Source organism: Engystomops pustulosus, chromosome 1 (genome assembly GCF_040894005.1).
Source record: "Engystomops pustulosus chromosome 1, aEngPut4.maternal, whole genome shotgun sequence".
Classification (NCBI taxonomy): Eukaryota; Metazoa; Chordata; class Amphibia; order Anura; family Leptodactylidae; genus Engystomops; species Engystomops pustulosus.
In genome coordinates, this window is record NC_092411.1 from 131,727,842 (window position 1) to 131,872,020 (window position 144,179).

The 144,179-nt window shown below is 41.4% G+C and overlaps 1 protein-coding gene across 2 annotated transcripts; it reads right to left on the bottom strand.

The window, feature by feature from the left end:
- Positions 1 to 33,195: 33,195 nt before the first annotated feature.
- On the bottom strand, positions 33,196 to 102,549 carry SLC44A1 (solute carrier family 44 member 1). 2 transcript variants are annotated; one of them, XM_072153736.1, is made up of 16 exons: positions 102,061 to 102,549; positions 86,885 to 86,974; positions 76,307 to 76,449; positions 73,815 to 73,951; positions 66,061 to 66,145; positions 59,427 to 59,596; positions 53,567 to 53,656; positions 53,042 to 53,181; positions 48,635 to 48,821; positions 45,931 to 46,096; positions 45,299 to 45,455; positions 42,015 to 42,098; positions 41,216 to 41,353; positions 38,846 to 39,082; positions 37,228 to 37,302; positions 33,196 to 34,664 (listed from the first exon to the last, which is right to left on the bottom strand). In XM_072153736.1, exons 1-16 carry the CDS (start codon positions 102,082 to 102,084, stop codon positions 34,641 to 34,643), a joined length of 1,947 nt encoding a protein of 648 aa, XP_072009837.1. In that variant the 5' UTR covers positions 102,085 to 102,549; the 3' UTR covers positions 33,196 to 34,640. The 2 variants fall into 2 exon arrangements, with proteins under 2 accessions (XP_072009837.1, XP_072009845.1); XM_072153744.1 differs by lacking the exons at positions 76,307 to 76,449; positions 86,885 to 86,974; positions 102,061 to 102,549 and adding an exon at positions 75,672 to 75,812.
- Between the last annotated feature and the right edge of the window lie 41,630 nt (positions 102,550 to 144,179).

The window sequence follows — 144,179 nt, forward strand, 5'->3', positions numbered from 1 at the left end:
GTGGGTCAATGGGTGTGGTCTGTCTTTCCACCAAAAGTTGAGAGGCTTATTCATATACTTCAGTTTTCTGGTCAGTATTTTCTATTAGCATTTGGAAGCCAAAATCATAAATGAATCCTTAACAGCAGATGTATAAATCTTTCCATTATAGTTTCTGTCTGTAGGACAAACAATTAGGCCGATAACTATTTAGAATAAAAAGCACACAAAACTGGTATATAGAAAACTATCAGTGCACAAAATGTTCAGAATTAAAAAAAAAACCAAACTAATACATATTCATTCCAAATTTACTTTAATAATTTAATAATTCTAAAAACACATAAAAAATAAAAGGGTAGATGCTGGGTCCGAGTGTTTCCTCTCGGAGGTGGTAGGAGGATCAGGGGGAGACAAAAGCGCAAAGAGACTCAAGTGCTTCTTTAATATAGGAGTGATGAGATAAAAGATAATGACTCTCACCTGATGTTCGGAGGAGTCTGAGCGTAACGATGAGCGATTATGCTCTTGGAGGTATTTCGATGTTTTCAGGAATCTGGAGAGCTGACAGCCACGAGGTTTAGGTGATGGTCCGTTCTCCCAGGAAGATGGACCGACAGGCAAATGCAGGTAATACACGTGGAATTGATAACCTCGTTGATCGCGGTGCTGCTATGTCCAGAAGTCACTCGCACAGTGTAGGTGAATTCTTTTTTTTTTTTTTTAAAAGTATTTATTGAATCACTACGACGTGATTCCACGTGTATTACCTGCATAAAAAATAAAAGGAAAAAGATGCACAGTGAAAACCAAACTGAGGCTACATTCAGACGATGTATGCCCGCCGTACCGTAGTACGGCGGGCATACATCGGCGCTGCGGAGAGGAGCAGGGGATAAGGGCAGCTCACTCCCACCCCCTCCATAGGAAGATACAGCGCACGGCGCCGTATCACGTAGAAAGATAGGACATGTTCTATCTTTCTATGGGCTAAGGAGTGGTACGGTGCCGCACGTGTGCTACACCATACCGCTCCTGTACAGGGTCATGAGCCCATAGAGTGTATGGGGGACGTATATCGGCCATATATACGTCGGCGGTGTATATGTCCCCCATACGTGTGTGTGAATGCAGCCTGAGACAGGAAAATCCAAATAAACTCCCACAAAGGACTAATGTGGGAGGTGTTAGTACAAATGTCATGAGGATACCCAGGAGACAGAAAAATGGACAATCTTTCCATTATGGTTTCTGTTTGTAGGAAAACATATTTCTCATTTTGGTTCTGTACATTATCCCATTGGACCACATTTATGAAAAGCAGTGCAAACTGTGCAGAGTGTGCCAGATTCAGCAAAACTGGTGCATGGTCTTCATTAACCCCTTAGTAACCTGGCTTGAAAAGCCTAGAATGATTGGGGCATTTTTAGAGAATATTCATACATGGTGGTTACCAGCCATAACTTCTTTATTTTGCTTGCTACCTTAAAATTGTTTTGCTGATTGTTTTTCGGGACACGTAGGGCTAATTAAAATGTAATAAAAGTTTAAAGATTTTTTTTTAATTTTTTGTTTTATTGGGGGTTCAAAGTGGAAAAAAAGGCCTTTTGTGTGACTCAACAGTCATTTTGATATATTATATGTATAGTCTCAGGCAAATGGGGCGACTATGACATTGTTTTTTTTGTAGTGGATTTTTTTATTTTATTGGGAACTACACTTGCTAGCGCCGTCAGCAGGCGATCCGTTAGAGGTTAAAGTGTTTGGGCCATTTTTCTGTCTGATTTTACACTGAAAAGAATGTGCAAACTGCTTACACATGTATTTATAAAGTGTCTATGCCAGTGTCAAGGCTGCACTATATCACAAAATTCTGCACCTAAAGGGGTGTTCTGGTGCGGAGCCGGACCACATTATTATAGCGACTGGAACGAATTGTGTTGCATGCTTTATGTTAAAGGTGCATCAAAAAAAAGGTTGGTGCACACTTCCCGAGCTATGCAGGAAGCTCCAGATTAATGAAGAACATATCAGTATTAATCATCTGGCCACTGTCAACCACGCATGTCCAAACCATCACATTACCTGTGCCGTATTTTACAGATGATGTGGTATGCTCTGGATCATGAGCTGTACCACATTCCCTTAATCATTCTTTCCATCACTCTGGTAGAAGTTGATTTTGCTTTCATTTGTCCAAAGAATTTTCTTCTAGAACTGTATTTTTAGATGTTTTTAGCAAAGTACAATGTAGCCTTTTTAATTCTTGAGACTTATGAATAGCTTGCACCGAAAAATACTAGAAAAATATGTCCCTCCAGTGAAAACACTGTAGCTGAAATGTATATACAACAAATATAAATACAGTATATACTAGAGTATAAGGCGACTCGAGTATAAGCCCAGGACCATAATTTTACCACCAAAAACTGGGAAAACCTATTGACTCGAATATGGCCCGTGGGTGGGAAATGCATTGGTCATAGCCTCCCAGTATATAGCCAGTCAGCCCCCTTTAGTATTCAGCCAGTCAGTCCCCTTTAGTAGCCAGCCAGCCCCCTTTAGTAGCCATCGCCCTTTAGTAGCCAGTACCATTTAGTAGCTAGCCAGCCAGCCCCCAGTTTGCCCAGCACTTAAAAAAAAATAAACTTTCATACTCGGCGCGGCTCCCTGATGCTCCCGTCCCGGCGACTCCTCCTCTGCCTTCTCTCTTCTCTCTGCTGTTAACAACCGGCAGAGACGCGACCATGCAGCAATTTTATTGACTCTTGTATAACCCGTGGTGAGGTTTTTCAACCCCTTTTTTTGGGCTGAAAAATTCGGCTTATACACGAGTGTATACGATATATACCTGCAATGAATGAAGCAATACATAAATATATCCCAGCAATAAATATACCAAACACATATACCAATGACTATGCCCCACATATAAATATTTCTTTAAAGGGGGCTTTGCTGTGGACAGTCCTTTAAATGGGGGTCTGCTGTGCATATTTCTTTAAAGGGCGGCTCTGCTGTGAACACAAAGGGGGGCTCTACTGTGGACATTGCTTTAATGGGGGCTCTACTATGGACATTTCATACAAGTGGCATCTGCTGTGGACATTTCTTTAAAGAATGGCTCTGCTGTGGACATTTCATGCAAGGAGGCTCTGCTGTGGACATCATTTCATTAAAGGGCAGCTCTACTGTGGGCATAAAGAGGGGCTCTACTGTGGACATTTCTTTAATAGGGTCTCTGATATGGACATTTCATGCAAGGTGGGCTCTGCTGTGGAGATTTCATTAAAGGGCGGCTCTGCCATAGACATAAATGGGGGCTCTACTGTGGACATTTATTTCATGGGGGGTTCTGCTGTGGACATTTTTTTAAAGGGGGGTTCTGCTGTGGACAGTTCTTTAAAGAAGACCTCTGCTGTGGACATTACATTAAAGAGGGGCTTTGCTGTGGAGATTACTATAAGGGGGACTCTGCTGTGGACATTTCATTAATAAAGTGCGACTGCTGCTGAACATTTTATTAGACATTATGGATATTATTATGTAAACCTTGGCTTATACATGAGTATATAAGCATTTCCTTATATTGAAAAGGCCAAAGACAAGTGGACATTATAGGTGTGTGGGGCTATAGAAAAAGGGGTATTATAGTGTCCTCTTTTCTGTAGCCCCTTCTTATATAGACATTCGACAGAAAAATCAGCTCTATCAGGAGGTGTACAGAATGGGAGCAGCTGCAGAAAAGAGGGCATTTTAGACCGAGGGCTGCTGGAAATGGCACATTATATGAGTTGTGGTTAGATATGGGATATTTGTGGGGGCGACCAATTTTTTTCCAAGGGACCATGGTAAGGTGGTTACATGACCCAATTCCTTTAAAAAAAAAACGAGTATGGGCTACGGTAGTGTCGTCAGATGGAGGAGATTAGGCCACGAATATGGAGGGGGGTTCAACTGCAGGGCACACAAGCAATCCAGATCTGTCATTAGCTTTCCTAAATAGATGGGTTATATGCAAGATTAAGGTTACAGAGTACTACTTAAAGGGGTATTCCAGGAATCAGCATAATTCATATACAATTGGGCACTCAAAATATAAGCTAATGTGTAATTAGTTGTTATTTAAAATTTTGCTCCCCTTAGCAGAAAATGCTGGTGACATAGACTGTAATGAAGAATTAAAATGCTACTGGCCCTTTAATCAGTCCATTAATTTCCTCCACGTGGTCCGTTGCAGGACAGAAGATGGCTGCTGGTCACATGTCCACATCACATGTCCTGTACCTGCTTGGGCAGGTCATGTGATCACCACTACGTTTGGCTGTAGTGGGTTGGTTGCAGTGCATTCAGTATGGCCAGTGTTGTGGTGATGGCAGTTACACATCATTACTATGGTAACAGAGCAAGAGAGTTTGTTATATCATCACTGGGAGCAGAGCATAAGAGAGAGGAGGAGTTACTGAGAACTAAAGGATCATGGAACTTGTAGTTTCCAGTGGCGGCCATCTTAGTGATAACTCCACCTACTTTAGAGAGGCCATAAATTTTGTAAATCATAAAATCAAATTATTTAAGCTCCTTTTGTGACTAATGACATTGAGTATTGTTGTATTTATTTATTTATATCATCATGGGTTTATGTGTCAGACGTTCATATTCCCGGAATACCCCTTTAAGTTCTAACATCCGGGCACATGTTGGTTTGGACACTTGGGGGATTCTAGTCGTATATACAGCCCGGGGCCAATGGGACACTTAATCAGCCACTGTCCATGCTCCCCCATATTATGGAAGCTGCCAGGTTAGTCACCATATAGACCCTGTATGTACACTGTGCAGTGTTCAATTGATTTACTTGTAGGAATCACACTGGATTTGCTGCTAAATTACTGAATGAAAGAACACACGGCATAATGGGAAGTGTGGGCAATCTCATATTGACTCAGCTTCAGGGCAAATACAGGTTATAGAGGTTAGTCTTCCCCCACTTCACTGCTTCTGAAGATTTGTGACTAGTATATTCAGAACAGAACACAATATGGGTATCATTCTGTTTGTTTTTAAAAAGGGGAATCACACCTGACAATTTGGTAAAATTCATTGTAATATATAATAAAAAGTTGAAAGGTAAAGAAGTTTTATGTGTTCTATTATAGTTGGTATAGTAAGTTGTTTTCAATGCTTAAATTGTACTCTAAGCGCAACTGAGGTGGCTATACAGTTGGCTACACACTTGTCATTGTGGCAAATGTTTCATAATCTATAAACCATTTATAAAGGGTCACATTAAAACAACCCTTTGCATTTTCAAGAATCACATAGCTACATGCTTTAAGCAATTCTATAATATCATGTGTTAAAGTATCATGTAGCATGTCATGTGGCTTTTCTCCAAGAACATCACAGATGAACGTTCTATGTATAGCGTACATTTATAGCTCTGTGAAGTCTTTAAGAGTCTCAGGAAAGACAAAGGTAATACACTTTATTAGATAATAAAATTAAATACAAAAAGCTTTTTTGTTGTACCTGTGAGGATCAATTCTATTTAAGAAAATCAACCATGAAAATCCATCATGATAAACCAGGGACACTTACTCATAGATCCAGGAACTGTGACTGTGGTAATCTTCTTGTATTTGTTATCCATGGAGTCCTTCCTTCCAAAATCAACTTTTAAAATTATGCTAATGAGTCACAAATTTTAACTCCTTAAATACGCAGCCATTTTGTAGCTTAAAGCTCAGCCCCATTTTTGTATTCTGACTTGCGTTGCTTTATATGGTTACAACTTTTGAACACTGTTACTTATCAAAACGTTTCTGAGATGTCAAATTTGGCTGACAAGTTTTGTGTTTAACTACAAAAAAAAGAAAAAAAAATGATGAATTTTTTTTGAAAAATGATCCATTTTCGAAATTCGAAATTATTGCGTTTCCAGACAGATAGATTTACCACCTAAATAAATTGCTAAATAACATTTCCCATATGTCTACTTTACATTTTCATAATTTTTGAAATGTCTGGATAATTTATTTTGATGTTACATGGCTAACAAATCGAATATATCGGATTTCTATATTTTCAGAATTGACTATTTTGGGGATGAAAACTGTTTTTAATTTAATATTTAGCATTAAAAAAACCCTATATAATCTACCCATTTTCAAATCTACACCCCTCAAACTATCAGAAACAACTTTTTAAGAATATTGTTAACCCATTGAGATCTTCATAGTAATTAAATCAAAATGGAGGTGACATTTTACAATTACAATTTGTTATGCAATTTCTCCCGAGTATAGAGATCCACCCCATGTGGCCATTACTTGTTTTATGGGCGCACAGCGAGGCACAGAAGGAATGGAGCGCCCTGCAGCTGCCAGGATTTTAGGGTTCTCATTGGCCCCTTTTGTAGGTTATAACTAGAGATGAGCGAGCACTAAAATGCTCGGGTACTCGTTATTCGAGACGAACTTTTCCCGATGCTCGAGTGCTCGTTTCGAGTAACGAGCCCCATTGAAGTCAATGGGAGACTCGAGCATTTTTCAAGGGGACCAAGGCTCTGCACAGGGAAGCTTGGCCAAACACCTGGGAACCTCAGAAAAGGATGGAAACACCACGGAAATGGACAGGAAACAGCAGGGGCAGCATGCATGGATGCCTCTGAGGCTGCTTAATCGCACCATTATGACAAAATTATGGGCAACAGCATGGCCATGACAGAGTGACCGAATGAGGCTAGATAGCATCTAAAACATCCAATAATTGACCCTGACACTATAGGGGACGGCATGCAGAGGCAGCGGCAGCAGCGGCAGGCTAGAGAGTGGCATGGCAACATACCCTAAATGGACTCAGGCTTCAAACCAATGGGTGGCAGAGAGGAACCAAAGGAGGTGAGCAAGAAGCGCTCAAATAATATCGGTACATGATAAAAGTTTGCCAGTATATTTTGTGGATTACACAGCAGGGTGGCGACAAAGTTAACATGGAAGCCATGAAAACAATCCAAAATTCTGCCTGACACAGCTCGTTTGATAAGGGGACCATGTATGGAGGCAGTGAACTAGTAGTAGATTAAAGGTGCTGCAGTTAAAACTATGTTAGTTGGATCTTGGCATGGAGCTGGCGCTCCGCTGCCAGGCGAGCTTTTGCCAATCCAAGCCCCTGTCTCTAGGCTACTCCCCAAACAGCACTTCTAAGAACCTTTTGTATAAGATCAAGTGTAGTAGCGTTCTTATAAGTTTGGGATATGGCGGGTGAGGGGAATGTAAACATCTGCGCAAGAAGCGCTGAAATAATATCCGTAAATGAAAAAAGTTTTCCAGTATATTTTGTGGCTTACACAGCACGGTGGCGACAAAGTTAACAAGTTTGATGCGGAATGCCCTGTAATAGCTCTTGGGCGGTGTGCCTTTTATCACCTAGGCTCAGCAGTTTGAGCACCGCCTGCTGTCGCTTAGCGACGGCACTGCTGCTGTGCCTAGAGCTACCGACTGATGGCGCCATGCCCACGGATGGTAATTCGGAGGAGGAGGAGGAGGTGGAGGAGGGGTGGGAGGAGGAGGAGGCATAGTAGGCCTGAAACACCTGGACCGAGGTAGGCCCCGCAATCCTCTGCGTCGGCAGTATATGACCAGCCCCAGGGTCAGACTCGGTCCCAGCCTGCACCAAGTTAAGTGTAGTAGCGTTCTTATAAGTTTGGAATTTGGCGGGTGAGGGGAATGTAAACAGATGCGCAAGAAGCGCTGAAATAATATCCGTAAATGGTAAAAGTTTGCCAGTATATTTTGAGGATTACACAGCAGGGTGGCGACAAAGTTAACAAGTTTGTTGTGGAAGCCATGAAAGCAACCCAAAATTCTGCCTGACACAGCACGTTTGATAAGGCGGCCATGTATGGAGGCAGTGAACTAGTAGTAGATTAAAGGTGCTGCAGTTAAAACTATGTTAGTTGGTTCTTGGCATGGAGCTGGCGCTCCGCTGCCAGGCGAGCTTTCGCCAATCCAAGCCCCTGTCTCTAGGCTACTCCCCAAACAGCACTTCCAAGAACCTTTTGTATAAGATCAAGTGTAGTAGCGTTCTTATAAGTTTAGGATATGGCGGGTGAGGGGAACGTAAACAGATGCGCAAGAAGCGCTGAAATAATATCCGTAAATGGTAAAAGTTTGCCAGTATATTTTGAGGATTACACAGCAGGGTGGCGACAAAGTTAACAAGTTTGTTGTGGAAGCCATGAAAACAACCCAAAATTCTGCCTGACACAGCACGTTTGATAAGGCGGCCATGTATGGAGGCAGTGAACTAGTAGTAGATTAAAGGTGCTGCAGTTAAAACTATGTTAGTTGGTTCTTGGCATGGAGCTGGCGCTCCGCTGCCAGGCGAGCTTTCGCCAATCCAAGCCCCTGTCTCTAGGCTACTCCCCAAACAGCACTTCTAAGAACCTTTTGTATAAGATCAAGTGTAGTAGCGTTCTTATAAGTTTAGGATATGGCGGGTGAGGGGAATGTAAACAGATGCGCAAGAAGCGCTGAAATAATATTCGTAAATGGTAAAAGTTTGCCAGTGTATTTTGTGGATAACACAGCAGGGTGGCGACAAAGTTAACAACTTTGATGTGGAATCCATGAAAACAACCCAAATTTCGGCCTGACACACCTCGTTTGATAAAGGGACGATGTATGGAGGCAGCTATATGGACGACTTTTGGAGGTAGCAATGGAGACAACGTGTGGAGGCTGCTATGGAGACAATTCAATTTGGATAGTGCCTGTATGTGGCAGTCCAAAAAAGTTTTCAAACCAGAGGAGCAGGTAGGTGGCCCTCCAGAAAAATGGAATAGATTGAGTGCCTGTATGTGGCAGTCCAAAAAAGTTTTCAAACCAGAGGAGCAGGTAGGTGGCCCTCCAGAAAAATTGAATAGATTGAGTGCCTGTATGTGGCAGTCCAAAAAAGTTTTCAAACCAGAGGAGCAGGTAGGTGGCCCTCCATAAAAATGGAATAGATTGAGTGCCTGTATGTGGCAGTCCAAAAAAGTTTTCAAACCAGAGGAGCAGGTAGGTGGCCCTCCATAAAAATGGAATAGATTGAGTGCCTGTATGTGGCAGTCCAAAAAAGTTTTCAAACAAGAGGAGCAGGTAGGTGGCCCTCCATAAAAATGGAATAGATTGAGTGCCTGTATGTGGCAGTCCAAAAAAGTTTTCAAACCAGAGGAGCAGGTAGGTGGCCCTCCATAAAAATGGAATAGATTGAGTGCCTGTATGTGGCAGTCCAAAAAAGTTTTCAAACCAGAGGAGCAGGTAGGTGGCCCTCCAGAAAAATTGAATAGATTGAGTGCCTGTATGTGGCACTCCCAAAAATTGTTTAAAACAGAGGACCGGGTCGGTGGCCCTCCATAAAAATTAAATGCATAAAGTACTATAGCTAGAGCCAGTGGGCCCTGTCAAAAAATAGCCAGTTTCCTCTGCTTTACTGTACAAAGAGGAGGAGAAGGAGGAAAATGAGGAGGAGGAGGAGTGGATAAATTATTCAGGTTGAGCTTCCTTCACCTGGTGGAGATTGGAAATTAGGAGAAATCCAGGCTTTATTCATCTTGATAAGCATCAGCCTGTCAGCGCTGTCAGTCGACAGGCGTGTACGCTTATCGGTGATGATGCCACCAGCTGCACTGAAAACCCGCTCGGACAAGACGCTAGCGGCAGGGCAGGCAAGAACCTCCAAGGCGTACAGCGCCAGTTCGTGCCACATGTCCAGCTTTGAAACCCAGTAGTTGTAGGGAGCTGTGTGATCATTTAGGACGATGGTATGGTCAGCTACGGACTCCCTCACCATCTTTCTGTAAAGATCAGCCCTACTCTGCCGAGACTGGGGACAGGTGACAGTGTCTTGCTGGGGTGACATAAAGCTGGCAAAAGCCTTGTAAAGCGTACCCTTGCCAGTGCTGGACAAGCTGCCTGCTCGCCTACTCTCCCTCGCTACTTGTCCCGCAGAACTACGCACTCTGCCGCTAGCGCTGTCAGAAGGGAAATACTGTTTCAGCTTGTGCACCAGGGCCTGCTGGTATTCATGCATTCTCACACTCCTTTCCTCTCCAGGGATGAGAGTGGAAAGATTTTGCTTGTACCGTGGGTCCAGGAGAGTGAACACCCAGTAATCGGTGCTGGAATAAATTCTTTGAACGCGAGGGTCACGGGATAGGCAGCCTAGCAGGAAATCTGCCATATGCGCCAGAGTACCAACGCGTAAGAATTCACTCCCCTCACTGGCCTGACTGTCCATTTCCTCCTCCTCCAACTCCTCCAACTCCTCTTCTTCTGCCCATACACGCTCAACAGTGAAGGACTCAACAATGGTCCCCTCTTGTGTCTCGCCAACATTCTCCTCCTCTTCCTCCTCATCCTCCTCCACCTCCTCCGATATGCGCTGAGAAACAGACCTAAGGGTGCTTTGGCTATCAACAAGGGAATCTTCTTCCCCCGTCTCTTGTGAGGAGCGCAAAGCTTCTGACTTCATGCTGACGAGAGAGTTTTTCAACAGGCCAAGCAGCGGGATGGTGAGGCTGATGATGGCGGCATCGCCACTGACCATCTGTGTTGACTCCTCAAAGTTACTCAGCACCTGACAGATATCAGACATCCACGTCCACTCCTCATTGTAGACTTGAGGAAGCTGACTGACCTGACTACCAGTTCTGGTGGAAGTTGACATCTGGCAGTCTACAATCGCTCGGCGCTGCTGGTAAACTCTGGATAACATGGTCAGTGTTGAATTCCACCTCGTGGGCACGTCGCACAACAGTCGGTGAGCGGGCAGTTGGAGGCGGCGCTGCGCTGCCCTGAGAGTGGCAGCATCTGTGCTGGACTTCCTGAAATGCGCACAGATGCGGCGCACCTTCGTGAGCAAATCAGACAGATTGGGGTATGTCTTGAGGAAACGCTGAGCTATCAGATTTAACACATGGGCCAGGCATGGCACATGTGTCAGTCTGCCGAGTTGCAGAGCCGCCACCAGGTTACGGCCGTTGTCACACACAACCATGCCTGGCTTCAGGTTCAGCGGTGCCAGCCACAGATCAGTCTGCGCCGTGATGCCCTGTAATAGTGTGCCTTTTATCACCTAGGCTCAGCAGTTTCAGCACCGCCTGCTGTCGCTTAGCGACGGCACTGCTGCTGTGCCTAGAGCTACCGACTGATGGCGCCATGCCCACGGATGGTCGTTCGGAGGAGGAGGTGGAGGAGGGGTGGGAGGGGGAGGAGGCGTAGTAGGCCTGAAACACCTGGACCGAGGTAGGCCCCGCAATCCTCGGCGTCGGCAGTATATGACCAGCCGCAGGGTCAGACTCGGTCCCAGCCTCCACCAAGTTAACCCAATGTGCCGTCAGCGATATATAGTGGCCCTGCCCGGCAGCACTCGTCCACGTGTCCGTGGTCAGGTGGACCTTGTCAGAAACGGCGTTGGTCAGGGCACGGATTATGTTGTCTGACACGTGCTGGTGCAGGGCTGGGACGGCACATCGGGAAAAGTAGTGGCGGCTGGGGACCGAATACCGAGGGGCGGCCGCCGCCATGAGGCTGCGAAAGGCCTCGGTCTCTACTAGCCTATAGGGCAGCATCTCCAGGCTTAGCAATCTGGAGATGTGCACATTAAGGGCTTGGGCGTGCGGGTGGGTTGCAGTATATTTGCGTTTCCGCTCCAGCGTCTGGGGTATGGAGAGCTGAACGCTGGTGGATGCTGTGGAGGATCGTGGAGGCGACGATGGGGTTTTTGTGGCAGGGTCCTGGGCAGGGGGCTGACTATCAGCTGACACAGGGGAAGGAGCAGTGGTGTGCACGGCCGGAGGTGAACGCGCTTGTTGCCACTGAGTGGGGTGTTTAGCATTCATATGCCTGCGCATACTGGTGGTAGTTAAGCTAGTAGTGGTGGAACCCCTGCTGATCCTGGTTTGGCAAATGTGGCACACCACAGTCCGTCGGTCATCCGGTGTTTCCTTAAAGAACCTCCAGACTTCTGAAAATCTAGTCCTCGCCGCAGGAGCCCTCGCCACGGGAGCTTCACTAGTTGACACATTTGGCGCTGATGCACCAGCTCTGGCCCTGCCTCTCCGTCTGGCCCCACCACTGCCTCTTCCAACCTGTTCTGGTCGAGGACTCTCCTCCGTCTCAGAAGCACTGTGTTCACCCGGCCTCTCAACCCAGCTTGGGTCTGTCACCTCATCATCCTCCGATCCCTCAGTCTGCTCCCCCCTCGGACTTCCTGCCCTGACAACAACTTCCCCACTGTCTGACAACCGTGTCTCCTCATCGTCGGACACCTCTTTACACACTTCTTCCACTACGTCAACAAGGTCATCATCACCCACAGACTGCGACTGGTGGAAAACCTGGGCATCGGAAAATTGCTCATCAGCAACCGGACAAGTGGTTTGTGACTGTGGGAAGGGTCCAGAAAACAGTTCCTCAGAGTATGCCGGTTCAAATGGCAAATTTTGCTGGGAGGGGGCAGACTGGGGGGGAGGAGGCTGAGGTGCAGGAGCTGGAGGAGTGCCGATTTCGGTGACATGGGTGGACTGCGTGGAAGACTGACTGGTGGACAAATTGCTCGAAGCATTGTCGGCAATCCACGACATCACCTGTTCGCACTGTTCTGGCCTCAACAGTGCTCTACCACGAGTCCCAGTAACTTCAGACATGAACCTAGGGAGTGTAGCTCTGCGGCGTTCCCCTGCTCCCTCATTAGCAGGTGGTGTCTCACCCCGCCCAGGACCACGGCCTCTGACCCCTGCAGTAGTTGGACGCCCACGTCCCCGCCCTCGTCCTCTACCCCTAGCCCTCGGGTTAAACATTTTGAAAATGAGAGTTATAACTTTAATTTTTTTTTTACCTTTTTTTTGTGTTTTTTTTTTTGTGTGTGTTTTTTCGTTTTTAAAACCAAACGATGCTATCCTATTGCTATGGCTATTTTCTAGCCAAGTATGAAAGCACACTGCTATGCCAGATGAGATGACGCTGAGTTATTAAAAAAATAAACGTAAAATAAAAAAGGAAATGGCAGACTGTGCCTAATTGAAATCCAACCCCGGGCCCTAATAAATTTTCCCACTTCGGTCTTTGCGATGGATATGTGCGTCACTAAGCGCAAAACACAGTGGTCGCAAGTCTCACTCCAAATTGCTCACAATTTGCTAGTAGATGCACTGCAACAACTACAGCCACCAGCAGATCAACCAGAAATCAAATATATATAGTTTCATAGTTTCATAGTTTCTACGGTTGAAAAAAGACACTTGTCCATCAAGTTCAACCAAGGAAGGGAAGGGATTGGATGAGGAAGGGATTTAGGGGAAACAATTCTAAATAACATAACCATCAATGTTATTTAGGTGTAAAAAGGCATCAAGACCCTTCTTGAAGCTATCCGCTTTCCCTGCTGTGACCAGCGCCTGAGGCAGGCTATTCCACAGATTGACCGTTCTCATAGTAAAAAAGCCCTGTCGCCTCCGGTGATTAAACCTTGATTTCTCCAAACGGAGACAGTGCCCCCTCGTCTTTTGATTTGATCTAATCTGAAACAACTTACCACCATATTTTTTGTATGGACCATTCATATATTTAAATAAATTAATCATGTCCCCTCGTAGTCGTCTCTTTTCCAGACTAAATAAATCTAGTTGTTTTAATCTTTCCTCATAACTGAGACCCTCCATACCCCTTATCATTTTTGTGGCTCTACGTTGAACCCTCTCCAGCTCCAGGGCATCCTTTTTATGGACCGGTGCCCAGAACTGGACAGCATATTCCAGGTGTGGCCGAACCAGTGCCTTGTATAGTGGTAATATTACATCCCTATCACGAGAGTCCATACCACTTTTGATACATGACAAGATCCTACTGGCTTTAGAGGCAGCTGATTGACATTGCATGCTGTTATTCAATTTATGATCTACTAGTACCCCCAGGTCCTTCTCAACAAGGGACTCTTCCAGATTTACTCCCCCAAGGACATATTTTGCCTTTGGATTATTAGCCCCCAGGTGCATAACCTTACATTTATCCACATTAAACCTCATTTGCCAAGTGGATGACCAAACATTCAGTTTGTCCAAGTCACCCTGCAGCCTATGAACATCCTCCATAGACTGTATTACACTACACAGCTTGGTGTCATCTGCAAAAATAGACACAGTGCTATTAATACCTACCTCTATATCATTAATAAATATATTAAATAGTAATGGGCCAAGCACAGAACCCTGAGGTACACCACTCATAACTGGTGACCATTCCGAGTAGGAATCATTGACCACAACTCTCTGGATACGATCCTTCAGCCAGTTTTCAATCCAATTGCAAATGATTTCTGCCAAACCAATAGTCCTAATTTTACCCATCAGGCGTCTATGAGGGACAGTGTCAAATGCCTTTGCAAAGTCCAAGAACACAATATCCACAGCTGCTCCTCCATCCAGGCATCTGCTCACCTCTTCATAGAAGCAGATAAGGTTAGTTTGACAACTTCTATTCTTAGTAAACCCATGCTGGCTGTCACTTATTATACTATTTGATGTCACATACTCCAGTATGTAGTCTTTTACTAACCCTTCCAATACTTTCCCCACAATGGAAGTTAAGCTTACAGGCCTGTAATTGCCAGGCGAAGTTCTAGAGCCCTTTTTATATATTGGCACCATATTTGCCTTGCGCCAGTCACTTGGCACCACACCAGACATTACGGAATCCCTGAAGATTTTAGCCAGCGGTACAGCAATAACAGAACTGAGTTCTTTAAGAACTCTGGGGTGTAACCCATCTGGTCCAGGAGCTTTGTACACATTGATTTTATTGAGCTTAGATTGGATAATGTCTACATTTAGCCAGCCTAGTATATCACAGGATCCATGACCCGCACTGGCACCACCCAAGTCAGAAGTTCTCTCTTCTATTGTATAAACGGAGCTAAAAAACCTATTAAGTATCTCCGCCTTCTCCTGGTCTCCAGTCACCGATGCCCCATTTTCAGAATAAAGGGGTCCAACCTGTTGTGACCCATTTTTTTTTGCATTGATATACCTAAAAAATTTCTTGGGATTTGTTTTGCTATCTTTAGCTACCTGTCTTTCATTTTGTATTTTGGCTGATTTGATTTCTTTTTTACAGATTTTGGTAAGTTTTTTGTAAGTATTGAAAGCCTCAGGTGACCCGTCAGATTTATATTTTTTAAATGCCCTCTTTTTCTCATTAATTGCCCTTTTAACTGTAGCTGTAAGCCACGCGGGGTGTAATCTAGCCCGTCTATACTTGTTGCCTATTGGAATAAATTTAGAAGTATAAAAACCCAGGATAGATTTGAATTTCTCCCATTTAAAATTAGTATCACCATGTGACAGTATCTGATCCCAGTCTATATCCTGTATTGCAGCCCTGAATTTTTGGAAATTAGCCCTCTTAAAATTCAAAGTTTTCGATTTTCCCACCTGTTTCTGCTTTTTAAAGTTTAAGAGGAAAATAATTATATTATGATCGCTGTTCCCAAGGGGTTCCCTGATACTGACATTTTGGACAATCTCCTCATTGTTAGAAATCACAAGGTCCAACAATGCGTCACCTCTTGTGGGATCTTCTACAAGCTGCAACATAAAATTATCCTGCAGAAAGTTGATAAAATGTCTCCCCTTCATAGATGAAGACGAGCCCTGACCCCAATTTATATTTGGAAAGTTAAAGTCTCCCATTATCACTACGGTCCCCTCCTGTGCAGCCCGCTCCATCTGTTTATATAGGTGACCCTCTATTTCCTCAGAGATGTTAGGGGGTCTATAAATTACACCAAAAATAATTTTCTCAAAGCTCTCTTGGCTTTGAATTTCAACCCACAAAGTTTCAGCCTCCTCACACTCTGAGACCACTGACTCATTCACAATCGCTTTTAAGTCTCTTCTGACATACAGACATACACCACCTCCCCTCCTATTTGCCCTGTCTTTCCGAAAGAGTGTAAAACCTTGAATATTAACAACCCAATCATGCGATGCATCAAGCCATGTCTCTACTACACCAACAACATCTAACTGTTCCTCTAATATCAGAGCCTCAAGCTCGCCCATTTTGCCTGAGATACTTCTGGCATTTGTGAACATACAATTTAATTTTCCACAGTTATTTATCTGATTTAAAGTAATTTTACTGGCACATATATCCTCACCACTGTTCTGCAACTTGTGGATCTCCTTATCCACTGCCTTAGGCCCCCATACACCGCCCACCTCACCACCCACCATCATAACCTGCCCCCTCTCTCACCTGTCTACGCCTTCAGTGTCTTCCTTTTCCTCCTCCCCCGAGCCTAGTTTAAATACTCCGCCACCCCTGCTAGGATCTTCTCCCCCAGCACAGCAGCCCCCCTTCCACTTAGGTGCAAGTTATCTGCAGAAAACAGCTTGTACCCCAGTGAAAAGTCAGCCCAATGCTCTAGGAACCCAAATCCCTCTGCTCTACACCAGGATCTGAGCCATGCATTTAACTCCCTGAGCTCCCGCTGTCTGCTCTGTGTAGCGCATGGCACAGGTAGGATTCCGGAGAATACTACCTTGGAGGTCCTTTCCTTAAGCTTTGAACCTAGTTCTTTAAAATTATTCTTCAGGCTCCTCCACCTACCATCTATTCTGTCATTGGTACCAACATGGACCACGACAGCTGGGTCATCCCCAGCCCCTCCCAGTAATTTATCCACCCTTTCCACCACATGCCGAACCCTGGCACCAGGGAGACAGCAAACCATTCGGTTGAGGCGGTCTTGGCGACAAATTATTCTATCCGTCTTCCTGATTATAGAGTCCCCTACAACCACTAGCTGCCTTGGCTTACCTGCACTCCCATCCACCCTACTACTAGCTGGTCTGCTCCCCCGGCTGTGAGGGAGAGCAGGATCCGCTAGGGCTGCCATTTCTGACACTGACGTCCTTACATCATTGCACAATTTTGCAATTTTGCTTGGATGTTCAGAGTCAGAGTTGGCCTTCCTTTTCTTTGACCCCTTCCTACCCCCTCTAGTTACAGTAACCCAGCTACCCACCTGGCCCTGCTGGCTTCCCTCTCCACCCTCCACTTCTACCCCGCTTATTGCTTGCTCAGTGAGCAGCATACTCCTCTCAAGATTGTCAATTGCTCGCAGCCGTGCAATATCTTCCTCCAGATCTCTAACACGAGCTTCCAGTAGAAAAATATGGGCACATCTGTCACAGCGGTATTCACCCTCGAACTCTTGCTCCAGCAGTGTATACATGCGGCAGAGTGTGCACTGGAGCATACCACCAATCTTGCTAGCCATATCCTAGTAACAAAACAGTGATAAGTATATAAATCAAGAGATATAAAATGTAGGTTACTTACAGTTCTGTGGACTTCTCTTTTTCAAACTCCGCTTTTTTCAACTCACTTAAGTTCACTAGCCACTTAGAATCACAAGCCAAAACTGAGCGAGCTCAAAAGTGAGTTGCTAGACCTTAATTTATCAGGTGTGAACACTAATCCCTCCTCCCAATTAGCAGACCAGGCAAAGAAAGGAAAAAAAAAAATCTATTTAAATTGTGACACTAAGAAAAGTGCTATTACCTATATACTCAGTCCACAATCACCCAAACAACAGATTCACTCTTAACACACACACACAAAACTCCGCTTTTTTCAACTCACTTAAGTTCACTAGCCACTTAGAATCACGCTACTGTAGGCGTAAGTAAGCCGTTTGGATTCTCCTATGGCTATTTTCTAGCCAAGTATTAAAGCACACTACTATGCCAGATGAGATGACGCTGAGTTATGAAAAAAATAAACGTAAAATAAAAAAGGAAATGGCAGACTGTGCCTAATTGAAATCCAACCCCGGGCCCTAATAAATTTTCCCACTTCGGTCTTTGCGATGGATATGTGCGTCACTAAGCGCAAAACACAGTGGTCGCAAGTCTCACTCCAAATTGCTCACAATTTGCTAGTAGATGCACTGCAACAACTACAGCCACCAGCAGATCAACCAGAAATCAAATATATATAACGCTACTGTAGGCGTAAGTAAGCCGTTTGGATTCTCCTATGGCTATTTTCTAGCCAAGTATTAAAGCACACTACTATGCAAGATGAGATGACACTGAGTTATTAAAAAAATAAACGTAAAATAAAAAGAAACTGGCAGACTGTGCCTAATTGAAATCAAACCCCTAATAAATTTTCCCACTTTGGTGTTTGAGGTGGATATGTGTGTCACTAAGAGCTAAACACAACGGTAGCAAGTCCCCCTGCTAATTCCTCACAATATGGTACTAGCTGCACTACTAGTGCCAGCAAGCCCAGCCACAAGCAAATAAAAAAAAAAAGGATAACGTTATTGTAGCCCTAAGAAGGGCTGTTGTAGAATCACTCCTGCCTAACAGTAAGCTAATAGAACACCCTAACACTTTCCCTGACCAGCAGCAGCTCTCTCCCTAGCGGCATCCAGACAGAGAATGATCCGAGCAGCGCGGGCAGCGGCTAGTCTATCCCAGGGTCACCTGATCTGGCCAGCCAACCACTGCTATCGACGTGTAAGGGTACCATGTCATGCTGGGTGGAGTGCAGAGTCTCCTGGCTTGTGATTGGCTCTGTTTCTGGCCGCCAAAAAGCAAAACGGCGGGAGCTGCCATTTTCTCGAGCGGGCGAAATACTCGTCCGAGCAACGAGCAGTTACGAGTACGCTAATGCTCGATCGAGCATCAAGCTCGGACGAGTATGTTCGCTCATCTCTAGTTATAACATTTTAGCTTTTTTTTTGAAGGATGAGATGGTTTTTCCAGTGTTACTAGTTTGGGGTTTGTATCCCCTATTGTGAAATTTATGAACTTTTTTTTGAGGGCAGGAGTAAAAAAGCATCAATTCTGTACTGGATTTTTTACATTTTTTTTTTTGTGTTCACCGTATAGCCTAATAATCATGTTATCTTTATTCTATGGGTTAATACAATTACGGGGATACCATACTTAAATAATTTTTCTTATGTTTTACTAAATTTGCCAAATAAAACCCTAATGTGAGGAAAAATATATAATTTTTGCATCCCCGTCTTCCAAGTGGCATAACAATTAACTTTTTTGGCTACAGAGCTGGTTGATGGCTTGTTTTTTGCAGGACATGTTGTACTTTGCAACAGTATCATTCTGAAGTACATATTTTTTTTATCACTTCTTATTGCATTTTGTGTGGGAATAAATTACTGCGTTCATCCTGAAGGTTCAATAATTATTTACTTTTAATCTATGGGTTGTTACGTCGTGATGCTATATATGTGGGGTTTGTGTTATGATTTAGACTTTTTTGCACATTATTTGTCTCTTTATTTGTTATGGGGCTTATGGACATTTTTATAATGGACGATCGGCCCCTGAAGACAGAGCGGGGGAGGGGTCATGGGAGAAAGATCCGCAGAAGGGCGGCATCAGCTCTGTATCTGATATATCGGACGCAGAACGCTAACAGGTTACAGTCCCTGCCTGGATCTAAGAGTATGTTTTTATGGTTTATCATGCTTGATCTTGTTGGAAGATTTCCTTTCATTACAAATTAATTTAAGCCACTTAATGAATTCTATAAAAAATAAAAGAATGGAGGGGAATTCTTGGCTATGGAAAAAGTAGAACCCATGCCAACTCTAGCCTGAGGTCCATGCCATGTTTCATTAGCATTTAGAATCATTTCAGCCTGCTGAGAGGAGCCAAGAAGAGGAGAGTTTCCAATCAGGGTCGGATTATAGGGGGGCCCCCACCAAATGTGGGTGAATCGCCAACAGTGTGTTTGGGTCTGCGCTCCCTGGGCCAAATCCCGCCAATGTGCCCGAACTTCACGTCTATGGCAGAGCGAGGGAAGGATACTAGTAGATACCAGATGTAGATGATGGCGCCCTGCCGCTGGGGCTGCCATCTTTGTTTACATCCGTGATCCACTAGTATCCTGACACCGTGAAGGAAGGGAAGATGAGGTCCGTGCGCATCGGGGAACGATGGAGGATGAGTACAATTTTATTATTTTACCTAGGACTGTATATATTTATTATGAGTGGTGTACATAGCTATAATAGGAGTCTGCATATAGTTATTTATCATAGGTAGGCTGTATAAAGTTATTATGTGGAGGCGGCTGTATATAGTTATTATTGGGGGTGTATATAGTTATTATAGGCGAACTGTATGTAGTTAGTTATTATAGAGAGGTGGCTATATATAGTTATAAGGGACTGTAAATAGTTATTATAGGGGACTTTATATAGTTATTATAGGGGGACTGTATATAGTTATGGGGACTGTATATAGTTATTATAGGGGGCTATATATATTTATTATAAGGGGGTGTATATAGTTATTATAGGGGGCTGTGTATAGTTATTATAGGGGGCCTGTATATAGGTATTATAGGGAGGCTGTATATAGTTATAGGGGACTCTATATAGTTATTATATGGGGACTGTATATGGGTATTATAGGGGGGCAGTATATAGTTAATGCTGGGGGGCTATACATAGTGATTACCGGGGGGGGGGGCTGTATATAGTGATTACTGTGGGAGCTGTATATAGTGATTACTGGGAGCTGTATACATTGATTGCTGGGGGAACTGTATATATTGAGTGGTTGGGGAGCTGTATATAGCAATTACCGGAGGGGCTGGATATAGTGATTCCTGGGGGGCTGTATACAGTGATTGCTGGGGAGCTGTATATATTTATTACTGGGGGCTGTATATAGTGATTGTTGTGGGGGTGTATACATTGATTGCTGGGGGTTGTATATAGCGATTGCTGGAGAAGCTGTATGTAGTTATTGCTGAGGGAACTGGATACAGTGATTACTGGGGGCTGTATATAGTGATTTTTGGGGGAGCTGTATATAGTGGTTGCTGGGGGAACTGTTTATAGTGATTACTGGGGAGACTATATATAGTTATCGCTGGGGAGCAGTATATAGCAATTGCTGTTCCCTGTCTGGACTAAATTCAATGGGGGCCCCCACCAACCTTTATCCCGCCCTGTTTCCAATCTATCTATAGACCTTACTGGTGTAGTTATGGCTGCTGCTTCACTGCAGAAACCAGGCCGTGTCTCTTGAGGGGCCTGTAGAGTTAGGGACCCTGCATGTCTTCTTTTCAGCCTCATACATGCTGACCTTATTAGGGAATAGATCATCTCCATCATTCCAGACCAGGGAGTGATAAGGTACTGGACACCCTGCCCCTGCGGAAATAGCCTAAATGTCCTTAGCATACACTGTATTACACTGTAACCACTTGGGGGTTACAGAATGACCTCCAGTTTTCTGGGGTGTGGTTATGTTCCAGGGGAAAATGCCCATAATTTTCATGGAGCACTGAAACAACCTCCTGATCAATCCAGCAGCCATGGTACCCCCCCCCCCCCACCAGCAACAGTGCACCCTAACAGCCACAGTCCCCCCAGTAGCCACAGTGCCTCCTAGAAGCCAGGGCCCCCACACTACGCCCCAGTAGCCACAATGCCCCCCCCCCCCGCAACCAGAGTGCACCCAGAAGCAAGAACTCACGCTGCCCACAGTAGCCCTTTCCCCTCCCTTGTTCCAATATGTGGAAAATGTATTCACCTTTTCTCATTCCCACAAAGCAGCGGCAGCAGCTTTCATCTTGCTTCCTACGCTTCTATTGGCTCATGCATGCGGTGTAGATTTCACAGCCCTGTGTATGAGACGACTGCCCAAAACAGAAAAGATAGAGCAGGTCCTGCTCCTGTTCGTTTTTGGATTCTGAGAGGACCTTTTCAATAGTCATTGGTGCATAAGTGGAGCTCACTTGCAGATGACACAAGGGATACAAATGAAGGTACACCAAAACCTAACTTGCATCCTGTATAACTGAACATGTTATGTGCAGGTAGCGTAAGGTTGTATTGATTGCAATATGCAAGTCAGTAACGTACATTGGGGCAAATTTACTTACCTGGTCCTGTTGCAATCCCCGATTCCGACAAGGATGAATTCCGGCGCGATTCATGAAGATCGTGCGCCCGAGTTCCTGCATCCGTCGCTTCCGCGGTGCTTCTTCCCGATGCTTCTGAGTGCGTGTCTTACGACACAATTCTAATTGTTAAATCTTGCACGTTTTCCGACAGCCCACCCCCCGATTTCTGTCGCGTGCAAGCCGGCGCCGATGCATCATAAATCCGATCGCGTGTGACAAAATGGAACCCTCACGAAAATGTTAGTAAATGAGCCCCATTGTCCCAGATAAAGGCAGATGCAGTGGAAAAGTATGTTTTTCTTTCTCACGAGTGAAGATATTTACTAGAATATTAATCATTGCAGACTTATATTTCCTAACCAGTTTCTGTTGGTTTTTCACCGCTGAGTTCTCAAAAGTTCTTGTATTTGGGGGTGACATTCATTTTATAAATTCTTTATTTATAATAGCAACAGGGTGTGAAAAAAAAAACAGAAGGGAAATAATTCTAGAATACACTAACATATCTCCTACAGTTGAATGTGATGCACAAAGGGGGTTCAACCCAGAAAAAGTATTTAGAGGGCAACTCTGCTAGACAGAGACCCACATTTTGACAGACAGACAGGGCTACAACAGTCAAGTACCTTCACCGAAAGATAGTAGCTCTTCAGGCAGGCCCAGTCCAAACTAACTGACACCCTCCTGTTAAAAATATTTTCCCATACATAGCCATAAATCAACTTTATCTTATATTCCTGGCATCAAGGTGTGTCCATCTTGGCTGGCCCCTCCAATCTACCCCTCCCCATGTCGCATGCCTCTTCTAAGTATTCAGCACTGCAGGTCATGTGACCAGGGTAATCAGATCTAAGGTCCTTTTACATCGGCAGGGTCTTCCATATGTTTGCATCTGTTGATACATGAAATCACATCATGAGGCATGGGGTGGTGCAGAAATCCATAGAGGCATGCTTTGATTTGATGTGATCAGATACATCTGCATGTGGGCTTGGATTTTACAGCTTTCACTGTGCGCCCCAAATCACATGTCTATTTTATTGTTCGGTTCGGTACGATCACAAGGATACCAAATTTGTACAAATTTGTACAGGTTTTATAATGTTTTCATACATTTAAAAAAATTAAAACCTTCTGTACAAAAAAAAATTCTTCATTTTGCCATGTTCTGGCACTAATAACTTTTTTATACTTCAGTGTACGGAGCTGTGGGTGGTGTCCTTTTTTGCGACTTTTGATGACGTTTTTAATGCTGTAATTTTTAGGACTGTATGGGCTTTTGATCACTTTTTGTAGAATTTTTAATATTTTTCAAAAAAGTGGCATTTTCGACTTTGGGTGCCAATTTCTGTTACGGGGTTAAACGCTGGGAAAAATCGCTAATATATTTTGATAGATCGCACATTTTGGGACGCGATGATACCTAATGTGTTTATGATTTTTATTTATATTTATATCAGTTCTAGGGAAAGGGGGGTGATTTAAACTTTTACTTTTTTTTACTATTTTTTCATATTTTTTTTTTTTTTGCCATTATTTTAGATCCTCCAGGGTAATTTAAAGGTGTTAAAGGACATCTACCACCAGGATGATGGATTGTAAACCAAGCACACTGGCATACTGGTGAGCGCCTTCTGGCAGGATCTTCTTTTCTTTAAGCTTTTCATGCCCTTGTTTTTAAGTAAAAAGGGCTTTATAATTATGCAAATGAGCTTGAGGGGCTCCAGGCTCCATTAACACCTATGGAGCTCAGAGCCCCTTGGGCACATTTGCATAATTATAAAAGCTTTTTTGTGTAAAATCCAGAACATAAGCAGCTAAAAGAAGAGCAAATCCTGACAGAGGGGGAACACACCACTATGTTGGTGCTTGGTTTACTATCCTCCATCCTGGTGGTAGATGTCCTTTAATGTGCCAGTTTTCTGGTGTACAAGTCCTGGAATAATTATTATTATTACTGGCGAACCACAAGTAATTGCGATTATTTACAGGAATTTTGGATATCTGTAAAATCTTATGCTGCTGCAGCCATCTCTCTGCATATATCAGGAAGCTGGAGCATCATGATGTATCCTGAGGGGCAGGGAGTTAATCAAACGCCAGCAAATGATAAATTTCCCCCAGTGACTGCTGCCGATTCAAAACCTAGGGTAGTATTTATTATGTTGACACTGTAAATGGCAAATGGTGAAGGGTTAGGAGATTTCCCCAGCCTTAAAAGGAATAATAATAAGAAAGTTTATCAAGCCAAGTATAAGATCCTAGTAGTGCCATAGGGCCATACTATGGAAATGTGTAGAGAGATAATCTTCCAGGTGGAGGTTGAGGCAATGCTCACTCTCCTTCCCAAGGTGGAAAAGGTGTTCCTGTTGTGTTGGCGACTTCCTCTTCCTCTGTGTGCTGCCAGTGAGCTCTGTGTCGATTTGGAACTCCACCAGTAGGGCCTCCAACAATATGAGCTTGTACTCACTCGTTTTTGTCTCACGATTTAGTAGTGGAATTAAGCATGCTACTGGGGATTAGCCAGAGGCACAGTGTTATAGATGCCTAGCAAATTCTCCATTCACTGCAATACTGTAGTATGGTAGCAATGTAAACGACATCATATACCACAAAAAATGACACCTTATAAAAGGTCTGTATGAAAAAGTATGAAAAAGTTATTAGCATTAGATTAGGGCAAAATGAAGAAATTTATTTTAATTAAATTTTTTTTTTTAAACTGTTGTAAAAGCTATGAAATCTGCATAAATTATTCTACAATTTCATTGCATTTGGAATTTTTTCCAGCTTCTCAATGCACAGCATGTAATAAAAAAAGCTGTCACTAGGAAGATCAATTTGTTACACAGCAAACAAACCCTCCTACAGCTCTGTAAACATAAAAATAAAAATGTTATTAACAAACATACATCATTTCACAGATATTATTCCCCCCTTTCTCTATCAGTCCTGGTGTATACAATTTCAGTTGCCCTGGGATCCGACCGTAAATTTTCTGACTATGGTTGGGCATGGCAGATTCTTCTCATGAATAGCTGAAGTGTGTCAGTCATTGTGTGTTAGATCCAACTCTTGTCTCATCTCTCTTTTTCTATGTCTCAGATACTAGTAGAATGTTCAGAAGCTAAATGAAAGTGTAGATAAACCATATCCCTGATAATCTAAGCACATTGTCAGCACACAGCATCATGGAGTGTCCCCGCCCACGCTCTGGAATCTTACACTGACCATCATGGAGTTATAGGAGCTAAAACAGCAATAAAACTGAGTAAAATTGTAAAGTATGGGGGTTAAAATGAACTTTATTGTGTAAACAATACTAGCTGTATGATGCTAAAATTGTAAATAGTACTAAAACTGTCCCTTCAAGATATTGCTGTATGAGGTTGGTTTGGTAATTGGGTTGTATATGTCTTTGTATAAGTTGATATGTTAAATAACTTTATATACAAAAAGGTTGCTTTAAATAGTAAATAAATACAAAGTGCATTTTAAATATTGTAATTGTTGATTAGAGTAGGTATAATTTTTTTCTCACGCTCGCAATGGGACGGACTCCTTGCTCCCAAAGTAGAGAGTCGGTTGTTAAAAATTTGAATTCCACCGAATAATGTAACCTTACCCCTTCAAAATTCCAAACCTTTTGAAACATTCTCTCCTTTGACCACAAGAGAGCGCTAGAGATTGCAAATGATATACAGCAGCTATTGTGTACAGTTGTGCTCAAAATGTACATACCCATGCTGAATTTTAGCTTCCATGGCCTTTCTTTTCAGGGTCATTTTGATTTAAAAAAGAGAAAATACAGTAGTTTGATAATAAATGGCTTCAACCAACTACTAACCATGAATGAAAAAAATCATTTTGCTTTATCATTCAAATGCCCTTGAGCACAACCGTATAGAGTGTTTTGTATGGAAGAGTTTCCATAATTGGAATTCATAATCCACTACAATCTAGTTAAATAGAATAATATAGATTTCTGTTAAAATAGCATATGCAATTTAATGTAGTGTATAATTTTCCAGATCCGAAAAAAGGTTACCTCATGTCACTTTAAGGAAGATCACAACTTCAATGTTCCATTAAAGGAAATCTATTTGTTTTATGCATTGTGAAGCAAACATACCTGTAGCTACATTGATGCAGTGATGGTGATCCGAGTGGTTTTGCTAAAAAAAAAACAATTGTAAAATTCAGGACCTTGGAAAAGCTGGGTGCACACTGCCTGTCGTACATAAACACATTACACGGAGCTTCCTGAACTGTCCACACAGGCCAAATCAACCTGCGCTGGATGACTCCTACACATCAGCTAGGGGATGGTGCAGCAATTGGGACAACTCAGTGATTACTTCTTTAAAGCAGTGCATAACTAGAGTAAGAGGAGAAGCCCTGCCGCAGCCACAAGAGCAATAGAGCCTCATTATCATAATTTTATAATAGTTTTTTCAGCAAAACTACACGGTTCAGGGATAAAATAAGATATGTTTCTGTATCAGTGTAGCTACAGCATTCTCAAGGTATGCTTGGTTCATAACGCATAAAAGCAAATGCTAGTTTTCCTTTCGAAAACTAACCAATGGAAAAAACTGCCAAACTGGCAGGGTTTTTCTTTTTTTTTTTTTACCTTTGAAAACAGATTCTTGTGAAAGTAACATTTGTATTGCATAGGTTAAAAGCCATAGATTACATGGAATTTAAAACCTGCAGTACAAATAATTTAGTATTGCATTTTTTGTCAGTGGATATGATTGGTTATTTGAAACACTGCTGCAGAACATTGCAGCAGGTTCTCTCTGATTTGTGATAAAATTTCCTTTACTTCAAGGAAAATCAACCACTAAAAAAAAAAAATCTACAAATACTCACCTCTGCTCTCCGCACTGTCCATCACTAAGCTTGACACACCGGGTTTACCTAGAAAACAAACTTGTACTTATTAGCACAGAGCGCTGGGTCAAGATGTCTTAAACTCCAGGCTGCTAATTATGCACACCCTGCACCTTCCTCTCCCAGAATTCACACCTCTCACGTGATCTCACCTTGCTCTCCCATGCTTCCAGCATGGGGGAGGAAGGCACGGGGGCATGCATAATTGGCAGCCTGGAGCGCCGGACACCTAGGTGATGGCAGCATCAAGATGAAGGGGGGGGGGGGGGGGTGTGAGTATTTGTAGGTTTGTCGAATCCGTGCCCGTTTGTTTACACCAGGTTAATGAAGACCGTACACTAGTTTTCATGAATCTGGCGCACTCTGCACACTCCACAGGCAAACTGCATCTAGTAAAGACTGCATTAGTTTTGATACATGTGTTCGTGTAGTCGAATATAAGCCGAGTTTTTCAGCACAAAAAATGGCTTATACAAGAGTATAAGCACTCGGGAGCATCAGGGGGCGCCAGAAGGTGAGTATGCAAGTTTAATTTTTTAAGTGCTGGGCAAACTGGGGGCTGGCTGTATACTAAAGGGGACTGGCTCTATACTACAGGGGGCTGGCAGGCAATATAATAAAGGGGGTTGGCTATATACTACAGGGGACTGGCTGGCTATATATATATACTGGAAGGCTGTGGCCAATGCATTTTCCACCCTCGGCTTATACTCGAGTCAAAAGGTTTCCCAGTTTTTGGTGGTAAAATTAGGGGTCTCGGCTTATACTTGAGTATATACGGTATGTAAGAAATATGTAATTGCAGGTCACACACAACTCAAACTTTACAGGACACCAAACTTACAGACAACACCTAGTTACACTCTGACATCTCTGCTCACGGTGACCTCTTGGGAAGCTCTCTGGATGGTGGAAATTTAATGTTCTTTAGTCCCAGCGGCAGTGATCAACTACAAGGTGTCTGTAATGTAGCTTTATTGTTAATCCTTGTTTCCATATCAACCCAACAGTTTTAAAATCTAAATATCACAGGGTACAAAAAATAATTTGTTCCCTGTCTGGAGTTATACTTGTGTACCTGTACCAACTTACATAACACTTACAAATTCAACAATCATATAGAACCTATCTTGGACGTAACCCCGGTACTGCCTGTATTTGTTAACCACTCTGGTGGATTTTATATTTGATAGAGAAGATGAAGTATGGATTGTGTGCAGTCCCTGGTGCTGCTACCTAAAAATGCCTACTATTCTTCTGTGATCTCCCAGTCAAAAGCGTTCACTACAGCAGAATCAGTACATACTGTATAAAACACATCAATACAGGTTTATCCGCTACGATCATTCGTCTGCAGTTGTGTTTTACAGTATATGTAGCCCAATCCTTCTAGGATTCAAATTTTAAACTGAGAAGGACCTTCACCCATGAAATACTATTACATCTCTACCTGCTCTCAATACACATGTATCTAAGAGCTATTTCAGGACCTTTGAACAAACCCTCCAACAGTCCAGTAACCATAGATTGAAATCAGGCAGAAGGGACACATCCTCCATTCGCCAAGAAGCTTGGCTCTAGTACCATATGTAAGAATAAATCCAACACTTGTAGGGCTATAATATTCACACATCTCAGAGCCCATGGCAGTTTTAATCCGCCCCTGGATGAGTGGGCAGATTCTCCACTACTTTAGTATTGTCCTGCTGTAACAGAACTTTCTGGCCAAGTCCAATGTGAATATTCCACAGGCACCATGAGGGCTGCGGGGGAGTCAGTGAAGGAGGCATTGTATGGTAGACATCATAGTGACTAGTTTACAGGACATACCTAAAAAAGAATGATGAAGCAAACAGAGAACGCTTTCTAAAATGCATATGTTTAAATGGCCTTCACTGTCCCATATCCCTTATTGGAAAGTCTTCCTGTTTCAGATGGGCTGAGCTTTTAAGCAGAGCAGGTTATTTATTAATAAAAAGGGAAGCCCATTTAATTCGTACAGGGTGCACTTGCTGGCTGTCTTCAGAAAACCTAAAACATTGTCAGATAGTTGCACTGTCCTTATAAGGGATCTGATCAGATCAGCATTACAGCTTTCTGCTCCTGTACAACTCCTCCCTACTACTCACACAGGAATAGAGCTCAGGGCGTCGTGAGCTGACATCAGTGGAGCAGAGAAGAGTTGTTCACAAGCATAAAAGGTGGGGTCTGAGAGCTGAGGAGTGCACTTTAAAAAAATGCATCCAAACCAAAGAAAACCCTGGGACTCTCTACAGGATACTGGCAAGAAGCCAGGTAAGTTAAAACACATAATTATATTGTAATGAAAATGCTGAGAGAAGGACACCTTTGCACTGCAGATGTAATGGGCTTCTGTAGCCTGTCTTTAGTGAAAATGAGGTCCCTGGTGACATGTTCCCTTTAAATCCTCCTCTTATTGTCCACCCCCCTAGCCTTTCTCCCTCATATTGTGTTCCCTCTTATTGTACCCCTACAGTAACAAAATAATAATAAATACACAATCACTTTTGCGCACAGCAGAAGCTCCTCCTCTGTCCTGCTTGTAGCTCTGAAGCCAACAGGCAGATGACATCACATCGTGCCTGCCAGTTGCTACACAGAGCTGAAGCAGAAGCACAGAGATAATGCAGAGAGCTGCTGACTATCCGCATTATCACTGTAATCAGCTCTGTTGGTGTCCAGAGGCTTCTGACAGAGTTGATGTCCCGGCACATACCTCCCATTTGGTGGGGCAGAGCCTAAAAACAGAGACTGGCCAACTCAATGGGGACAGTTGGGATGTATGTCTACATAGAACTTACAAAGTTATCTGGTGATGTTTACCAGTGCAAAGTGAATCAAGATTTTATGTTAATTGATAAAACAACTTTTACAAAGTAAACTTACAAAGCAAACTTGAAGGTCATCCTTTCTTGGGGCAGATTTCTCATTCAGGTGGTGTTGTGCAGCTGCAACAGGTTTTCTCCTCTTTAGGGTGTAAGTTTATCTTGTGAAACTAGAGTAGTTTGGGGTGAAGTTGTGACTTTTAAAAATGCTTTGGACAGCTAGATTCACATGAAAAATCTGGAGTAACAAGTGAAATAAAAGATTTTCAGCAATGCTCAGAACGTATTTACGCACTCTATAATATATGGCTTTTTCCAGTCATTTGATGTTGTGTTACCTAGCAACTGATCCGCAAATATGGAGAGCATGGGGTTGACACCTGTGTGGCATGTGTATTGTTCACGGTTCCACAGACTTCTATGGGACACGGACAGGAATAGGATTTGCTTAAATAAATGTTGGAATGCGACCTGTCAAAAATAACTGCAATGTTATTCAATGCATTGAATAACATTGAAACGCGAGACTGTTGTATAAAATGCAGATATAATGCTGCTGAGGCACAGATCAGACACCTATTGTGATTACTCAACATCCATAAAATCACTTTTCATAAATCTCCTACAATATCTTTATTAGATAGCAAAATACTAACTACTTCCCAGAAACCTTTTTTTACCCATTATATCTTTAAATACACAATTAAGATCACAAGTATGCACTACTGGTTCAACGGTTCATAAATGTAATTAAATCAGAACTAAAACCTAACCAACTAATCTCAGATACTACCCTTTGACAGAAACTGCAGCTCAGCCATTCACCATTTTTATTTTTTTGGCAAGATAACCCCTTTAACAAACAACTTTGCATAAACTGTGTGGATAATGCAAGCTGGGCTCTACTCATAAAACCAGCTCCGCCGGAAGTGGGGCACAGATGCGGCAGCCGGCTCTGGACAGTGGTGAATTATAAAAAGATAGAGGCACAGTGCCACCTTGAAGAGGTCTTCCCCAGCTCCCAGACCGGCATACCAACTTATGCTCTCCCGGGCCGCTGCTCCACCAAGGCTCCCAAAGGGACGAGCACTTCAGGGAACCTCACCGATGCTCCCACATGGATAGGAAACCATACTGAGGTGGAGAAGCCGGTGCAAACTTTTAAAGGATGGGTTTCCTGTCCCTGGGTGCGGACCCCTCTCTCCCGTCTTTCAATTTTCTAAAGTTTATAGTAAACTTATTTCAAATTTCTTTTCCAAAAAGACACAATTTATTCTAGTGGCACAAAACCAATATTGAACATGACGCTGCTAACATTCTTTGTTATCTAAGGAAACAGCTGGTGAAATTAAAAATATTAAAGTGTTATCACTATATATTTGTGTCCAATGAGTAAAACTGTACTGTGCAGAATCCTGTTCTGAATGTTACTTGTCTGTGCTGCTCAATCACTCCTCAGCTCTCAGCCCCCACCTTTGTTCTCCTGTACAACTCCGCCCTCCCCCATGATATCAGCTTTGTCCCTGTGTGAGTGAAAAAGCAGGTGGGAGGAGTTGTACAGGAGCGCAAAGGTGGGGGCTGAGGAGTGAATGAGCAGCACAGACAAGGCATGTTTTTTTTCTAAATGTATCCAAACCAAAACAAACCTGGGACTCCGAACAGGATTCTGTCAGGGTGCAAGGCAAGTTAGAACACACAATTATATTGGAATGCAAATGCTTAGAGAAGGCAGAACGATACCTTTACAATCCAGATGCAACAGGTCTTAAAGGGAACCTGTCACCCGGGATCTCATTTTCTTTTAAGTTAAATTTTTATGTAATTCGAAACATGCATCATTTTGTAAGTGTAACTAAATTATTTTTGGCACCCTGTGGCAATTACAAAATTTGGCTGTTCAGGGTTGGTCTTTGTGCTGAGGATTTGTGCCCAAGGTGTGAAATGGTTGGAGCTCAACTGATGCACGTGCTGTGGGAGTGTCAGAAATTGGGACAGTTCTGATAAGACGTTTTGAGCCTAATCTCCAAGTATTCGGAGTAGTCCTGTCAGACACTCCTACGGTATGCATATTGGGTCCGTTAGATAATGACAACATGGAAGATATGGTAATCTTGGGAGCTAGTAGGATGCTATAGCGAGATTGGAAACTTATACCTCCGCCCCAGGTGCAGAGGTATATATTTAGAAAATAAACAATATTATTCATTTGCAATAAACACTTTTTCCCAAGTGAAAAGCAAACGCAACATTCTAACGCATATGGGTCCCATGGCTAGACACAGTTGGGCTGCCCTCACATTTATGCTGTAATCTATTCTCAGCATTTTTACGATTATACATATCCTAACATAGGCAACTTGTATACCGTCATAATGTGATTAACAAAAGCTGTACACTTTCTTGACTTCTGATCCTTTGGCCAAGCAGTAATATGTTATATGTCCGGACTGTTGGTTTGAAGGGGGTATTTGTGTTAATGGGGGTTGGTTGGGGATGAAGGGGTGGGAAGGGCGGGGGGATACATGTCTGTAAAGTTTGGAAAATGTGCATCTAGTGGTTTCCCTGTGTAGCTCTGCACTGAGCATATACATAAATTAGAGCTTTAGCTGTACTCACAGAAGTTACAAGGGATAGTAAATACAAATAGTTAAAGTGAGCAAACTGGTTTGTGAGTATTGACTGGAGCTATTGTCTTGGGAAAGCCTCCTGAGAAAAGAAATTAAGTGTCCGCAGTCACAAGATCTGCTGTGGAGGTCAGTTGCCTCCGCAGTCGGCTCAAGCATCAGGAGACAAGTTATGTCACCAGGACCAGCTGAGGTCACTGAGGACCAGGGGCGTTGCTAGGGTCGCGAAAGATCCGGGGCACGGGCCCCAATGCATATGTACCAAATTTTCAGTAGTGTACCTTGTACATAACCCCCTTCACGTGTGGTTGTGCCAATAACAACTGTACCTAACAGCTACAGAAAACACAGGAGAAATCCCTACCTATTACACAAGGTGATGTGTAGTTGTTTCTCAATCTTCTCCATTAGGCCTGGCATCACCACGTCTCCTCTTCAGCCACGGGTCACCCCTGTGGAGTTTACCACGCATAAATCTTATGAACTTATGTTCAAACACTTCCTCTCCTTCACTGTAAAGCCCCTGTCACACATGCAAGTTACGCCTGGGCCAGGACTGTTGAAGAAGAGGTGGGAGTGTTCCTTACTCCTCCCCTCTCCATATGAAGTCGTGAAGACAGACTGTTCTTTCCAGAAAGATCTTTTTTCCAGCGATGGCACAGTGGCGCAAAAGTGTGCTCACCATATCGGGCACTCCTATGGCAGCCGTATGCCACCAAAAATGCCCCCTGTAATGTCCTCATAGCCCCAAAAAACTCCTCCGCAGCCCCCTGTAATGTCCTCATAGCCCCAAAAAACTCCTCCGCAGCCCCCTGTAATGTCTACAGCAGTAAAATAAATACAGACAGTTAAAGCATTTTTATTTATTTTTTGTTTTCCTACAAAAGTCATTAAAAACAAGACATCTTAAAGAAAGGACATATGCAAATGTATAGTTTTCCAAATAAATTTGACTGTCAAAAGTAAAGTATCCTAAACAAAAAAAATCACACGCCTCTCCTCCTGGCCACATGATTAACTGTCCCACTTTCAGTAGAGTGTAAGGATACCTTTTCTTTGAGAGAACTACAGAAATTCAGCAAAAATAAGACATACAGACTTCTCCAACATTATAAATATAGAAACAATTAAAGGCCATTTCTTTTAAAGCTTTTATCGATTACTCAAAAGAAACGGGCCATTGACCAATAACCTAACATGCCATTGTAGAGATTGGCAATATAGTCTTTAATTCAATGTTTACAGTAGAGAGAACTGCCACCAAGAAGTATTGCTAAATGAGCCCTGTTCAGTGTGAGAATGTATCCCCTTGATGACACCATATTATGAAGTGGCCGTCAATCCTTCTGGAGAGAGAACATTTTACAAATGCCACAAAACAGTGTATGCCAGTTGTTTTACACCTTTTGTGATGGCAAAAATGTTTCTGCATAGACTCCTACCAGCAAACCAGTTGTCTGGTAAATTGACAACCGCAATGAAATAACCTGAGCTCTGCTGTGAATAGCAGTACTAGAATGAAATCCATACAAACATTAACATTTACAGTAGTTGTAAGAGCAGGAAGTAAACAGCAAAACAGCAGGCAACTCACTTTCAGAACATAAGACCTTGGAAAAGATCTTTGCCTTTTTGTACATAGAACAAGCAGAGTATAATTCTTGCTGCAAAGCGCCTAACCTCTCAGATTGCAGAGTCTACACTTTTATAGACATCCGGCATAGGTCAACCTGTACCATAGTTATCAAGACTAAGGTTACATTTAGTGCAAATTGCAGGAGTGTACAGAAAAGTCAGTGTGAGGGAGGGAAATCGTGATAGCGACAACATGAAAAATATATATCTGCATTTATTCCCTCATCGTTTCAAAGAACTGTCACAATGTCCAAAAACAATTATTAAAAAAAAAGAAGAAGAAGAAAAAGGAAAAAAGAACCCTATGGATTTTTGTATTACACTGACAAAGTATTAAAAGGACAGAAGCACAGATGACAGTGTAAAGATTGCCTCTTGTGTATTAAAGCATCAAACCCAACTCAAAATAAAAGAGGGAAAATACCTACTTCCACTTGGAAATATTGTATATCCATTCAAGTTTAGTAGCTTGACCTTTCTCACACGCTGCACAACTACAAAATAACCTGTATGGGGACAATTCTGCTGGCAGCAACTCATAGGGTACAAAAAAATCTAGAAATGTAAACAGGAATATTATTAACCCTGCTTCTATTTTGGCTGCTTGTGTTTATTTTGGAATGTCAGTGGGGTCCGATATTGCTGGGCTAGATTCAAGCAGAACTTGTTCCCGAAGCCTAGAAAACAAAGTCATATAAAGGATGTTCTTAGATGAAATTCACCAAAGAGAGCACAACACAGTAATGGGCAGAGGAAAGCAGAACATGTGTAGCATTAGGAAAATATGAAAAGGTTACATATTATACATGCAAAGTGGACTGCTCTGAAATTTATATACAGACAGATTTCTCACCTTTTTAGGTATGGACAACATACGTACTATACAGTATAGGCTGAAAAGTCTCTTCCAGGTGTGATGTTTTATGTCCCATCTCACAAAATGCATTTTCATATACACAAAACTGTAGCTACCCACCCGGCCTCCTGCTGTCCTTTATTTATAGCAGTATTCAGATGGATTATACGTCACTAAAAGGTTTTATAATGTACCACGAAAAGGGGCCCTACATGATGGAAGACAGCAAGGAGAACATTTTCTCCATGTCATAGTTATAATGCTTGTGAAAAAGTTCTACTATGACCCACATTAACCATGTTTTTACACCAAAACCAGGCAAACTGTGACAGAAAATGTGCAAACAGGATCCCCATGGATTGATAGAGGTCCCCATCGATCTACAAGTTGCCACATATACAAAGTTATGGCAAGAAAAAAAAAAGAAAAGAAAGAGTGAAAATCTGGCGCCTTAGTTCCTTCCCCAAGAATGGCAACAGAAATGCAACGTGCGCAAATTTCATTGATTAGTAATGACATTTGGATTATTGTATGTATATTGTTTGGGCACGGATGTATAAAGTATTAGAGATGGGCAGACAGTGAGAAAATGTCTTTATGAGACCACTATATAGGCGCTGTCAGGTTCTATAGTTTGCCTCATTCACTTTATGCATTTGTGGCTCTGTCTTAACAACTAGCTGGAACAGCAGGGAAACTCCAGATAACAGATATTCTTAGATAACATAAAACTACATGAGTAGGCTGAAATGCTGATTTTTTTTTTTTTTTTTTTATTACTTCGGTGCCTAAAATTAGACCAGCTCTGCATCTGATGGACAGATGGAGAAATCATTGAAGAGATGTGAGGTTAACCATATTTAGAAAGAGATTTTTGTATGAATATCTACAGGTACTAAAACAATGAATAAAAGCAAAAAGAAAATTAAATAACTATCGTATTGTGTGATAGAATCTTAATATGGTCATCTAAGCAGCAAAACAATAAATGCCAGTGATTATAGTAAGTTATAAAGAAATTAGAATCACTTCCTGTAAGATTTCGGATACTGGATTTTGTAGCCTTCAGAAAAAAGATGAGGCTGTTGTGTTGATAGCTCAGAAGAAAAGCTATGTTCTCTCGCTTCCACTATCCCTTAATGCATATCCAGCTCTCCCCAATATTAAAATAACTTCCTTCATTACCCAAGAGACTACAATACACCTTCATGCTTTTCTTTAAAAGTTTCTGGACAGTTATTCTGTCACTGCAATACATTTATGATGGGATTAATTCTGTGAAGGAGGCACACTTGCAGAATAAAGCAGAATTATGGTTTATGGGAATACTGCATATTATGTCAAGAGGTGCTTCATGTAACAGACTCGTATACAATTTACCTTCAATACATTCTGCAGATGCAGAGAAATTATATACAGACAGCGACTTTTTATTTGCCATTAGTACAATGTATGGAAGCGACCTCTAACATATGCATAATGCTTAACTCCAGGTTTTATGGAATTGGAAAAAAAAGTCAATGATGTATCTGTGAAATCAATGAGAACCAATAAGAACCAATAAAAGTGAAAAAAAAAAAACTTTGGTGCAACAGAACTTCACAGTAATTTTATCCAAAATGCGGTGAACAGAGATTGAAGACGTATTATGGTCTTTGTGCTTTTTGAATAATATATATAAATAAGTTATGAACACAAAAAAGCAGTTAGCATGAATGGGAACGGACAAGCTGAAAGGAAATTATAATTTTCTAACAATAATGCAAAAGTAGCATGTTACTGTGTTAACTTAACAACACACTCCAGTAAATCCTTTTTCCATCACCTAATTGTGTGTTTTACTCCAGGCTTCTTTTATGCATATTGTACTTATAGCCCTGACAATTTAGTTCCTCAGACACTATCCAGCTATTCCCATCTTTTGCTGCTAATGGCCAAATTGGACAATTCATTTTAAGGTGCAAACATAATTGAATAGTATAAGATCAAAGATCATTGCAGTAACCGCAATATCTTTTTGCACCTTTCTAATTTCTGGCCATAGACTCAAATTGTGAAATCCATTATAGACATAGTCGCATCCATTAAGATAATGGAAATGGTTCCTCCACAAGAGGTTACAGATAAAGAACTTTAGGGTCCTCCCACAAGGAAGAAGTATAGATAATTTTCTTTCAGCTTGCCTTAACAGGTAATGGTCTGAGCTGTGACATAAATTCTGCCAGCCAGATGATTGGTAAGCAGACAAGCAGAAAAAAAAGAACATCTTGTGTGATGCAGACAACAAAGAGGTCACCAGAGGAAGCCCAGTCAGTGAAGAGAGATAGGGGAAGGAAGTAAAAGTGAAATTCTTGGAGCACGGTCATCTCTTGGCCTAGACCTACCATCGGTTTTAGCTCCCTCCCCTCTGCTCCACTACCCGTCTCTTTCATTGCTCTTCTACTGTTTTCCACAAATTCCTGTAAAAAGTATATATATATCACATTATCACGTTACCAAAGATTCACATGAAAAGAATGATGAGCATAAGAAATGAACAACTGCTGCATTACAAAATAATAGAATGGTTTTACATACTATTGTTCTTTTTTCCCGAAACATTTATCACCTGTCCACAGCCCAGGGGACCCCTGTGTGAATGGAGCCGTAGTGGGCATGTATCATCAGTGTTACTTTGGATTTTTACAACAATATTTTTAATGAAATGTCAATACCACGTTTCTTAAATATTTAATCAGATAATAAATCTATCCCTAAGCCTGTCACTAGGGTCTAGGCCAGGGGTGTCAAACTCATTTTCACAGAGGCCACATTAGACTTGTGCTTGCCTAAAAGGGACGAATGTCATTTTATTATTGTATATATGTATGTATTTGTAGTCACATTCATATTGCATAAACATTACAATAAATCCATTTGAGGGTTTCCACAAAGATGAACGTATATTTTAAACAACAAGGCACCCCGACATAGCCGGTAGGTGCCCCCACAGTAGCCAATAGTCACAGTGCACCCAGAGTAGCCAAGAATCAGAGCCACAGAAAAGGGGCATTATAATAGGCCCTTTTCACTAACTCCACAGATTTAACGACTTCCTAACTATAGAATTCCCTGGTCCCCATTCCCCTGATGTATGTATTGATGTGTAAAAAAAAAACAAAAACATACTCAGTCTTCTCTACTCCCCTGTGTGGTAGTTGTACGCTGCTGAGAAGCCAACAGGCACAACGTGATGACATCATTATGTCTGCCAGCTTCAGAGCTACATATAGCTGCTGTTCAGGGGAGCAAATAAGAAGACTCTTGCAGCTTCAGGGAAGCAGGAAAAGGTAAGTATTGGCGAACCCTAGGCCTTATGCTGCTCTCCAAACTAGCAGACAATCGGATATCCACAAAAGCACTATATGTGATGCAAAATTTCTTTCTTTATCAAAGCATTTGTAGACACAATGACACATACCAAAAAAAAGTCTTTCAAAAGTCCATTAAACTGTACAGCAATCCAAGCATTGGGAAAGGGGGAGTCCCCCCGAAATGTAGCAGCCGTGAGCATATGCTGATCTCATCCATGTGGCTAGGTCTCTGCTAAATGTTTGGTGTGGATTGCTGTACAGTCTAATGGACTTTTGAAGGACTACTAATGGACTTTACAATGATGCATACCAAAAACTGGTACTGTGCATGAATGTATATACAAATGCTTTGATAAAGAAAGATATTTTGCATCACATATAGTGTTTTTGTGGAAATCTGTTTGTCTACATGTGTGGTGGATGTGTGGGAAGGACCTCCTTATCCTATTCTGAATCCGCTTCAGTGAAATTGGGTCTGCCCTATTCATTTGCACTGCTCTCCAGACTAACACAGCACAGGGGCAGGGAGACAGATAACATCGCATTTGCTTAGTAACAAATGCAGAGAATGCACAACTGTATAGTGGCAGCCATAGCCTTAATTTATTTTACTTAAATACAATTTAGATGCACAGAATAAGAAACTTACCATTAGAACTTTGTCCATGAAGAACTCTTTCCCTGGACTTCCATCATTATATTTTGTGTCAATGGCAAAACACAAGAACAAGACATCTACTACCATTTCAAAGATGGAGAGGAAGCAGTGTGCAACCAGAAAGGCAAATAGGCAAACAATTATGAGTGGCAATACCCATACTGTGTAGTCTCTCTGGTAGTTGAGCAGCATAATGCCTGCCAGGCCAGTGGCACTCACAATCAAAATCTGCAGACAAAAAAAGAAAAAAATTAAACAAAGGATAAATAGTAATGTCCTTCCTCATATCCTGGTTTTACATTCACTCATACCTTCTACAGAGGTGTTCATTTTTACTTTTACTTGAACTGAAACAAATGAATACAATACTGTGACAGTGAAGAAAGGCTGCAATTCATAACACAAACCCAGAGATGTATTTCCCAGGAGAAAATACATCTCATAACAGGGTACTGCCACATGTGGTGTTTAGGTTTTCATTTTTTCCCCAGAACAAGATTATCTGAAGGCACATATTTCAGTGAATGTTGAGGGAAAGGACATTTCTGTATCTCTAAATAAAGGACTACCGTAGTTCATTTGATTACAGCAGTTTTGGTAATTAAAATGTGGCGCTTATGCAACCCCAGGTATCACATGAAGAAAAGCAAGTAATAAAAACCACTGGTGCCACAGTTCTGTTGTTGCCAAATTCTAAGGCAAAAGAAGGTGAAAAGAGAAAAGTTTCTTTATTTAGCTTATGAAATGAGAGCACAGGATGGGGATTTTTTGACCTTTAGAATACATAAATGAGCTCTTAGTCACTACCAAAGGGCACAAAAATGAAATCCACAGCTACAAATGATAGATTTGCCTCAATTAGTGTATTTTACAGCCGCTGTGTCCATAATGTGGCTAGTTATCAGCATTGGGAATATGGAAATACGTACACACTTGGCCAATATAGCATTGATTTACTACTGAGGCTATGGCATTTATCAACCTGCTCCTTAAAAAGGGAACAGTGGAGCATTTGACAAATGTCAGTGTCAGTGCATGGCAGACTGGTTTACTGATCATTTGTGACTCATGAACCGTGGAAAGAAAAACAACAGAAAATGCCTTTCCTAGGTTTCAGTCTTGGAAGACGACAACATCATTTATCATAGACAGCGCTTTTGTCAAAAGGGCTTTTCAGTGGGTGGCACCTAAGTCTACAGATCAGACATGATCAGGTATGGACAAATTAGCTAAAAACAGAATATATATATATACACACACATACATACATACATACATACATACATAACAAACTTGCATATGGCTCTTAGTAATTGAATAAGACTAACCTTTCACAAAAAAATGCAGAAATATTGTACAGAGCATTTACATGAGAAATTATAGTTTCTGGTAATCATGTAGTCTGTTTTCTAGCAACTCTCATCTTTGCTGCCTTTGTTAATTGTGCAAGGACTTGACCATAATTTGATAAAACATGGCTGCTTTCTTCCAAAAACAGCTCCACATCTGATCATGGTTTCTGCTGGTCTTGCAGAGTTGAATGGAGCCAAGTTATAACACCGTGCACTACCCATGGTTAGGTGAGGTGCAGTTTTTGAAAGAAAAAAAAAAAAAAAAGGAGTCATGCTTTTCAACCTTTGAAGAGGAGCTTCTATGTATTCTTAAAAAAGCTCTATGAGGTGTCAAACTAAATTCAGCAGAGGGTTCAGAGTGAAAAACAGATTAGGATTGCAGGAGATAAATTTAGGGGACAAAGAAAGACCTGCACTGATGAGATATTTTTACATGCTTTCTTGTAGTCACTTGGGAACTGACACAGTTGGATACAAGTTTGTAAATAACATGTGAAAGTTTGGCACAAAAAAATAGGTGGTCCAACACCCCCTTTTATGGGCAATAATTCTGGAATATAGGTCATTCTCTTGAAGGAGCCATGAATGGAGAAGATCACAGCTTGTCTAGAACCAGGAATATTTCAAGAAAAGAAAAACTAAAACCCTACAGAACAGTTAAAATGTACAGCCAGTTATCATTATAGTATATTTACCCTCTTTTTCAAAAAGCCATTTTTGGCATTTTTCCCTCGCGGCATACCATTCTATGTGTAGATTTCAATGGCACCAGCTGTGACCAGGAATTTTTAGCTATTGAAATGACTCACTTATATTTACACCTTTGTAACCTTGTACTATACCTAATTGACAAAATATTTGATAATTGTATTGAAGCATCTGGTAGCCATCCAGTATTTTTTAATATATCATATGTAGATAGAGTAGATAACACCAATATTTCAAGCATAGATACACAAATATATCATAATGTAAAATTATGCAATTACTAGACATACTATACAATTACCTTCCCAAGGAAGAGCACAAAATCTCCCACCGTGTTGATGGTAGCAACTCTCAGTGCATTCTCCACAAGAATAACAAGGGCATCTTTTGCAGAAGTGCAGAAATTTGTGCTGTTGATGGCAGTGGCTGTATATGCATTCTAAAGAAAACAAGAATTTCACCAAAATGCAAAATAGAGAGAGATTTCACTGCTTCAGTAGTTAAAAAAGGAAATGGACAGCAGTTTACAGTAATAAGTACACACAATGTGGTCTCATCCAGCTTTTGCTGAGCCACTTTTAAGCCAAAGTTGGTCATTGATTGTTTAGAAGTCTACTGACAAACTACAATTCCCTCATCAATTACAGGCAGTTCCCGGGTTACATACAAGATAGGTTCCTTAGGTTTGTTCTTAAGTAGAATTTGTATGTAAGTCACAACTGTATATTTTATAATTGTAGATCCAGTAGATTTTTTTTTGCCACAGTCACAATTGTAGTTTCAAATTTTTTTGCTGTAATGGGACAAAGGATTGTGAATAAAACTTCATTACAGACACCTTACAGGTGATCATTGAAGTCTGGGACTATATAGTAAAGCATTCAGAGAGCTTCACCAGAGGTTACTGTGGGCCGAGAGGGGTCCGTCTTTAACTAAGGGTCATCTGTAAGTCGGGTGTCCTTAAGTAGGGGACCGCCTGCACTTGTAAACCATGCATTCATGGGAAAATAAACTGGAAGATTTTGGGCAATTATCACCATTCGCTATTACATAACTAGTGGCACCATCGTTAATACAAAGGGATACATATGGCTACTTACCTGATTTAAATATGTGAGGCACTTTTCTAGACACCAGAGACAGCAGATACAGGATTTTAACATACAGCGGGCACATGCGTTTTCCTAGATAATTAACAAGATGATGATTACCCTTTTTCGGCCTTTTCAAGAGAATCAAACAACAAAAATCCCCAGACATTATACTTCTGACAAATTAATTTTTCAGCTCTTGTAAAAGTGCTAGCTAGCTTTGTCAGTTTGACTGGTGACATGCGGTCCATAATTACACTTACATTTTTTTTATTAAAAGAAGCTTGGTTTAGGAAAATATATTGAGAGAGAAGCAACAGCACTAAAAATGACACTTTTCTTCATTATTACACCATTTAAAACCAACAGGCTTCAAGGCAGATAAAATAGTAATTGAACCCATATTAAATGGAACCTGTAATCAGAAAATGATCTAATAATCCACTACCAGTATGATGTCAAGCAACAGCTTCTAGATGATGTTTCTTTCATGGCTGAGTGTAAAGCCATCACCCAGAAAATTAACTTTGAAGTGAGATGTAAAATGGTTCTAAAGTCACGGAGGCTGGGAATGTAGCAAAGTAGTCAAGCTCTGCCCTCTGCACAATGTCTGCTTCTCTGTGACTGATGCCCCCGTGTACAGGGATATACCCGTATATACTCGAGTACAAGCCGACCCGAGTATAAGCCGAGACCCCTAATTTCAAAACAAACAAAAAAAAAAAACTGGGAAAACCTATTGACTCGAGTATAAGCCGAGGGTGGGAAATGCATTGGTCACAGCCACCCAGTATATAGCCAGCAAGACCCCTGTAATATATAGCCTGCCAGACCCTGTAGTGAATAGCCTGCCATCCCCCTGTAGTATACAGCCTGCCCAGCCCCTGTAGCATATAGCCTTCCCAGTCTGTCTCCGATGCTGCCTCGGGTCCTTCGGTCCTCTTCGGATTCTTCCGCTCCTCCTCGGGTTTTTGCGCTCGGCCATCATGCAGAATTACGTCAGCTGCTTGCCGACGTCATTGTCTGTGAGCTTCCGGCATCGCAAGGGGACCCGAAGAGGAGCGGAAACACCCAAAGAGGATCCGTAGGACCCGTGGCGGCATCAGAGCATCGAAACAAGCATAGGACCTGCTGGTGACATCAGAAAGGTGACTATTTTTTTTTCTTGACACGGGTATAAGCCGAGTTAGGGTTTTTGAGAACAAATTTTGTGCTGAAAAACTAGGCTTGTACTCAAGTATATATGCTAAGTTACTGGGGCTCTTAATGATCTCAATCAAGGAGGGCATTATCAGTAACGGAAAGCTTGACTTCATTGATGAGCCCGCTTTCCCCACGAATTTATAAAACCTACTTCAAAGTTGATTTTCTGGATGATGCCACCACACTGGGTCATGAAAGAAACATGATCTGGAAGGTTTGTGGTGGTTTATTAGGTCAATTTCTGCTGATAGGTTCACTATAAGGTAATGATAAGGGTTCTAGAAGAGATTAAAAATATTGAACTATAGACCTATCTTTATTTCCAGTGCCCAGACTGCTCGGCTATTCTAGACAACCATTGCTGTTAAAACTACACAGAGTACAAAGTGGGAAGTAAGTGACTTTATCCACTCTGTAGCCACCATGCAGCATACTGCAGCTGTTCCAATCCATTCAAGTTTCCAGACCATGTGCTACTAGTGCTGGCGGAGCAGAGACCTGATAAACGGTGGGTTCAACCCCTCCCAACCTGATATTCATGTTTAACATTAGTGTTGAACATTTCTTTCAAAATGTTAGATATATTTAAAATTTTCCATGTTACAATCTAAAGAAAATTCAGATTTTCAATGGTCACAGCTTATCTACTCTTACTTCCATGTACAATGATCTTGGCAAAGGTCACAGAACATTTCTACATCACTATCCCCAAGAAGTCAATGCTGTCAGCATGCTCCTGAGGTCCATATAGCTGTCATAAAGCATATCTCTAAATGCCCCCATTATTGGGTATAGGAAGTTAAAAAAAAAAAAAAACTCTATCATCAAGCGCAGCTATATTTTGAGATGTGACAAATTTTTTCCCAAAAAAAATCAATAGCTTTTGGGATGTAAAACAACTTTGCCCATTATCTTTTTTACCTATATCCAGCAGTTTCTTTGCTATACCCCTCAGATTAGTGCTACAGTAGCTGCTTCCTCTCTCTGATTTGATAAGCCCTGGAGTCCATAGTATAAACAAACTCTATGGACTCTTTGGAAGGGATTGGCTGCTGTTCCCGGCTCACAGGGGAGGAGGTTATGTGACAGAGCTCTCTCTGTGTATGTAGCAGAGCTGGATGTGTTCAAGACTGCGGAAGAAGAGTGAAGAAATCAGGCGATACCTTTTTGAGGCTAACTGACTATATTTGATGGTGAGCTTTCGAGAATACTAGTTCTCTTCGTCAGACATGATGTTAACATCATGTCTGACGAAGAGAACTAGTATTCTCGAAAGCTCACCATCAAATATACTGAGTTAGCCTCAAAAAGCTATCGCCTGATTTCTTCACTCTTCTTCTGCTCTCCATGGCTAACACGGTACAAATCTACACTACTTCAAGACTGTGGATACAGATGTCTCCTGCACAGAATAGTGAGGTGCAAGTTATCCCCAGATCCCATTCAGTCCCTTCGTCCCAGTCTGCGATTCTACAGTCTTTTTCTCTGTCTCTGCACCTCATTCTGCTCCCTTTCCCCACCTTGTCATCGGCTCTGTGCAGATAGACTTCATGTACTAATGATTTATACCACTTATTACATGTTCCCTGCTCCTCCATGTAATGGAAGCTGCCAGGCTGGTCACCATATACATCCTGTATGTGCACTGTGCAGTGTTCAGTGGATTTACTTGTGGGAAACTAAATGGATTTAATGCTAAATTACTTTGTAAGAACACAAGGCATCATAGGATCTGTGGGCAAAGTAACTGGCCTTGGCTTGAGAGCATAGACAGAAAGACATTAGTCTCCGCCCACTTCACCTCTGGTAAGAAAGATTCAGACACTTTCAGAACAGAAAATGCTATAACTTTGTTTTTAAAGAGGGAATTACATATGATAATTTGGTAAAATCATTATTGCTTTACAGATACGGTTAATAGAATAGGATGCCTGAGATTTTTAATAGACTGAGCAATGGATGATGTGTCTAGTAAATAAAACACTGCACTTTTTATAGTGTTGTGACCTTAAAGAGGCTATTTTTTTACTTCTATGCAGACAGAAACGACTATGGTGAAAAACTCCACTATAATTTGTAATGATATTTACTTTTCCCTTGAGTTGGCTGTGAATGTACATGAGGATCATCCGTGGAATTTTGACCAGAGTAATAATGAAGGCTCCTTTCGCCACTGTCCCTAGATGGTAACGTAGGAGCCGATTTACTGACGCCAAAATAGGAGTGAAAGGGAGGTCCCTCTTATTTCTGCACAGAGAAGAAACATTGATAAAATACCATACAATACATTAAAATACACAGCCATATACATAAATGTTTTAAAGGGACTGTGTCAATGGGGTGGTCTTGGGTGTTAGACTCTCGTAATTAGCTGAATGGGCGATCACAAGTACCTCTTATGTGCTGCTCTTATTCTTGGTTTCAGCCACATTGTATGCTGATCAGGAATTCACATAGAAGTCAATAGACCTCAGAATAGTGCTCCATCCTGTGCTACATTAACTTCTAAGGGACTTCCAGTCAGATAACAGGATGGATGAAGCCTGGAAGTGTAAATCAGATAAGGGGTAATTGTAATCCCTCGTTTTTGCCAATGGGGGGGAAAGGGGCATAGCAGCCAAGACGGCACATGATCTGATATTTACCCCTATCCTGTGGATAGAAGAGCAATATCATTACGGACACAACCCTTTTAAATATATAGACAATAAAACTATAATACCTTGTGAAATAATAAGTGACTACAGCTCCAGCAATTGTCATCTGCTGGCAGGCCAAAATGAATTCACTGATCCATATCAGCCCAACTACATGATACCACCACATGTACTGCAAGGGACCATTGATCTTGAACTCAACAAATCCTTGTTCATTTATAAATGGATCACCTAAAAGAGAAGTTACATAAAATTGTGAAAAGACAATAAAATATTTAGCTAGACAGAATAAAGACCCCCCTAAACGACAACGCTAGAAGTGTAACACTGCTACAACTAGCTCCTAGTGCTGTTTTTACAGACGGCAGGTCCTTTTTAAATATACTCAGTATAACAAAATAACACATCCTCTAATTCAATGTTATTAACAAAAATACAGCATTTCACAGATATAATTCCAATCTGTCTCTATCAGTCCTGGTGTACACAATTTCGGTTGTCCCTGGACCCAACCCAGAATCATTTAACTTTAGGGTCAGGTAGACATACTGTTCTCCAGTCTGACGCTGCACTGAGCTCCTCCCTGCACTCCAGTGTGACCTTAAAAACCTTTTAACAGCAAAAAGACCCATTATTGACAAGACCAATCACACAATGTCCCTTTGTGATTTACATAATTATGCCATCTTAAATCTACATCTTAAATCTATACAATGACACAATAACGTCACTTAATCTCAAGACTGCCTGCTCAAAACACATTACGTGCTGCTCTTCTGCATAACCCTTCAGGTTTTCCATACAGAAGCATTGTCTGGATTCTGATGCCTGCTCCATGGCTGCAGAATTGCGGAGGTAAATTCCGTAGCCATTCCACCAGATGTGTAGTCAACCTAAATCTTGGAGAACAGACCAAACTTAATTCTTCAATCTAGTAATCATGTAATCTAGTAACACCTGGTCCTTCAGATTATAAATACAAAATGTATTATGATTAGAAATTTGCAAGGACCTGTGATTAAGTATGGGTTAGGAGTTCCCTTCTTATGATAGAGGCTAAGGGGAAGTTACCTTTGCCCTATAAGATAATGTAATTAGCACCCTGGGCCGTAAGGCAACGGATCCCACCCCCTCCGTGATTTCCTTTATTCTCTTATCCCCCTTTATCAAAAGAAGTGGTAACTGGTTTCCTCTGTCCCTTAGAAATGTTAATTGGTTTACTGGGTCGCGTGAATTGATAGACTTGGTGTCTCCAAAACCCTCATGGTTTTCATGTGTCTTAAAATGGTTACTTAAGAACATGAAATTATACTTCAAAGAAAACTTTGAAATATTTGCTTCATGACTATTTCTGGTCAACGGATCTGGATCAGAATACCCTTATAGTCCTATGGTGTCGAGCCCAAAGGATTTTAAAGGAAGGGAGCCAACAGTTCAGAATGGTGTTTGATAATGTTATATTTATTAATTCACGCTTGGAAATGTGGTGGACACCCGCTGGGAAATGTGGTGGACATGTAGGGAAAAAATATAACATATTTTGGGAATATGTCCCGGACTTTCACCTTGATTTAGGTGTAGCCACAACCCTCTCACATGACCAAGGGGGCAGATCAGGTTTTTAGTTAAAAGTAACATGCCACCATTGAATTCTTGTTGTCTATGGAGAATGCATTAAGCTTGTAGGACTTCCAAGCTTTTCATCAGTTTTCTCCACCGCGGTTCTCTATGCCAATCCGATTAGTAAGAGGTCTGTCTTTTATTTTATCCCTTTTTATTTTACCGTTTGCTGTTATGTAGGTCTGTTATTTCATCATATTTGTAACTATTAAGCATTGTGCCTATTTTGCATATTAAATAGTCCTTTAACAGTAGTTATAGGCAGTGAGTGTCTGTAAGCAAGCAGTAGCTATAGACCGTGTGGGTCCAGGAATTCTGTACGGCACCTAGAAAAGCGTTTATCTGGGTGTATGTGTGCGGTCCTGGTGTGGACGTCTCGTGAGCCATAATTACGAGTGGTGGCAGCGACAAGTTGTATGAAAAAAACCGGGTGACTGTATCGGGGTACAGAGTGGCTCCAGAGTTCCATAGGCACGTAAGTGGTAGGGGGGTACATAGTGTGTTTGTGCGGCCCCTGCGTGTGTAGTGTAGCGCAGGAATTATCATCAGGACGCCATTTTGTGAGTGGGTGGAGTTTAAGGGCTAAGTTGCATGGTTCCCTGGCGTAAATGCACCCAGTGTTCGGACTCCGGTGAGTGGGGTTTGTGACAGGACCCATTATACTTTTGAGATGGTAGAAGTGTTGAAATATATTTTATCTATGAGGACAGTTTTACTGAATTCAGAGGAATGCAACGTTGAGGTCCATCAATGTCAGATGGCCATAAACAACATCACACTTCCTGTGCATGAAGCCTTATTTTAAACCTTATTTTTCAAAATGTCCGTTGTGTAGTAATAAATCAGCAAAGTTTATGCCAGAAAAACATACCAGATTTTTTCACATTGTTTGCCAACACACTTTTTCCGTATCAGTTTCGAAAGGGATTTGGCAAAGTAGTGCCTGTGTATAAAGATATTTGCCACAAACAGGGCACATTTATCTCAAAACAACAGCAACAGAAACAATACCTGCGGGCCACATTCAAATGAGGTGATTGCACATCAGTTTCTCCTTCTTTAATGTATATGATTAGACGTAAAAGTGCTTAAATTGTGTTTGAAAACAAGTGAACGAGGCCTAATCAGAACTGGCATTTCAAGTCTTACCTGCTGTTCCCAGAAAAAGCAAGACCATGACCCAGTAGACCCAGAAGAGGAGAAGAGCGAAGAAAGTCCAGAAGGGCTGGAAGACCAACAGTGGTAGATGGATGAAAACCTTCCCAGCCACATTGAACAAGGCAATGGTTAGGCCAACACGCTTCCTCATAATCAGCATGATGAGCAACAAGATCACCTGGAACAGATCAAGCACAGGCATGAGAAAGACAGATAATTATTAATGGGAGGCCTTAAATATAGATTTTCTCAGCTTAAAATAATATAACCAAAAACTGAACATTATGCAAGCTGCTGCAGTTCTATGATAGATCATATTGATTGCTTATTGGTTACGGCCATTTGGATTTGTACCGTAGTTTGGCCATGAACAATAATAAAACCATTTTAAACTATCTATTAAAAGCCATGGCTATTGTAGCTGAAAACTATGCAGAGCCTTGATATCAATGTAGAAGGTGCAGTGTTTGCTTTAAAGGCACAATAAACACGAGCACCAGGAGAAATTTATGTGCCCATTAAACTCCATATCAGTCTGGGCACAGCTGGAAATCATTAAACTATAATGTCTCCATCAAGGATGGCAGAGATGGCGCCCCCACCTCTATAGATCCTTCTGGCAGCACCAAAATTATCTAGAATCTTCAAGGACAAGGAAAGGTTTGTGGGAGGACAGAGAACTTAAATCAGCATCATAAAGCAGCAATGCTGTGAAAAAAGAACTGCAAATACCAATGAAGAAGATACATGGCAGTAACCTTAACCCCTTAACAACCAGGCCCTTCTTCATTTTTGCATTTTCATTTTTCACTCCCCACCTTCAAAAATCTATAACTTTTTATTTTTCCATGTAAAGAGCTTGTTTTCTACATAACAAATTTCAAATTCATAGTGACGGTATTCATTATTCCATGCGGTGTACTGGGAAGCAATAAACAAAAATTCTGAATACAGTGAAAATGATTTAAAAAAAAAACTCGTATGCACCATTTTGTTGTGGGCTTGGATTTTACGGCTTTAACTGTGCGCCCCAAATTACATATCTACTTTATATTTTGGGTCGGTGCGATCTTGGGAGACCAAATTTGTATAGGTTTTATAATGTTTACATAAATTTACAAAAATTAAAACCTCCTGTACAAATAAAATTCTTTATTTTGCCATTTCTGGCACTAATAACTTTTTTTTTTCAATGCTATCATTGTTAGGACTGTACGACCTTTTGATCACTTTTTTTTTTACTTTTTCTTACTTTTTTTGTTACTATTTTTCAGACCCCCTAGAGTACTTTAACCCTAGGTTGTTGAATTGATCCTACAATATACTGCCATACTAGAGTATGGCAGTATATTAGGATTTTGGACATCATCAATTACAATTTCTTTGTGTGACCCAAGGCTGTCATGGCAAGTGATTGCTGCTCCCCGATGACATTACTGAGAGCCATGATCCGAGCCAACGTGGCAGAGCCAACGTGCCACCGCCCCTTTAATGCCGCCAGTGACGATCAAAGGGTTAACATCTGCGATCGGTGATAGCAAACACCCGGTGAGTATGAATAGGGCTCAGCCTGTGAGCCTTCTTCATACTCCCCCTTTTGCTACAGGACGTTCAGGAACGTCCAAATGCTTTAAGTGGTGAAAACATGAACATGGCATTGCTGACAATATTGACAATATCGAAAAGAGTCATCATGTTTGGGTCTCTATGTACATTTTTGTAAAGTTCAATATTATTTATAAAACCACAATCAGTGCTGGCAAAGATTGCAGGTTTCACTGTCTTAATGCCGACAGTGGTATTTATCCATTTTGAAGAGAACTGTTGTCCCCGATGACAGAGAGTTTGCTGGCGGCATTATTTAAACAGTTAACCGATCACGGGTTTAACTGGTGGGGGCTTGGGTCCAGTACCCGAACATGAATTTTTTATGGTTCCGTTCATTACTATTGGAGAGATCTTTATAGCCCAATGCGTTTCAGTACACACAAAAAATATAATTTATTTTTTACAGCTACCAAGATCCAATATTATTGATAATAATATTCATCAGGAACCAATATGCTCAAGGAACAAGGAGATTCTTTTCTGGCATCGTGAATATAAAGTCAAAATTCTTTTTTGTAATCCATTACAATACGTATTTCACACAGGTTACAGGTTACCTGAAGTGTTTTGGCGTTTGTCATCCAAAACAAGTAAGCTAACGTGTAATCTGGCAACTGTAAGGTCACTGTTACCCCCCTTATGTTTTATTCTATTGCAAAACTCTTCTGAAGTTAAAATTTTACTTCTACCAGACAGATGCTGAAATGAACAGCAAATGCCTACAGAAATGCCAACATGGAAATGACTGTACTCATTACACACTTGCCACTGAGATCAATGGGCTTTCTGTTAAATGCACCAACTTCTTGTAGGCCTGTAGGCTTTAATATGACTAAGGGATTTTTTTTTTTTTCTCCTGAAGTGCCGGAACTTCTTCAAATTATTTTCCTAGGCTTTTACATGCTGTATCCATGTGAAGACTTTCACCTGCAGATCATTCCTTACATTTTCTCTAGAAGAAAAGCCTGCCATTTTACAGTGAACCTGCAATATTGTCATACTTCAAACCTGCCAACCTGTATTTTACCTACTCTCATATTAGCAAGTTCCTTGCAGTGGTTATAACTCTGCTGCCTCTACAGACACAGGCATCATTGTAATTCATTCCATGTTTGGATAAGATATGCAGGTTCTTTAGCTCTTTGTCTTGCTCTCTCCCTGTCTAAGCCTGAAGCTGACATCAGCAGGGAGCAAATAAAAGGCTGCAGTAATTCAAGTCTCTTCACTCTCTGCCTATATTGAAATGAAGTCTGCAACCTATAAAAAAAGTGCAGGTGATGAGCTATAGTTTACAAACTTTTGAAGCACATTTCTTATTTTGATAAAGTCATAATAGGAAACTTTGTCAGATACTCCATTAAAGAGTAACCGTCATTTCAAAAACTTTTGATATGTTGTAGGGCAGGTAATTTCAAGCCCTTTTGCAGTTGGTTTAGTTAACGGAATCTTGCTCCTTCCTCTAGTATTCTGCAGACTTCCCCTTGGTTGTCAGTGACTCCTTAGATTGCTGTTGCTAGGCACATTCCATCTTCACTGAGGAGCTGACTATGGAAGTAGAATAAGACACACCCCTCTTCTCTCCACTCCCTGCTCTCAGCTATTTACCTCATGTCTCACTGCTCCAGCAGAAGCCCAAACACCTACACTCTTATCTCTCCCATAGATTTCCTTACACTTGTATATAAAACAAATAATCCACACAGACACAAACTGCAGATCGTCCCCCACTCCCTAACACTCCACAGCAGGAAATGGCAGGAGAGGAGAGACTCTCCAAGTCTTTAAGCTGTCCCCTCATGTGATAGATAGATATGAGCTAGATAGATGATAGATAATAGATAAATATGAGACAGATAGATGATAGATAGGATACAAAGATATGAAACAGATAGATAGATTATACATAGATAGATGGATAGATATTCGATATATCATCATGATATAAGATATGAGAGATAGATAGATATGAGATAGATATGGGATAAATAGATGGATATTAGATGCTGTCATTGGTCAGCAGCGTGTACTTGTGAGAAGGTCACAGGAGGCAGGTCCCGCCCCTCTTTGCTTATTGTAGTTCTTTTGAGAGCTGAAAACCATGGTTGCTATGGGCCAAAGAAGGTACTAAATGAGGACCGAGAGGCAAAATACTTGGAGGAATGATTCCCAGGGACACCTGGAGCAGAATTATGTTTTTTAGTTTGTTTTTTTTTTGCTTAGAATGGCGGTTACACTTTAAGTAAAAGTTTCTGTTCCCTTTTCCACTCTTCTTTCTCCTGCAGCGAGCAGTGTATATTTAGCCCCTTAAACAATCAAAAACTAAAGATTAACTTGTTACATACTGAGAAGATTTCCCTTGGAAATTCAGCGCTGTAAACAGATTTTGATTGTAAAAACTCATTAAGAACATTATCAAGTTCCTTTATCTCTCAGCTGATACAGAACAGAAAGCTAATGTACACAAACTTCTTAAATAAAGAAGAAGGCACTGGGACATGTTTCTTAAATCAAGTATATTACAAAGACTACTATTTTCAGCTGCACTGTTCATTTATGCAATTTTATTAAAAGTTAAGTTACACAGCAAAGTCCATATCAGAGTAAAGTTTTAATAAATCAAGAACATTTTATGTGATACACCAAGTAAAAAGTAGCTGGTAAAGACACTTCTTCCCTCACATTCTCCAGTGATCTGTAAACTGCCATTGTGCTGCTAATAATAAAGTGGGGAAGTGAGAAAGAAATGACCCAGTTTCATATACAGTCAATAACACAAAGCGAAAGTCTTACTGTGAAGATAGTTGCAGCAATGGCATATATGAGCAAGGCTTGTTGGTTGTCTTTGGAAACCTGAAGCTGATCTGGCGGAAGATTTTCATTGAATGATTTCCGATGTTCAGCGTACATCCACCAGAGAACACCTGTGCCTCCTGCAGAAAAGAGTGAAGCAGATTACATTTTCATTAAAAAGAAACTAATTATTATGTTTTAATGATGAATTACTATAAGGAGCCAACACAGAAAACACTTTTTCTTTGAATATTAGTAATGCTAAAAACCTGTGCGAAAACGTGGCGCAGATTTTTGCAAGACACAACACATCTGCATCTAGTGCAGGAGGACCTGAGTGCATAGTTTTGTAGGAAGACTCTATATAACTTGGCATTTATATCTCTTTGTTTCTTCTGAGTTTAGTAGACATATGGATGATCCTACTCTGTGAAAGGCGGACTTTCTACTGGAATCCTAAACGCAGAATGAGTTCTAAGTCTTTTAAGTGTCATTTTACAAAATAAATGAAGCAATAAAACTTACCCAATGATCCCAATATGACCAAGATGGTTAAAATCCACACAAGTATCCTAGAGATGAACCTGATGACAACCATCAATATCATTGAAAGCACTGCAAAGAAAGAGAATTTGCACTAAAAACTAGATAAACTTTTGACATTTGAACGAATCTATAAAAAAATAACCATACAAGCAAGAATCTGTTTTGACATTTCAACTTGTTATATGTATTTTAGAGACGTGTAGTATATTCTATAAGGTCTTTATTCAAGTTACAAGATATTCTTCATTACAGAATTATTCTTGAGCTAATCTAAAGTAAGAGTGGTCAGGATGGGAAATTCTTAGAACTGTTCTATCATTGCAGATGTTGTCTCTCAGATGTCAGACAATCAGCAATACTATTTTGCTGTAAATTGCAGAAACAAGGCTGGCTAGCATGATCTAGTGATGTGTTGCTCGGCAAGTGAATGCTTATCAGTATTACAGATGACAATGTGTCAGCAGAGTGTTATAGGTGGCCTTTTGCGTGAGGCATTACTAGCTTCTGCCAACTACAGTATTGATTTTACCTCACATCTTTCCTGTGAATAATATCAAAAGCTCAATGCTGAGAGTATACAAACATGAAAATAAATGCTGATGTGTGGCAGGATGTATTCAACCTACCAGGGTCCATAAATTAAGAAATGAAGAAATGCCACTAAATGCAACAATTCAGCCTTAGTGGAACAGTCACTGGAGACATTACATAAATCAATTGAACAGTTGTTCCTTAACGTATTAAAGAACTAAATAGAATAGGTTTGTGAAGAAGTTAAAGAAGTAGTCATACTTATTAAAACAAAAATTGGCTTACAATGGGTCAAAATTTACAAGATCTGTTGCTGAATCGTATAGATGCCTAACAATTCAACAGAGTGTGACCAAATCCCCCCCCCCCCCCCCAGAGAATTCTGTGATCTGCTTATTCTCCAAATAAAATAAATTTGGTTGTGAGACTATTCCGTCTCAGATTGAGATTATAGTCTTAAGAACTCTCAAGACAAAGGGGCATGGATAAATTGCTCTATTACTGATCTATAAAGAACAAAAACTATACTACTATAGTATTACTTTAATTCTATGTTGATTTTTGTTAAATCTCTGCTCCATATTGTGCATGGTCTATAATATATACAATCACATCACAAATACCAGGAAATCCTATGGGATTGTAAAACAACAATTCATAGCGCTGTCAAACAAATATGTGATCAGTATAGGTTTAAGCAGAAAAGGAAAAAGAGCAGCATTGTGAAAGAGTCAAGTCCTAGTATGGGTGTGCACTTCTATCAGGCCTCCACGGTCTGTATAATCACTCAAAAAAATTCCAATGGAAGCAACACCATAGGCATATATTCCAAAGTGAAGCATTTTATTCACCCATGCTACAGGATAAAACATTTCAGCTCCTCCAGCCTAGAGGGCTGCTTCCCTAGGGTGTTTTTGGGAGTAATTATTTTTAAAAAGAAACCTACACCTACTTTTACCTCCCTAAACCAGAAGCTCCCTCATGAGGGTAAGATAGAACCTTTTTAGCATGTGAAGTCACACCCATTTACCTATAAAATATCTTATTCAAAGCTGTATGAAAATAAGCAGAACACTGTCACCTTTTGCCTGGGATAAGTCAGAGTGAGACATTACTTTAGATGCTTATATAGTACCATTTTTTCTGCTTTCGGATTAGAGGAGGAGTACAGAATGGGAAATATGTGCATGTAAAGTCATAGCTGTCAATGCAAGTTTCCGATAAAGATCCAATTCCATACTATATCTTTAACTCCCTATATCTTAGGTTGTATAGCTCACAAAACCACAAGCCTGATATGAAATTTGAAAGATGATGTTCTATTCTTTTATCGGATACCATATCCATGGTTCCATGTACTATAAAGACCAATATAAAGGCATTTGAACTGACGCCAGACTAACCTCAGCTCGGCCGCTTTCACACGGGCCGGTTATACGCCCCCGAAGATGGCTAGGGCTACCAAGGAACCGTACCGTACACAGGAAGAGATAGAGCATGCTCTATCTTTCACAGTTTTTGCAGCCATGCAGTGCCGTTTCCTATGGATAGGGGAGGGGTGAGCAGAGCTCATACCTTCTCTCTGGCGAGTGAGCACACATTCGTGTAAATGTAGCCTAAAGATGAGCCAGGCTGATAGCTGATACCATCATTTTAGTAGCCTTTAGAAGACTTTACCTCTTTTAACAGAATACCCAAATCATGCTTCAATCTGCTGTTAAAGCCCAAAATATAGTAGTCTAATTTTATGATCTTCAACCAGCTTCGAAGCCTGACTCATTTCTGGCAAAATATGAAGTTTTCTGCTCATTTTCACATCAATTTGGAGGAAATTTTGGAGGTAAATGGGTAAGATTTTATGCTTAAGTGGGAATTCCTAGAAAAGATATTTCATATCCTATCTGATGGTGGTGCTAGTTTAGTTGAGTAAAATGTGGTGATAGGGTCCCTTTAAGCAATGTAGAGGCATATCCAAGCGTCGATAAAGTCTTTAAAAAAATTTAAAAAACAAACCAAAAAAAACGTGCTGTATCCTAATCTTTGCTGAGTTCAACAATCCTCAGAATAATGATTAACCCCTTAACACACCATAACGTTGTGCAAGGTCATGTTGAGCTTCTACTTTGCACACCATGATGTTCCCCAACATCATGGAGATCACATGGGCTCAGAAGCTGAGCCCATGTGATCTGTGCATGCAACAGCCAGACCATGCAACAGCGACTATTGCAATCTCGGCTGTGTAGCCCTTAAGGTGCCGCGGTCAAACATGACCGTAGCCCCTAAAGGGCCAACCCACCTCACCATCCGGAAATTGTCTACATGGCAAACCTGGGGTCCAATGAAGTACTCCAGGGACCAAAGTGACTGCCTACAGGGACGTACTAGTGCATGCCTATGCATGTACATAGTGAGAACAAAAAATGTCCAAGACAATATAAGTCCCCTACATGCCCCAAATAGAATAAAACTCTCAAACCACATAAAAAAAGGGAAAATTATGATTTTTGTACATCCAACCAAAAAATACCAGAAAAAGTGATCAAGTCACATTTACCCCATTGCGATATAACAATAAAAAATAAACACTAAATCGACAAACACAAGGATTTTTCTCTATCCAAATCACAGTAAAAAAAACCAAAAACATAAATGGGAGATCACCGCAATCGTGTTGACCCATTGTAGTAACCCGTTATCTAGGCTACTAGGTGTATAAAACACACAAGAAAAAGAAAAAGAAAAATCAATTGATGGAATACATTTTTTGGGTACCTTCCCTCCAAAAAAAAAAAAAGCAAATAAAAGGTTAAACAACATTGTATTGTGCCCCCAAACTTAGCGTTAATGTATTCCTTGAAGGGTCTAGTTTTCGCTCTTTGGAGGGGTTTCCTGACGTACTATCTTAGGGGTTCAGCCAATGCCACATAGTACCTGAAATTTGTTCCAGAAAAATCCACCCTCCAAAAGCCAGTTGCCATACCTTCCCTTGTGAGCCCCTAGTGCACCCCTACAGTAATTTGTGACCACAATACATAATTCTAAACAAACTGGGTAACAAACTATGGGGTGCTTTCTCTTCTTTAACCCCCTTCAGGGGATTCACTGTTCTGGTACCTTAGGTGCCTTTACACATTTGAAAAGTTCCTTACACCAACGTAAACAAAACCTGCCCTCCAAAAGCTCAATGATGCTACTTTGGTTCTGTGTTCTGCTGTGGGCCCCTAAAGTAGTTTACATTGACATGTGGGGTATTGCTCTACTCGTAATAAACTGCACAACAAAATCTGAGATGTGTTTTCTCATTTATTCCTGCATGGACATTTTAGGGCTAAATAATGATTTCAAATTTAGAAATTCCATATAGAACCTTGATGTTCTTTAAATTCTTGTGAGATTCTTAACGGATTAACAAGCTTACCAACAGCTGATTTCAATAGTTTGGGGAGAGCAGTTTTAAAAATGGGGTTATTTGTGCAGACTTTCTAATAAATAGAGCTTTGGAGACCCCTAATTGAATTGTCCTCTAAAATAATTAAATCTGAAATTTACTTCAAAATTTGGAAAATGGTCGTTTAGACTGTAAGCCTCCTTGCGTCCTAATAAAATTATTAAAAAAAAATAATAGCAAAATAAAGAAGACATATGGTTAAGGTTACTTGTTAATTATTACTTGTTAATCGTACACTAATTGTATGATAAGTATGACATTTAGAAATCAGAAATGCACAAATTTTCAAAAATTGCCACCAAATTACCAACTTATAAATAAGTGCAAAATATTTCAACCAAAATATAGCATTTACATGTCATGATATAACTAAAAATAAACTCTGTAGGTTAAAGCGCTCTAAAGTTATAACTGCACATCGTGACAGATTTGAAAAATCATGCTGTCTCCAAAAGGGGAGAATGAGCTGTGTCCTTAAAGGGGTTGGCCACTATTTAATATAAATTACCTATGTTCCTTTACTGCTATAAAAATAATAATAATAATAATCCCTGAATGCTCACTAATTGATTTACCATCCCTGATGCTCGCTTTATTGCGGTATTGCAGACATGTATCCAAAGATCCTACACAGGTAAATAGGAGGGACCTGCAGCAGGAGATTATGACTCATCCTGCTCCCCCCTCCCTGTGTTTGTCAGTGAGACAGACGGAGAGAAAATAAACACACTGGAGGCTGCCATGACAGATAAACTGATAGAGTGAGAAAAAGGAAGTTGTGTGGAGATGCAAAGTGCAGCATGTGAATAACAGGGAAAGGCTGAGTCTCTCACAGGAGGCAAAGACACAGGTACATATACATGCAGAGACCTGTCTAATGGAAGAGGGTTATTGAAAAGTGGCCAACCCCTTTAAAGGGTACCTGTCACCAGGGACCTCATTTTAACTAAAGACAGGTTTCAGAAGCCAATTATAGCTGCACTGCAAATATGCCTTTCTGCTTTTTCTAAGCATTTGCATTACAATATAATTGTGTGTTATAACTTGTCTTGCACACTGACAAAATCCTCTGTGTAGTCACAGGGGCTGGGTTTTGGTTTGGATGCATTTCAAAAAACAACAAGTGACTAGTCTGTGCTACAGACTGCTCAGCTCTCACCATTGTGCTCCTGTACAGCTCCTCCCTCCTGCTCCTTCACAGAGCTCACAACCTGGTGAGCAGAAATCAAGGGAGGGGGGGGAGAAGCTGTACAGGAACACAAAGGTGGGGGCCGAGAGCTGAGGAGTGAGAAGCACGGACAAGTCACGTGTTGTTTTTTTAAATGCATCCAAAACAAAGCCCATTCCCTGAGACTACATAGAGGATTCTGTCAGTGTGCAAGGTAAATTAAAACACACAATTATATTGTAATGCTTAGAGAAAGCAGAAAGGCATATTTGCAATGCAGCTATAATGGGCTTCTGTGACCTGTCTTTAGTTAAAATTAGGTCCCTGGTGACAGGTTTACTTTAAGGGAGTAAATTATCAATAATCCAAGAATATCTGAAAATGTTAGATGCTCTCCCATATGATACCATTCACAAATTTGCACTAATAAATGGCTTTAACATACATATAAGCAGTGGAGATATAAATAAAGTGCAGTTGATAATCATCTTATATACCAATAGCATTTTAATTCTGAAACATAAAAGAGGCATTTACTAGCAAAAACCCTTCATGATCATGCACTCATACACACACATGTGCCACAACATTTTTCATATTTCCTTTAAACCTTTATTACCACAGCCAAGGAAATTAATCTTTGATAAATGTCGCTATACATCAGGTCTAATAATTAGAAAAACCATTACCTAGAGACAAAAAGCAAAGTCCAATTATAATTTCTTTGCTGGTCATTACTCCACTAATCAGCCTGTGTAGGACACTATTGTCACTGACAAAAGTGATCAGGGCTTCTGCAAACTTGGCATAGCAGGAAATGTTCACAGGAGCACAGCGATGGAAGAATGGAATAGGTGCACTGGTGACACAAGGAGAAAAAAAAACAAAATAGAAAAAAAAATTACTCCTACCGAAATATAAAATGAAAAAAAATGTCACATCAACACAGAAATGGAAAGGTGGATGGAAGTTTCTGGGCGTTGTTTTCTCTCTTTAATTCATAATGAAAGAGCTTGGGGAGAAACGTGGTGTGCAATGACAGTGGAAATGAATGGATGTAAAAAGAAAAGACAGTCTGTAGGAAAGAAGAGGCACAATATAAAGGAATCATGTGGACCAATTAAAACGTGGTATGACTATATAAATAAAAGTATCAATGAGAGATGACACTTGCTTGCCAGTATCTTACATGCATAAAATAGTTTCTCTCTTCTTAATCTAAAACGTATGTGGTTTAGTAGAGTAAAAGAAAATAATGGCGCTTTTGTGTTATTTATAGTATTTACCTTACGGCTTGCTCTGGGGTTACCATGGTTAACTGCAACAGATTAGCCGCACACTAAAAAGATTACCATGCAGCGAGGCTTCATTAATTTCCTTATATAAATGCTGTATATACAAGAAGTGAATAGATACTGTGTTCAGTATTAAAAATATACAGGCAGTCCCCGGGTTACATACAAGATAGGTTCTGTAGGTTTGTTCTTAAGTTGAATTTGTATGTAAGTCGGAACTGTATATTTATAATTGTAAACGCAGCCAGAATTTTTGTTGGTCTCTGTCATAAGAATCAGGATTAACAATAAAGCTTCATTACAGACATCTGTGATAACTGTTACAGTTGATCATTGCAGTCTAAGGCTAAAGTACAGTAAATTACTAACATCCAGGGGTCCGTTTGTAACTAGGGGTCGTCTGTAAGTCGGGTGTTCTTAAGTGTTGGACCGCCTGTAAAATAAAAAAGGGAAAGCATTCCAAAATAGGTTTCCTAGAGCCATGTGAATGAATCCAATGTCTGATGCTATCATGGAAACCTCAGAGCAAGCAGTAGCATAGGCAGAATGTACATAGGAGACCCAGAAGGGATACACAGCATCCATTTACAATGCATCATTCATTTTTACAAAAGTATTTATAGAAAGAAGCTAAATATTAACTTCACTTTATTTTCAATGTTAGAGACTTACCTTACATTGTACAAAATAAAAAAGAAAAACATGTCTTCCACAATGAATAATTCCGTGCATCAAGCACTACATAACCATCTGACTAACACACATTAAGGATCAACATGGATCTTTGGATTTGGGTGTTTGACAAATCACACCATCAGGAACATTTATTATGCTAACCCTTTCCATTACTTATCACATGTATACAATTATCAAAGTAATGTTTTCCGGCTATCACATAAAAAAATACAAAAATTATTAAAAAATCTGATCTTTAATTGTAATGAATATTAAAAATCTGATTAAACAAAAAAAAAAAAAAACTTCACAAAAATGTCACAGAACAATAATCATCAGTGGCCACCTCAAATAGAGTAGCTCTCCAGAGGTCTCTACTAAGAACCCTCTAGATTTCAGTAATTTAGGGTGTGAAAAGTAAATCGTGAACAAGGGGGGAATCCTCCCTTTACTTATTCCCTACCAGCTGATGAAATGGTTTCAATCATAAGGGTCAATAAAAGTTCCTCAATAAATTCTAAGAAACCTAAAAAGGTTCAATTAATAAAAAAAAAAACCCAACCAAAGAAAAAAAAAAAAAAAAAAAAAAAAAAAAAGAGGGGGGACCAACCCCTACACAGCTATGGTGATAGAAAAGTTAAAAAGCTGTGGGTGGGAAAAAAAGGATGCTTGGACAGTATATAAGCTTGGACATTAAGGGTGCGGTCACATGTTGCAGTTAAAACTGCATTGCAATTAGTTTTGGGGTGGTTTTAGGTGGTATTACTTATTTTAACAAGTGAAAGACATCAATTCAGCAGGTGTATGACACTTGTGGAGCAGGTTTCTCCTTCCAAATCAAATTCACCCGTTCAGTTCATGTCTTTCACCTGTGAAATTGACAAAACTGCAACTAAAACCACCTCAAAAATGATTGTGACGCAGTTTTAACTGCAACGTGTGACTGCACCATTAGCCCTGAGTGGGGGACCGTGAGTGGCCGGTTCACTGACCTCATAGTGGTCTAAGGCACCCGGGGCATGGTGCGGTGAGCACACGGTGCCTGTGACCAGTTGAATATGTGAAAATATTGGAAAGGCAACTGAGCGTTCAGTCTTCTGGTTTTATACCATTTACCTGCCTTGCCAAATAATGGATAACATCTTTAAAGGATGCATTTCCCATCTTCTGCATTTATGACATGTCCACAGGTTATTATGGGAGTGCGGACAACTTAGCTCTTCAGCTACTCTTCAGCTATTTTAGTGTTTCCATAGACATAAGTGGAGGGTGGCCCATGGATACAGAGTTTGCAGACCACCATCAAGATAGCTGCACCTTATTGTACAGACTATGAAAATTTAAAACCTAATCTACATTTACTCAGCTATACCAAGGGGCATTTGAATCCAGTTCAATGGAAAAGGCTATAGTCTGTTGAAGACAAATCTTTAAGCCGTATACTCTGCAAAGAAACACTGTAGAGCAATTATGATGAATACCCATCATTATAATAACAAAGGGGATCGCTGAGTGGTATGTGGGTAAGGTATGCCAAAATATCATTTTTATCAGAAATATAGTAAAATAAGGCCCCTTTAGATAAGAGGAGATGGAGTGATACATTAAACATTAAAGGGTCAGACCATGCAGATAAAGGTAAAAACAGACTATCACCAGGGAAAATGGGTTCATGCATGAACTCGTAATATCATAGCATTCTGGCATGTATACCCCAAGGCTGAGTCCGCAGAGGGCAACCCAGTACAGCCTAGCATAAGAGCCGATCTTGCTTCTATTATAAGATTAAAATATGGTTTGTGCCAAGAGGGTATGGCCCTGCCTAGCTAGGAGTATCTATCCTGCGCTAGTAGCTTGAAAAAGCTACAGACTAAACTTCATACACATAGTGTGTCTTTTTTCTCTACACACTTTGCCCCAACTGCATGGGCTCATCAGGAGAGTTTTGATAATGTCTACAATCACTGAAGAGTCATTGGTACATACAAAAAAAAAGCCAGTGTCTTAAGGGGCCATATTAAATATATTTTTAATAAAAGTTATATTTATACATACATTACCCACATACTATTCAGTATAATCTGTAAAGAAGAAACACTCATAGGAAATTTATATATTTGACTGTTCATACTTTTGATACTGGCATGAAAAAATGTTCCATCATCTTGTTTAATGGAATAGATCACTGGCCAAGAGCTTTGTGCAGTTTCTCATTTTGTTTTGTGCTTGAAGACAGCTGAGGTTACATTTATCTGCTGACCTATTCTACTATGTCAGCCACCGTTGCACCTTTCCACATTATAAGGTTTGCCAGTAACTGAGACTAAAAGAAAACCAATTTGATTCTTTTCATAGGAGAAAAGGTATATTTTTGGGTTACACTGCCCCCCATACAGAGACTTCAAAAGATAAAGTTTTTATGTGTTTGGCTACAGTGATAATTTTTCACATTGTTTATTGCTACACAATTTAATATGAAGTGCCAAATTTGGCACCGACCCTTGTGACACAGCATCAAAATAATACATATATTTCATACTTTTATGTGATGACATTCTAAAAGATGACAGGCACAAGTATATTGTAAAGTGATATATACATTAACATACATTAGGTAATCCTAATCCATCTAGTTTCAACAGAATTAAAAAAAAAAATTATAGTCACAGCAGGTCTGTGTGGAGTAACTAAATTCATAGTAATATTAAGAAATTCTTCTATAATTTGAAAACTTGAATATAAAATAGGAATTGGAGTGACAGTTGCATGGAAAGACCCTAAATTACTATCAGTCTAGAAATCAGAGGTAAAATTGCAGGATACAGGCAGTCCCAGAGTTCCATAAAAAAAAAGACTTCATTACAGACGCATTACAACTGATCATTCCAGTCTGGGACTAAAGTAAAGCATCCAGAGAGCTTCACCAGAAGTCACAGTCGGCAGAGAGGTCTGTCCGTAACTAGGGGTCGTCTGTAAGTCAGAGACCGCTTGTATACTGCCTTTTTTTAATACATGAATGGTGAAACATTCAAAAAAGTTTCTTCTGCTTGAATGGTGTTCCAGTTTTAAACTAATTCAGCTGACAATTGGTCCACAATTTTCTGAAATCTCAATGCAAGGAAACTCCATGAAGCATACAAGGAGTATTGTATTGCTGAAGCTGGATAAAACTTGGTGTGGCATCTCTTATTAAAGGGAGTTAATTTGTAAAGACAAAACATACTTGCAGTGTATTTCTGGCCAAACACTCACAACATGTACCCCTTGGGGCTAGAACTAAGAGGGAAGAGAATGTTTGGCCCTTTTCAAACGCCCAATAGGAATCCATATGGATTCTGAAGCCACTGCTTAGTGAGGTGAAGAGATATACATACACACACTACTAGTGCGCCATATCCCCCACTATGCTGGCTAGAACAGGGGCCTGGTATTCCTCCAGTTGTCCAAGAGATGCTCTGTCTGGGCCGAACCAGATGCATATATTCTGCAAATTGAATAAGCTGGAAATATTCTGGAAGAAGGTGTTAAGCCTCAAAAGAGACCCCCGAAAAATAAGGTTCAAGACCACTCCAAGGATTTGTTATTTTGGCTTACTGGAGGACGATTCTTCATCTACTCACTTTAGCATAGGCATATGCTACAACTTATATTTGGTGTACAAAATCATTACAGCCTAGTTTTTACATTCTACCCCGCCTGGGGAGCAAGAGCTGCAAGAACCGGTTAATTATATAACACAGTTAGAGAAAGGAATATGAATAAAAAGGGGCGCGTTGATCTAATTTTCTAACATTTGAGGACCTCTGTTGTGTATGGCTGGCCTGCCATCCTGAATTCTACTGCAGGAATCATGCTTTCCATTGTAACAAAACTGGGCGGTCTGCAGACCCGACTCAACGGAACGTATAGGTAATCTCCAAAGACCACACCAGGAAGCATCACTCCTAAGTATTGTGAGGGTAATAGCTCCATTGAGGAGCTGAAACGTTGTATTCCATTGTGTTGGGACATTGAGTCTGCACCCTGGTTAGAAAACTGATACCTGTGTGGCTATTTGTATTTCTGGATGCTGGGTGGTAATGTACATGTTGTCATATATGCTATTCTGTACTTTACGTCTGTTGTGGATCGGTATTCTGTTCCTGCGGATTTTCTTGATTCATATGTAGCCCACATTTGATTGCTGTAGAGGTCTGTGAACCTCGCCTATGCTTTGGACTGTACATGGAATAATTGCTGTATAGGTGTTGTATGAAAAATGGTAAATATGTTGCTGTTTTAAGAGCCAATTTGCTGAGCTGTAGTTGCTTCCATCCGTTTCTACTTCACCGCTGCACAGCTGACCATGGCAGCTCAACTAAGGATAGAAATGAAGGACTGGCTTGTTGGGGAGGTGGCATGCTATGACCGCTTAATTTCTGCAGGGATTTCACTAGTTACATGTTTAATGGTTTGAAAATGTAAACCAAATACATTTTCTCAGATGCCTTGATTTTACTCACAGCCTAGTAGTTTCCTGCTGCAAGTTGTGATTCTACAACACAGTCTCAGTAATCAATAATAATTACTAAACCCATGGATACCCTCCGCTCTCCACCTCTTCAGTTTACCCTCCACCTACCAAAACACACAAACTTACATACATATATAGCATCAGCTCTCAACCCCCTATATTTAATACCACTAGTTACCTCATCTGCTCTTTATCCCCCTATGTAGCACCGCCGACCCCTTCTCCTACAGCTCCCCACAATCTGTAGCTGCAGAGCACAGGAAGCTGGTAACATGTAACCAGAGCCCTGAGCCCTCGAAACTGTCACATGACCCGATGAGGCAAGGTCTTTGTACCTTACTGTTGGGACACTAAGAGAGGGAGAGCAGGGCTGAGATAAAGCTTGAAGATCAAGTGTATCAGCCCGTTACTGGATCTCCAGGATATTTGTCAGGAGTGTCTGGCAGTGCTGTATCTTCCTGATCTACAGACTATAAGATACAGGCATTTTTAGCAAGATTTTTTCTTGCCAAAAAGGATGCATTATAGTCCGAAAAAATATGTGTTAAATTGCAGCATGTCTAGTAGAACAATACTGCTAACATTTGCAATCACATACGGAGAAAGAACTAATGAAGGTGACCTCATCAAGCAGTTCCTCAAAAGACTGAGAGGTCACCAATCGGGGCTCAGCTTTAAAATCATAAACTGCTATGTGAAAACAAATGTTGAGCTGTGAAACTAGAACAGTTTTGCCTCAGACACTTTTGATCATTCTCTCCCAATGTTCCCAGATATTCTTGTGGCTCATCTACTACCTGGTAATAGAAAAGGGAAGTTAACAGAGCTGCCATTGCCTACCTTTCTGGCACTGGAAGCTTTGGGCATGAAGAGATATCTGTAGTATATTGGCTAGGGGTTAGTGCATAATCACACAAATGGGATCCTGTTGAAAGAAAAGAACACAAAATGAAATTAATGTAATGGAAAAGGCATCCTGTCAATGGTACAAAGCTAAAAAAAAACCATACAATATACCTATTCAATATATATTCTGTTCATTGCTGTGACAAAACCAATGCCTCAATACTAGTCCAAAGACTAGACGCTTTTCGCCCTGTAAGGTTTGTTGTGTCCAACGTGTGTTGTTTTGTTGGGAGAATTTTCAAATTGGTGGAGTCACCCATGGGCAAAAGGACACTGCAAACAACGGATTAACCCCTTAACGCCGAAGCCACTTTTCACATTCCTGACACGGCCCATTTTTTCAAATCTGCCCTGTGTCACTATAAGTGGTTATAACTTTGGAACGCTTTAACATATACAAGTGATTTTGAAATGGTTTTCTTGTGACACATTGTACTTCATGTTAGTTAAAAAATTTTGGTGGTATGTTTAGCATTTATTTATGAGAAAATCAAATATTTGGTGAAAATTTGGAAAAATACGCAATTTTAGAAATTCAAAATGTTCTACTTTTTCCACACATAAGTCATAACACCAAAAAATGTAATAACTAACATTCACCGAATGTCTACTTTATGCCTCCGTGTTTTTTTTTTATACATACTATCATTTTTGTAGGATGTTATGGGGCTTTGAACGTCAGGTGCAATTTTTCACATTTTCATAAAAAAAGCAAAATCCTGCTATTGAGGGCCTAAATAAAAGTAAAACCCCATAAATTATTCCATTATAGAAACTTCTCCCCTCAACGTACGTAAAACAACTTTTATGAAGTTTGTTAACCCTTTAATTGGTTCACAGGGGTTAAAACAAAATCGGATGCAATTTCGAAAGTAAATTTTTTTTTGTTTAAATGAATGTGTTTTTCATAAAATGTACAAATGGATAAAATACCAAAACGATACCCAATCCCTCCCGCGTATAACAAAATATGTGGTGGTCACCTGCTGTATGGGAACACGCCAGGGCATTGAGGGGGGAGCTGCGCCGTTCAGAGCAGATTATGCATTGTCACTTTATAATGGCTATACAATCTTTATTTTTTGGGCAATCTGAACATATAAGGGCTTATTTTTTGCAACATGAGATGCACTTTACAAATACTTCATTTTAGTGGGTCTGTAGCTTTTTGATGAGATTTTATTAACTCTTTAATGTATGGAGGAAAACAAAATTGTAAATTTTGGGGGTTTTTTTCTTGTATATTTTGGGGGTCGTACACCATACACTAAACATACTATAATATTTTTATTCTACAGATCACTACGATTACGGTGATACCGCCTTTATATAGTTTTTTTTATATATTTATTTTACAAGAAAAAAACGAATATAAAGAAAATCTCATTTGTTTTTGCATCGCCATCGTTTCGGAGATAGAACTTTAACATTTTTTTGGTTGACAGAGCTGGTTTAAGGCTTATTTTTTACGTGTTGAGTTGTCGTTTTCAGTGGTACCATTTTGGTGCACATAACTTTTTTTATCACTTTTTGGAACATTTTTGTGAAAGGATTTTATGAAAATTTACATTTTTGGCGAGTTTTTCAGGTTTTGTTTTTACAGCGTTCACCGTACGGGTCCAATAATATTTCTGACTTATTGTAAAGATTGTTACGGACGCAGCAATACCAAATATGTGGGGGGTTTTGGTGATTTTCGGTTTTTTTTCCCCTTTATTAGATATTTCCCTTTATTTTTTTCCCTTTATAGGGAATGTTTGTGTTTAGGGGACTTTAACTTTATTTAATTAATTCTTTTTATTAAAAAGTGTGTTGATTTAGTGCTTTTAACTTTTTTTCTTTACTTTTACAGGTTAGCTTGAACAAGCGATCCACTGATCGCTTGTTCAAGCTATTCTTCACCTAATACAGTGTAATACAGATGCGCATGCTCAGTGTGTCACAGCCGGGTCCTGCCTTCTGGCAGGACCCGGCTCCCCAGAAGGAGATCGCTCAGCCCCGAGGCTGCGATCGGAGGCACTTACACCCCCAGGTAAGCGCCGTGGGGGGGGTCCGATTACAATCAAATGCCGCGGTCAGCGCGACAACGGCATGTTAGGGGTTAACACCCACGATCGGAGAAATCTTTGATCACGGGTGTTAGAGGCGGGTGTCGGCTATAATATATAGCCGACACCCGCAGCTTCTGGAGCCGGCACCAGAAGCATGGCGTACTATTACTGCATTTTACGGGAACGCACCTCCCGCCATGCAGTAATAGTATGTCAAATGTCGGGAAGGGGTTAAAGAAGGCCTCGATGCTGTAGAGCTATACCACCATCCCCAATACAAGAGTTTTAGTGAGATATGATATCTTTAGATAAGCGATCTATAACAAGTAACCAGCGTTTTACATGTTTTGCAAGGAGAGCGTAAGACAGGTAATTACATTGTAAAAGTGGCATTTCGAACATTTGGGCACTATTTTCCGTTAAGGAATTCACCGCCGGGAATAACAGTTTTTATATTTTGAAAGATTGGGCATTTGGGACGTGGCAATATCCAACATGTTTGTGATTTTTACTGTTTATTTAGTTTTATATATGTCCTAGATAAAAGGGGGGGGGGATTTGAATTTTTAATTTATTTTACTATTTTTTAGACCATGTAGGGTTTTTTTTTTTTAAATCCTAGATCAGGGGTCCCCAAACTTTTTACATAGGGGGCCATTCACGGTCCCTCTCAGACTGTTGAAGGGCCGGACTAAAGTTAAAAAAAAAAAAAAAAAATAAGAAATTCCTCTGTACACTGCACATATCCTATACTGCTCCTCCATCATTGATTATTTCCTATACTGCTCCTCCATCATTGATTATTTCCTACACTGCCCCTCCATTATTAATTATTTCCCATACTGCCCCTCCATCATTAATTATTCCCTATACTGCTCCTCCATCATTAATTATTCCCTATACTGCTCCTCCATCATTAATTATTCCCTATACTGCCCTCCATCATTAATTGTTCCCTATACTGCCCCCTCCACCATTAGTTATTCCCTATACTGCTCCTCCATCATTAATTATTCCCTATACTGCCCCTCCATCATTAATTATTCCCTATACTGCCCCTCCATTATTAATTATTCCCTGTATTGCCCCTCCATCATTAATTGTTCCCTATACTGCCCCTCCACCATTAATTATTCCCTATACTGCTCCTCCACCATTAATTATTCCCTATACTGCCCCTCCATCATTAATTATTCCCTGTACTGCCCCTCCATCATTACTTATTTCCTATACTGCTCCTCCATCATTGATTATTTCCTATACTGCCCCTCCATCATTAATTATTCCCTATACTGCCCCTCCATCATTAATTATTCCCTATACTGCCCCTCCATCATCAATTATTCCCTATACTGCCCCTCCATCATTAATTATTCCCTATACTGCCCCTCCATCATTATTCCCTATACTGCCCCTCCATTATTAATTATTCCCTGTACTGCCCCTCCATCATTAATTATTCCCTATACTGCTCCTCCACCATTAATTATTTTTTTATATCAGGGCACCCCGACCGGCAAAATATATTTGCTGCTGGTTAAAAAAAAATCCTGTACTCACCTCTGGCAGCAGCTCCCGTGTCTTCTTTCTTCGGGCTGCTGTCGGCCGGGAAGGGTGCGCGGCCGCGTGATGACGTCATCACGTGGCCGCGCATCCAGGTTCAAGGAGCGATGTGCGCCAGGGTTGTTTTCCGGCCACATCGCTCCACATGTAATAATAGTGCTCGGGCGGCCGCATCGGCCGCGTCGAGCACTATTCAGTGACGGCCAGGAGCTTCCTGTCCGGACGGACGGAGACTCCTGCCCGACTGCCGGGGGCCTCAGCAGGAGCCGCTGGCGCTCCAAGCGCTGGATGCGGCGGGGGCCGGATAAATACGGTGCGCGGGCCGCATGTGGCCCGCGGGCCGTAGTTTGGGGACCACTGTCCTAGATGGTCCGATTGTTTCTACCATATACTGCAATACACCTGCATTGCAGTATATGCCACTTTTACATAGGACTCATTACTGGGGATCCCAAGGGGATAATACTCGCGATCGGTGTTAGTATTAGTGGTGGGTGTTTGCTGCAATATGACTCACCCAGTCAGCCCTCTTCATATACCCTTATTAGCTCTGAGCGTGAAGGAATTAATATAAAGTATATGAAATTTATTTTTAGTCTCATACATTTTTATTCTTTAATAATTTAATTGTATTTATTATATGTTTTAAAGAAATAAAAAGGATAATGTAGTGAGAGAGATCTCTGAGGAGATACATCTCTATATATACCAGTGCACCGAGTTTGTGTAACTATGGAGGATCTAAAAAACATACAAATCCTTCCAAAGACAACAGGTAAGTGAATAAAGTAGTGGTCACTGTATTTCTATTGCCTGCTAGAGAGTGGAGGTTGTAGGTACAAATCCTGTCTGACCAAAAAATAATTAATTGGAAAACATTAAATAATTTAGATTAAATAATTCTCCTTGTGTCAGGAGAAGCCCTCAGGGATGTAGAAATACCATATATATGGACAGTACATGTCATTTCCCTGATGATAATAATATCCAACAGCTACTATGGGATGTGTAGAACAGCAGAAATCATTCAGTACCGAAAATAATGGAAACTTGATATTGAACGTTATGTACTTCAAAAAAGTATCGATATAAGGTTTCCGATAAATTGTGCCACCCTATTCAATGGTAATGTAACACCTTGCCAAACCTATACATTTACAGACCATGCACATCTCTTATTCGGTCACCGTTTTAAGTACACTTTATATTTTAGACAGACAACACATATTCCTTGTATAATGAAAAGCTTTGCATTGTTCTTATGTTTTAATTCCTCATCAATTTAAGAACCTCCCATTTGCAGTCACTGAATACAAAAGTCACTTTTTGCTACAGCATTCCCATGGGAAAGCCCCATTCACATGATAGAGCTCTCCATTTTCTATTTGACTTCTTTTTCTCCTCATTTAAGCGCACAAAAGGTTTTAACAAGATATTTTATAGACGTCTTAAGTGCTAAAAGCTCTTTTTTATTATCCCTTGGATAGAGATTAATACACAATTCTTTTTATTGCTGCTGTAAATGTAAATCTTGACTTGAAGATTTAGGAAACCCTCCGGAGAGTGGTTGACCTCTAGACCATCTTGTATGTGGCAGCATAAAATGAATACTTCCTTAAAAATGTTAATTCAAGAAAAAATGAACTCTCCTATTTTCTAATGTACTTTCTGGAGAGACGACTAATAACACTGACTAGACCAAGGAAAAAAAATTCTCAGCATCCTGACTATACCCTTTACATAGATAATCTATGTGCAATAACATTCTCATATACACTCACCGGCCACTTTATTAGGTACACCATGCTAGTAACGGGTTAGACCCCCTTTTGCCTTCAGAACTGCCTCAATTCTTCGTGGCATAGATTCAACAAGGTGCTGGAAGCATTCCTCAGAGATTTTGGTCCATATTGACATGATGGCATCACACAGTTGCCGCAGATTTGTCGGCTGCACATCCATGATGCGAATCTCCCGTTCCACCACATCCCAAAGATGCTCTATTGGATTGAGATCTGGTGACTGTGGAGGCCATTTGAGTACAGTGAACTCATTGTCATGTTCAAGAAAACAGTCTGAGATGATTCCAGCTTTATGACATGGCGCATTATCCTGCTGAAAGTAGCCATCAGATGTAGGGTACATTGTGGTCATAAAGGGATGGACATGGTCAGCAACAATACTCAGGTAGGCTGTGGCGTTGCAACGATGCTCAATTGGTACCAAGGGGCCCAAAGAGTGCCAAGAAAATATTCCCCACACCATGACACCACCACCACCAGCCTGAACCGTTGATACAAGGCAGGATGGATCCATGCTTTCATGTTGTTGACGCCAAATTCTGACCCTACCAGCAGATATCGAGACTCATCAGACCAGGCAACGTTTTTCCAATCTTCTACTGTCCAATTTCGATGAGCTTGTGCAAATTGTAGCCTCAGTTTCCTGTTCTTAGCTGAAAGGAGTGGCACTCGGTGTGGTCTTCTGCTGCTGTAGCCCATCTGCCTCAAAGTTCGACGTACTGTGCGTTCAGAGATGCTCTTCTGCCTACCTTGGTTGTAATGGGTGGCCATTTGAGTCACTGTTGCCTTTCTATCAGCTCAAACCAGTCTGCCCATTCTCCTCTGACCTCTGGCATCAACAAGGCATTTCCACCCACAGAACTGCCGCTCACTGGATGTTTTTTCTTTTTCGGACCATTCTCTGTAAACCCTAGAGATGGTTGTGCGTGAAAATCCCAGTAGATCAGCAGTTTCTGAAATACTCAGACCAGCCCTTCTGGCACCAACAACCATGCCACGTTCAAAGGCACTCAAATCACCTTTCTTCCCCATACTGATGCTCGGTTTGAACTGCAGGAGATTGTCTTGACCATGTCTACGTGCCTAAATGCACTGAGTTGCCGCCATGTGATTGGCTGATTAGAAATTAAGTGTTAACGAGCAGTTGGACAGGTGTACCTAATAAAGTGGCCGGTGAGTGTATATCTCCTGTTAAAGAACATTATTTACACAAGAACATAAAACAAGTAGCCACAGAGACTTTATACTTACCTTGGTTCAGTGCTCTGTGTGCCTGTGTCTACACAACACCGCAGCTTCACTGCGCACACGCCAAAGTAACGCCGCTTGCGCAATGAAGACGGGGCATAGTGCTCCAGCTTCATTGAAGAACTGCAACGGCGCAGGGAGCACAAGAGAGAAGCCCGATGTGCCGCATCAGACTTATCTCTAGGTAAGTATAAAGTTTTTTGTTAGTTTTTTTTATCGTGTCCAAGGAGGGACTTGGTAAAGGGCGATCTGGGACACTAAACCATTGATCCATAATGACCTATGGTGGTTTAGTGTCCCAAATGGCCATGACCGGTCCCCTTTAAAATTAGAGAGGTTTGAAAATCACAGAGCAAGTCTATTAATTTTGGAATCTTTTAAAAACTATTCAAAGGAACCTGTCACCACAGAACCACACTATAAACCCCTAACAGTACTTTCTAGATGACTGTAATTCTATGTTTTGTGGTTCTTTTGTGTATTCTGTATGTTGCAGTTTTGCCCAAAAAAACATTTTTATTCAGCCTGGCTTCTCTCATGGATGCAGTCAAGGAGGTGGGAGACCAGTGAAGCTCTCTCCCGCCCCCTCACAGCCGATAAACCCACCCTTCCAGATGTCCCTTGGCACTGCCCCCTATTCATGTCACAGTGCCTGTGTTGGAAAACTCTGAGCATGCGCAGTGTGGCTGTGCCCGTCAGAGCACAGCCGGCTAGCTCTAGCACATACCCAGCACCGCACACAGTAAACGAGCAGCACTTTGACATGAAAAGGGGGCAGTGCCAAGGGACATGTGGAGTGGTGGTTTCACCAGGCACAACGACTGTGAGGGGGTGGCAGAGAGCTTCACTGGTCTCCTGCCTCCTTGACTGCATTGATGAGAGAAAACAGGCTGAATAAAAGTGTTTTTGGGATGAAGCTATGATGTACAGAATACACAAAGGAGCCATGAAAATGCAATTGGTGACAGGCTCCCTTTAAAGTTCAAAGTTTTGAACATCCAGTTTTGACATACCAATAACTTACCATTTGTTTCAGCAAATTTCTTTAAATCTTTTAGTGTTTTCAGCTCTTGTTGAGGACACTCAGAAACACATAAGGCCATAGACTTTATTTTTCTGTTTACAATATCCAACTTGCAAGGGTCCAAGAAAAAAACATACCTGAGGAAAAAAACGCAATGTTAAATTTGCAAAGGAATTGATACCTATAAAAATAAGAATAAATGTCACATGTGTTGAAGGAACTGTACACGCAGGCTATGCACCACATATAGCTTTTGTTCAATTATTTTAATATGTTTAATATTGTGTGTACTTTATCAGGAATATCTAAAGCTATTTAAGCTTCTTGCTAATTTCTAAGCATTGGGATCAACCCGACATCCAGATATTTCCTAGTTGGAGACAGAACGTCTTGGGCCACCTGGTACCACCTACAGAGGTAATGTTATCCGTGTGCATGCACAAGACTTGCCAAGAGAGCCGTTGATGTCACCAGCTCGGAACACTGTACAGGCGGCCTGGAGGTGTGAATAAATGACATTACAGATGAACCTGGAGGTGCTCTGCAGAGAACCTAAGGCTAATTTTAATATTTTAAAAATGCATACAGGGAGTCCCCACCTTAAGGACACTCTACTTACAGATGGCCATCTCTTCCCACTGTGACCTCTGGTGAAGTTCTTTGGAGGCTTTACTTTAGTTCCAGGCTGCAATTATCAGCTGTAATGTGTCTGTAATGAAGCTTTATTGATAATGCTTGTTCCCATGACAGCACAAGATTTTTTAAATCCATTTGTCACCGGGAAAAAAAAATGTTTAGGCTCAAGCTACTCAACCCAAAGAACCTATCTTGTACTTAACCCGAGGATTGCCTGTATTGCTTCATAATTCGGGCTTTCAAGGATATAAGAAAAGAAGATTGATGCAAAACAGGGACAGGACGGAGAGGTGAGCAATCATCATTTACCATCGGGGAATCTGATGGTAGAACTTTTAAGGAAAAGTTAATGTACTTCTTTAACGGCACTCTTGACAATGGTGCCACCATTTAATATTCCATGCCATGTACTGTGAAGGTCTATTTTTACGGCATCAAATGTGCGGTAGACATGACACCTTTATTTTTTGGGTTAGTCGAATTGTAGAGAAAAATTATATTAGTTTACTTATGTCTTAATACCTTAAAAAAAAAAAAAAAAAAAAAATCAAAAACCCTGCATAAAAAAAGCCTTGCGTCACCATATTATTACATTCGTAAGTTTTTTATACTTCAGTATATGGAGTATAAGGCGTCATTGTTTGTGGGAATGGGAAGACTTTTTCATTGATCCCATTTTGAAAACTTTACCACCTTTTGATCACAAGCTTTTTTAATTGAAGTCAAGCATTAAGGCGCTATTTTCCATTACAGGTTTCATCGCCAGAAATAACTGTTTTTATTATTTTAATGGATCACACATTTTGGGATGCGACAATTCCGAATAGGTTCATTATTTTAATTTTTTATTTATTTTTCCCTGTGTTCTAGGAAAATGGGGCAAATTTTCATTTCACCCTCCAATGACACCATGGAAAGCGCGACGACAGGAATTAAAAGATTGCGGCACCCAGCAGCAGACCTGTTAGGTGCAGTCGGGTTCGACTGCGGCACCATACAGGTTAGCTGCTGTGACCGGTGCCAGCACTGACTGCTGCAGTTCCCTGCAGGTGTCAGCTGTGTAATACAGCTGACACCCACCACTTATGGAGAGGGTTTGGTCCATGGGCTTTCTCCATACACCCCTTAAAAACCACCCAACGTATATTTATTTAGTTTGGTGGCGGTGTTTGAATCGCAATTTGATATGTAATTCAAGTGCATCATGGAGGAATTACTCACAATCGCAGGGGGTTGTCCACTTTAAGCAAATCCCAGCAAATAATTGAGATTGTTTGTGTAATGAAAAGTTATACATTTTTCTAATATACTTTTGAAATTAATTTTTCATGGTTTTCAAGATCTCTGCTTGTTGCCCGTTTGTTGTCATGCAAGAAGAAGCTTTATTGTTTACTTCCTGTAGATAAACACTGGTCCACGATCATGTGATGTCACACAGGTGCACGGCTCATTAGAACACACAGTGTGATGAAACCTGTGTAATGCTAACAAGCCATGCACCACTGTGCCAGCAGATGACTATGGACTGGCGTTTATTTACAGGAAGTAAACCATGAAGCTTCCTATAGAATGACCGCAAACAGAGCTAGAAAACTGCGAGGAAAGGATACAGAAAGTATATTGTAAAATGTGATCATTTTTCATGACACAAACAATTATTTGCTATAATGCGCTTTAAGAGGACAACACCTTTTCAAACACTAGTGTTCAGGAAATAGCAAGGTGTGTTTTGTCTTGTTAAATGGCAAAACATGTGTTGTGGTTTGAAATACAGCAATAAAGTACCTGACCTATTATTTTTAAGTGTAGTGTGCATACTCTTTGAAATAATGTTATTAATAAAACATGTTACTTACTTGCGGTTGGAGTGGTCAAGGCCACTATTTATTAAGCCTTCTACCTTGGCATTCTTCTGTCCACAAACGTTTCCATAACTGTCATAACCAGAAATTAAACGGGAGGCAGCTCCGGTGGCAATAGAAAATCCACAAATAAAGCCCTATGTTATAAATTAAAAAAAAAACAAAACATACGTTTAAAAAAAAAAAAAAATCCATGTAGTTTTTCATTATTAATTTTAAAGTTAGTAGGCAAGATATACTTAGCCGAAAGCTTCTGTTTATACAGCTATGGGGAGCACCAGCGCTGATCAAATTATATGATGAAATGGGAATAGAGAATAATTAAAGGGGTTGTCAACTTTCAGCAAATTATTGATATAGTTTGTGCAATGAAAAGTTACCGTATATATACACTCGAGTGTCAGCCAACCCGAGTATAAGCGAGGTACCCAATTTTAACACAAAAAAAGGGAAGGTCTATTGACTTGAATATAAGCAGAGGGTGGGAAATGCAGTGGTCACAGCCCCCCCCCCCTGTAGATAGCCTGCCTGTAGTAAAAATAAAAAATTTACACTGTATTCACATTTTCCACCCCCCCTCCCCCGTAGGTCCTCTTATTGCTGCGGGTCTTCCCGCTCGGCTGGCACACAGAATGATGTCAGCCGCTTTCCGATGTCATGGTTTGTGAGCCGCCGGCATCGCAAGGGGATCGGGAGCGTAGGAGGCACTGGAACATCGAAAGCAGAAGAGGACCTACGGGGCGTCGGAAAGGTGAGTACATTGTCAATTTTTTAAAATTGATTATAAACAGAGTTAGGGTTTTTCAGCACAAATTTTGTGCTGAAAAACTCAGCTTATGCTAGAGTATATACGGTACACAATTTTCCAATATACTTTTTGTATCAATTCCTTACAGTTTCATAGAACTCCTTGCCGTCCTGCTATATAAAGTTTCTATGTTTACTCCAAGTGGATATAAATGTGTCCATGGTCATTTGATGGACACGCAGGTGCACAAGTCATTGGTATCACACAGCTCTTATTACTCTCTGTGATAAATAATGGCTTGTGCTTCTGCATGTCCATCACATGACCATGGACAGATTTGTATCCACTGGAAGTAAGTAGAAGCTTTCTATAGCAAGACAGCAAGCAGAGATCTAGAAAACCATTAGGAATTGATACAGAAAGTACACTGTGTAACTGTATAACTTTTCATTACGGTACCCAAAAATATCAATTATTTGCTGAAAGTAGCTAACCCCTTGTCAAGGAAACAATCAAATCATGCTACTGCATGTTCTGTGTTTTATCTCTTTCCCAATGTGCTGAGACAAGGAAGCTTGATGATGGAATGATAAAGGATGAATTGCAGTACCAAACGAGAATTTTCCCGCAAACGCTAATTTACTGCAGCACTTTAGCCTTCCATTCCTTGGGGGGTAAGGCTATCTGCAGAATTTGCAGATCGTCATGCATAAAATGGAACGTAAAACCGCATCAAATACGCAGTTTTATGTGCATTTTTTAATTGCCGATTTCAACATGCCCATAGAATACAAGATGAAGAAAATCCATGCAAAAATCCACCAGTAGGCCCAAGAAAACGGACATGATCATTATTTTATTTTCCTAATTGAGCTACAATTTCCACAGGTATGGAATGTCTGGAGTTGTGACCCTCCAGACCTTCCATACTTGAGTAACTTCACTCCATCGTTGGTAAAACTGGTCACCATGTGTATATACACCCCATCCATGACTGTCATTGCACAGTTTTCTGTTCTGCTCCAGACATCGGAGTTGCTTAAAAGACTGCGGCTTGATGGACTTCATCGGTGAAGCTAACAGGCATTTGATCTAAATAACGTTATTTTCTGATATATTATTTTAATTGAACCAGAGCTTTTAGTTGAACAGTATTTGCATTCTGAATACCAGAATGTGACCAGTAGTCCATGGAAAGCCTGATAGTGATATCAGTTATCTATGGTTTGTTTGACTTTGCAATTGAGTGAGAGCTAGAAATGTCTAACCTTTCACCAAAAGTAAACAAATACCATTATAAAATCGATAAGCGCTCAGCTTAATAACTCTAGTATAGTTATCAAATACTACTACAGGATTTAGGAAATTACCAAAGAGAAACTTTCAGAATGTATATGTCAGTATACAATTAATATAACAAGTCCCCACCAAAATAAAATATCACACACATTTTCTGATGTATTTTCAACAGAAAACACTAATACTGCACTTTTTTAGTTGGGAATTTTGTTGCTGCAGTTTTGCCCCAGACTTCAACAAAACTAGTGCTAAACCCCTTTAAGGGAACCTGTCATCAATAGACCCATTTTTAGCACACCCCCCCCCCCCCCCAGTCCCCAGAGTATAGCACATACAATTCCAGTTTTTGTATTAAAAAAAAAAAAGTTTTAAAGAAAAAAAGATATGTTATATCCAAATGTCATTTTCAAATTTCTAAAACCGCCCATCGTCCGGCATATCCACAACCCCCACGCGGACGTCATCAATCGAATGCCCGCCCATTTGTTGCAATCCTTGCTGACCGCATTTTCGTGTCTGCATGGTCAGCATCCTGCAGAACCAATCCCCATTGCGTTTATTTTATGACATTTATGGTTACTATAATAACCAAAGGTGTTAAGAGTGTCCATAAGAGAAGGAAGGGAAGTGGTAGGGTCAATAAGATACATCACATCATCTGCGAATGCAGTGCATTTATACATGTTACCTTTATGCTTGATATGGAGTCACTTGCATGTATGGCTACTAACAGGTGTTCTATGACTAGGGGAGACGGGGGGACTAACCTTTTGTGTACTATTTTCAAATGGAGAGGTGAGAATAATTAGCCATTTATAAATATCTTCAACATCACAGGACCTATTCCTATCTGGCAGAGCATTGCCTTAGAAATCCCCATTTCACCTGCTTGAAAGCCTTTGCAGCGGCTAAGGAAAGTATGAGGTTGACGGTGATGCCACACATGGCATTTTGAACCCGTTTTTAAGCAGTCCGTTAAAAACCGCATGCGTTTTTGACCAGTTTTAATTAAGATAATTGGTAAAACCTGTCAAAAACGGATGCGATTTTCAAAAACGCACGCGTTTTTTAATGGACTGCTTAAAAACGGATCAAAAACGAGTTGAAAGTGCCATGTGTGGCATCACCCTGAGAGTCTCTCCACATGCCTGTAAACTTAAACAATCAGGTACTAAAGCTGTATGCAAATGACCCGAGAAAGGTCCAATGAGTCATTATCATATTCAGCTGTCCAGCTTATTCGTGAGTGGGAGGAACAGCCACTTCCCCAAGTGCTTGACTGACAGCCTGTATAATTCTGTGACACTCCTGGTGCTGGCTGCCTATATGTGCTTCCTGGTTCTGGCTGCCGTGGCCTGTGTGTGTCCTATACACATGACTGACATGCTGTATAATGATGTGACACTCCTGGTGCTGGCTCCTCTGTGTGCTTCCTGGCTCTGGTGCCCACGCCCCCTGCAGCCTGTGTGTGTATCAGATACTTCTATACACATGACTGACAGCCTGTATAATGACGTGACACTCCTGGTGCTGGCTGCCTCTATGTGCTTCCTGGTTCTGACGAACACACCCCTGCAGTCTGTGTGCCTATGATATACACCTATACACATAACTGACAGCCTGTATAATGATGTGACACTCCTGGTGCTTGTTGCCGCTATGTGCTTCCTGGTGCTGACGACCACGCCCCCTGCAGGCATGTGTGTATGAGATACTCCTGTACAAATGACTGACAGCTTGTTTAATGACAGAATACTCCTGGTGCTGGCGGCCACACCCCCTGTAGCCATGTGTGTATGAGATACGCCTATACAAATGACTGACAGCCTGTACAATGATGTGACACTCCTGGTGCTTGCTCCACTATGTACTTCCTGGTGCTGGCACCCTCTGCAGCATCTGTGTAGATAATTTCGAATGATTCATGTATGAACTGACTAAATAAAGGCTGAGCTGCTCCAACAGGTAGTGGTGACAGGAGTAGTTACAGAGACCTGATGACAGGTGTCCTATAAACAGGACATGTGAGAATAATTTGGGACAAAACACAACCCACAGGTCCTTATCGACTTGGCTTAGTGTTTCAAATAGCCCTTTGACTAGGCCCTCTGTGGCCGCAGAAAAATACTACTCCCCAGCTTCACTGCACAACCGGTGCACAACCTGCAGCACCAGGGATGGGTCTGATGTGCCTTATTGGACCCATCTCTAGGTGAGTAAAAAGGGTATTGTTTCTTTTTAAATATAGTAAGAGGGCAATTTGGGACACCAAATCACAGGTCCATAAGGACATGTGGATGGTTTAGTGTCCCAAATGGCCCTGACAAGTCCTCCTTATCAACATTTAGCCAACATTTATGAAGACAATTTATTTTATTTACAATTAAATGTGGACATTGTCAATAGCTTGACTGATCAGTTCTGGGCTTGTGCTGCAGTGAGCTTCCATAGACGTCTCTTGTTTCCATAGACTTCTTTTTGGTAGTAGGGAAATCATTTCCAACAGAAGCATTTTTATCCACTCACCTTCAAATAATTCAATAACTATTATGATGTGGAGGAAATTTTATCCTGCTTGAGAACGGATATACAGGCAGTCCCCGGGTTACGTACAAGATAGGGTCCGAAGGTTTGTTCTTAAGTTGAATTTGTATGCAAGTCGAAACTTTATATTTTATAATTGTAGATCCAGACAAAAAAAATTTGGCCCCACTGACAATTGGAGTTTAAAGGGAACCTGTCACCGCTGTTTCAAAAAAATGAAACCAAGACAGGTTCCCATAGAGCCCTTTAGTCCTAAGGGCACTCATTTATCAACTAACACTGGCGATGCATAGAAAAGCAAAAAAAAAAATCACATTTTACTCTGTACCTGGTAACCAGGGAGAACCCAGCGAGTCCACGTGGGAGGATCACCGCGGCTCGAGTCCTCACCCTCCTCTGTGCACATCAGCCAGCGCACGCCTCCTGTATGATTTTTTTCCACATCGCACTGCCGAAGTTCCCATGCACGCGCACTGGCTGCTCTCAGCTATTAGTTGATAAATGGGTGCCCTTAGGACTAAAGGGCTCTATGGGAACCTGTCTTAGTTTCTTTTTTTTGGAACAGCGGTGACAGGTTCCCTTTAAACATTTTTTGCTGTAATGGGACCAAGGATTATCAATAAAGCTTCATTACAGACACTTTACAGCCGATTATTGCAATCTGGGACTATAGTAAAGCATTCAGAGAGCTCCATCAGAGGTCAGAGGGGTCTGTCTGTAAGTTGGGTGTCCTTAAGTAGGGGACCGCCTGTATAGCTATTCTTGAATTACTTCATTGCAAAGCCAAGTCAAACTGCATGTATACAATTTCTAAGTCATTGTCTGGTCCCTGGGTTTGGAAAATTTGCAGTTTTGAGTCTAAACTTAGCCGTCTGAAGAACCCTCTGATGACGCTGCTGTAGAATGAAGATCTGCATACTATTTTAATTTGAAATTGATCGCCAGCACATTTACAATCACTTTTATTTCAGTCTGAATGCCAATGTATTTTTGAATGATGGCTGAAAACATTAAGGCTGACACATATATTACACTATATGCCGAGGAGTAATACAGTAATTTACTAACCCTAAAAATGTTGAATAAAGACAAACTACCATAACCCACCTCAGCAGTCATTTATTTTGTGTTAAAGGGAAGTCTGTAACCAATTTTCCTTATGGACTCATTAAAACCAGATAGTAGGAAAACATCAGGATAATAGGATATCTTAAATAAAGATAATATGTGCATGTCACTCTTTTAACCCCATCTAAAAATGCTCTCCTAGCCCTTTGGGGCGAGGAGTTAGAGACTATTTGACATAGTAGGGCACATATACTAAGAGCTTTGCACGTTAAAACGGCTTACACAGGTATTTAAGAAGTGTCTGCGCCGCTATTGTGTTGCACGTGACCCTTTTGTGGCACAGCTGCGCTGGCATCCATGCAACAAAAACAATTTGCATGTTAAATACGGCGCTCGGTCTGAATCAGCAGGACCGACCACCCTATTTAACATGCAAATTGTGATGCACACCCTATGTTGAAGGTGCACCACAAAAAAGTTGTTGAACTCTGGTGCACGCTCTTAATGAATCGGTCGCACCCAGCATTATACACGGAAAGAGCACCGACTTTTGTAAAGTTTCCGACTTTCTAATAATTATTATTATTATTTATATAGCGCCTACAGATTACGCAGAGCTGCACAGACCTTGCCAAATCAGTCCCTGTCCCCTTGGGGCTCATAATCTAATCACCCTAACAGTATGTTTTGGAGTGGGGGAGGGGGGGAACCGGTGAAAACACATGCAAACACGTAAAGAACATACAAACTCTTTGCAGATGATGACCTGGGTGGGACTTGAACCCAGGACCCCAGCACTGGAAGACTGTAGTGCTACCCACTCAGCCACCGTGCTTCTAAGTAAATGTGCCAAAGTAAGCAGTGCAGTTACAAAGGAATGGAAAATTAATAATGTTTTTTTTAACTATCCTGAAATTTTTTGTTTTACTGGATGTTTAAACTGCCAACAAATATCTTTCAGTGAAATTCCAAAACATAAAGCTGCGGTGTGTATTCATGGCTGAATCCTGTTACAGACAGTCCCCGGATTCACATACAAGATAGATTTTCTTTAAGAACAAATCTACAAAGCCTACCATCAAAATCAAGAATGATAAACCAGGAACACTTACTCATAGATCCAGGCACCTTGACTGCGATAATCTTATTATTTGTTATCCATGTCCTCCCTTCTTCTAAACTCAATTATCCAGAGCCAGAAGGGCTCTGGATAGCGTTACCATAGCGCCTCTATGCTGAATCTACACAGACTGTTACACTGTGCAGGAGCACTCTCCCCTCCCACTCTGTGAGCTCACTTCATGCAAACGAAGGGGGGCAGGGAAGACTTTGTAAGAGCCAGTGAAGCTGCAGCACAGAGAGGCTCTAACAACATCCCCCCCCCAGAGCCATTCTAGCTCATTAGTGTAATTTTAAAAGAACAAATATAAGATGATTTAGCACAGTCACAATGCCTGGATCAATGAGTAACCATCCCTTGTTTATCATGATGGATTTTGCTTTGGTTAGTGAGGCAGTATGTAGTGATTGGACACCAACTACAGCCATAGCTCAGCTGATGTGAATGGGAGACACAACTAGATCAATATGACCCATATTTGTGACAGGCTGAAAAGCTTGTTGCTGCAGAGTTCGGAATTTCACTGGTCACTGATACAATTTTAATTCTCAGACTACCCCTTTAACTAAACTAGAAGGTAGCCCCAACAGCTAGCTAATAAGGTCCCATCATCAAAAGCCCTGGCAATTTACTAGTCTCTATAGCAGGGGTTAATAACCTGTGGCTCTTCTGATGGACGCATCTGGTTGGTGGACCGGGCTCCTGGTGGGGCCGGTGGAAAAATGGAAAAAAAACAAAAAAAAACATGTACTGACCTTTATGACGCTCCACCGCAGATCCGCTATTTGAAGCGGTAAGCCCATCAGGGGCTGGCTGGCTATATACTGGAGAGGGGCTGGCAGGCTATATACTGGGGGGGGGGGGGGCTTGCTGGCTATATACTGAAGGGTGGCTGGCTGTATACTAGGGGCAGGCTTTATACAGGGGAGGGGGTCGGTTGTATACTGGGGGAGCTGTCTGGCTATATGCTGGCTAGCAATATACAGGCGGGGGCTGGCTGTATACTAGGAGGACGGGCTGGCTGTATACTAGGGGGACTGTCTGGCTATATACTGGGAGGCTGGCTGGCTTTATACTGTATAAACAGTGTACGGCTCTTGCAGAATTATATTTTAAAATATGTGGCGCTTATGGCTCTCTCAGCCAAAAATGTTCCTGAACCCTGCTCTATAAGGCAGACAGCATAAAATAAGCATTGTCAGTGACACGGCAAAAATCCCCCAACGTGGATATACATGAAGCGTTTTTAATTATAGATTCAGAAAGACCTTGCAGTATTAGGGCTACAGTATTATATGTATTACTTCTTCAGAGATTCTAGAATGCATCCTGCCACCACATATCGTACACCGAACACATCTCAGGGAAATAAATGAGGATTCTGAAATCCTTAGAATGTGATTTCCCTCATTAACCTTTAGGGTTATATGAAAACAGCAGGGAGAAAGCTATTCTGTCGTTAAAACTTATCAGGAACAACCAGCCTTACAGAGGCTAAACAACATCAATGACTTACTGATCTTGTCTTCAGATGAAGGCCAACTGTGTTTACCGGGAATATGCTGCTAAATCCTGTCTTCTAGCAAAAGATAGGCACAAGCCACATTACTAGTTTGCGGCTTATGTTTGGTTATACAAATGGATGTGATCTTAAAAAAAGCAATCTATTAAAAAAGGTTTCGCACGGAGATGTCTTCTATATTTACCCACATCTTTTTCCTTTATTTTACTTCATTATTTTGCTTTCTTATTTCAGCATGAAAGGATATAGCAGAAACCAAATAAAAAAGAATTGCATCACAAAAGTAACAAACAACTGGATCTAAAGGTACAGGCGGTCTCTGGCTTGAAGGGGCCGACTTATAAAAATGTAATATATAGTCAGGCTAGGAGGACGTTTAAAAAAAAAAAGAAAAAACACATAAAGCTGTACTCACCTGCTCCAGCGCTCCCAGTGTCCTGGTACGTCGCCTCCGAAACTGCTGTTTGTTTACAGGGGCATGGAAGCTCTGCTCCAACAACTTCTAGGCGGCCTGGCCCACCCGTCTCTATGTCCCAGCGCCTCAGCGTTATAAATTTTTATAGCTATAAAATATACCAGTTCTTACTTAAAGGGGTTATCCGGGTTTAAAAAAAAATTTTATGGCCGGGCTGGGGAGGGCTATTTAAACACAATAAACATGTACTTACCTCCTCCGGTGCTGCCGATGTCCCGCGCCGGATGCTCCCATGCGCACCATCTCCCAGCGCTTGCAACACTGAGAGATAGGGACAGATGGGAGGAGCCGTCCACATCGCGGACCGGAAGCTCCCTGTGCGAGGCTTCCGTGCCCCTGTAAACAAACAGGGGCACGGATCGAAAGGACCGCGGCGCGGGACATCGGCGACGCCGGAGGAGGTAAGTACAGGTTTATTATGTTTAACTAGCCCTCCCCAGCCATAAAAAAATTTTTAAACCCGGATAACCCCTTTAATCTTGTATGTAACCCGAAGACTGCACCGTTGAAACATATATGATTGATAACAGACTAAACCATTATAAAGAGTGTATATTGAGTGGCTATATAAGGAACCCAAATCTTTGTTTTTAAAAACATTTTCCTGCCAAATTTGTTTTGGAGGTTTTGGCAGTATTAAAGCAACATGCCTATAATCATGATGAATCAGAACACGGATATTATAAATAAAATGAGAAAAAAAAAAAAATACCCCAGGAGAGATATCTATAAAGTGAAATACAGATTAAAGCGGTGTTCCCATTTTGGCAGAAAAAAATCTGATTGTACAATGAATTTTCTTATATACTTTCTGTAGCAATTCTCGATGGTTTTCAAGATCTCTGCTTGATACAATTCAATAGAAAGCTTCTAGGTTTATTTCTTGTGGATACTAAACAGTCCATGGTCATGTGATGTCAAGCAGGTGCATGGCTCGTTTTATCATACAGCTCTGATTATTTCATGTGATAAAATGAGCCATGAACTTGTGTGACATCACACGACCTTGGACTGTTTAGTATCCACGGCAGCCGCCAACCCCCCCCCCCCCCTACTAACGAAATGTCTGGAAGTGGCCTATCCCCTCAAAACGAAATGCCCGGCAGCGGCCTACCCCCTCTCCCTCACTAAAGAAAACTCCCACCCCCTAACCCTAACCCACTAACGAAATGCCCGGGTGCATCCCCCAGACTAACCAAATGCCCAGCAGCAGCCTACCCTCAGTAAAGAAAAGCCCAGCTTATAAGAAAATCATTCTAATTTGATGCTGTCAATAGACAAATAAGAATAACAAAAAATTTACATTTTAGGTTCATTTAGGCAAACTGGGTTAAAGGGGTTGGCTACTTTACCTCAGCTTTTTGTTATATGTGTGTATGTAAGTGTGGTTGAAAAATATTAGGTAAATTACCAACATTTTCTTTATATGTAAAGTGAAGCCTCCTGTATGTTACCTCATCATCCAGACATTCCTGAACATAAAATGGCGGCAGATGGAGTGTCATGTGATCTCTAACCATCCATGAAAAATCACCCTGCCGGGACCTCATATACATGATAACAGGGTGATTATTCATGGACAGATAGAGATCACATGATCCTCCATCTGAAGCTATTTTATGGACAGGAATGTCTGGCTGAGGAGGTAAGAGACAGGAGGCTTCATTTTAGGTATCAAGAAAGCAGAGCAGAACTATCAATAGATGTATATTGGTGGTATCCAACCCCTTAATATTCTAACTGTCAAAATAAAAAAAAAAAATGATATATGCAGGTATGCAGTTTGAGTTCCTTACCATTCCGACACAAAAGAGGATAAATAGCAGAAGCCATGGAATATCAGTACAACTGTGCTCCTCCAACGGCCTCCAGTCCCGTTTAGAGTTCTAAAACGAAAGCAAAAAAAGAAGACTAACTCGTATTGGGTACTGAATACATACACAAACCATATGTATGGTAGGCAGTCAATCCTGTATCACAGCAGTTAATTTGACCACAATGCAGCAAGTTGCAGGTCCTATTCAAAGGACAATATTCTGATCAGTATATGCAAGCCAAAATCCGTAGTGGAACTTAAACCAAAGATGTGCAGCACTTCCAAGTTTATGTTACACTCTTGGTTTTGCCCACTTTAGAGTAACAGTAGAGGACACAGAACTCCATAAAGCAAGCACATTGGGGTTTTTTTATATCCCATAGAGCAGTGATTTTCAACCTTTTTTGAGCAGCGGCACACTTTTTATACTTAGAAAATCCTGGGGCACACCACCAACCAAAATAGCACAAAATGACACAAAAACAGTCAGATTATACATATAGTTAATAATATAGATTCTAAATTTATTTTACTCAGTGTGAAACCTGGGCCTGTTTCGATAAACACAAAAGGGATATCCTGGCAGGAATGGTGGAAAGACACACAAAGCTCTTCCTCAACAGTTCTCAGTTTCTCCCTGTTTTTAGTATATGGTGCTGATTATTATGTGGCTCATATACTGCAAAATAAAGGGGTAGAATGAGAAGTACTATAGCCATGAGGCCTCAGCATATGAGCTGGTACTTGTAGTACTCCAGCCTCATGACTATAGTATTTCTCATTTTACATTTCTCATTGTTATATGCAGTATACTGCTGGAGTACTAAAAGTACCAGCTCATATGCTGAGTATTCTGCCAACAGTTCATATAGTCAGGCAAAAGCTCATATAGTCAGCATTATTGGTGGGCATTACCTTGGCAGTGGGCAAATGTGAGAGTCTCTCCACTCTCAGGATGATGCGCCGGCCTCGGTGTCATTTTGTCGCGCGAGGTTCAAAGCTTGTGCATGTGTTATTGTACACGTCTCCTACATTGTAAGAAGCCGTGACTGCGCATCGCTGCGCATTGCCGGGAAACAAAACACAGGGGGCACTATAGTTTGGGGAACTTTCCCCGCGGCACACCTGACCATGTGTCGGTCGCGGCACACTGGTTGAAAATCACTGCCATAGAGGGTCAAGTTATAAAAAAAAAAAGGGAAGAAAAAAAATGTTTTTAAACCCTATCCCTATTCCTTTTGTTCTTATTCCACAATCTTATTACCTATCCGCCAGACCCAGGGTTTCGCCGGCAAGGCTTCTACCGGGGCGTTGTCGGCGAAATGCTGGGTCGGGCAGATAGGAAAGCTAGCGTCCCATTATTTGAACTTATGCGCATTTTTAATTGACTCTTGTGAGTATGATGAACTGAAATAAATTTTATCTTTGTTGGAACGTACCACACCATCTGCCTGCATATTTTCTTCCAGCTACAATATAATTAAAGGAGGATGATGATAGTGCGATGGTGTTAGTCTGAATGGTGACATACTTTCAGCAGGAGAAACTGAGGATTGGTGCTGTTCATCGGTGGTTTAAGATGGAATAACGAATAAGAAGAATATTGGGATCTCTGGTCATAGTGAAATTATTTTCTCTATTTCTGTCAACTGTAAAAAAAGCTACATGAATGGGTATCGTATGGTGACCGGTAGAATAAAGATAACATTATTTTTAGGATACGGTGAAAGGCCAAGAAAAAAAAAAAAAGTTAAAAGGACACCTGTCATCAGGTCACTATTTCTATCACCACTACCTGTTGGAGCAGCTCACAATGATTCCATCCCAGCCTTTACCTAGTCAATTCATACATCAATCATTGTAAAATCATCTTTTCTTTATTATGTAAATGAGGCTGGTCACATGGAGAGAGAAAGTGATATCATCCCGGTTACTCCTCCCCTCTCCCTGCTCATGTCTGTGTATAATGTATAGTAAAGCATGGCTAGTGTCTGTGCTTTACCTGCTGACATGCTCTCCCTCCCATACACATGTGAGAGACACAGACATCAGCTACACATGAATCTGACATGTTCTGCTATAACATGGCTGCCTGGACCTGTATCTCTCCTATACACACACATGCTGCAGGGGGCGTGGCCACCAGCACCAGGAAGCACATGGAGGAGCCAGCACAGCATCATTATACAGGCTGTCAGTCAAGCACTGGGGGGTGTAGCTGTGCCTCCCACTAATGAATAAGCTGGACTGCCGAAAATGATAATGACTCATTGGACATCTCTCAGGTCATTTGCATACAGCTTTATTACATGATTGCTTAAGTTAACAGGCATGTAGAGGGACAATGAAGAGATAGGGGCAATACTTTCTAATGGGGGTTTATGAAAATACATTAAGTCTGGGGGGTTATCTTTAAAAGCCCTGAAATCAGAATTAATAATCTTTTTAACCACCAAGAAAGAGTTATTAAAATATCATCAATTATCAATTGAATCCCCCTAAATGATGTGCCTGAAGTACCCCATCCTGCATAAAATAATCCCCCATATGTCCAAGGATGCAGCCATTTTGTAGCTTAAAGGGAACCTGTAACCAAAACACTGTTTTTAAGTCCTCCCACATGCCCACAGTCAATCCCAAGCATATCCCAAACTGCTCATCATCCTTAATTTTAAATTAAAAAACTCCTCCTACCTCCCTCCGCTACACTGCTTCTTGCTCCGCCTCCCCCTGCATACTCTTGCGGGCCAAGCAAGTGATTCACGCGATTACGCTGTCCGCATCAGATCGCGGACATGCACAGATAGGAGTGGAGAAGCGTCAACGGTCTCCACTCTATCAGCGCATGTTCCGGGTTCAGCACAGGGTTGGATGCAGGTACGCAAACTGCGTTGGGAGTTGCGTAGTCTCCGCAACCCTGTGCTCATGAATTGAATGAACAGGTCTGCAAGAGTATGCAGGGAGGCGGAGCAAGAAGCAGTGTAGCGGAGGGAGGTGGGAGGGGTTTTTTTAAATTCAAAATCGAGGAGGACGAGCAGTTTGTGGAGGGGGCACTTACTTTGAGAAACAATGGCCACGCCGACTAGGGGCAACTAGGCAGGGAGCCAGGTAAAGTTTTATAAAAGTTATTACTTGAAAGAAACAAGCCAGAAATCTAATGAAAACTGGTTTCGGATATGTTTGGTATTGACTGTGGGCATGTGGGAGAACCTAAAAACAGTGTTCTGGTGACAGGTTCACTTTAAGGCTCAGCCCGATTTTTTTGATTCTGACATACGTCGCTTTATGTGGTTATAACTTTTGAACACTGTTACTTATCAAAGAGATTCTGAGATTGTTTTTTTCCCCACATGTTGTACTTCATTTTAGTGGTAAATTTTGGCTGATAAGTTTTGCGCTTATTTAAAAAAAAAAAAAAAATTCATTTTTTTAAATATTTGCCATTTTTGCAATTCAAAATCATTGTGATTTAAGGTAGATAGATTTACCGCCTAAATAAGTTGCTGAATAACATTTCCCATATGTCTACTTTACATTTTCATAACTTTTGAAATGTCTGGATAATTTATTTTGATGTCACGAGGCTTACAAATCGAATATCGCTTTTCTGGATTTTCAGAACTGACCATTTTGGGAATAAATACAGTTTTAAATGAGATTTTACATATTTAGCATCAAAACCCCCCATATAAAATCAACCCATTTTCAAATCTGCACCCCTCAAACTATCAGAAACACGTTTTATCAAGATTGTTAATCCCTTGAGATCTTCATAATACTTATACTCGAGTAAAAAAAAAAAATAGGTTTTACAACATTTTTGTGGTAAAATTAGAGCCCTCAGCTTATACTTGGGTCGGCTTATACTCGAGTATATACGGTACATCAAAATGGAGGTGAAATTTAGAATGGTCAAATTGTGTTGGTTATACGTTAATTTAGCCCTAAAATTTACATATATCCAAAAGATAAAAAGAGAAAACCCACCCTACAATTTCTCCCAAGTACAGAGACCCCCAACATGTGGCTGTTACTTTATGGGGGTACAGCGAGGCGAAGAAGGGAAGGAACACCCTGCAGCTGCCAGGATTTAGTTTCCTCATTGGCCCCTTTTGTAAGTTATTAAATTTCGCTTTTTCGTTATTGGGGCCATGTGACGGCTTTTTTTTGCGGGATAAGATGCTTTTTCCAGTGTTACCATTTTGAGGTTTGTATCCCCTATTGTTGAAAATTTAGGAACCTTTTGTTGAAGGCAGGAGTAGAAAGGCATCAATTCTGTACTGGATTTTTAGCCTAATAATCATGTTATCTTTATTCTATGGGTCGATACGATTACGGGGATACCATACATGAATATTTTTTCTTACGTTTTACTAAATTTGTGAAATAAAACCCTAATGTGGGAAAAATCTATCATTTTTGCATTGCAGTCTTCCAAGTGGCATAACATTGTTACTTTTATGGCTACGGAGTTGGTTGATAGCTTGTTTTTTGCAGGACATGTTGTACTTTGCAACAGAATCATTCTGGAGTACATATGTTTTTTTTAAAATCACTTTATTGCATTTTTTGTGGGATTGAATAGGTAAAAATCATAATTTTTGGAGGGTTTATAACAGTTTCTTTTTTTACGGCGTTTATCGCGCAGGTTCAATAATTATTTACGGGTTGTTACGGACACGGTGATACTATATATGTGGGGTTTGTGTTATGATTTAGACTTTTTTGCGTTATACGTCTCTTTATATGTTATGGGGCTTTGAGGCATTTTTATTGAATTTTTTTTTTTAATTTTTTGACTATTTCCACCATGGGACATGAACAAGCAAACTGATGTATTGCAGGATATTAACAGTGTCAGCCTATGCACATGCATAGGCTAACACTGTGCTTTAAAGATGACGTCATAGACACCATCTTACTGGCACTGCCTGCAGGCAACTCTGGGGTCCAGATCGGTGGATCGGTCACGATCGGTGCCCCCCGAAAACGGCTGGGGGAGGGGGGATTGCATCGTGGGGAAAAGACCCCCAAAGCCAAGTTAAATGCTGCGGCCGCGCTGAGTTATTAGTTATAGCCGGCACCCCGTGTGTCCCGATGCCGGTACGGCTCAGATCTTGAGCTGCACCGGCAGCGGCTCTGCGTCCGACATATTGGACGCTAAGCGCTAAGTCACTGCACTCAGCTTCCGATATATGGGACGCTGAGCGAGAAGGGGTTAAAATGTGACAATGTAAACATGTAAAATGTGACTTTGCAAATCTGCTCTGAATGGCGCTCCTTCCCTTCTATACCTGGCCGTGTGCCCATACATCAGTTTACCAACACATATGGGGAATCGGCATTATTAACCCCTTAACGCTCTGCGCCGTAGCTCTACGGCGCAGAGGTATAAGGGATGTATGAAGAGGGCTCACGGGCTGAGTCCTCTTCATACAAAGGTGGGGTTTTTGCATATTGCAGAAAACCCCCACCGCTAATAACCGCGGTCCGTGCTTGCACCGATCGCGGCTATTAACCCCTCCGTTGCCGCCGGCATTTAAAAGACGTCGGCGCGCGGGCGCCGCCATCTTTGTTACGATCGCCGCGCCCCTGAACGTCATCGGGGGGCAGCGATCGGTTGCCATGGTAGCCTCGGGTCTTCGTTTGACCCGAGGATACATGGCTTCTGCATATTCATTACAATGAGCCTGTGGCTCATTGTAATGTATAGTGTGCAAAAATGCCATATATTGCAATACTGCAGTATTGCAGTATATGGTAGGAGCGATCTGACCATCTAGGGTTAATGTACCCTAGATGGTCTAAAAAATAGTGAAAAAAAAAAAGAAAAAAAAAGTTTAAAAAATAAAAAAAATTAATAAAATATTAAAAGTTCAAATCACCCCCCTTTCCCTAGAACGGATATAAAACATAATAAACAGTAAAAATCACAAACATATTAGGTATCGCCGCGTCCCAAAATGCCCGATCTATCAAAATATAAAAACTGTTACGGCCGGTGGTGAACTCCGAGGCGGGAAATGGCGCCCAAATGTCCGAAATGCGACTTTTACACCTTTTTACATCACATAAAAAATGAAATTAAAAATGATCAAAATGTCGCACAGACCTCATAATGGTAGCAATGAAAACGACGCATTATTTCGCAAAAAATGACACCTCACACAGCTCCGTGCGCCAAAGTATGAAAAAGTTATTAGCGTCAGAAGATGGCAAAATTTTTTTTTCTTTTTTGTACACATTCGTTTAATTTTTGAAAATGTATTAAAACACAATAAAACCTGTATAAATTTGGTATCACCGCGATCGCACCGAACCAAAGAATAAAGCTGAGGTGTTATTTTGAGTGCACAGTCAAAGTCGAAAAAACTGAGCCCACAAGAACGTGACGCAGCTTCGCAGTACACGGCATGTTAAAATAAATAACATTACGGGAAAGTAAAATTTGTTACGCACAAAATAAGCCCTCACACAGGTCTGTACACGTAAAAATGAAAAAGTTATGGATTTTTGAAGTTGGAGAGCGAGAGATGAGCGGAAAAACCCTGCGTCCTTAAGGGGTTAAAAGGCTTTGCCTTCAAATTGCAATCCCCTAGTGATGTTGGTACAATAAATATCATTTTTAACCATTTACTTCGGAATTATATCTGTGAAATGCTGTATTTTTGTTCACAGTGAATTAGAGAATGTGTTATTTTGTTATCCTTAGTACGTTTAAGAAACTTGTCTTTGGGGGAATACCCCTTTAACCCCTTTGGGAATTTGATATCCAGGGGATTTTGAGATTGTACTTCAAAATAGTTTTAAAAAATTGGATGATATCTTTTGGTTTTTTTATTTAAAAAACCCAGAAATTTGGTTTAAAAATTTGGAAAAATTCTTTATTTTCAAAGTTCTAAATTCTCTACTTTTGAAGCAGATAGTCATAGCACCCAAATTAATTAAGAACTTACATTTCCCAAACGTCTGCTTTATGTTGGCATGGTTTTTTTTAACATTCGACGTATTTTACTAGAATGGGAGCTTAGAATTTGGGTGCCATTTTTCACATTTTTTGGCAAATCACCAAAACCTGTATTTAGATGGACCTGCTCAACTTTCAATGCTCAATGACAGAGAAGCCTTAATAATAGCAAGACTCGTAAATTACCCCATTATGGAAACTACACCCCTCAAAACAAAATGGAGGTGCGGTCTACAAATTGTAATATCTTTTGACAATACATTCATTTTTGAAGGAAAATTAAACATTTGCGAAGGATAAATGAAAAAAGGCTCCACAAAGTTTAATACCCAATTTCTACTGAGTACACTGATACCCCATATGTGGTGGTAACCTGCTGTATGGGCGCGCGTCCGGCCATAGAATGGAAGCAGCACCATCCAGAGCAGAGTTGCATTGTCACATTCTACAGGCTATAATTTTTTTTCTTTTTTTAATATGGACATAGGGACTTATTTTTTTCCCACATGAGATGCACTTTTCTGGTACATTATTTTAAGACATCTATAGCTAATTGATGAGAATTTATTAACTCTTTGTTGGTGGTGGAAAAGAAAACCATAAATTTTTAGGAAGATTTTTTGGGGGCCGTTTACCATACCATAAAAATAGTATATTATTTTTATTCTATGGGTCACCACGATTACAAAAATACCTTATTTATAAAGATTTTTTTATTTTTTCCCCAATTTTACTGAATAAAAAGTAATTTGGCAAAAACGTTGTTAATTTTAGAATCACCGTCTTTTCATATGCATAACTTTTTTATTTTTCTGGTTAAGGGCTTATTTTTTGTGAGAAGATTTGTACTTTTTAATGGTCTTATTTCAGAGTGTGCAATATTTTTTTTATCATTTTTAAAAAAAATCTTTTTTCAGAATGTTTTTTGCCGAGTTTTCTTTCCGGCGTTTACAGTGCAGGTCCAGTAATGATTCTGTTTTATCATGGACGCGTCATGTTATGGAGGCGTCAATACCAAATATGTGGGGGGTTTTGTGTATTTGTGTCTTTTTAGAGGTGCTTATATTTTTATTTTTTTTAATTTATTCTAATGTTTAAACTTTTTTTTACTTATACAAACTTGAACCAGCGATGCAGAAAAAAAGTGTCAAATCCTATAAGGCTGGCTGAACACAAACCAAGTTGAGTTTGGTCAGAATTCATGGTCAGAATCCATGTGCTATCCAAGTAGTCCTAGTGTCATTCTGCTTGTGTCAGATTTTCTCTACTTATGCCAGTGATGGGCAACCTTTTGAGCTTGGTGTGTCAAAATTCGCCAAAAAATCGAGCATAACTCGGGTGGTGTGTCACCTTGACAAAAAAAACATATTTTTGTGATATTTATAGTTTAAATAACAAATATGTATACTATTTAACTTCTAGGGTACTTTAACCGTGGATTGTCTGATTGATCCTACCATGTACTGCCATACAATCAGACAGGTGTGAAATTGCTTAGTAACCTGCAAACTTTCAGTCACGAAAGTGCACAGGTTATAGCGAGGGTGCAGGCGCCGCTGCCCACATTTCCTTCATGCCCTCTTGGCATGGAGAAGGTGTGCGGAGCAAAATAATCGCAATGTCTGGCGATTTGCAAGGCGTTGCAATTATTTCAGGGCTTGTACGTCACAAAACTGACACACAAGCCCTGATGACTGTCTTCTATCATACAGTGCACTGACCTTACTCACTGTATGTTGGGAGTGGTTGTCCTCCCTCATCCCTGCTCTGGAGCTGGTCAGTGTAGAGGTGGCAGCTGCTGGGACATCACACAAGCCAGCAGCAATGTGGCCTCTGACTGTGTTGCCACCCTCCCCCCTCCACAACTATTAGGAGCTGCAGAGGAGCCTCCTGGGTGTATGGCAGGGTCACCTCTCCTGCTGTGCCCTGTGCTGATACCTGTGCTGACTGGAGACACTAGGCACAGCTCACACATGGGGAGGGGCCCGGCCTGGGGGAGGAGGAGGAGGGGGGAGTGCTGGAAGCTCAGTGCAATCTCTCAGCCTCCCGGCTACTGCACCTGATCATGTAGGATGAAACTTAACTCTCAGGCAGCCGTGTGTCAGTGAAAATGGCTACGTGTCTGCACTGACACGCGTGTCATAGGTTAGCCATCACTGACTTATGCAGAAAAAACGGAAAGCACTAGGATGCTGCGTTTTTCTCAGATCAACTATACAATATTTTGTTCAGTGTAATGTGGTCAGTAGCCAGAAAAATTGAGCACTGAAAGCTACAATATGTATTTTTCAATGTTTTGGGTTTGCAGACATCTGAGTAGTAAGTCAGCAATGTATCATGCTTTCTACCTAAACCAGATATCAAACCTAAGGCTTTGTAAGGAACATAACAAGAGGGATATAAAAAGAAACTGCGCTGAAGCATTTATTTCCTTAAGAGATTTCCTAGAGACAGCGTAAACCAATGAGAAACATAAACTTCAATAAATTCACAGTACTCCTGTAAATGTTAAACCACTGTGAAAATAATGACCTGCCAAGTGCCATAGCGCATTTCAGAGCTAGGCTTATGAAATTTATCCAAGAGCAGTAATACCTAGGAGCTTGTGTGGAGATCCTGACTCCAAAAACCACTGCTGGTTTTCTGAACAGATTTTTGACATAATGGATATTTCACATTCCTGTAGCCCATCGCTGTACCATGACAATCTGCGTTTAATATACTACCCACAAAACTGGGATTGTTTGTGGACTTGTCAGGATAGGTTGACATATAACTATATATACTACTGTTAAAAAGGAGATTTTACTTATTCTTGTAACAAAACACTTTAAAAAGTAACTGTGAAGTATAAAAACCTGCCATGATGTCATAAGCAACTGACTGATCACATGCTTCAGGTCATCCAATTACATACCAGGCATGGGATGTGGCAGGGCTGTTTATGTTTGAAAGTGTGGATACAGTACAAATGTGTATGTATGGAAGCTTGAATGCACAAATAAAGCCAGAGCTCTGGGTTTCCATCAGTTCTAAATAAACTAATCAGATCCTGCACTCACAGCACAGTGTATATACAGATAAACCTCTTTGAGCAGATCTCTTTGTACAGGAATGGGGTGGTCTGCAGATAGGAGGCAGCTAACAGAGTATAATGGCAAAAAAATAAATAAATCAGTGATTGAATTAAAATAAATAAATAAAAAGTCTTTTAGGAAGGGGGTCCTCTCAGAGAGGTGGTCTTCTGGAGACGTGTGTGTGTATATTTATTTATGTAAACATACTTTGATGCTGCCACATGTTCATCTTTTTATTGCTATGCAGGTGTTTTATACTGTGGGTGGGCATGTGATGCCTCTCTAATTTGTGTAAGTCACAGCACCTGTAACTTACCTGTGGCACCTAACAGGTGGTGGCAACCACTAAATCACACTTACAGCCAGTTGAAATGGATTAAAGTTAACTCAACCTCTGTCATGTGTCCTTGTGTGTACCACATTGAGCATGGAGAAAAGAAAGAAGACCAAAGAACTGTCTGAGGTCTTGACAATCAAATTTGTGAGGAAGCACGAACAATCTCAGGGCTACAAGTCCATCTCCAAAGACCTAAATGTTCCTGTGTCTACCGTGCACAGTGTCATCAGATGTGGATGGAAATGAAAATTTGACGAGAGATTTCAACGCAAGATTGTGCGGATGGTGGATAAAGAACCTCGACTAACATCCAAATAAGTTCAAGCTGCCCTGCAGTCCGAGGGTGCAACAATGTCAACGCACACTATCCGTTGGTGTCTGAATGAAAAGGGACTGTATCGTAGGATAACCAGGAAGACCCCACTACTTATACAGAAACATAAAAAAGCCAGGTTGGGGTTTGCCAAAACTTAGCCTAAAACGTTTTGGTAGAATGTTCTCTGGTCAGATGCGACAAAAGTAGAGCTTTTTAGGAAAAGGCATCAACCTAGAGTTTACAGAAAAAAAAAAAAGAGCCTTCAAAGAAAAGAACACAGTCCCTGAAGTCAAACATAGCAGAGGTTCCCTGATGTTTTGGGGTTGCTTTGCTGCCTCAGGCACTGGACTGCTTGATCGTGTGTATGGCATTATGAAGTCTGAAGACTACCAACAAATTTTGCAGCATAATGTAGGGCCCAGTGTGAGAAGGCTAGAAAGCTCCCTCAGAGGTCATGGGTCTTCCAGGACAGCAATGACACAAAACACACTTCAAATAGCACTAGAAAATGAGAGAAAGTACTGGAGACTTCTAAAGTTGCAATAAGTCCAGACCTGAATCCCATCCCATTATTTCGCTCATTTCTCGCTCTCCACATTCAAAAATTCTTTGGTTCGGTACGATCGCGGTGATACCAAATTTATATAGGTTTTATTGCGTTTTTAATACATTTTAAAAATTAAACCAATGTGTACGAAAAAGAAAAAAATTGTTGCCATATTCTGACGCTGATAACTTTTTCATACTTTGGTGTAGGGAGCTGTGTGAACCATGCTACCATTTTGAGGACTGTGCAATATTTTGATCACTTTTTTATTACTTTTTAGGTCATGTAAAATGGTGTAAAAGTCACGTTTCGAACATTTGGGCGCCATTTTCCGTTATGGAGGTCACTGCTGGCAATATCAGGGTTTTTTAATATTTTGATAGTTTGGGCATTTTGGGACGCTGCAATACCTAATGTATTTGAGATTTTTACTGTTTACTATGTTTTATATCAGTTCTAGGGAAAGGGGGCGATTTGAATTTTTAATATTTTATAAATTTTTTTTAAATTCTTTAAACTTTTTTTTTTCACTATTTCTTAGACCCTGCAGGGTACTTTAACCCTAGATGGTGTGATCGTTCCTACCATATACTGCAATATTACTGTATTGCAGTATATGGTGTTTTTGCATAGGATTCATTACAATGAGCCACTGGCATCCCCCTGATGACATTTGGGGGATCGACGATCTCAAGAAAGTGCCGTCGGCGTCCCGTGAGTCCTCTTTATACACCCTTCATAGCTCTACGGCGGATAAATTACAAGAAGCTCAGATAAAACATGGAAAATACATTGAGCACACATGTCACAAACTGTGCCAGTATGCCAGCACCCATGTTCCACTACTGTGGTCAGGTTTAAGCATGGCATCATATCGGAGCCATGACAGATGGCAGCTATGCGTGTTTAAAAGGATTAAAAGGGGTTATATTGCTATTCCATTTACAAAGTGTGATTTCCAAAACTTCCATAGTATTGAATAGAGCATCTTATTGGTTCACCTGTCACTATCAATTACTAAGAGCAGGACCATCATGGGCGTCCCAACAGTGGGACCCCCACCAATCATACTGTTATTCCCCATCCTGTTGGTAGAAGATAATCTAATTTTGTACAACCCCTTTAAAGGTGCTTTATACTCACTTCTATTTGCTTGAACTAAGCCATCTCTAAGGCTACGCTGTGATAATATAATTCCAATAATGGCCCTGTTAGATCAGATCTAATGGTAATACAAGAGTCTCATTTATAATCATACTGTGTACCAATTTAAGAGACATGGAAGAAGTCTTCAAGAGTGAAGGACACCATTAAAAATGTTTGACACAATGGTGACAGCAGCTCAGTGCTAAAGTAGTGTTTTCCCTTTGCGGAGTGCTGTTCCATCACTTTTGCTGATGGATGCTCTGCTTCTCTGCACAGCACTGCAATACTCTTCCTGCAAGCTCTAGATAACCAGGACAGTGCTATGTGCAAATCCCACAGGAGCTGGGATGTATCATGGTGCACTGCCTGACAGCTCTGGAAGGCAATGCTCAGCAGGCTTACAGTAAATCCTACATGACCTGGATTTCAGAGGGGTGACCTTAGAGGCAGAAGAACTTGAAACGCATCAGCTGATCCTGTCATACACAACAGAATATTCACACACAAGATAAAAATATTAGCCACTATATGATCCTATATTTGTGATGCACATACAGTCCAGGCTCACTATATACAGAACATCCCAGCCTGACACGGTGCAGCTGGCATTTCAGGATCCAATTTGTGTTCAACAGATCTTTGTAGAAAAGCCAAGGCAGTGGTATAACATTATAGGCCCTTTCAAATGTATTAGCTAAAACTTTCACAACACATCAATTCATTCCTATTTAGAAAAAGCCACCAAGTGGCTTTTTAAGTGCCAGAATGACTTGGCACCTTCACTTGATGATAGCAGTGATCTACAGAGTAATAGTCCATGTTATATGGTGGGAACATTCTTGTAATCTGATGCCAGCTTAAACCCAAATAGATTATGCATGGAAATAGTAAAGGAAACAAGCGATGTAAATGTGCCAAATGTTTCAAACGTGAGACATTCAACATAAATTAGTAACCAAATTAAAGTGCATTTATCATAGGAGCAGGTGCCATGGGATTCCTGAAAATATACTACATTTACCAGAGCCCTTATGCCCTATGGCATGGCTAAGATCAGAATGCTGTAGATACATCAAATATAGATAGCAAAATAAACCTGTGCAATCTGTAACATAGTAAAATCAACAATTGGCATGAAGGCGCCATTCCCGAGTGCCCCACAGTGAAGCAGCAGGAGGCAATGCAGCAATCTGTGTTCTATATCAGACCTCATTCAAAGAACAGCTACATTTTTACATGTAGTGTATATAGTTATATAAGTCATGTACGAGTATATGGTCCATAACGGGCTGCTGGAGGCAATGAAGCAATCCCAGACTTCATGTTTACATGTGGTGTTAATAGTGATATAAGTCTTGTACGAGTATATGGTCCATAACAGGCTGCTAGAAGCAATGAAACAATCTGTTTATATACAGGACTTCATTGATAGTACAGTGTCATGTTTAGATGTAGTATATATAGTGATATATATGAGTAGGTCTTGAGTATATGGACCATAAAAGGCTGCTGGAAGCAATCTGTATTTATACAAGACTTCATGTTTACACGTATAGTGTATATAGCGATGAGTATATGATACAAGTCTTGTACGAGTATATGGTCCACAACAGGCTGCTGGAAGCAATCTGTATTCTATACCAGACTTCATGTTTACATGTAGTGTAAATAGTGATATCAGTCTTGTATGAGTATATGATCCATAACGGGCTGCTGGAAGCAATCTGTATATATACAAGACACCATGTTTACATGTAGTGTATATAGTGATATGAGTCTTGTACAAGTATATGGTCCACAACGGGCTGCTGGAAGCAATCTATATTCTATACCAGACTTCATGTTTACATGTAGTGTATATAGTGATATGAGTCTTGTACAAGTATATGGTCCACAACGGGCTGCTGGAAGCAATCTGTATTCTATACCAGACTTCATGTTTACATGTAGTGTATATAGCGATATCAGTCTTGTATGAGTATATGATCCATAACGGGCTGCTGGAAGCAATCTGTATATATACACAAGACGCCATGTTTACATGTAGTGTATATAGTGATATGAGTCTTGTACAAGTATATGGACCATAAAAGGCTGCTGGAAGCAATGAAACAATCTGTATTTATACAAGACATCATGTATACATGTAGTGTATATCGTGATGAGTATATGATACAAGTCTTGTACGAGTATATGGTCCACAAAAGGCTGCTGGAAGCAATCTGTATTCTATACAAGACTTCATGTTTACATGTAGTGTATGTAGTGATATCAGTCTCGTATGAGTATATGGACCATAACGGGCTGCTGGAAGCAATCTATATTCTATACCAGACTTCATGTTTACATGTAGTGTATATAGTGATATGAGTCTTGTACGAGTATATGGTCCATAACAGGCTGCTGGAAGCAATGAAACAATCTATATTCTATACCAGACATCATCCATAGTACATCGTCATGTTTAGATGTGGCTATGATATATATTATAGACATATGGTTCATACCATGCTGCTGGATGGGGGGGTACGGTCTGTAATGGGTATATATCATACAGCCCACCACCGGGCAATTGGATGCCATGAGTGGAAATGTGTTCAGAATCATACAAGACATGAAATAAGAAATCAAAGCATCTTACAATCACCAAGACTGTAGAGGGCTCCAATGTTTTGGGTGCTGAAATGTCTTTCTAGATTAGGGAGAACTTTTCCCCATCCCTGCCCTGTGCACCGGGTAAGGGGCAGGGAGGTTTCCCGCACTCACCTGCGTGCTCCCGCAGCATCCCATGGCTCCTCAGCCCGGCTCTGTTATGGTCTCCTGCGGGGTATTCCCAAGGGCTGGGCAGTGCAATGAGGAACTCCAGTAGGGCAGAGGCGGGCAGCAGGGTGAGGGAAGGGATGGGGGCGGCTGAAGAATGCACAACACTGGAAAAACAGGAAACAGTAAAAGTGAAAGAGACGAGGCGGCGGAGGGGCTGGCGGGGACTGCAGTGCACACACTGTCTGACCACAACGCTGAGGCTTTCTTCTAGGGGGAGGACGAGTCCCATCGGCTGCGCCTGTCACAGGCTGGCATGGTGGTGCTGCTGCCAGGTGGAGGGGCACAGATAGGGGAAGGGACGGAGCGCGCTCTTCTCCTCAGTCTCCCGGCACTGTAGTGTCTAGAACGGCTCTGTCTAGAATGGAGCTGCTCCTGGTAGGTGTGGTGACGTAGCAGTCACGTGATGCGGCCTGGTCATGTGACTCTGCTCTGCCTTCCCATTCCACGCACAGCCTGCTCTGTGCTGCTTGGCTGTGAGATGTTCCCGCCGGTGTTGAGGCGTATTAGTATTCTGAAACGTGAGGAAAAATGTCACCAACTGGCCTCCTCAGTCATATGTCACTGGAGGAAATAGAATAAGCCGGGTATGATAACGTATAGTCTCTTTCCCATAGGTCTGGCCTCTTCATGTATCTGCTAGACGGGCAAACCCCCTCCCCGTGGCCAACCCATATTATACATCACTAGATCAACTCAGCAACAAATGCCCTCTCTTTAATTTTACCCTTCCTTTACTTTTGTTCCCTCATTTTTTTTTATTTCCCCAAACTTATAATGCCATAGCTTTCTGTGCCCCTGTCTCTTCTTCTTATATTGTGGCCTTCTGTCTTCTATCTCTCTCATATTGTGCTCCCCTCATATAGTGGCTCTCCTCCTTTCATATTGTGGCCCCCTCCTCTCATATTTTGGCCCCCATCCCTCATATTGTGGTCTCCTGTCCTTTCTCATATTGTCCCCCTTCCCCTCATATTGTGGCTCACCTCCTTTCATATTATGGCCCTCAGTCCTCTCATATTGCAGCCCCCTCCTCCCATATATTGGCCCCACGTCTCAAACATTTCCCTCCTGTTCTCTGTTATATTGTGGCCTTCAATCCTCCCTCATATTGTGGCCCCTTCCTCTTATATTTTGGCCCCTATTCCTCATATTGTGGCCTTTCTTATATTGTGGCCCCTCACTTGTGAAAGTTTGCTAGCTGCAGTGAGTGCACATATACAAGGCAGCAATTCCAGCAGCGGCCCTCTCCACCGTCCACCATGCACCCTTAGGCTGGAGATGGTTTGAAAGGGGAAATAATCACAGTTGCTCGCAGTTTGCCAGCTTTCTGGCAGAGAACCCCTGATAAATGTCCCCCAATGTATTTTAAATACATTGCACATTAATTTCACATTCTCAGATAATTCTAGCTGCTGTGGTAGTGGGAGAGCTAAGAATGCCCAAATATGTTATTAAAAACAGTATTTTATTAGTCTAACGTTGCTTTCACATGGAAATTTTTTTTTTGGTATATGCTACTGGTAGCATAAGGCCACATGCATTTCAATGGGCAATACGTTCAACCATTTAAATGGACATATTACCCACCGTACCAGGAAAAAGTAGAGTTCACTCTATCTTTCCCTATATGTACTGCGATGCTGCACTTCTCCTTTTTCTAGCACACAGCTGTATGCTCAAACAGACTACTACCCAGGTGAGCATACGTTTGTGTGAAACTAGCCTTATTATGAATCCTTCTCCAATATCTATGACCTAGGTTACTAGAAATACCATATTAGGCATCAGTCAATGCAAAAAAAAATTGTCTCCACAGGTTTTGACCCTTTAATAAATCTTTCTCCAGTGTTCTACACTGCTGTAGAAGAATACATGAAAAATACATGAAAAGCCATAAAAAAAAACAGAAAAGTGGCACATGCTTGACTTATGCCTTGGGGGACTAAGTGGCTTTAACAAGTCACAATTCTTAAATCTGGCCATGCACTAGCCCACAGATTGAAATATCCGGCATTTAGTGCTTCTGTGTTCAAGTGGTAAGTACTGCCTGTGAGATTTTTTGACATCAAAGCGAAAGGTCCTACTTTGTTAGTGTGCTGTTTACTCTCATCTGATTTCCGAACTCAGCTCTTTGGCTCCCAGTGGGGCTGGGCACCATCTTTCGGCTAAGCTATAACTCTGCTTTGACTTTCTTTTTGATTACCCTCTGCCTCATCCACTGGTGGTGTTTCATATTGGTGACCCTTGACCAGTCTAGGTCCACTGCCACCTATACCTGGACTACTACAAGAAATAAAGACATGGAAATTCTGTCGAAGATCCATGTATAGCGGTTAAAGTGTCAAAACCGAAGGGGTTGCTTAGACAACTCCATTATGAGTATCCCACTTAATATGTTACCTTGTCAGTATTATAACCTATGAAATATAATATGGTGACACAATATAAATAAAGATTTTGTGCTATGCTTTCCTATGCTATAAAAAAGGTGATTGTTGCAGGGACAACACTCTGTTATAGTATGCTAGGTTCTTCTGACTATAGCTATACATTCAATGTATTGAAAACTCCCTGTATATGTGCTGAGCAAGGCTTGAACAAATACAAATCAAATACTGGAATTATTGCGGATGTCATGCATCCCTTTTCCTCTACTATGCTTTGCGGCCTGCACATACCTTAAATATGAAAAGCCTGTATAATGAGATCCCTGTAATAGTAATGTCCGTGTCATGGGTAACAGCGACTTGCTTCATATATCCAGTGGACTTCAGCTTAGAAACATTCTTTTCACAACAACATATATAAATAAACACAAATAGGGCATTCAGACATTCCTGTGTGTTTTCCCCAGACTTGGAAAAAAATAGCAATCACAGCTGGGATCGTATAATTAAGAATGAGTGAAAATAAGTAAAATTAGAAGTCTGCTCTTCTTGCAGTCAGCTGGTCTCCAATACAATTCAGTCTTTTCTGTTTGATTGACAGACCAAATAAGCTTCTAACATGCGACGCTGGTTCTTCTTACACACACATACATAGCAATAATAAAAATAGATTTATTGTTTGCCAAGTGTTAGTCTGCGCTGACTAGGGTTCATTACTGAAATTTATACTGGAGGCCTGTAACATTGTATAGCTACATGCAAAGATTTCCAGATACCTAATTGGAAATCTTTAAGGGCGCGTTCACACGTTGTGTTTCGGTTGCGTTTTCATTGCGTTTAAAACGCAAATACAACAGCTGATAAGAGGTAATTTGCCTAATTACATTACCGTTTACGTTTGTTAACGCACTGTTAACGCACGTGTTAACGTGATGTTAATGTATGTGTTAACATCGCGTTTACAATACATTTTGTAAACGGAAATGTTAACAGTTATGTAATTAGGCAAATCACCTCTCCTCAGCCTTGTATATGCATTTTAAACGCAATGAAAACGCAGGTCAAAACGCAACGAGTGAATGCACCCTATATGACACTGCCACACATTATTCTCATTAGTAAACCTTGACTATGGCTGAGAGAGGGGGAAACATGTTAGTAGTTGACTGGTTCATTCCTTGTATAGGGCAGTGGGACAGTGGAAGTCTTTAATACACTATCAAAAAAGGTTGGTTATGAAATTTGGAATTTAAAGGGGTTGTCCGACTCTTTTGAAAATCGTGTAGGCGGGCTGGAGAGGTAAGTTTTAAAAAAAGAAAGCTGTACTCACCTTCTCCTTACCTCCCTGTGTCCCATGCCGCCATCCCTATATCTCCGCGCATGATACAGCGCTGGGAGTAGGGACGGTAGGGCGTGACCGGCTATCTCGGTTGGCCAGAAGCCGAACTCAGCGGAGCTTCCGTGCTCCTGTAAACAAACAGGCAAGCACCAGTGAGACGGCGGCGCATGACCCCGGGAGCGACGGAGGAGGTGAGTACAGCTTTCTTTTTTTAAAACTTACCTCCCCAGCACGCCTGCATGATTTTCCTTTCATATTGTGGCCCTCAGTCCTCTGATATTGTGGCTCCCTCCTCCCATATATTGGCCCCCGTCTCAAACATTGTGGCCTCCTGTTCTCTGTTATATTGTGGCCCTAATTCCTCCCTCATATTGTGGCCCCTTCCTTTCATATGACCCAAACTCTACATTTACACCAAATAATTAGTAATATTTTTGATGCATTTAACTTCATATGTTTAAGTAGCTCATGCAATCCCTCCTACATATTTTCTTGGAAGTGGCCCCATTTTTTTTTTGTCTGAACCACCTCTTCAATTTTAGTTTTTTTCTGCCTTCGATCTCAATTATATGGACTGTATGTTGGATAGAGTCACTGATGTATCTTAGCAATAACAGTATCTATGATGATGATGCTATAAATTTAGGTCCCAGGTTAATTTTCTGATAAATAGTCTGGGCTATGCATTCAGGTCACAATTCCACAAAATAGCTGTTGCAAAATTGATGGACGCTATCCTTTGCTATTAGCTGCTGCCGCATAGCGAATCATTAAACTAAGCTGATCCACATGCTGTTTACAAAATCCACCACACAAAGTTCCTTGCATTGTGGGGTTTAAACCTGCAGCAAGTCAATCATTGGTGATTATCTATGGTCATCAACCTATCGTAATAATTTGTAGGCCTGTTCTTACAGTACCATACATGTAAATGAGCAAGGCACCCGAATTGCCCTTTGATATCTGTCAGTGTCTAACATTGCAACATGATTAATTATTGGGGAACACCATAGGCTCAATATGGTTTTGTAGAGCAGTTCTACCAATCTATATCTTAATTAAGTAGTATACAGTAACTAAAGTAGTTCTATTACCTGCTTTGGCACCATTACCCTGAGATGGCACATATTTGTTTTTGTTTACTTTGCCATAACAAGCAAACGTCATGTTTGGCACTGGGCATGTGGTGACTTTCTCGGCTCATATTTCTTCTGAGATTAATTGTTACTATCATCCTGGATGAGCTCAATGAAATCCTCCTTTCTTCGTACATTTCTCAGGAAAGATTAGCAGTTTTCACTTGAGTGGCTGAACTGAGGAAAGATGCCACCGCTTTATGAAAGATTTTTAACTTCTATTCACGTCCAGTGTCAATATTGATCCAGGTCTGGACTAAATTATTTTTCACTTCCAACTTGTGCTAGGAATAAGTTATTACTGTCATCATAACTGTGAAACATAGGCGCCTATGGTACGATCGCCTTCACTGGCTTTTAATGTAATTGTCTCATTTCTTTTACTTTGTCTCTGTATACAGATGTTTCTATAGACCAGTGCCCTCTCTTTTCTTGAACAATAACCTGCAATGCACTCTGCTGTGTGGCACAGAAAGTGATTTTCTCTGATGGAATGGATATATGTTTGTTCACATTGTGCATGTGGGATTCTATTTGCTATACTGAACACCTCTTAACTCTAGCAACATGTCTCAGGAGACAATCCCCTGCTATAAAATAAAGGCGCAAGGGGCACAGAAAACTTGATAACTGCTTAAAGGACACAAAGTTAATAGCATTATTTTCCACAGGACAAGCATTTACTTTGTGCCTTAATTTTTCTTTTTTCATCCCATAGACGGCGTCTAAGATTTCCTAAAAGGGTTATCATAACTGTAAATGACCCCTGCTACCAATGAATTTTGAATGTGCCAGTCTATTCTTCATTAGATTACAAACCAGATATGTGTGGTATAACATGACGGGCATTTAGCTCTTTAGTTCTAGTTGCCCACATTTACTAAGGGCTGTGCGCCAGTTTCTGTCAGACTTTGCACGTTGATTGTACAGGTATTTAAGAAGTGTCTGAGACACATTTCTGGTGTACGTGACACTATTGTGGCGCACGCTGCACTAGGCAATATGCGACACAAATTAGGGGGCGTTATGTAGCCTTATTCCTACCGTGCGCCATATTTATCATGCAAAGTCAGACAAGCTCTATGTTAAAGGTGCACCACTAAAAAAGTTGGTCAAGTTTGTCGGCCCAATGTAGGGAAGCACCAGCTGCATTCTTCATGAATTTGGCACACCCTGCATTATACACAGGCAAATGCACTTTTAGTGCAGTTTTCAGTACTTATAGCAAATGTGCCCCAGTGTTCTAATAGTTAGAAAAGAATTGAGCCTTTCCCTGCCAGGCATTTCTGAAAATTTTGTTGCGTTATTGGCCAGAACAATTTTTACAATTTTTGACGTATACATATAAAACCGAAATTGCAGCATAAAAATGAAATAACCAAAAGTATGCTTTTCAGCTAGAAATTTTAAGACAGTCACAACTTGCAATAAAACAGATTAAAAAGTAAAGGCACCCCTGAAACAGATATGTTTCTGAAAGCGGACAACCAGACGATTGCATTCGTCTTGATAAACAGTTGACAGCCCTTACCACCATCCTGAAACTTTGTGAAAAACACAAATTATTTTTAAAAATGCAATGAAACATATATTTTTACATAAAATTCACATCAAAGCAGAGGTTTAAGCAAAAATAGGGAAGTAATAATAAAGTGAGAATAATAGACAAGATCAATAAGAATTTACACTCCCAATAATACTAAGACATAAACCATGCAATATTTGGTTACAATCCACAAATGTACAGTATTTAAAATATTTAACACACAAAGTAAAAAGTTATTATTCTGTCAAAATCATTAAATAAAAGTAGGCTGAGTACTAACTTCTACTAGAAATACAAATTTAAAAATAAATACATCTGCTAAAAAAGTGGCACCCGGTTGGACTTGCTGCGGTGTGGTACCACCAGGTCGTTCCACAGGCAGTTCCAAGGTCAAGGTACAGAAATGGTAGGCAATCTCGTAGTAGGGGACCGGCAAGAGGTCAGGATTGGCAGCACAGGATCAAAGTCGGAGACGTAGCAAAAGGTCAGGGCAGGCGGCAAAGGAGCGAAGTCAGAAACGGAACCAGGGTCACAACGGAAAATCACAGCAATAGTGCAGGGCATCAGGCGTCTGGAGATGAACTGTGCGCATGCGTGTGTTTTACTATTGTCATCCATAGTAAATCCACGGTTCATATGTTCGGATCAATTAGAAGCAATACAAAAATGAAAAGATGCAATGTATTTGCTAACATTCATATGCAATGCTGCAGTATGTGATAACTCAGTTACTTAGAAATAACAATACTTTCTAGGGGTGGTTCAGACTGTAATCCTCCGCCTCTGTATCCAATGGGCTATCAATGTACTCTTATTTTCAGCGAATGTTAATTCCACAGTGGGCTCAAAAATGAAAATTGCACTGAGCTTTACACAGATATATTAGTGTATGGTAATACAAATCAAAACTATATATCCATAAACCAAGCTAATGAGATAACAAAGATCACTTTTCGATGTGTGCCATTGTATTAACCACGCAGACCCTTCCGTGGTTTGAGTAAGAAAGCCATAATATAGGTGTAAATAATGGAGGATAGTGTGAAATAAAAACTTTATTCAGGAATGTGTGTGTGTTTCTGTGTTACAACTTTTTGAACAAGTTCTGGGTTGCAGTGTTAATATGTACCCACATTAAGCGAAGAGGATTGAATGTTCATCATTTTGCTCAACATTTCGCTCATCAATATTCACTTTATCTATGAGCAGCTCATCTCTTCACCCTCCTCCAAATTCTTACTGCAGCCTGATGGCTAAGAAGATGGAGAGGGGGGCACACTTCATAGGACTATAATTTCGGATCCGTGGCACCTAGAATCTCACTTCTTTTTTCCTATGAAGTACCAGGAAACCGGAGGTATTAACTGTCAAAGTGCCATCGGGAGTGATTTTTATATATAGATTCTCACTTTAATATCTCCGGTTCCCTGGCACCTAGAAACGAAATTATAGCGATCTGAAGTGAGGAGGTATAACATATGTCCCTGGCCATACAGGTGCCACCCTGTGAGGATGAATGCGATATGTCCTTGGCAGGGAAAGAGTTAAAGAGGTATTCCCACAAAGACAAAATTCTTAAATATACTTAAATATCCTTTACTGCAGGAGCAGGAGGAGAGACTTCTTGTCTAGCAGCATGTAGAGAAGGCTAGCTCTATAGATATGATATGAGGATAAATGAGATATGTTCTTGGCAGGGAAAGAGTTAAAGAGGTATTCCCACAAAATTCTGAAATATCCTTTACTGCAGGAGGAGAGACTTCTTGTCTAGCAGCATGTAGAGAAGGCTAGCTCTATAGATATGATATGAGGATAAATGAGATATGTTCTTGGCAGGGAAAGAGTTAAAGAGGTATTCCCACAAAGACAAAATTCTTAAATCTCCTTTACTGCAGGAGCAGGAGGAGAGACTTCTTGTCTAGCAGCATGTAGAGAAGGCTAGCTCTACACATATGAGTTTTTATTCTTTCATTTTTGAAACTTTTATTGTTTTTGCTACTTTTCACAGCAGTTTTTGCTGTAGTTTCTCAAGTATGTCTTCGTCTGCACCATGTGCAGGGTGCCTTGTGTATTTCATTTTTCAGATGTGCCACTTTTCACCTACGTATCACTTTTTTTGCTTACTTTTGCAATGTTTTGCCACAAATCTCCTCCTGGTCCAGGGCAGGTACAGAGAAAGGATTTTTTTAATGGACCCTGTTTTAACATGTAAATAGGAATTATTTCACATTCTTAAAATGTTTAAAAATTTTGCACATAAACCTGCTGGGCATTGAAAGTTTGGCCTGTTTTTTTTTTTTAATGTATTAATGTTTGCATTCACATTTTATTGAAATGTATGATTTACTTCTAATGCCGCGGTCACATGTGGTGTTAACGCATACAGAACAATTGAGAAGAGCAGATTTGCCTAATTACATCGCTGTCAACATGGCATTTACAAAACGTGCAACCGCACCCTCATTTGTCGTCATCTCCCTGGGGTGTGACTACAGTGCTTAAAAATGCAGGCCACGGCCTCAAATTCAAAATTTACAGTCGTGTCAACTCCTGTATATAACCCCCTCACTTGGCTTGTGTCCATGTAGAATTGAGACATTTGCAACAAAAAGTCTAAAAGCAAGACCAAAAACTAAAGATGTATCACAAGAAAAAAAAACATGATCATACATAAGGCACAAAAAAGACCTGTCAAAAATCTCAATTATACACCAAAGAAAAAATAAACTAATATACATGTCCCCCATTGTTTCTTATATTCATCTCATGACTCATATCTGTCACATCTCTCTTTTTCTGTGTGTCAGATATTAGTAGAATCTCATGACTGCTCAGCTGGTGCCCACACACAGAGCTGAATCTTACACTGATCAGCTAATGCAGTGATAGGAGCATAACATATCATGTTAACACAACTAGGGGATTAAGATTTGAGGACTTTCTTTCTCGGGCAAACCCCTTTAAAATGGTATAAAAGTGTAGAAGTCTTCCAACACTTTTAGTCTTACTGGCATTGTAACAATGAACTGGGTTGTGTGATCAGGTGACTAATGCAGTGCGGGACAACGGGAGTGCAAAAGAAAGTTTTTTGGTTTTTTTTTACATCCCCCCAGGCCACCTTAAGCTCTCAGACAATCCCTTTAAGTACTCTCTGCACAAACTTCTATAACTTTTCACAAGATTTATTTTTGCTTGGTTTTGCAGTTGGAGGCACATTCTGAATTTCACTTGCTTAGTCTGTCCACTAGTATAATTTGCAGAACACAGCAACAACCTAAAAACATTGTTAAGAGAGGGCTGTTAATATGGCATTGTGGGCAGCAAAATGAGCAACCAACAGCCACTCTTGATTGTGTGCCCAATTGCTTTTAAAGTGGAAGAACATTCATAGCCTCACAGATAGCAATGCAAGATGTGAAAGAGGACTTTTCACCAATTTAAACATGTGCTGTTCTTTTTTAAAGCAGTAAGTGCTTATTCACTTTCAATTTTCTAAATCTCTCTACTGTCAGAAACAAAACAAAGTTGCAAAACAATTGCCTGCGGAGTATAATATGCACTGCTCCCAAATGAAATCTTAAGCCAAACCACAAGACCTAGGGGAATGAATAATGTAGACCAAAAAGTTTGAATTAAAAATAGAATCTTTATTAAAGAATATTAAAAATGACAATAAAATACAGATATAGAAAAGGAAAATGTCTACTATGGAAGGTGTTAGCCATATATGGCACAACAAGTCGAGATCCCACATACACATATATATGATTGATTGCTTACTGTGTTTGGTATTGCAGACCCACAGTGAATTATGTGAGTCTTTTAACCCAAGCTCTCCCATTGTGTTAGAAAGTAATGACTATAGAATCTATATTAAAACAATGTATGACTTTCTTTTGGTTTCCTATCACAATCCTCCTTTGCTTGTAGAGCGCTGTCCTTACAGCATTAATTAACATATTCTAATACATTCTGCCATCATCTGACTCTTCAGCTGTTCCATTCAAATCAACTCCTGAAATACGCCATTTGATGCAAGCTCTATAAATTGTAAAGCATGACATGTTTATCACACGTTCTGCACCAGCCAGATGACTTAAATGATTATTTTGTTAAAGCAGATTTTACTCAGCATCAGATGGCTTGGCACTGTTGGCAACTGTAACATTAAACCAGCAGGCTAGCTACTTGTCACCATTATGCTGTTAGCATGAAAAACTGAAATCCATACTGAAAACAGCTACAGAGTGTATAACATTCACTTCCTTGCACAACAGAGCATGCATTTACAAGACGGGTAATTTATGACCTGTCTTCATAGAAAACGTAGTTTGCATGCGGGCTTCTAGTCTAAGTGGGAAACCACAGTATTAGGCTGCATGCACACAAACGTATGTCCACCAGGCCGTAGCTGGGCGGGCTTACGTTCAGCGCCATGGAGAGGAGGAGGGGTGACACTTCCCCTCTCCGTAGCACCGCATGGCGTCCCCATGTATGGAGTGGTATGGTGCAGCACCGTATCGCTCCGTGCTGCAATTGCCATCTATGGGGGACGTCAAGCTTGCGGCCGTACATACGTTCCCCATAACGTATTGTGGATGTAGCCTATATAGCATATAGATATATGATATCACTATAATCATATAAAAGCAATATTGTTTTCTACACCCAGGTCTGTGATCATTTGCAAAAACCTACATAATTGTCATTCTTATTCCTTGTGGTTTCTTCTTGTGTCTTGTTTGTGATAGGATATCTTTAACATCTTGAGAATGAGGCCTGACATAAGTATACAGTGCCTACAAGTAGTATTCAACCCCCTGCAGATTTAGCAGGTTTGATAAGAAGCAAATAAGTTAGAGCCTTCAAACTTCAAACAAGAGCAGGATTTATTAACAGATGCATAAATCTTACAAACCAAAAAGTTATGTTGCTTAGTTATATTTTAATAAATTTTAAACATAAAAGTGTGGGTCAATTATTATTCAACCCCTAGGTTAAATATTTTGTGGAATAACCCTTGTTTGCAATTACAACTAATAATAGTCTTTTATAAGACCTGATCAGGCTGGCACAGGTCTCTGGAGTTATCTTGGCCCACTCCTCCATGCAGATCTTCTCCAAGTTATCTAGGTTCTTTGGGTGTCTCATGTGGACTTTAATCTTGAGCTCCTTCCACAAGTTTTCAATTGGGTTAAGGTCAGGATACTGACTAGGCCACTGCAACACCTTGTTTTTATCCCTCTTGAACCAGGCCTTGGTTTTCTTGGCTGTGTGCTTTGGGTCGTTGTCTTGTTGGAAGATGAAATGACGACCCATCTTAAGATCCTTGATGGAGGAGCGGAGGTTCTTGGCCAAAATCTCCAAGTAGGCCGTGCTATCCATCTTCCCATGGATGCGGACCAGATGGCCAGGCCCCTTGGCTGAGAAGCAGCCCCACAGCATGATGCTGCCACCACCATGCTTGACTGTAGGGATGGTATTCTTTGGGTCGTATGCAGTGCCATTCAGTCTCTAAACGTCACGTGTGTGGTTGGCACCAAAGATCTCGATCTTGGTCTCATCAGACCAGAGAACCTTGAACCAGTCTGTCTCAGAGTTCTCCAAGTGATCATGAGCAAACTGCAAACGAGCCTTGACATGACGCTTTGAAAGTAAAGGTACCTTACGTGCTCATCTGGAACGGAGACCATTGCGGTGGAGTACGTTACTTATGGTATTGACTGAAACCAATGTCCCCACTGCCATGAGCTCTTCCCGGAGCTCCTTTCTTGTTGTCCTTGGGTTAGCCTTGACTCTTCGGACAAGCCTGGCCTCAGCACGGGAGGAAACTTTCAAAGGCTGTCCAGGCCGTGGAAGGCTAACAGTAGTTCTATAAGCCTTCCACTTCCGGATGATGCTCCCAACAGTGAAGACAGGTAGGCCCATTCTCCGCAGTGTGAATAAGAGGATATGTTTATTAGAAGTTTTAATAAGATGCAGTACGTATAAAATTTACTTTTAAATTAAATGAAGTACAAGTGCTTTGTGGGATGTCAACAGAACCTCTGGGGGCTCCAGGGAGAAGGTGGGGGGCAGGGAGGTGGGCAAAAGTGCTTTGGAAAGCATGTAAGAGCCAGATCCCTGATGCCTAGCGTTGCCCCCTGAAGCTCTTATGTTAAAAAAATTTACTTTTAACTTTATTTAAATGAAACAAAAAAGTTAATTTTACAGTAATAAATATGTAAAATATAATAAATAAATAATATAATAAATATATTGTAACAAGGGGGAGTTGAATTGAGTAAGGGCAGACAAAACAGGACAGTGAGCCCTAAGCTCCGAACACCCCCCCCTTCAAACACCCTGCCTGCTTCCCTATGTGTATCCTAAGCTATACAGGACAACTATGAAGACAGTCCCTTGTGAGACACAAAACAAGACAAACATACACAAAACAAGCCAATGGTCGACAATCCGGGTCACAGCAAAGATTGTATAGAACAGAATCAGAGGAACAAAGGAATAATCACAAAATGTAAGCAAAGATCTGAAAACCAGAGGTACAAATAGTGGATCAAACCTCACACAGAATACAAAGCAGGCAAAGAAGACTTTAACCAGAAGGGAATGAGTCGAGCACAGGATATTTTACAAGTGGAGAAAATCCGCCCCAGGTCATAGCAGCGGACAGAGAGCAGAGAGACGGGCGTGGTGAATTCAATCCACAGCCATCCTCTTGTTCACGTATAAAAGTGAACCACAGAGAAACTCAGCATTTCCTCAGTCGATTAGAGAGAACCAAGATAGAATCAGACATGGACGTAACACATATACCCATATTCATGAATGGTTAATAAACTTAAAACCCTGCGTTGGATTTCCTTAAAAGGGATTCTGTCTCCCAACTCACCAACAAGTAAAGTCAGCATAGTAGTGGGAATTGTATGTGCTTTGAAGACGTACATCATGTTTCTCAGTGATCTGTTATACAGACACTCGACTTACAGATGACCCCTAGTTAAAGACTGGCCCCTCTGCCCATTGTGACCTCTGGTGACACTCTCTGGATGCTTTACTATAGTCTCAGACTGCAATGATCAGCTGTACGGTGTCTGTAATGAGGCTTTATTGATAATCCTTAGTCCAATTAATGCAGAAAATTTTGAAACTCCATTTGTTACTGGGGCAAAAAAAATGTCGAACTACAACTACAAAATATACAGTTTTGACTTACATACAAATTCAACCTATCTTGTGCGTAACCCTGGGACTGCCTGTATGTGAGATTGTTATGTTTAATATTTATGCAACTTGTCTTTCCAGTGCACATATGTTATACTCATCCCAGGAGGTACAATGTTTTCTTCTTTTTATGTTGCCCAGCACCAAGCAACACCACTCCTTTGCACAATGATTGTCATCTCTTGCAGGGAAAAGGTGTAGCAAGAAGAAAACATGTGCACTAGCAGGCATGGTCCTGCCCTTTGCATTGAGAAGATAATATACATAAAGATAATAATGGAAAATGGAATTTTCTCTAAAATAAAAGATCACTATGAAAAAGGGGAGGTTCATCCGTCAAACTTATTTGGCACCTTCCTGATGCTGCTTTTTTTTTTAAATCTGACATGTGTCACAATAATTTGTTTTAACTTTATGAGTTTGGAATGTTTTAACATATCCAGATGATTTTGAGACTGTTTTCCCTCAGCACATTGTACTTCATGTTAATTGATAAATTTGAGTGATATTCTTTTGTTTATGAAAAAATGAACTTTAGCGGAAATTAAAAACAAATTCTCTATTTTCAAAATTCTAAATTTTCTGCCTTACAGACAACTAGTCATACAACCAAACTAACCTCATAATTAACATTTCCCTTATGTCGCGAAAGGCGACAGCCGTTTCTCGCCGTCCGGCGCTTTCTCTAGCCTCTGTGGAGTGGCGTCCACACCTGATACTTAATCTAGTAGGTGGGACGTCACTTCCCTATAACCTAGTAACCAGGGCGCTCTTAGACAAGAGCGGAAGTATACTATATTCTTAGAGAGCATTGTGCGATAAAGTGAAAACAGTTGCATTAAAAGGAGAATGGATTGTGTAAATACGTATAAGAAGCATAGAAAAGAGTGGACTAGTCATATTTTCGTTATGAATATAAGGTATGTAACAAGACATATTTAAGAGGTATGCATTGTTAAACAATAAGGAGTAGTACATACATATAAAACTGACCTGAACGATTGCATGATGCTAGTTATGACCAACAACTCTCGGGGCGCACTTATGGTTATTTTGACTAGGCTAGAGGAATACTCCCATGTCATTTTTGTCATTAAGTCCCAGAGGGCCCATTGAGTTAGTTCTCATAATCCAGCATGCCTCTCTTCTCAAAAGATCCCTATGACGGTCCCCGCCATTAGGTGGTACTGGTACATAGAAGAAAGATGCAAAAATAGAAATAATTGGGGCTACTCAGCAAACACTTCACACCTGCAGATGTTTTCTAAAACCTGTGCTGTTGGGTAGTTTAGAGTATCACTAAACAAGAAAAAATAGAAAATTCCAAAAAGTTGTTACAACATGCGGTTTCTGTTGAGAGTAATTCCAACTCATCAGCTCTCCCGGTTTGCTTTGGAGATCACGCTGTGTTTCCTCTTTGAAAAGAGAGCTGAGGAGAGCAAACCGGGAGAGCTGATGTGTTGGAATTACTCTCAACAGAAACCGCATGTCGTAAGAAACGGAGCTCCGTAACCATTCAATTGGCCACCACGCATGCGCAGTCAAGCAGAGACAATGCCAAAGGAGATTTCACGTTTACACAAAGTGCTTAGCAGGGGCCGTGAGTAACGTTACCACATTTCATCTCCATTTTTCATTGTTGCAACTAAAAGAAATATGTTGCTGACATACGATATGAGAATCTATCATTGATCTTGTGGTGTTTCATACACCAACTACATACAACAACATATTGCACCATATCTCAACAAAGTATTGTGTGAATATCATTCTGTTCCTACCACAGCGCTTAACTCTACTGGGAAACTATACAGGACATTCTTTACAACACAAGGTTGCAATTTATCTGTTGAATGTGCAGATTGCAGACTACAACATTTTTTCAAAAAGTAAAAAAAAACTGTTACGACACTGCTTACAGGAACGTTATACTAAAAGTGTGAATATATTATCCAGAGTGCAAATTACTTGAAAACATTATTAGTGCAACAAGTGGAGAATGTTGTTTATTTTATGCTATGTGACTTTTAAAAACGCTTTGAATTTTTGATGGTTGGAATGTGAACAGTTACCTACAACGGAATAAGATCTCATAAGCAATATCTTATACCATTTATTGTGAATTGTGTAATTAATTTATCATCTGTATGTAGCTACATATACTGGTCTTGTTTATGTTTTTTATGATTTATATTAAAGGATAAAGTATTTTAGACCTATCTTTCCTCATATTGTATATAGCTCCAATAGGATGTGCTGAATGCTGGTGCTTTGGATACTTTTTGGTACTGGTACATGCTCTATACCGCCGAAACGAAGTATTTGTGTATTACCTCCGTGTATTATATTTACATGCTCGATGAGCCTTGGTACCCCCTTTTTACTCTTAACTGAATAGCAGTGTTCGCTAAATCTGATATATAGGGGTCGTATTGTCTTCCCTATATAGAAGAACCCACATGGACATAAGATCACGTACACTATAAATTGTGATTTACATGAAAATAACTGGCGCAATGATATGTCGATGCCTCCCAGGCATAGATGTTTAGCCATTATGTTCTGGTCACAATATCTACACTGGCCGCATCTGAAATTGCCAGTGGGAATCATTTTGTTTAACCAGTTATTTTTTGGAGACGGAAGGCGGCCGCCTACCAGTATATCCTTTATACTTTTACTTCTCCTAAATGAGATCATTTAGGAGAAGTAAAAGAATAAAGGATATACTGGTAGGCGGCCGCCTACCGCCTCCAAAAAATATATATATTTTATAAATATATATATAAAGGATATACTGGCAAAATAACCATAAGTGCGCCCCGAGAGTTGTAGGTCATAACTAGTAGGGATGGGTGAATTTGTTAAAATTCGTTTCGTCCCGATTCGCCGAATTTTTCGAAAAAAATTTGATTCAAACCGAATCGAATCAAAGCGAATCACGTTAAAAAACAGGCATTTCCTGGCTGCAGAGAGCCTGTAGGGTGTTGTAGAACATTTACCATGCTTAAATATGCATAGGGAGCGTGGTTTGGTCTTCAAACAATACTGTGTTTTAGTATGACATTCACATGACAGCCGCGGCTCTTAGAATCGCTTCACTCTTCACTTCCATGTGCACTTACATAGGCCAACTTCCCCAAATAAGCAAAGCGGGAATGCAGCCTGACAAGGTAACGTCTATGCCAGCTCGAAAGGACCGAGCTGAGGGCCAAGATCCCACTATAACATCAAAGAGTGCACTCTTTTTACACTTACTCAGATGATTCCATGATTATGACAGAGCCTGTTCTGTTAAACGCGGACATGTGGAAAGCCCCCCAAAAGAGTGCAGAGGATGTCGGCAGTAATTTTGCATTGATGTCACTGATCATTTTGCCCTTCTTTTCACGCGTCAGTGTCCTCTTTCAATCGGTCAATAATCCATCAGTATTGCTAAAGCCAAAAACAAACAGGAGTTGATCCCAAATAGAGATGAGCAGCAAATGGGATACTTGCATGTCCTCTGTGTTCTGTATCCACTCCTGCTTTTGGCTATCAATCCTGAAGCTTTTCATCCTTCTGACAGATGAAATGAAGGGGAAAACCAAACATAGTGGCAACATCATAGAGTGATGGAGGGTGAAAACAGCATTATGGAACTCACAGGGTGTTCCAGGGAGACAGCGGTCAGTTGGCAGCAGCATGAGTAGGCTGCAGAGTGGCACAATGACAAATTATGGAGGTGGCGGAAACATGGTAGGCCACAAAGTGGCACAATGATAAGAGTGTGGAGGTGGTGGCAGGAGCCCACAGGTGGCAGCAACAGGGATAGCCACAGAGTGGCACAATTATATAGTGTGGAGGTGGCATCAGCAGCAGCAACAGGAGGCCACAAAGTGGCACAATGATAAGAGTATGGAGGTGGCGACAGAAGAAGCAGCAGCAGGAGTCCACAGGTGACAGCAACAGGGAAAGCCACAGAGTGGCACAATGATATAGTGTGAAGGTGGCATCAGAAGCAGCAGGAGCCCGCAGAGTGGGACAATGATATAGTATGAAGGTGGCATCAGTAGCAGCAGGAGTAGCACAATGATATAGTGTGAAGGTGGCATCAGAAACAGCAGGAGCCTGCCGAGTGGGACAATGATATAGTGTGAAGGGGGCATCAGAAGCAGCAGGAGCCCGCAGAGTGGCACAATGATATAGTGTGAATGTGGCATCAGAAGCACCAGGTGCCTGCAGAGTGGCACAATGATATAGTGTGAAGGTGGCATCAGAAGCAGCAGGTGCCTGCAGAGTGGCACAATGATATAGTTTGAAGGTGGCATCAGAAGCAGCAGGAGCCTGCAGAGTGGCACAATGATATAGTGTGAAGGTGGCATCAGAAGCAGCAGGAGCCTGCAGAGTGGCACAATGATATAGTGTGAAGGTGGCATCAGAAGCAGCAGGTGCCTGCAGAGTGGCACAATGATATAGTTTGAAGGTGGCATCAGAAGCAGCAGGAGCCTGCAGAGTGGCTCAATGATATAGTGCGTTGGTGGCATCAGTAGCAGCAGGAGCTCGCAGAGTGGCACAATGATGTAGTGTGAAGACGGCATCAGAAGCAGCAGCAGGAGCCCGCAGAGTGGCACAATGATATAGTGTGAAGGTGGCATCAGAAGTAGCAGCAGGAGCCCGCAGAGTGGCACAATGATATAGTGTGAAGGCGGCAGCAGGAGCCCGCAGAGTGGCACAATGATATAGTGTGAAGGTGGCAGCAGGAGCCCGCAGAGTGGCACAATGATATAGTGTGAAGGCGGCATCAGAAGCAGCAGGAACCTGCAGAGTGGCACAATCATATAGTGTGAAGGCAGCAGCAGCAGGAGCCCACAGAGTGGCACAATCATATAGTGTGAAGGGGGCATCAGAAGCAGCAGCAGGAGCCCGCAGAGTGGCACAATGATATAGTGTGAAGGCGGCAGCAGGAGCCCGCAGAGTGGCACAATCATATAGTGTGAAGCTGGTATCAGAAGCAGCAGGAGCCTGCAGAGTGGCACAATGATATAGTATGTTGGTGGCGTCAGTAGCAGCAGCAGGAGCCCGCAGAGTGGCACAATGATATAGTGTGAAGGTGGCATCAGAAGCAGCAGGAGCCCGCAGAGTGGCACAATGATATAGTGTGAAGGTGGCATCAGAAGCCGCAGGAGCCCGCAGAGTGGCACAATCATATAGTGTGAAGGTGGCATCAGAAGCAGCAGCAGGAGCCCGCAGAGTGGCACAATGATATAGTGTGAAGGTGGCATCAGAAGCCGCAGGAGCCCGCAGAGTGGCACAATCATATAGTGTGAAGGTGGCATCAGAAGCAGCAGCAGGAGCCCACAGAGTTGCACAATGATATAGTGTGAAGGCGGCATCAGAAGCAGCAGGAAGCCGCAGAGTGGCACAATGATATAGTGTGAAGGTGGCATCACAAGCAGCAGGAGCCTGTAGAGTGGCACCATGATATAGTGTGGAGGTGGCGGACAATTCCAGTCCCTGGTAAAGATGGTAGGAGGCAGATGGTGCAACTAGCAGCAGATGTGTGGCATCAGGTGGGTGGCAGCATCAGAATAGTAGCTGAGGCAGGTAGTTAGAACCTCAACTCATTTCTCAACGTTTGGAGGAGGCGTCATGGCTGATCTTATCTGATGCATTAGGCATTGGCGAGTTGAAATCCTGGCCGATCCAAGCCTGATTCATCTTGACAAAGGTCAGTCTCTCCACATTATGGGTGGACAAGCGCGTTCTCCCGGGGATAACGATGGCCCCCGCCGCACTGAACACCCGCTCTGATGCCACACTACTGGCCGGGCAGGACAGCTTCTCTACTGCAAACTCCGCAAGTTGCGGCCACGCATCAAGTTTGGCTGCCCAGTAGTCCATGGGATCCTCTACCTCAGGTGGTAAAGGGCTGTACAAGTGGGCCACCACCTGCTGGTGCGGGGTCTGCTTCATGTCCTGCTGCTGCTGCTGGTGGCGGCTACCCTCCTCACTAGGCGGGTGAAGGAAATTGCTCATTAAGGAATCCAGACTTAAGCGACTGTTGATGGAACTACTACTTCTTCTATTCCCCCCCCCCCCAGCTCCCCACAGCAGCCGAAATTCCTGAAATTCTAACCGAAGTTAGAATTATTAGAATCGATTCGCCCATCTCTAATAACTAGCATCATGCAATCGTTCAGGTCAGTTTTATATGTATGTACTACTCCTTATTGTTTAACAATGCATACTTCTTAAATATGTCTTGTTACATACCTTATATTCATAACGAAAATATGACTAGTCCACTCTTTTCTATGCTTCTTATATGTATTTACACAATCCACTCTCCTTTTAATGCAACTGTTTTCACTTTATCGCACAATGCTCTCTAAGAATATAGTATACTTCCGCTCTTGTCTAAGAGCGTCCCGGTTACTAGGTTACAGGGAAGTGACGTCCCACCTACTAGATTAAGTATCAAGTGTGGACGCCACTCCACAGAGGCTAGAGAAAGCGCCGGACGGCACGAAACGGCTGTCGCCTTGTTTTACCCCCTGCTCCTATCTCCATCCTGACCGGTCTGTGTACTTTTTACCCGATGACGAAATAAAGAAGCTGTTTTAATGGTTAGTTGCCACGTTTTCTGTTCTTTGCTACTATTTACTGGACTGTCTTATGCTATACGCTGAGCACCACCTACACGCTTCCACCACTGTATATGTCAGCGATGGCGAACCTTTTAGCAGCCGAGTGCCCAAAAAGCAACCCAAAACCCCCTTATTTATCGCGAGGTGCCAACCAAAAATTAAAGCAGTAACTTATTGCTCCCTGTTCTTCAATAACATTCAATCATATTGGCCTCCTGACGACAGCAACACAGTAGAAAGATGGAACATTTGCATCATTTTAGCTTCTTTCCAGTGTCCCTTTGTACACAGAGAATGGTGGGGTCAGCAGGAGGTCCTCCAAAGATAATTCGGCCCTGTCTACTCGTTCTCCCTCTTCCTACAGTCCCAAGTAGCAAAGTAAGTATGAAAATATGACTGAAAGCAGCATCTTTTAAGTTTCTTGGAACTTCAGGAAGATTCTTTGAGTCCTGTCCGGTGTGCTGGGGCGATGGCCCGGGTGCTGGGGCGATGGCCCGGGTGCCCACAGAAAGGGCTCTGAGTGCCGCCTCTGGCACCAGTGCCATGGGTTCGCCACCACTGGTATATGTCATCTCAGGAAGATACTTTACTGCACCTAATATCTATGTGAAGTTTCTTGGATAGTGCCCCTCTTTCTTCGCTTCTTGTCGGTGAAATGTTTATTTTTAAGTAGACATATGAGGGTTTTTTTTTGCGAAAAGTATTCTCTAGGTTGGTGCCAGTAAAGTGTAAAAGATGAACATCATTTTCATTGGTACCATTTTGGTTACATTTGACATTTTAATTGTTTGTTTTTTTATTTTTTGGTCGAAGGTTGGGAACACATTGTAATGGACGGGGCAGTACCCATTTTGTGGATTTTTTTAAATAAAATTTTTAATTATACAATAAAAAATGAATGGGAAGAGGATTAAAATACAGTAACATTTTTATACCTTGCTGCTAGCTGGGCCTAATAGGCTTCTATACTTGGCAGACCAGGAGGGGAACAAGAAGAGGAGGGACAGCAATCAGAGTCCTACACGATAGTTCATAAGGTGTGGTGCTCGCAGCCAAGGGTTCTGGTACACAAAACTGAAACAGGACATCGATGGAGGAGGCCACAGCACGCAGAAGATTCCAAAGAATGAAGGCTTTATTCACATGAAAGGCATAAAATTTGTGACGTTTCAATTCGCAATGAATCTTTCTCAAGCATAAAAACATGGCCGAAATGAGCACATATATATACACAGGTGTGTGATGACATCATTTCCTTTCGTGATGTAATGTGCAAAATTTTCAGTAGTGACATATACAATTAAAATACAAAGCAATAAAGTGCTGTAATGTGCAAAAAGATACAACATTTCATATCCATATACTGTACATATATAGTAATATTTCTTGCACATTACAGCACTTTATTGCTTTGTATTTTAATTGTATATGTCACTACTGCATTTCACGAAAGGAAATGATGTCATCACACACCTGTGTATATATATGTGCTTAAATCGGCCATGTTTTTATGCTTGAGAAAGATTTATTGTGAATTGAAACGTCGCAAATTTTATGCCTTTTATGTGAATAAAGCCTTCATTCTTTGGAATCTTCTGCGTGCTGTGGCCTCCTCCATCGATGTCCTGGCAGACCAGGAGGCCATAATCACCTTTCCAGGTGCCTTAGCAATCCTACAATCAGGTGAACGGGGGCCATGAGGGTAAAGGAGGTATAGACCTTCCCCTGCCTGACATCTTAGCTGCCGCGGTCAGTTAGAAATATCTTAGCATTTAAGAAAAGATCTAGGGAACAATACTGGAAAAGCTGGATCCTACTTCAACTATTGTCAATTCTTTTTATTCTCTGTTTACTTAATATCCCCATGATCCATTTGTTGCATTATCTGCATAGGCATTCCATCTTCTGATTGCCATTAGCATCTTTTAGTTCCCATTTCATTTTATACTTGCTGGTGTTGTTGATGTGTGTATTTCTAGTTTATATATATTAATTTTACATAATTGCACCCTACCATAATAGTTGGGGATAACTGGTTACTGGAAGACATGGTTAGTATCCAGATCATGGGACTCCTATAGGAGAAGTGTAGTTCTGCCATCTTGTGTTCAGTTGTTGTCGATACAGTGGAGCTAGGATTCTTGAATCCTCTCTTACAACTATACAATAAAACTGAATAGCTCATTATGGGAACAACCATTGCAGCTCAATGATAAGTGTTATTTTTGAGCTACATTTATATGTGAACTGTAAAAGTTCTTATATATCCCACATACAGCATATGCATATAACACCACCAAAGGGGATAAGCAAATTACTTTTCTTCTTGACCTTTTTGCATTTACGCTAAATCTCTATTGTTATGATCATTAAGAAATGAAGAAATTAGAATGATAATCAGTCACTAGAAATTGAACTAAAATTGTGTGTTGGTATTAGTTTAGGTTATGGCCATAAATTTTAAAAACTATTTCAAGTACTCATGTAAGCAAGCCATTATGTGCTTTTCCTAAATTGTATAATTTGTCTATTAGTCTTAACACATCCCATTTCTGCATTTTACTTGACTGGAATTCATTATCTGTCTTTTGCAACTCAGAGAGCAGTGTCTGACAGTTTTCAATAATGAAGAGCAGAAATGAATTCATTTATGGAGAAGAAGATGACTAAAGCATATACATGCTTTCCTTTAATGATGGAAGTCCAGGCCTCCGCCTGTGCAGTTTATATCAGTTCCCAAACATGAAAAGCCCCAGGTTCCGATTTAATGAAGGATTATGCTGTTCTGCTGCATGTTGTGGCTATCCCTACAAGGTTCTCTTATCTCTTCTCTAATAAAGCTAACTACAACCACAGCACTGTTTTTACAGAAACAAATCTGTGAAAAAAGCAAAGGCTCTATGCCCTCTATTTCGATAACAAGATATTGATGTAATAAAACCTTAAAAACACAGCTCTAATTAATCTACATTACAGAAGAAATATCACAATTTTTAAACCCCTCAGCAAAGGTCAAATAGGACAAAATCGGTAAAAAGGGCAAAAAAATAATTTTAGCACTTATTTTATATCGATGTTCAGCCAGTTTTTCTCAACCCCAGACTTGTTTTTTAATGATTTTTGTACAGACATTGCTACCGATATATTCCAATATACAGTATATATTACCCACAAGCTGCAGCTATTGGCAGTAGCACTGTATGGATGTATGGATGTAAGTACATAACTGCTAGTAGACTAGTAGTAGTATAATGTGAGCATAGTGCTCCTAGATCATTCCATATTCCCCACAGGGCTGACAGCATGCAGGGGGCACTAGTACAGGAACAGAACCCAGAATCACTGGCTATGATGGCAGGTGTCACAGATGCCTTGGTTCTGTATTAGGCCTCATCTGCACCCACTTTGGCCGGCAAGATGAAGCAGGAAGAGGGGGTGGCTGGGTGTGTACAAGGTATCTCTCAGGGCACTCCTAGTGGGAGGTGGGCAGCTACTCTTGTACAGAGTAAGGTAGTATAAATAGGGTACTGGAAGAATTATGGGAAATGGGGATAGAATGGGGGCGGGATTTAGATCAGTGAATAAGAACCAAAGGGATGGGGTAAACCATATACAGTGTAAGTACACTAATGCCAGAAGCCTCACAAGCAAGATGGAGGAACTGGAAGGTTGGAGGGCAAATATGTTATCAGTGAGAGATGGCTGTACAATAGCTTTGACTGGTCTTTCAATGTAGATGTCATCGATGGTCTTTTTAAAAATGATCATATAAATAAAAAGGGGAAAGGCTTTGTTTATATGTGAATTCTTGCCTCAAGGCCATATACTGCTAGGGATTTTTTTTCCAATTATGTTTGTGCTCCAATTATAATGGAAGCTACAGAACAACGTTTGTAGCAAATGTGGTTAAATATGTGACTTCAACTATGCTGATATAGACTGGGAGGCAGAAACCGGCAGTTCCTACGAGGTCAGTAGGTTTTTTCATTAACAAAAACAGTTGCACCCCAACAAGATGTGGGGCAGCACTCCTTGATCTTATACGTGGACTATACCTCATGCATTTACACTGGTAGTGCCTGTCCCATTGCTATTTGGTCCTCCTTGATCTTATCTTGACTAATAGACCTGACAGAACAAGTTGAGGATGACCTGGTTAATAGTGGCCTAAACATAAGCACTCTAAAGTTTAGGAGCACAATAGAGTGTAACAGCATAAACTTGGGACAATATCCTGAAAAACAAAAGCACACAAAATGGGACACAAATGCGGTTTACTAATACAATAAGGCATGCAATAATTGAGAAAGGTAAGGAGTTTAAATGACTTAAAAAAGAAGGTGGCAATGAAGCATTGCAGGATTATTGAGAGAAAAACTCTGTAAAAGGCAGCAAAAATAGAGACTGAAAGAATTATTATAATATAATAAGTAAACTAAGGAAATAATAAACAAACGTTTTTAAATATATAAACGACAACTTAGAAACTATGAGGCCTATGAGGAATAACCTGGGGTTAGGGATATGAGGAAAGTTCCAATTTGTTAAATACCACCTTCTTGACTGTCATACCCACTGGCAGATGACATGATTTGGTTAAGCTGGTCTATAATTTAACCCAGGAAGAAGTGCAGCAACACCTCAAAACCACTAAAATATGTAAATCACTGGGCCCAAATGGTATACACAACCAGGAACTGCATGAACTATATACGGTAACAGATAGGCTGGGTTAACATGTCATTTTTGCCATATGTTGTAAGGACAATGCAACATCCCCCACCTGGGCCTAGTCTTTTCTTGGGGCCTGCAGGCAGCCTGGGCCCAGAATACCGGAGTGGCTGGCGGTTGCGGCCTAGTGCGCGCTGATGTCACAGTACTTGGTATGGGGACTGGTGGGCTGTCCTACAACCTGGCAGGTCTCCAGCAGGTGGTGTGTGCAGGAAATATGGAGGGAGAGGCTGATGTACTGGTTCTCCCTGGGGCAACCCCTAAGTGTCTGTAAGATAGGTCCCTGGATAATGGATGGGAAAATCCATGGTGGTAGACAGGCGTATCCAGGGACCAGACAGAGGCAACCTGCAGATGAACTCACGGTTCTTTATTGAACAGGTAGCAGGCAATGGGCCAAAACGGTTCACAGCAGATTCTGGTACTGGAGTGGTCATGGAGAGGGGTCCTCAGGAGTAGTGCACCAGCCTGGTAGTAGATGCAGGATGGGAGAATAGAGATGGAGCGGTGTCCAAACTGTGGAAGCTGCAGCTCTCGATTGGAGTCTCTCTGGTCCTGGGATTAGGTTAAGTGTCAGCATTGAAGGTGTACTGAACACTGTCTCTCTCTGTTCACTCTGTCTCTGTAGACAGACCATGCTGTCTAGAGCATGTACAGGCTCCTGAGAAGGAGCATGTGGTCCTAGGGTCCTGTGCTTCCCCTGCACAGGGGTTTTATTACTCCCCCTGGTCAGGTGGTAGCACCTCTCCAATCACACTCCAGTTTACAATACAGCCATCTTATTGGTCAATAGCTTACACACATTTAACTATTGCCTGTTCAGGCAGGATCTACAGCTGCTATTACATAATGACCAGGTTCCAGAACCTTCATAGAGGGTTCGCGACTCCCCCTAACAGCTTCTGACCTGTAGAGGGCGTTCTTCGCAACTACCAGCCTGCCCATGTATTGGCAGGGGTGTTGCAACAACAACTATGCCTCCGTTTGCTAGTATATGTCCAATGGCTAGGCTCAGCGTATATGTCGGGTGTATACCAGAAATGTTATGTAAACCTAGCTATAAACTGCTATTTTTAATTTTTGGAAGACTACATGACTACAAGACGTATGTTTATTAGAAGGTTTGACAAGATAGTTCACTTATGAAATGAACTTTTATATTTATTTAAATGAAGCACAAGTGCTTCTGGGGGCAGCTCCAGGGTTCTGGCTCTTTCATGCCCCTTGAAGCACTTGTGCCACCTCGCCCAGTGCTTGTCCACCTCCATGAAACCTCGCTGATATCTTGTATGTGAGTATGATACAGAGAGGGTGGGGGGAAGTGTTGAGGGGGAATTAACAAGTGCTTCTAGGGGCATGTAAGAGCCAGAGCATAGAGGGGCTCTGGTGACTCCCCCAGGAACTCTCATGCTTAATTAAAATAAAATGAAATGTTAATTTTATAAGTAAACCCTTTTATAATAACCCCTTAAACATATCCCTCTATTAATGGTGGTGGGAGCTACCCAGCACCTTGAATGGTTAATAAAGTTCAATCCCTGGGATACAGTACAACAGAATAAAAGGCATGAGAAATTGTATGTACATTCTGTGTCTAGCATCTTGCTTTATGTATGATGAAGCAAATAAAGGAATGTTAAAGTAAGCGTGTGTTAGGGATTTTTATGCAGGGCCCCAACAGCCCTCTTGACTTTTGTAAGGTGAGTCCTAATTAACCCTTTGAGGGAGGATGAGATAGCTGCCGGCAGCGAGCTGACAGAGTGAATGAAAAACACAGTCGGTCTTCCAATGCACTCACATCACACTGTTTATTTCAAACAGATACAGCTATATTTTAACACATAGAGATCAGCATTTGGGATGTTGATAAGACACTTAGATTCTATTGGCCATTATGTTTTTGTACCAGCACATTCTGAGAAAAATGACTAGGCCTTGTTTACAGCCATGCTTATCTACACAATGGCTCCTAGAAGCTTCTTCATAAACAAAATAAATAACAAGAATACAGAGGCCCGAAGGACGGTAAGAAATGCCAAGGATATTGTGAAAAGTCAAACAACAGTTTAAATGAGAAAAATAGCTGAATTAAAACATTTAACCCTATAGCTTCTAAGAGGGAAGCATACCCCCCCCCCCAAGGTGGCCGCTGTATCTAAGATGGCGGACAATAGTCAAGATGGCGTCCGAAACCAGTGCGACCTCCTTAACAATTCCCCCCTTGTTTGAGACTGCAGACCTACAACCTCTTAAAGCGACCTCCTCAAGCTCCAGGTACATACAGGTAGGCTAAGCCGGTACCTGCTGGACTTGTTAACTCTTCACCAGATCCCCCAGAGGCCAGTCACTAAAAGGGTTAAAGGTCTGCACACTCAAATCACATCACTGAGTTCCCATGGTTCATAGGTTTATTATCAGGCTGGTTCTCCAAATGGGAATCATTCTCCATTCCGAGCACTTCTACTCTGGTGGTTCTTACTGCCCGGACGGCCATCTGGGACATGGTGGACTTGATGAGGGGGACCACACAACACGTAATAAGTGACAAGAGCAATATCACAATCCCCAATATTACCCCCACTTAAAGGAAACCCTTCCAATCCCTCAACCACAAAATGAAGGGCAAAGTGTCCACCCCAGAGTTTCTCTTGAGGTCCCTGGACAGTCCTTCAATCTTTTCACGAGCATGGGTAATGGATCCATAGGGGGCGATGTCATCTGGGATGTATATGCGACAAGCCACTCCCACCATTTTACAGACTCCTCCCTTCTCAGCAAGGATCATGTCCAAAGCCATGCGGGTCTGGGAAGCATCTCCGATATAATTCACAAATCTCTCTAGTTTCACAGACGTGGCACTGGTCAGCAGGACTTGGAAAGGACCATCGTAGCGAGGCTCCAGACTCTCTCTCTGGTGTCTCTCTTCACCACCACGTAGTCTCCAGGCTTCAGGTTATGCGTCCTGAGGTCTCTGTCTGGATCTGAAAAAGGAATCAGAAACACTTTTGCAGACCTTTTTCAAGGCCTGGCTCACTGTGTGGCATGTTCCACCTGGTTTCCTGCCATCAGCTATAGGGTCTGTGGGAAGTAGAGGCCTAGTCGGGGTGCACAGCCAAAAAATACTTCAAAGGGGGACAATCCCATCTTTCTGTTGGGTGTGGTCCTAACTGAATAGTGGGCAGCAGGAAAGCACTCGTGCCATGGTTTCCCTGTTTCTTCCATGGCCTCCTGGATCTCTAACTTAAGAGTGCTGTTTAAAGTATCTCAAACGCACCACCAACTTGGGAAGGGTATGGGGTGTTCAGGGCCTGTTCTACACCCAGGAGGGACAAGGTTTCAGGTCTTTACCTGTCCAGTGAAGTGGGTTCTGCGACCGGACTCTATGGTCTCTGGAAGTCCAAACCTGCAGAAAAATCTCACTCACCAACTTCTTGGCTGCAGCTCTGGCAGTAACCTTGGTCATGGGAGAAGCTTCTGGCCACCCTGGAAAGAGATCAATGCACACAGGCACGTATTCCTACGTACCATTTTTTGGTAGCTGGGTAAAATCCATCTGCAGTCTCTGGAAGGGATACAGCAGCTTGGGTGTCACCTTCTGTGGGGTCTTTACCACCTTACCCGGGTTGTGGCGGGCACAGACTATAAAGGCTTTCACTAGTCTAGTGACAGGGGTAGTAATGCCCGGGCAAACCACTTGCGGTTTATGAGCACTAGCATGGCCATTTGGAATATGTGTGTGTGTCCGTGGGCTACTTGACTTACTGTCGGGTGCAGGGCTCTGGGCAGGCACACCCTCTCTCCCAGCATCCAGGTCCCATCAGCATCTGGGCTCCAGCTTTCCTCCACACTTCCTTCACTTCTGATGACTCTCCACCAGGGACTGGAACACCTGTGGATCAAACTTTTAGCTCAGAACTCACCGCTGAGACTTCAGGACAGTCTCTGGGCTCCATCGGTGCAGCTGCCTTCGCCATCCTGTCAGCCACATACTTGCCCTTGGCTTGTGGAGTCACCAAATTGTGTGTGCTTTTACTTTTATTATCCCCACCTCTTGTGGAAGTAAGAGAGCATCCATTTGCTCTTTAACCAGCGTGCCATGCTTAAAGGGGGTCCCTGCAGAGGTGAGGAAATCTCTAGCCTTCCATAAGGGTTCATAGTCGTGTTTAGACCTCAAAACTATACCTTGAGTATAGATGTTTGCCCTTTTACCTTCCACCAGCTGTAGCACTTCCCTGAGTGCCGTCACTTCACCTCCTGCGCTGACCTGTGTGGAGGGAGTGGTTCTGCTTGTACTACCTCATGTGCACCACTGACCACTGTATATCCAGCATAGAACCGTCTGTCTTCTCCTGCAGACCTGGAGCCATCTATGAGAAAAAACTCAACATCTGGGTTAATCACCCTTCTCTCCCCCCCTCTGAATCCTGGAAGACTGGCGATAGAATGAAGGATTCAGAGCTGTGCACCTTATCAGTGTGTCCTGGGGCATCAGGAGTGCACACTGGAGTCTGAGCTGTCTGGCCTTTGCTCAGATGCTTGGGCTGTACTTGGGTGAGGACACTGTGCAAGTATGTGGGGTTTGCACTGTAACTGAGTGATCTAGGGTCTAGGATCAACTCCCTGGCCTTGCTGAGCAGATTGCTGGCTGCAGCTACTGACACATGAGGGGCTCCCCTCACAACTGAGTCTAACCGGGCCTAATAGTGGGCCACTGGGGAGGCCACCACGTTCCTGGGCTAGGACACCTGTCTCCTAGATACTCAGTGCAAAATAAAATAAAAGGTCTGGTTCAGTGGGGTGTGCCTTGGGCCAGGGCAGACAGGATTTACCAGCTTAAGGCTATGGAATGCATCAATTGCCTCCTGACTAAGGGCAAATGGGGAAGAGGCAATTCAGTCAGAAAGGGGCAGCATTGGGCTGGAGGCAGCAGACCTTATCCCAGGCTGCAGGAGCTGGCCAGTCCTAGAAACATGTGAAGAGGCTTAGGGCCTCAGGGCAGGGGCACATTCTGGACTGCCAGCTTTCTTCCCTCTGTCAGGTATCTGCCTGTGGCTGAGAAGCAGTGGCCTAGGAAGACCACCTTCTCCTGGCAGTACTGGAGTTTGTCTCTGGGAACCTTGTAACCTTTCTGGAACAGAAAACACATAAGGTCAATAAATGCATCCTGGCAAACAAAAACAGTACGTCCTCCGCATACTGAAAAGGAGAACATCCAGTAAGGGGCTAGTCTGTCAGTCTACTCCCTGTAGGGCCGTGGGGTATTGGCTGGGTGAGTTTTACCCCCCCCCTTGTGGGAATCTACACCAGGTATACTGGAATACTGAACTGGTAAAGGCAAATAGGTCCTGGCAATCCTCATGTAGGGGCACAGAGAGGAGAACATTTGCCAAATCAATAACAGTGAATAATATGTCACTCTCAGGGACTGCTGCCAGTTTGGGCTGGGGACCACTGGGCTTCAGTACACTCATTGGCAGCTTGGAGGTCATGGACCATGCTACAATTATCCGGCTGTTCTTTCTGAGTCTTTTCTTGACCGGGAATGGGCTAAAATCATCATCGGACTAGCAGAGGAGAGTTCTACAATGAAAGGCGATAACTCTGTTTGGGGGGGCTGTTCAGGAGGGGGACTGTTCTCGCTAACATCCTTGTCCGTAACCACCCCCCTTGTCTTGCCCTGTGGGGGCCGTCTCTGCCACTCACTAAAGTAATGTCTCCTCCCCGCAACGCCCACTTGGGTTGGTCGGTTGAGACTTCCGGAGATGTTGTCAATCTCACTTCGGCGTGGTCTGTGAAACATCCTCTATTCCCTCTGTATGTCAATGTGTCAGAGTCCTCCACCACATCTCCAGCCCAGTGTTCTGTGCTACCTATAAAGTTCTGGCCAGACTCCAACGTCTCAATAAAATCCAGGTACACTTGTGTTGATTGTTAATCAAAAAGGAACAAAAGTCAGTCATAGGCTCTGTAATACAGTAGGGGGGCTCATTCTTGCTTGGTCTGTTCATGGGGTACACAGGAGGACATCACATCATACTGTATCCCTGTTCCACAATCAAATAAATTCCTTCAAGTCTTTTTTAGATTGTCAGGGAGAAGTCTAAACGCAGCGATCTACCCCTCCCAAATGTAAATGTTCTCACTAGCCTGTAAACCACAAGATAACAGAACACAGATTCCAAGCAACTCAATATGGAGAAATTCAGTTTTCCGTGAACATGTCAGTTCTTCACAAAACAAAACGCAGCTCCAACAGCCCCCACCCTTTTGTTAACCCCTTTAATGCCAGAAAGCAGGTACCGGAGACATTGTAACACTTTTTCATAGTAATTTTTCTCTAATTGTCGGGATCAATAAATTTGAATAATACTCAAACAACCTCCATCCCTCACTCCAAGACCCCTAGCAGATGCCCCAAGCATGGTCAGCTGTTATCCTACAAAGCCCCACAACAGCTTTTATGGCTGCCAACAGCAATCAACTTTCAGGGACTTGAAGGGAATATAACTTAAAATGGCCACCACTGAAAAATAAACTGACTTAAGATGGCCGCCACTGAAGAATGGTAGGGCGGGTCATCTTCTCTAACCACCAGATACAGGGGTGGAGTCTGGATTACAGGGGCCATTTTTCACTCCAAGGAAAATATAATTAAATCTCTTTTTCTCAAATTCTTTCCACCTCAAAAACTTTGAAATGTCCCTTATCGCCTGTCTCTTTCTTCATTGGGCACTCTGAAGGATTCCTGTCACTCTGTCCTGGTCCGTCCGTCAGTCAGAGGCTATAAGTGTCTGTTTGCAAATCAAGTTTTCTCACTTGTACAATCATCAGATCATCTGACACATCCCAAAACCTTCAAACCTTCAATATTACTTTTCATTTCAACACAAAACTACCAGCCTTATGTCCGATCATGTCAACTTGCACTTTTCCATCAGTTCTACTTATCTCAACAACCTTCTGTCTACTTACATCATGCCAATCTTCTGTCTACCTACATCTTTTTGTCTGCAATGCACTTGGCTCAATTCCAATTCACAACTCATCATAAATACCTACTACTGCAACACAACCAAACTTGTCCCCACAGACACAGCGAATGCCAACACCTCGATTTACTGACCCCAAAGAAACTAGATACCAGACATCCACAGAGGACTCTACGCCAAGTCAACTCTGACCTGTCACTACTCTTTCACCGACTACACCAAGTCCACTCTCTTACCGACTCTTTACTAAGTCACTACTAGTTCTTACAGTCCCACGAGGCTGTTCAGACTCCCAAAAAAAAGAAAGCTAAACACACACTTGATCAGAGCGGGTCTCCGCTGCACGTGCACAAATTGAGCTCTATACCTCTATGGGCAACCCTATTGGCACCAGTCAAACAGTACTAGACACTATGATCATCACAACAGAATATCTCCCACTCTCCCACTCTAGCATTGCAGACATCTAAGGGTTACTACTTCCCGTCTCACAGCTTCAGCTAACACCACAGACTTTCTGACCATCCGTCGCTGTCCAGTCTCTGTCCATCACCTTACAAAGTGGTTCTTTGCCAAAAACTATGAGCTTAGGTTACAGTGAACAACAGTGGCAAATACATAACACAGAGACAGTCTTACCCGGTCCGTCCAACCAGTGAACCAGAAGTGACATATCAAGGTAGACAAGAAAAATTAATATCTTACCCTGAGAGCTCTCTGGTCAGTTCTGTTCACCGAGCCGGCGGGGACACTTCACGGAGGCTGTCTTGGTGCTGTTGTTGTTTACTCCTAAGCCCACCCAGGGACGCCAAATATTGTTAGGGATTTTTATGCAGGGCCCCAACAGCCCTCTTGACTTTTGTAAGGTGAGTCCTAATTAACCCTTTGAGGGAGGATGAGATAGCTGCCGGCAGCGAGCTGACAGAGTGAATGAAAAACACAGTCGGTCTTCCAATGCACTCACATCACACTGTTTATTTCAAACAGATACAGCTATATTTTAACACATAGAGATCAGCATTTGGGATGTTGATAAGACACTTAGATTCTATTGGCCATTATGTTTTTGTACCAGCACATTCTGAGAAAAATGACTAGGCCTTGTTTACAGCCATGCTTATCTACACAATGGCTCCTAGAAGCTTCTTCATAAACAAAATAAATAACAAGAATACAGAGGCCCGAAGGACGGTAAGAAATGCCAAGGATATTGTGAAAAGTCAAACAACAGTTTAAATGAGAAAAATAGCTGAATTAAAACATTTAACCCTATAGCTTCTAAGAGGGAAGCATACCCCCCCCCCCAAGGTGGCCGCTGTATCTAAGATGGCGGACAGTAGTGAAGATGGCGTCCGAAACCAGTGCGACCTCCTTAACACGTGTCACCAGGAATTCACATTTTTAACTATTGACAATTTCCCTTAGCCTTTGTTATACTTATTCCCAATCTACTTTTATAAATAACATTAATGGGCCCATTCACTTTTAAAGGTGATAGAAGTATACCTGGTTGCCTGCCTGCAAACTGAATCATGTAACAGAGTCAGTGTCATTATCTTCATACTGCATACTCTAACTCCTGATCCCCATACAGTACATATTTGCATGAGGGAAAGTGGGGAGGGAGCAGGAAGTAGAGCAGTGAGGAGATAATGATAATGACTTTGTGAATGGATCAAGTTTGCTAGTAGTGAGCCAGGTATATTTCTTAAATTTTAAAAATGAGTAGAAGCACTAATGTTAATTATAAAGGCAGATTGGGAATTGGTATTAAACAGGCTATGAGAACCTGTCCAATTAAATCCGCCTTGGAGAGGGCAACCTATGTTCTTGTATAATAAATACAGTGCAACAATGTGCTAACAAGACAAAAGTACTATTTTTTAATGCATTTACTAATTAAATATTGGATTTGACAGGGTCTAGATCAGGGGTCAGGAACCTTTTTGGCTGAGAGAGCCATGAACGCCACATATTTTAAAATGTTATTCCATAAGAGCCGTACCATATGCACATGCCCCCCCCCCCCAGTAGATAGGTAGTCCCAGTGTCATAGGTGCCCCTGAGATCTAGGTCTCGGCTCGCAGGCACACCAGTGCCCCTCTCCGTGGTGGCGCCCCTTTCTGAGCTCACTCACTCATTCTGACACACAGAAGCCATCACTATTTATTAAAGATCTGTCTGAGTGCCAGATGCAGCCAACAAAGGAGCCGTATCTGTCTCCCGAGCCATAGGTTCCCTACCCCTGGTCTAGATAGTATGAGCAAACAAAATATCCCTCATTAGGTTTTATCCACTGTGTATTTTATACATGTCTTTGTAGAGTGAATCCACCATTTCATTTCTGTGTAAAATGTAATTACAGTGGATTTATTTAAGTTATTTGTCTTTTCTATTAAAGAAAATCTACTACCGTATATACTCGTGTATAAGCCGAGATTTTCAGCACAAAAAATGTGGTGAAAAACCTCGCCTCGGCTTATACACGAGTCAATGATAAAAATAAATATATTAATACTCACCCTCCGGTGTCCCCGATGTTCCTCGCGGCTCCCGGCGGCTCCCGGCGGCTCCCGATCCCTGTCGCGGCTCCCGGCGGCTTCTTCACTCCTCACTGGCCGGGAGATCGCGCTGGCCGTTGCACACTGTGATGCGACGCTGTCGCCGCGGATGACGTCATCAGCGGCGACATCGCGGCATCACAGTGTGCGACGGCCAGCGCGATCTCCCGGCCAGAGAAGAGTGAAGAGCCGCCGGGAGCCGCGATGGGGATCGGAAGCCGCCAGGAGCCGCGACGAACATCGGGACAACGGAGGGTGAGTATTAAGTTTATTTCTTTATCTGTATAGGGGCTGCTGTATACTACTGAGGGCAGACTGTATACTGATGGGGGCAGGCTGTATACTACTGGGGACAAGCTGTATACTACTGGGGGCAAGCTGTATACTACTGGGGGCAGGCTGTATACTGCAAGGGGACAAGCTGTATACTACTGGGGGCAGGCTGTATACTACTGGGGGCAGGCTGTATACTACTGGGGGGCAGGCTGTATACTACTCGGGACAAGCTGTATACTACTGGGGGCAAGCTGTATACTACTGGGGGCAAGCTGTATACTACTGGGGGTTGGCTGTATACTACATGGGGGCTGGTTGGCTGTATACTACATGGGGGCTGGCTTTATACTACACCCTCGGCTTATACTCGAGTCAATAGGTTTTCCCAGTTTTCAGTGGTAAAATTAGGGGTCTCGGCTTATACTCGGGTCGGCTTATACTTGAGTATATACGGTACTTACAAAGCATTGTGTAAGGTGTGGGGAATTGCTGTGGCAGATGCTAGGTATTTTCAAAGTTCTAAATTCTCTACGTTTAAAGCAGAAGTCATAGCACCCAAATTAATTCCTAAATTACATTTCCCAAATGCTTTATATTGGCATGTTTTTTTTTAAGATTCCACATAGTTTACTAGAAGGTTATGAGGCTTAGAATTTGGGTGCTATTTTTCACATTTTTTGGAAAATCAAAAAAACTGTAATTCGAAAGACCTGCTGAATTTTCAAATGACTGTGAGAGGCCTAAATAATTGCAAGACTAGTAAAATACCCCATTATGGAAACTACACCCCTCAATGTATGAAAAGGTGTTTTACAGGTGTTAAAACAAAATGGAGGTGCGGTCTACAAATTGTAAAATTAAATATTTGCAATGGATTAAATGAAAAAAGGCTCCACATAAAATGGAAGCAGCACCATTCAGAGCAGATTTGCATTGTCAAATTGTACAGGCTATAATTTTTTTTCTTTTTTTAATATGGTTATAGGGGCTTATTTTTTCCCACATGAGATGCACTTTTCTGGTACATTATTTTAGGGCATCTATAGCTAATTGCTGAGATTTTTTGGGGGTCGTTTACCATACCATAAAAATAGTACATTAGTCAGCAGCAGGTACATACAGCTTACAGGATCAGCAGCAGGTGAAGGGGTGGGTTGTTGCACTGTGCTCGTTCCTGTCTGTGCATAGTAATAATAGGAAGCCAGCAGCCGAGTTGCATGTCAGTTCTCTCCTGTCTACAGTCTGCACATCATGTTCCCACGCACAGTCTACTTCTTTCCTCTTTTTAATAAATAATCTACTATGCACATAGTATCTTCCACAATCTTGGTCTGCACACCACCCCTGTCTCTCTAGGCTTTGACAAGGCTACAGTCGAGCCAGAGAGGAGAAGTAGAGGGTCAGCCCAGCAGTATAATATTGCAGAAAAATAGGGAATCGGGGCACTAAATAAAATAAATTCTTTATTCGGTTTAAAATTATATATCCATGCAGTAGTTAAGTCACCTTACGCATTTTGATCGTACTAATGCCTGTAGTCATAGCATGCAATAAAGCAGCATCTCTAGGTCTTCTTTTTCTGCTTCATTTTCCTGCAGTGAGCAGCCTGTTTGTCAACTTCTAATAAGGAGTATCATAATCAGTTCTTTTAATACCTAGAGTATATTCTCCTTGTTTGGGCTCTATGAGTTGATTAGACCATGCAGGAATTGTCATTAAACAATTAATTTATTTGGATCATAATTAGTGTTCTTTATGTCAGTGGAGTACAGGGCAGAAACATATTTACACAAACTGCTTAAGGGCTTATTCACACTGCCGTCTGTGGTCGCATGTACGTCCCCATAGAGGGCAATAGCGGCACGGCCGGGATCCGCGCCGCACACCGCAAAAAGATAGAGCATACTTCGGCATGTGTGCGGCCGTGCGCCGCTATTCTCTATAGAGGGGCCACCTCCTTCTCCTCTCCAGCACACGGCAGTATGCCCGCATGGCGGGCATACCGCGTGTGAATGTACCCTAAGGAAGAAAGGGAGAATAAAAATGAGAAATCAGGATCATATTTTTTAATTTTAAAGTTTATTATTATGATCTAATATCTGATGTAACTATGGATTTATGCAATTTTGTACAAAATAAGTTACATTTCAGTCGGGAATTGGTCTTATTTTATATGTATATGTTCCCCATAATCTTTAAAGCGCTATGGAATTTGATGGCGCTATGGTCCAAGAGCATGGTTTTTACTATATTTGGAAGTTGTATGTCGCATCCTCTACATTTACCTCTAAACATCATTGTAAGAAGTTTGTCATTTTCTGCTATGCTTTCATTCACTGCCATGTTGTGACACAATGTAAGGCAGAAGCTGTTCTTATGGCTTCTTCAGGGCTTTAAGCTATCATTTACTACAGGAACATCACTTTATGTATCACATCACATTCTACAGAGCAGCTGGGACTTTCTTGAACAAGAAGTGAAAAAAGCAAGTAAATCTAGTTGACAGCAGCGTCTGAGGGAGCCAGCTCATTACAGTCTGGTGTCACGCTGCTACCAGTTTTAACACTGTGTCACTTTCTTGTTCTAAAAACCACAGGTGCCAAGATGAACTTGCTGGAGTCCAAGGGAATGCATTAACTGATCTGTTCTGAGAAACATTTGTCATTGTCTTTACAGTTAAGAGTGAAATCCACAAACTTCCATGCTTCACTTTTCCTATATTGCCTGAAGTGAAGTAAACACTGTAGCTTCATGGTTTTATAACATATAAGTGTTTACATAGAACACAATTATGTCGACAAGACATGTCCATGTACCTTGGTAGTAAATCGGCAGTAAGGTTGTCTCCCATTGTTCTAAACTGTCTGAATTAGGTCAGCCTGCATTCACAAGCATGCAGTTTGTAAATGGTTGTTAGGTAGCTGGCACTTTCATGGCAAATGGTAACTATGGAAGCAGCAGTGGCAACATGTAATCACAACACACAGAAGCCAAAACCAAACACTACTCACCCCATGAGAATGATTGCCACTGAAAAAGAAAAATTGTGTCCAGCTCAAATTACAAATGCAGTTTGTGAAAATTTTCAATGTTTTCTTTTACGTTATACGGTCCATGTACAAGTGACTATGGTTTTAGACCATTCTAGACACTTTCCTCATTAGTATTACAAAAGTGGCATGGCTTTGAAGGAAAAAGTCAAGCCAAGAAAATTATGTATATGTGCCTAAATTTTGGCACAGTTTTTTGGATTAACACCTTAAAGGCGTTTTCCCACGAAAGATCATTTTCACATCTCAATCCCCTAGTGATACAATAAACATCATTTTTATGATGTACTTCTGTACTTCTTTACTTCTGTACTGCAATGCATTGTATTTGTCAGTGATGTACTGACAGTTCACCTATTAGATCCAGTCTTGAACTGGATCGCATAGGCCACCATACTTGGCAGACACGGAGGTCTTTGTCAGACCACCAGCTGCCATGGCAACCCCCCGGCAACCCATGATCGCACTGGGGGGGGGGGCGGTGGTGGAATGAATGAGGGAACCCTGTTCACAACCCCCCACATATATCATATATACCCTCACACTACAACTGACCACACTGTGCCCCCACATATATCATATATACAACTCGCACCACAACTGACCACACTGTGCCCCCACATACATACCCCACATACCACAACTGACCACACTGTACCCCCACATATATCATATATACAACTCACACCACAACTGACCACACTGTGCCACAACATATATATCATATATACCCCTCACACTACAACTGACCACAATGTACCCCACATATATCATATATACTCCTCACACCCCAACTGACCATACTGTACCCCCCCCAACATATATCATATATACCCCTCACACCATAACTGACCATACTGTGCCATACATATACACTCACCGGCCACTTTATTAGGTACACCTGTCCAACTGTTCGTTAACACTTAATTTCTAATCAGCCAATCACATGGCGGCAACTCAGTGCATTTAGGCATGCAGACATGGTCAAGACAATCTCCTGAAGTTCAAACCGAGCATCAGTATGGGGAAGAAAGGTGATTTGAGTGCCTTTGAACGTGGCATGGTTGTTGGTGCCAGAAGGGTTGGTCTGAGTATTTCAGAAACTGCTGATCTACTGGGATTTTCACGCACAACCATCTCTAGGGTTTACAGAGAATGGTCCGAAAAAGAAAAAACATCCAGTGAGCGGCAGTTCTGTGGGCGGAAATGCCTTGTTGATGCCAGAGGTCAGAGGAGAATGGGCAGACTGGTTCGAGCTGATAGAGAGGCAACAGTGACTCAAATCGCCACCCGTTACAACCAAGGTAGGCAGAAGAGCATCTCTGAACGCACAGTACGTCAAACTTTGAGGCAGATGGGCTACAGCAGCAGAAGACCACACCGGGTGCCACTCCTTTCAGCCCCTTAGGAATGTATTAGGAACAGGGGTTAATACACACACAGTGATGTCCCAGAACAGTGGGTTAATATACACATACACAGTAATGTCACAGAACAGGGTTTAACACACACAGTGATGTTACAGCACTGATGGTTAGTACACCCACACAGTGATGTCACAAAACAGGCGGCTAATATACAAACTGTGATGTCACAGAACAGGGGGTTAAAGGGGTATTCCCATCAGGGCATTTACATTTAATTAAATTCATTTGCCTTATGTAAACATTTCTTCAATTGGATGTTATTACAAAAAATGTTTCTGTGTGAAGATAATTTCTCATAAATGTAGTCATTCTGTCCCTTAGAAACGAGATGGCTTCCTCGGATACGACCACTTCACACTCTGGCCTCGTTGGCCAGGCTTGCGCTATAGCGTTCTGCCTGACCACCTGGATTCAGCAATCATTACCACAGGGTGGCTGTGAGACCTGTAGTAACTCCCGGATATTTTATATACAATAAACTTTTTCTTTGCACTCAATCCATCAGTGGTGGCCGTATCCGAAGAAGCAATCTTGTTTCTAAGGGACAACATGGCTACATTTATGAGAAATTATCTTCACACAGGAACATTTTTTTTAATAACATCTAACTGAAGAAATGTTTACATATGGCAGATGAGAATACCCCTTTAATATACACAGAGTGATGTCACAGAACAGGGGGCTAATATACACACAGTGATGTCACAGAACAGGAGGTTAATATACACATTCATAGTGATGTTCCAGCACAGGGGGTTAATACACACACAGTGATGTCACAGAACAGGGTTTAATACACACACAGTGATGTCACAGAACTGGGGGTTAATACACACACTGTGATGTCACAGCACAGAGGGTTAGTACACTCACACAGAGATGTCACAGCACAGAGGGTCAATACACACACAGTGATGTCCAGGGCCGATTCTAGCATATTTGCTGCCTGAGGCGAATATTAATATGCTGCCCCCCCCCCCTTCCCCGCTCCTTGTTAAGTAAATGCTGAAAACGTTACTAACAATTAACAACCCTACAGACAGCTCCCTGACACTGTGTGACTGACTACAGGATCAGAGAGACATTAGTGGCATCTAGTACCTTATAGATGACAATCTCTTCCATCAGTAGAACTTTATTCCAGGTTCTCCAATCCATGACGTATCACGGCTGAGTTCACAGCCAGATATCTTCAGCTCCGTGCAGCATCTCCACCCGACGTCCCTAAAAATACTACAGTCACTTACAGTATGAAGTCTCCTGGATAACAACACTGCGCTCCTAAATATTATATACCCCTCACAACACAACTGACCACACTCTCTCCACACATAACACATCCCTTCATTATATATATATATATATATATATATATATATATAGTACTGGAATTATAGCATGCTAAGCACCAATCAATATACAACACCCCCAAATTATTAATACGGACCCCCCCAACATTTGGTTTACATGATGCAAAGTAATCTGTATCCTATAACTAATAAATATATAGCACCCCCTAATGAATATATATATACATAATAAATGTATTTTTATATATCCCTGCTCTCATATATTTAAAGGCCTCGTTATTCACCCCCCAATTAAATTATATACAGCTCCCATATACAGATCCCCTACAGCTTAAATAAAATCTTGCCCCACATATACAGTCCCCTCCCAGCTTAGTAATATACTGTATCCCATATACAGCCCCTGCAGCTTAGTAATATACTGTACCCCGTATACATCCCCCCAGCTTAGTAATATACCGTATCCCATATACATCCCCCCAGCTTAGTAATATACCGTATCCCATATACATCCCCCCAGCTTAGTAATATACCGTATCCCATATACATCCCCCCAGCTTAGTAATATACTGTACCCCGTATACTTCCCCCCAGCTTGGTAATATACCATATCCCATATACATCCCCCCCAGCTTAGTAATATACCGTATCCCATATACATCCCCCCAGCTTAGTAATATACTGTATCGCATATACATCCCCCCAGCTTAGTAATATACCGTATCCCATATACATCCCCCCAGCTTAGTAATATACTGTACCCCGTATACTTCCCCCCAGCTTGGTAATATACCATATCCCATATACATCCCCCCAGCTTAGTAATATACCGTATCCCATATACATCCCCCCAGCTTAGTAATATACTGTATCGCATATACATCCCCCCAGCTTAGTAATATACTGTATCCCATATAGCATCCCCCCCAGTATAAAATAATTATGGCCCCATATAATATATACTGAATCCTTCCCCAGTATAAAATAATTATGGCCCCATATAATATATATAGCATCCCCCCCAGTATAAAATAATTATAGCCCCAAATAATATATATATAGCATCCCCCAGTATAAAATAATTATAGCCCCAAATCCCCAAATAAAATATACAGAACCCCCACCTAGTATAAAATAATTATAGCCCCAAATAATATCTATAGCAACCCCCCCCAGTATTAAAACAATCATAGCCCCAAATAAAATATATATAGCATCCCCCCCGAGTATAAAATAATTATGGCCCCATATGATATATATATATAGATTCCCCCCCAGTATAAAATAATTATGGCCCCATATGATATATATAGCATCCCCCCAGTATAAAATAATTATGGCCCTGTATGATATATATAGCACCCCCCCTAGTATAAAATAATTATGGCCCCAAATAATATATATAGCACCCCCCCCTAGTATAAAATAATTATGGCCCCAAATAATATATATAGCACCCC

Coding starts and splice junctions, on each gene's coding strand:
- SLC44A1 (XM_072153736.1), bottom strand. CDS start 102,084: ATGGGATGCTGCGGGAGCACGCAG. Junction 66,146..73,814: donor GAAATTTGCTGAAACAAATG/GTAAGTTATTGG, acceptor TTCTTTCAACAG/GATCCCATTTGTGTGATTAT. Junction 41,354..42,014: donor GCCTCACATATTTAAATCAG/GTAAGTAGCCAT, acceptor TGTTTTCTTTAG/AATGCATATACAGCCACTGC.